At 41.7% G+C, this 144,179-nt stretch overlaps 2 protein-coding genes and 1 long non-coding RNA gene across 7 annotated transcripts in view; 2 read left to right on the top strand and 1 right to left on the bottom strand.

The window, feature by feature from the left end:
- Nucleotides 1-30,583: 30,583 nt before the first annotated feature.
- LOC138835580 (uncharacterized) lies at nt 30,584-75,286 on the bottom strand. Of its 4 annotated transcripts, none has more exons than XR_011374656.1 (9): nt 75,259-75,286; nt 64,272-64,394; nt 60,872-60,930; nt 51,720-51,842; nt 50,832-50,965; nt 34,604-34,657; nt 32,377-32,430; nt 31,474-31,644; nt 30,584-30,741 (listed from the first exon to the last, which is right to left on the bottom strand). It is a non-coding gene; the product is annotated as an uncharacterized lncRNA (long non-coding RNA). The 4 variants fall into 4 exon arrangements; XR_011374653.1 differs by having other exon boundaries at nt 31,515-31,644; XR_011374655.1 differs by having other exon boundaries at nt 31,515-31,644; nt 50,832-50,935.
- A 78-nt stretch (nt 75,287-75,364) lies between these two features.
- Nucleotides 75,365-97,361, top strand: Lrrc52 (leucine rich repeat containing 52). Of its 2 annotated transcripts, none has more exons than XM_070034055.1 (2): nt 75,365-76,278; nt 97,034-97,361. In XM_070034055.1, exons 1-2 carry the CDS (start codon nt 75,657-75,659, stop codon nt 97,357-97,359), a joined length of 948 nt encoding a protein of 315 aa, XP_069890156.1. In that variant the 5' UTR covers nt 75,365-75,656; the 3' UTR covers nt 97,360-97,361. The 2 variants fall into 2 exon arrangements, with proteins under 2 accessions (XP_069890156.1, XP_069890155.1); XM_070034054.1 differs by having other exon boundaries at nt 96,980-97,361.
- A 43,000-nt stretch (nt 97,362-140,361) lies between these two features.
- Mgst3 (microsomal glutathione S-transferase 3) overlaps nt 140,362-144,179 on the top strand; it is a 22,330-nt gene continuing 18,512 nt past the window's right edge. The window contains exon 1 of the mRNA XM_070034186.1: nt 140,362-140,468. The gene's annotated coding sequence lies outside the window, so the exon portion shown is untranslated. The remainder of the gene's footprint in view (nt 140,469-144,179) is intronic.

Genomic DNA, 144,179 nt, shown 5'->3' with positions numbered 1-144,179 from the left:
AGCTGGAGAGCAGGCTCAATGAGGACAATGTCTCTTGCTGGATTGGGAATGGCTTTTTGGCCCTAGGATATCGCAAGATTATAGTGGACCGGTTGTTTGGGCTTCTTTTTTTTTTTTTAATATTAAAAAGCACATTGTTGAGCACAGAGGCATTGTGTGTGTGTGTGTGTGTGTGTGTGTGTGTGTGTGTGTGTGTGTGTGTGTGTACACAGATGTGCAAAGAGTCCTGGAAAATTGAATTTTGATTTTAGAATAAGTGATGATGATGTACAGTGGAAAATGTACAGCCCAGCCAAGCAGAGAAGTATATTATGCTTTTCAGAAGCCTGGGGAATGAAGGAGAAAGGGAGAGGAAGAAGAAGGAGAAGGGAAGGGGGAAGGGACAAACATCAGTATTGGAAGAAATCAATATGCCCAATGGATCCAAAGCTGATTACAGCCAAACAAATATGACCAACTGCCCTGTGTTCACTTAAAGTAATAGCCTTAAACACTTAAAAGAAATAACTCAATTACTTTATTGATTTGGGATTTCAGTCACCTTCTACCAACGTAGGACACCCATGAACACTGTCAGAGATCCATACATACCATTTGTTTTTGTTTTGCTTCTTTCAAACCACTAAAACAACTGGTCTTACCTGCTCTGCCAGCTTGACAAATAAATAAAATTATATCTTTTTATCTGTACATTAATCTCTCAATTTCATCTGCCCCTGGTGAGTATTATTTCTCTTGGGATAGCCTTCCACAAACAAAGGAGCACGAGGTACACACTCAGCGCCGCTTGGTTAGTGTGCAGAAATAATTGAGAAATTTGATTGGATCACCAGCCAACTCCCCACTGCATCTCCTGCTGTTGTCATTTCTGGACCCTGCCATGTGGTGCAGTTGATGAGACCACACTGTATCATACAGCTGAGATGTTGCTCCCTGTGAAGCCAGTGCCCAGCTAGCCCAGACTCCTACAAGCAGCAGGATTCTCGAGGGAGGCAATCCTGTTGCTTTAGCACTTACCCTTTCTCTTGTCCAAGTTACACGCACATCAGCACCGATGGTCCAAGGCCACATCCTCCCAAACAGAAGGAACTCCCAATGGTAACCAGCAGCAGCCCTCCCAGAGGTGCCCTTGCAGGAGGCTCTTGAAGCTTTTCTCAAAACCTCTCAGCTAGCAACATCAAGATTATTGGAAGCTACTTATAACCATGATCTGCAAAAGCTCAAATGGACTGGAAAGTGTCTCAGATCCAGTATTCTCTCTATATCTAGGGATCTCAAGTGATTGACTCACAGGCACACTGATCACCTGGAAGGTGTTACCTTTGAGAGCAAGGATGTGAGGTGTGATTGAGGCCAAGGGTTTGGTTCTGTTTCTGGGACCATGATTTGACGCCTCTGAAACTCATGTTGCAATTTGATTCCCAGTGTAGTAAGGTTGAGAAGTAGTGGAGGCTTTAAAAGATGATTAGGTCTTTAAGAGGATTAATGCCTATTGCAGGGACTAGATTAGTTACTGCAAGAAAAGGTTATTATAAAGTGACGCCTTGCCTGTGTGTTAACAACTTGGCACACATGCCCTTGCCTTCCACTCACTTCTTGCCATGAGATGGTGCAGCATAAAACCCTCTCTTAGAAAAGCAGATGCCAGCACCATGTTCCTAGATTTCCCAGCCAAGCTAACCTCTTTTCTGTATAAATCATTTAGTCACAGCAACAGAAAAATGGATGAAGATGTCTAGACACCTCAGGAGGTCTTTATGGGAAGACAGTCCTTGGATTACCCCATAGTCACTCTTCAACAAAGCCATATCTATTGTACTAGTCGGGTTTTTTTTATTGCTGTAAGAAAACACTGTGGAATAATGAACTTCTGAAGAGAAAAGGGTTGTTTGGGTACATAGATTTGGTGTTTATAGTGCAGGATGGAAAGGCTAATTGTTTTGGACCTCTCAAGGTAAGAACACATAAACATAGCTTTCTTATTACCTGAGAGCAGAGATGGGGAGAGGGGAGAGGAGGACAGAGGAGGAAAAGAGAGAAGAAGGAAGGAAAGAAGGAGAGGAGAAAAAATGCTACTGTCCTGCAGTCCCCTCGGAGAGCACATCCCAGACAACCTAAAGACCTTCCACTAGGATCCACCTCCTAAGTATCAACCACTGGCCATTAGCATCCTCTGGGAACCAAGCCTTTAACAGATGAACTTTGGTAGCTTTTCTTTTTTTTTTTTTTTTTGCCAGTCATGGGGCCTGAACTCTAGGCCTGGGTGCTGTCCCTCAGCTCTTCAGCTCAAGGCTAGTGCTCTACCACTGGAACCACAGCGCCACTTCCGGCTTTTATCTTTTTGCTTATGTGGTGCTGAGGAATCGAACCCAGGGCCTCATGCTTGCAAGGCATGCACTCTACTGCTGTGCTACCTTCCCAGCCCTGGTAGCTTTTCTTTGTCCTGTATTTTCATACATTCTCTCTCAACTGCCTTTCTCTATTAGTTCAAATGTATCTCTGATTAAAATTAATATATTTTGAGACAAAATTTCTCTTTCCACCATCTTTACCTACACTTTTGTTCCTCTTCTGCCTTGTCTTTTCCTCTCTTTGCTTCTCCCCTATGTTTCTTCTCTCATGATCTTTTGTAAAACACACACACACACACACACACACACACACACACACACACACACACACACACACACACACCTCTTCCTTCCTTGTTCACTGTACTGGGTGACAGAGGTCACCACCCTAGCACATCTGCAGTGGCTGTGGCCAAGGCAGCCTGGCACTATTGAAGCACTAGGAAGACAAGCACTAGGTAGACAGCAGAAGGGAGGGCAAGACATGCTGCTGTGGCCAGAAATGTTCTGCCCTGCAGCTCCCTAGTGGTCAGTGGGAACAGATCACACTTGTCCCCACAGCCTGAGGAATCCTAATGCTGAGGTAGAAGACACTCCAGCCCAGTTCATTAGGTACAAGAGGGACATTTGTCTTACTGCTTACACCTGTCCCTCCCCATCCTGCCCACCCTTTTCTCTCTCTCAAAGTTTTTCAACTCTTGTTCCTCAAAAGACTTCACATAGAGCTTCCCTGTGACCCAGCAATCCCACTTTTGGGCATTTACCCAAATGTTTACAAACAATACCACACTAAAGCTACCAGCACAACTGTTTATTACAGCATTATTAACTATAGCTAAGATATGGAACCAACCCAGATGCCCCTCAGTAGATGAATGGATCAAGAAAATGTGGTATATATACACAATGGAATTCTATGCCTCCGTCAGAAAGAATGACATTGTCCCATTTGTTAGGAAATGGAAAGGCTTGGAAAAAATTATATTAAGTGAAGTAAGCCAAGCCCAAAGAAACATAGGTCCCATGGCTTCCCTTATTTGCAATATGTAGTATATGTCTGAGTCAAGCAGAAAAGGTCAGATAATGTGATGTTAGAAAAATGAACCCTTAGATATGTATTTAAAGGTATTTTTCTTTCATGCATTTGTTTCTAACGCATTTATAAGATTATTTTTTTGTTGCTTTGTATGTCCCTCCCACACAGTATAACCCCTGCTTTCACTATATTTGATGTCGGTATAATTTGTGGAGGAGAGGGGGAAAAACAAGTCATTTAAGGATACAGGTGGACCCGTTGCAACAATGAGAAGTACAAGTTGTCATGTCGAAAACGAACTTTACAACTTTGGTGCGGGTGGGGGGGGATAGGGGAGGATTGGGTTGGGGGGGAGGCTGGGAAGGGATGTGAAGGGTAAACAATGGAGGAGGCTGCAATGCTTGATAAGAAATGTACTCATTATCTTGCCCATGTAATTGTAACCCCTCTGTACAGTATGTTCACAAAAAATAAAAATTAATTAATTTTTAAAAAGTTTTTCAACTCTTAGAAGCTCCCCTTCAAGTCACCACAGCAGCTGTCTTAGGGGTTCACTTAGGAATCTTTGTCTTCTTTACCCATACTGCCTACTGAGGAAAGGGAGCCCCAACCTATTAAACACTTGGAGGGTGCCACACACTATAGGAACTGAAGTATAGTGGGGAATGGTGTGTCCCCTGCCCTCAGGGAGTTTGCATGCTGTTAGGAAAACAGATGATATTGACAAAAATAAATACAATCATCAGAGATTATAAAGTGCCAGAAAGGAGATTAACATGACACCATTACAGCAGGAAACAACATAAGAATCTCCCTGTAGCACAAGGAATGTTCTTTCAGAGAAGGTGGTATCTAAGTTATGAACTGAACAATGGAGTTAAGGACATGATTTGGGGTGGAATTTAAAGCCATGCTCTCTATAACTCTGGAACATCTGGATCATTAGCACCTTCAATTTGCTTATGCAGAAAGCAAGGCTCTGAAAGAAAAAGCAACTTTGATTTACCATTTAGAATAAAGGCAGTTTCTAGGTGGCTCCATGGCACAATGGATAGCACATTGGACTTCTAGAGGCTGAAGGCAATTTCTTACTTTGGCAAAGCTCTTTATTCTTCTGGGGGGAAAAACTGAAAGGAAAACTAAGCTGGCTTCAGTGTTCCTTGTGAACCAATGAAAACATCAGTGGCTTAGTGGTGGGGTAACCGACCAAGTCCCAGCTATTATGGTGCTCTAGAGAGTGAGTCTAGAAGCCATCCGGTGCCAACATCAGAAATCCTCCCATCCCACAATGCTATTGAATCACCAGAGATGTCAGTCCCAGGCTCAAGCAACTGGAGGAAGACAGTGGAATGAGGGTAGCCATTTAGGAAAGACACATCTCCCCTACCCCCATCCTGCAAAACCTCTCAGCACAAATGAGCATTTCTGAACCACCAGCCTGTCCAGGAACGAATTGCTTGATCCTCAGCTTTCTCTTAACCTGAGACCTTCAGAATAGCAGAACAGACATGTAGAGTCAGCTTACCTGAGGGGTGGGCTGTACTGAAAGTTTAGGTAAGTCACCTTATGCCTTGAAGTGACTCAGAAAGCCTAAAGGGAACCTGACTGCTAACCCAGAACACTGAAGGACACTAGTGAACAGAAGTCCTGCCCAGTCCAGTTGTACAGAGAAGCAAAAGACAAAAACAGCAAGTGAACTTCTACCAGCAACCACTATGTGTTCCAGGCATTTAAGATGCATCAGTGAACAGACCTGCCCAAGTCCCCCGCCTTCCTGTGGCTTACGGTCTAGTAAAGGGTGACAGAAAAACAAACAGGGCTCATAATAAGCATGTTAGGTGATAAATGCTAGGTGAGAAGAGACTATTACAGGGTACCAAGGATGCAGCATGCTGGGAAAAGTGAGCTGCGTGTGAATTACTATTTAAAATAAGATTGTCATAAGCTTGGCTGAGACAATGACTTTTTTGGGGGGGGGTCCGGTCGTGGGGCCTGAACTCTGGGCCTGGGAGCTGTCCCTCAGCTCTTCAGCTCAAGGCTAGCACTCTACCACTTGAGCCACAGCGCCACTTCCAGCTCTTTTTTTCTGCTTATGTGGTGCTGAGGAATCAAACCCAGGGCCTCATGCATGCAAGGCAAGCATTCTACCACAGAGCCACCTTCCCAGCCCTAGACATCGACATTTGAGCAAAGATTTGCAGGAGTGAAGGAGTTGGAGATGGAGACCTGGAGGAAGAGGTTTCCAAGCAGAGGGGACCACCACAGCAAAGGTCTAAAAGCAGCAGAAATGAGGTCAATATGGCTGGAATGGCTTAGTGGGGCAGGGGGGAGGGGGCAGGAGATCAAGTCAGGGAGGCGACAGAAACTGGGACCAGTGGTCTCATGGAGTCTCAGAGGATGTTGTAAGACCTTTAGGGCTTATTTGCCTCAACATTTTTGAAGAGTACTGGCTAGATAATTTTTTAGGATATGTAGAACTATCTGATGGATTGCCATGCATAGGCTGGGCTACGAGGGTTTGGAATTAATGGTACAGTCTTATGTGGCAGCTGCACTTCTCAACATATCAAAGATACAGGATGCATGGCACCATGAGAGACACTCACCTTCCTCACTTTGCTCAGGGTCAAGTAGTCTGTGTTTCTAACCAGTTCCCAGGTGAGGCCGCTCATTTGGGGACCTCACTTTGAGACCCTCTGGTCTACAAGATCTCTAGACATTCTAGTAAAGGAGGCTTTTATTTAGAAGGGAAGTGGCTACTCAGAGTCCTGGAATAGAAGGCCTATCATATGTTGGCAGGTCATCATGGTGACAACTGAATAATGGATGTAACCTCTGGAGCTGTAGATACGGCTGCTCTATTGCTTGGTGATCATCTGAGGAAACAGGAATGCCCCAGTGCCCAGTTATCAATCCACTACACATAGGCACAAACGCTGAGTAACTTGGCAGGTTGTTCAGTGTCTCTGAGCCTCCATATTTTATCTACCAAGTGAGTAAAATTGTATCTGTCTCGCAGGTTTGCTTTGAGGATTAAATACATACTTATGTTTAAAAACATTTAACAGGAAGTTCTTTCCCTTTAAAATATTGCACTAAAAACATATTCAGGGGTAAAATAAATTATCCCTTTAATTCCGGCTGCCTAGCAGCAGCTGGGTTCTCAAAGGGCACCTTCAGCTACAAAGAAAAGTGCTGTGGTTAGGCCACTGAGTGGAAATTTCCCAGAATGTACAACAAGCTAACCAGGAAGAAGAATTTACACTAACAAGGTGGAAGGATTTTCTTTCTTTTTTTTCTCTTTCTTTTTAAAGTAAAACTCAATCATGAATCAATGCTAGATTTCTCTTGTTCCCCAAAGATGATACGGATTTCTTATATCCCACAACTGAAACAACATCATCATACTTTGTCTGAAACAGTTCTGTCCAAAAAGACTTCCCTCAAGGATTGACAAGCTACATCTGAGCTGTCCAACGTGATAACCATTAGCTACATATGGGTAGCAAATACTTACTGTGTGGCCAGAGCAATTAAGTTAAATATTTGAGATAAATGTAAATAAACTACTACATGCAGATCAGTGGCTACTGTATTGGATAGACAACCTCACCCCTTTTCCTTAGCTAAAACACTCTACTCATCCTTCAAGCTCTGACAGCTTCCTGGGAGCTTTCAAAGTTCAAGGATGCTGGGGATACCCCGCCCCACCATCTACACCAACTCAATCCTCTCAAAAACACATAGACATTGCTTTATTAACAGTGTAAGTACCGTGACTTACCCACTAAAGGAAAATGTGTTTCAAGTCCAATTCTCTCTTTGCCTTCTGAGCAACTCTTTAATTGACCAGCAACACTACTGAGTAGCTAATTAAGAGCCATACACAATTCCAAGATTTCACCAAGGAATCACTTAAGAAAGTGGTGGGGGGGGGCTGGGAAGGTGGCTCAGTGGTAGAGTGCTTGCCTTGCATGCATGAGGCCCTGGGTTTGATTCCTCAGCACCACATAAGCAGAAAAGGCTGGAAGTGGTGCTGTGGTTCAAGTGGTAGAGTGCTAGCCTTAAGCTGAAGAGCTGAGGGACAGTGCCCAGGCCCAGAGTTCAGGACCCACAACAGACAAAAGAAAAAAGAAAAAGAAACAAAGAAAGTGTGGTGGACCTGTCTTTAGTCCCTGTTCTTGGAGGACTGAGTCTGGAAAATGTGGAAATTTGTTGAAGTCAGTCTAGTCTACCTAGTAAGTTCAAGGCCAGATGAGATCCTGTGGGAAGAAAATGAAAGGAAGGAAGGAAGGAATGGAAAGAAAGGAAGGAAGGAAGGAAGGAAGGAAGGAAGGAAGGAAGGAAGGAAGGAAGGAAGGAAGGAAAGAAGGAAGGAAGGAAGGGCGAGAGAGAGGGAGGGAGGGAAAGAAAGAAAGAGAAAGGAAGGAAGGAACAGAGAGAGAGAAAGAAAGAAAAAAGAAGCCAGGCACCGGTGGCTCATGCCTATAATCCTAGCTACTCAGGAGGCTGAGATCTGAGGATTTCAGTTCAAAGCCAGCCCAGGCAGATTCTTATCTCCAATAAACCACTAGAAAACTGGAAGTGGCACTGTGGCTCACGTGGTAGAGCACTAGCCTTAAGCTGAAGAGCGCAGGGACAGTGCCTAGGCCCAGGGTTCAAGCCCCATGACCGACAAAAGAAAAAAGAATAAAGAAAGAGGGAGGGAGAGAGAAAATTTTAAAGAAAAAAAAGAAAGGACAGTATTATCATTTTTTGAACAATGGACTACTCTTCTCTTCTGCTCAGCTTGCTCTGGACAGTACTGTCAGAGCTCCTTGTCAATATCTATTTTTAATGGGTTATATTTATAATTATTTATAACCTTCTTCTTCTCATGGGGCATTTATTTTCTTTCCAGAATCACAGAGGCATTTTAATAGATTGGCTATGGCAGCAGAAAAACGACCAGAAACAGGTGGATGCAGTTGTCTGTGGAACCTGAGAACCTTGGCCACTCCTTGCTGGGGGCCTGCCCCACTTAAGGAAGAACCCAACTGCTCTGGATTTTGGCTCCTGTTTCTGCAGATAACTCTCTCCTAGGAGAGATGCAAGGTGCTGAGGTGACTGGAAGGCTCAATGCACACTGACAGAAACCACTGATGGAATTTCCAGATTCAGTGTTTGAGATATGAAGTATTTACTACCAAACAGATCATCAGTGCTGGGGGAAATTTAAGATCATATGGTCTCAACCTCTCATTTCAGAGATGAGAAACGAAGTCCACATTGATGAAGTGACATATCCAAGGAGACAGGTGACCAGAGTCTATTTTCCTCCTGGTCCAGAGTTCCAATGTATCCTGTAGCAGTCAGACTGTTTTTTTTGTCAGTCATGGGACTTGAACTCAGGGCCTGGATCCTATCCCTGAACTTCTTTCACTTAAGGCTAGTGCTCTACCACTTTGAGCCACAGCACCATTGCTAGTTTTCTGGTGGTTAATTGGAGATAAGAATCTCACAGACTTTCCTGTCCAGGCTGGCTTTGAACAGCAGTAGTCAAACTTTTATTCACATACAATGTCCACACTGGTTCATACACAGGCTGTACACATCTGTAAATAATCAAAATTGACATGAGATAGAAAGTGGATTTTTAAATTAACAAAAATTCTATCTGGACATGAGGAAGTATTTTTTACAGTTATTTTTTAAAAGCTTTTATCATCGGCTAGAATGTAATCTGGAATTTCTGAATCTTAGTCCTTTGGGATTTTAAAAAAAAATATTTTTGTCAGAAGTGATAGGCTGAGATATTAGGGTCTTGACAATAACCAAAGATCTAGGCAAGCAAAAGGTCAAGTGTGGAGCAGAGCCATTGACAGACACCAGTGATCTAGACAGAAAGGTCCTAAGCCAGAGCAGCAGCATCAAGCATGGCAGGAAAGACCATTTTCTTCTCACCCTTTGTGTGTGTGTGCATGCATGTGCGCATGTGCACTCACGCCAATCCTGGGACTTGAACTCAGGGCCTGAGCACTGACCCTGAGCTATTTTTCTCAAGGCTAATGCTATCACTTGAACCCCAGTCCCATTTCCAGATTTTCACAGGGTTTTTGGTTGTTTGTTTGCTGGTTCGTTGGACTTTACTGCCCAGAATGACATCAAACTGCAATCTTCAGATCTCAGGCTCAAGTAGCTAGGATTACAGGTGTGAGCAACCATTGTCCAGTTCTTCCCATTCTTCCCATGCTTTTTACATATTTTCCTAAATATAGATTGCTTGAAGTTTAAGATACACATCAGAACCAAATGAGGTCAGAGGCCAGGATTACCCTGAAAGACACCATTATCAGGCATCCACCCTTGCCTTAAAAAACAAACAAATACTCCAGTCACCACAAGGACACACAGAAAGAAAGTTTTCAACATCAAAGGGGCATCTAACCATAATTAGGCACCCTTCCATACACAGCAAATAAGATACCAACCAACCCCAAGTTACCAAGAAATCCACCCCTACTTTTTCCCAGCTCTTTCTAAATATATCTTTAAAAGGAAATGCAGTATTTTCACAAATGGCAACCACCACCTCTTTCCATCATTGAGACCTTCCTTAGCCCCTTCTCTCTAATTCCTCTTGGACCCTCACAGTCCCTGATTATAAGGTCAAGGGATGATTAATTGTAGAACCTGTCTCCCATGGACTTGTTCTTCCTTCTCAAAATCCAGAATTGTATGGCTGGGGTCTGACTTGAGCAGAAGCCCAAGATCCTGAGTTCAAGTCCAAGCACTGATTAAACGACAACCTAGAATCTCCAGAGTTGTCCCATTTAAAAGTGACAGTATCTCTCAACTCAGCCAAAGATCATCTGCTATAGGTCAAGAGACTGGACCAAGACAAAGAGAAGTAAACTAATCTCTTAGACCTCCATACACTGGTGGTGGACACTTACCTCTTCCTGGGCTTTGGTTTAACTTTCTGTTCAAAGATATAAGCGGCAGAGCACTGGTGGCTTATGCCTGTAATCCTAGCTACTCAGGGGGCTGAGATATGAGGATAGCAGTTCAAAGCCAGCCCAGGCAAGAAAGTCTGTTGAGACTCTTATCTCCAATAAACTACTCAGAAAAAGCTGGAAGTGGCACTGTGGCTCTGGTGGTAAAGCCCTAGCTTTGAGAACAAAAAGGCTCAGAGACAGAATTCAGGCCCAGAGTTCAAGCCCCAGGACTGGCCAAAAAAAAAAAAAATTAAGCAAAAGTGTCAGATATTAGAAGAGCAAGGCTAATCTAATCAGAAACCCAGATGCTAAATCCATTTGATTCTAGGCTCTCTGAAAGCTGTTGGCGAACTCCTATGACAATGGGTCCCTGTTCCAAGGTATCATGAAATTCAGTCCTTTCACTGAACTCTGGGTTTATTTTGAAACCCTACATCCTGTTGATGTCATTTATTTTCAAGCCAGAAGAGAGCAGATAGTTTACCTTTGATTAATTTTCCTTCTCTTACTGCCTGTGCTGTGCTGGGTTTCTGCTTATATTGCACCAGAAAACCATTAAACAAAAGCTATTGGTTCTCCCTCCTTCCTCTCCACCACATACTAGTAGAGAATTCTTCCTAAATGAAAGAATTCTAAATGACTGTGGAGGTATGCATCACACATACTCATCACATACATGCATACATGTGTGCACACAAATACATACATCACAAATGTTAAGGCAAGAATTGGGCAAGAAGTCAAATTAATCTCTTTAAAAAGTATTCGGCTGCTCTGAAGAGACTCCACAGGACGAATCCATTCTTCCAAGTAAATACTCCAAGATATGCTCACTTGAACTTTCATAAAAAAAGCAGTGTTTCTTACATTGTTGTGTTTCTTTGTGGCAGTACTGAGGCTTGAACTCACCATCGCTCAGGCATTCTTACTTATGACTGGTACCCTATCACTTCAGCCATGCTTCTAGTCCAACCCCAGATTTTTATGAGGACAGGAAACCCTGACATCCAACTCTGTGTCTGCCAGTGATTGTTTCCCAATAAATGTATGTTTGGGGGGATTTTTGTTGATCATAGGGCTTGAACTCAGAACCTGGGTGCTGTCCCTGAGCTCTTTTGCTCAAGCTCTTTTGCTCTCCTTTTGAGCCACAGCTCCACTTCCAGGTTTTTAGTGGTTAATTGAAGATAAGAGTTTCATGGACTTTCCTGCTCAAGCTGGCTTTGAACAGTAATTCTGAGATCTCAGCCTCCTGAGTAGTTAGGATTACAGGTATGAGCCACCAGCACTCAGTCTAAACACATTTTTGAGTGAATGAAAAGTTCTCCTTATTCTGTAAAACATCCCTTATACAAGTAAAAGCTTCTTTCCCTAAAGTTCTTCAATAACATCTCACCATTGCCCCCAACATACACGCACGCACACACATACTTGTACACACGCGTGCACACACACACACACACATACACACACCACACACACACACGTGCCCAAGTCACATCTTTGTATCTAGGAAAACAAAAGCTCAAATCTTCAAAATAAAAGTAAGATGTTCTGTGGCTGGTTACTGTCAAAGCTAAACTCTTATCTATCATTCATACGCATTGCTAAGCTTTTTCTCTTTATGGAGGTTCACCGTAAATTAAAAGCAATTTAAAATATAAGTTTGCCATATACTTTTGGAAAATAGATTTAAGGTAGATCTAATCACCAAAGCACTTTTGAATTCCCTAGTAGTCTTCTGACAGCAGTAAATGTTTATTGTGTGTAGGGTTACAGAGACCAGCTCAGGCTCCTCTGCTGCTCTTTTGCCACTAAAGTCTGTGTTGCAACAAAACAACCTCTCACATTAAAACTTATGAGTTGCTTATTTTGGACATTTTCCATCTAATATTTTAGACTTCGATTGTCTGTGGGTAACTGAAATGCTGAAGGCAAACCCATGAATAAAGGAAGACTGCTATACTAACTTCTCAAGCCAGAATTAAGTCTCTTTACTGCTTCCTGACTCCACTTACACCATTCTCACATCCCTCTCTGTTACTTGTATCTCACCTCCACTACCCACATTACTGTTACTTAGAGCTCTTGACTGCTTGAGATAGAAACACAGTTAGAATGATGTTATACTGCATCCTTCCAGAGAAGTTTGCTGCCTCTCTTAGGCAGTGCTTCTGGCTCAGCTTTTCTTACCAGGATCCACTCCTTCCCCTCTAGGCCTGGGATTGCTGCTGGATGCCCCAGACAGCCTAGACACTGCCTTTTTTGGCTTTTTCCCCCCAAGCCCTGCCTACATCATGATAGAGTCCTTTTATGAGATCCTACTCACTTCTGCAGACTGAGAATATCATTTCTTTCCTGCTGAAGTTCAAACTCACATCTATACTACACTTCTCCTTTCTAACACCAAGTAAACAAACGAGAAAGTTTCCAGGATATATTTTCAGTCATAACTTCTTTGCATACAATAGTGCTCAATAAATATTACATTAGTTAATAAAATCATATCATCCACAATAAAACTGACCTCCATCTCTTCCAACTATAGGTAAGTCAACAACTCCTGAACTTCAAACGTTTATGTTGGAACATGCAAGATTTTGAAAAATTGAATCTCGGGTTAAGTTGCCAAGTCAATGTCTTACTCTATCCATTATTCTCAACTTTAGCTATATAATAAAAAGTATTAGGCCTAAGGTACTTTTATAGTAATCCCTCAAATTCAGATTTAATAAGTCTGAGTGGATCCCAGGTACTTGTGATTTTTTATAGCTCCCCAGGTGATTCCAAAGGGCATGGAAGGTTACAAATCACTGTTCCTAACATTTCCCACCATCTCCTCCCCAGAGGTGATAAATCTCTACTGTAGCCAGAATGAGGTGGCAAAGGTGAGGAAGAAATATATGGATTGTTGGAAGAAAAGATAACTATTGAAAGTATTTCAAATATTGTCCCTCTTAAACATAAATTCAGGGATGTTTTAGGCACAGTGGTTCTCAGCCAAGATGCTCAGAAAATTCAGCTGAGAAGCCTTTGAAAATGTGTGTGCTCTGACTCCCAGGAAATTCTGTTAAAATCTCTGGGGTAGAGCCCAGGTAGAGGTATTTTTATTTATTCCCCAGGTAAGTCTAATGTTGGAAGACCATTAGTCTAAATAAGACAATTTTTATAGCTACCTTAAAATATAGATTCCATATTATTCTGTTTTTTAAACTATAGGCTGATATAGTCGTAAAATTCAATGTACATATGTGAAAATGGGACCAGGTAATGAGGAAATGAGTGTGATTTGCACAAATAGGAGAGAACAATGGAAGGGTAGCATTGGTCAAGATGTGCTGTACTTGTAAACTAGCATATTGAATGGAAACCTCTTTGCACAACTACTTACAGATAATTAAATATATTAACAATAAAATAAAAATACCTTAAAATAAGTAAAAATAAAAGATGACATGCAAATTTTTCACATACAGACCTGAATACCTTATGAAATATGATTAGTGTTGTTCTATAAGTCTGGTTGTGAATTTTGGTTGCAACGTAACAAATCCAGTGAACTGAACAATGAGTAGATAAGCTTCCATGGTTGATTGCTGGTGTCCATGCGGTCATTTAGTTGATAACCAGATATATCATAGGGTAAGAGTAACTCATAGCTCTGGATATACCTACCCTTTGTTGAAAGTGTTTGCTCTCGAATACATGGTCTTACATGTTCTCTGAAAATGTTTCCCTGGAGTAATGAATTACCATCTGAAGCTTCCCAGTGTTTTAAGTAGTGTGTGAGGTTTCTAGAGGACAAACAGAATGCAGCGTGCTTGGCAGCTATGGAGAAGTTGAAGAGGCACTAGCATTTGGCCCATCTAGCCCCAAACACATTGACTTCACACTTCTCTGAAGATCAGGTACAGATGCAATGATAATGAAGTCACTGCTTTCCTTTACATGAAACCAGTTTCTTAAAGGTTCTCTGTAAAGTTTAAGTACATCTGAAGTGTCCTTTTCATTTATGGCACAATAATAAAGAGAAGCAACATTATATGACATAACAGCACTAAGTAAGAATTCGGCTATGACAACTAACTAGCTCCATGATTTGACAAGAGGTTTTTTCTCTCTCTCTCAGTCTGAATTTCTTCACATGCAAAATTTGTCTAGTTTGATGGCCTCATTCTGCCTCCCTTGGCAGGATGTCTATGGAGATGTTCAAATACCTGAGTGTCTGTTGGAGTCCCTCAGACATTCTGATTTAAATGGTCTAGAACAGGCCTAGGGATTGGTATTGTTAAAACATCCTGAGTGATTGCGATGTGACAGTGAGCTGAGCATCATTGCCTTGGATGGTCTCGATGCTCTTGCCATTTATAAAGGCTGAGGAGCCCTTGCTTCTGGGACAGCTTGAGCTACTAGAAGAGGTTGTGAACAATGATTGATACATCCCAGAAGAACATTCAAGACAACTACTTTCTTTCATAAAATAACCACACTTTTTTTTAATTTTAAAAGTGATGCTTCTAGGCTAGGCTCATGCCTATAATCCTAGCTACTCAGGAGGATGAGATCTGAGGACTAAGATTCCAAGCCAGCCTGGGCAGGAAAGTCTAAGAAACTCTTATCTCCAATAAACTACTCAAAAAAGGCCAGAAATGGCACTGTAAGTCAAGTGGTAGAGTGCTACCCTTGAGCATAAGAGGGACAGTGCCCAGGCCCTGAGTTCAAGCCCCGGGACAGGCAAAAAAAAAAGCATCTATTTATTAAGCAAAAAAAAAAACTAAACTAAAGTAAACTAAAACAGCTTTAAAATTAGATTTCTAGCTTGCTGTACCTCTGACATGTTATAGTGTCCGAGATGTTCAAAAGCCTGTCTCAGAGTCCAATGTCAGTGCACTTAAAGAACTACGAGGCTGGACAGGAGGGTTTTCAGTTCCTCTGAAAGAGTTCCCTATGTCCACTTTCACAGCTGGCCCTAAAGGGCTCGTTCCTATTTTCATTTGGATTAGTTCCAAACCAGCTTCCCAGGGGCGAATTGATCACCCTGCATAACAGCAAGATAACATTGCAGGTCTGGAGCTGATCCAGCCCTGTTACGTTGGGAGAAATGAGTCCAATACAACCTTCGAGTTGCTGTGTTCTCACAGCCAGGGAACCATCCTGGAAGCACATGGCTGGCTGGCTCAGTGTTTCATTTCAACACCCATCAGTCCCTGAGGCCGGCTGTGGAGAACAAACCGAAGGGAGTAAAAGAAGTCCAAAGTATTCATTTCGGGCCAGTTCTAAGAAGTTGGTGAGGGGAAAAGTTATGGACCAAACTGAACTTCTAGACACTCTGAAAAACTACAAAATTAAAACCAGGGTAAAGGTAGTTTAAGTCTTAAAACTCGAGTTAGCAAACTTCCAAGTTTATTGACTGATAGGTCCAGTGAATTGCTTCAGCCAACACTTCCTCTGGCAATGGAGATGTAGCTCCTCATAATTAATTGCTCTCCTATCTGAAAGTTAAAATGGCAGTGTAAACTTTCTGACTTTTTTTTTTCTGATCAAGCTGCCAAATTTTATTTTTCACACAAGGATACTTTCTGACTTTTTTAAATCAAAATATTAGGTTGGCTTTAAAGAGATGACTTTCATAGCCTAGAGGATTATTTTCAAGTTGTTCCAGCTTTGTAAAATTTTAGTCTCTACCAAGATTTTTCTCAGGAGAACCAGCCAGGCCTTTGTATAGAATCTGCCTGAAGTTTCTGCTTGCCCACATACTCCCCATTTTCAAGATTTTAGGGAAAAATCATATTTAGTAATTTCATAATATTTAGAATTTTGTCATTATTCATTCTTAAATTGACCTCCTCCACACTAGAACTAGAAACAAGACAAGATAGAGACAGAGCAGCTGTGGAAAGGTCATGGACTGGTTTGAGCATGCCTCACTAAGAAAATCAGCTAGTCCCCCTACTCTCTGATTCTTCACCAAGTGTCACTCACTACATCCTTATCCTGATTCACCCCTCCCTATGCTCAGAGAAAGTGTTCAAGGGAATTTCCAGCCCTGTAGAATAGTTATCAACTACCAGTATATACCTCCTGGATAAGACTACCCTAGAAACTTAGATGTAGAATGACCCCTAGAAATTCTGATCTAGAAATGGGCATAGATCATATTTGGATACTATAGGCTGGTGACTGAACATTGAAGGTATTGTGAAAGTAGGATGCCTGAAATCCTAGACCCTCTGTACCTTAATCCTATCTAGCTTACTGGTGGAGCATACCGGATTTTATATAAGGTTAACCCTGATTGAGTTCCCTAGTTCTTTGTTCAACATCACAGGGAACTATTGGGCAAATTACACAGATTCCTAAGCCTCAGTTGCCTTCTCTGTAAAATGAATGTCAACACAGAACTACTGTGGCAATTAGGGCAATGAGGCTAAAAATTGGAGGTTATCAAGATACTGCTTGGTGGCTCAAGTCTGTAAGCCTATCTTCCTGGGAGGCTGAGATCTGACAGTCTCTGATTGAAGCCAGCCAAGGCAGGAAAGTGAGACTCTTATTTCAATTAAGCACCAAATAGATAAATGCCAGAAGTAAAGCTGTGGCTCAAGTATGCTCAGGGGCAATGCCCAAGTTCAAGCACACACACACACACACACACACACACACACACACACACACACACACACACACACACACACACAATTTATAGTTACCTCTAATGAAGCTATAGTCAAATCTATCCCTCTAATAAATATTTGCTTGGAGCCATATTTTTGTATATTGGCTTAATTTTTCAGTGAATGGTCTTACTGGCATGTAGTACAAAGCCCTGGCCTCAGGTAAAGCTAACATGGACATTGCTTGAAAAACCAAGAAGAGACACAGCCTTGAATGGCTCTTTAGCCTGATTTATACTAACTTGGACAAGGCCAATGTGGCTTTATGAAATGTCCTACCTAAGGAGACTCTGAAAGAAAAACAGTTTTATGACTTTTAGACAAAAGTTTAAGAGTGACCTTGGGTTAAGGAGATGTCAGTTAGTGGTGCTTTGTGAAGGTTGCTTTAGAACTTACGTTGAATTTCTGATTAGCACATCAGCTCTTAGAATATGAGAGCCTCCAGTATGTTAGAATGGGTTGAGGAAGGTTACACTCAAGTATTTTAAAGCAATTAAAAATTCTATTGGTAAAGTGTCTGAATCATATAGGCAGTTTCTCCCTATGCATAATAAAGATTCCTGACCAAGTTAACACTTGCCTTCAATATAGAGCAAGGAGAGAAGTACCATTTTCCTTGAGGCTGGAGATGAGGATAAAATACAAGAAGCTTGTAAAGTGTTTGGCAGAGTTCTCTGCAATGAATGTTCCCAGTCAAGGTCAACTGTTACCTAGCTCTGTTACTGCTGTTATTCAATTATTCAACAGCATATATATCATACCTGTACTGGATACAATGTCTGTAAAAAAAAACATGCAGCAGATGTCTAGTCATTGAGATGCCCAAAGACCTCAGGGAAGGGTGGACATGCAAATGTGTTCTCATACAAAGTGACAACTTATTTAAGATCTGAACAAAATGCTAGAGGCACCCAAGGGTAGTCAAAGACACTTCTCAAAAGATAAATCTTATGAGATGTCCAGATTTGCCTAGCAAAGGAAAAGAAAGCAGAGGAAACAACATAGGACGCCTGAGTGAATGAAAAGGCATGGTGGGCTCTGAGGAATTGTGGTGAATTTTGCAATACTGAAGCAGAGGTCACCCAAGGAGCATCAGCTGAAGAGATTGGACCCTAGCAGGCAAGCCAAGCATTTATTACTGATCCCTTGGGCCACAAATTAGTAGATTTAGATAGGAAATGATAAGTCTAATGTCAACAGAGAAAGAAGAGATTGGAGTTTAGAAACACAGGTGGAGGATCTCAGGAATGGAGTAGGGAAGTAGTCACCCCATCCATACACTGAAAACGGCTCAGAGCTAGTCATCCGGACTTCTGGAGAAGGTTTGGTGGGAGAGAAACAAGATTTCATTTTGCTCCTTATTGCAGACAAAGCTGAGACAAGCTGTAGTGTTTAAGAATAACTCCAGAAGTTGGGAGTTGTTCCTTTTACCAAGAAAGAACCTTGACCAGGGTCTCATATCTAAAATATACTTCGAATTCAAAAAACTAAATCCCCCAACAACAAATCCTCAAAGAAATAACTGCCCAATTAACAAATGGGCTATAGACTTAAAGAGAGACTTTTCTGAAGAGGAAATAAGAATGGCCAATAGACACATGAAGAAATGCTCCACTTCTCTAGCCATAAAAGAAATGCAAATCAAGACAACGCTGAGATTCCACCTCACCCCAGTTAGAATGGCTATAATCTAGAAATCTAGTAACAACAGATGCTGGAAGGGATGTGGCCAAAAGGGAATCCTACTGCATTGTTGGTGGGAGTATAAACTCTGGAAAGCAGTATGGAGGTTCCTCAAAAGACTACACGTAGAGCTCCCTTACAACCCAGCAATCCCACTTTCGGGCATTTACCTAAATGATTACAAACAAGGTCATACCAAAGCTATCAGCACAACCATGTTTATCGCAGCATTATTCACCATAGCTAAGATGTGGAACCAACCCAGATGCCCCTCAGTGGATGAATGAATCAAGAAAAGGTGATATACATATATAATGGAATTCTATGCCTCTGTCAGAAAGAATGACTTTGCCTCTTTTGTTAGGAAATGGAAAGACTTGGAAAAGAATTATACTGAGTGAAGTAAGCCAGGCCTAAAGAAACATAGGTCCCATGGTTTCCCTTGTTTGCAGTGACTAGTACATGTCTAGGACAAGCAAAGAGGGTCAAAGGCCATGTACATACGACCACATGAGATGATGTTAAGCAAAATGTACCTGACAGGGACACAAGAGTTTTTTTTTTTTTTCTTGCTTGCTTGCTAGTTTTTTTTAATGTATTTACAATGCACTATGTGATTCTTTTGTTTCTATTGTAGGTTCTGCCCCTATGGTATAACCCCTGTTTTCACTGGATTTGATACCGGTGTTCTGCATCTTGTATATAAATTTTTGTTATTGCGGAACGCTTAAATGGGGATGCAGGCTGACCCATTGTGATGATGAGATGTACAGGACACTATATTGAAAACGAACGTTACAATGTCGGGGTTGTGAGGGACAAGTTGGGGAGGCAGGGAGGGAAGTGATGGTAGGGTGAAAATAAAGAAGGAGGTAACAATGCTTGCTATGAAATGTACCCATTTCCCTACTCAGGTAACTGTAACCCCTCTGTACAACATTTTTACAATAAAAAAAAGAAAGAAAAGAAAGAAAGAACCTTGACCATCTTAGAAATCTTTGAAAAGGGACTCTTCTGAGGATAAGAACTAAAGGTCATACATGAGGGCTCCCAAGCTCTATTCTCACTCTTGTATTCAACTATCACCTCAATCTGAGCATTTGGTTGATGCTTGGGAAATACATTTCAAAAGAAAAGTGTTATTTATGATAAAGAGCAGAGGAACCAGTTGTCTTCGTATAGCTGTAACACTGAAAGTTCCCCATCCTGGATGACCAGGATAATGAAAGAGCTGAAATATGGCAAAAAGATTGTGATTCAGCATTGATGGAATCTCTTAGCAAAGTGATAAGATTTTTTACTTGGAGGAAATGAAGTAATGGCTTTTTCCCTCTATGTAATTTTAGAGTATCACATATGAAAATCCAAATAATACATATTTCCTCTAATGAAGCCTAATGAAGCCCAACATGTTAATTTACAAAAGAGAAGAGTCAGGAAGTTAATAACAATAGTAATGCTGAGCATTTATTATATGCTAGGTACTGTTCTAAGTGCTTTGTATAGCCCATGCTCTCAAATATATAACAACGCATGTTTATTGAATACCTACTATTTTCAAATCATTTAGTAAATTTTATAAATTTAATAAATTTTCTCATTGAATTATTCAAATATTGTCTATATAAGTCATTTGTTCATTATTTGTTGAGCTTAGAACTGTTTGAAATTATAATATTGTATTTGTTCAAGTGAAGAGGGATGAAAGTTTGAACCAAAGCCGAATCGATACCATTGCTGGTGCTGTTCTTACTCAGCTACCTCTTTTTAAAAACCTAACATAAATGGTGCTGTGACTCGGATAAAGGGCTTAAAGTCAGAATAGCTGGGATTTCTCTCTGTTTTTTTCCCTCTTTTTTCTTCTTCTGTTTGTTTTTCCCTTCTTGCTCTGAGGAATACCCACAGTTCTGATGGCCTTTTGCGAACCAGTCTGTCTGCGGCGGAAACAGAGCATCGATACCATTGCTGCCTTCACATCCACGTCCACACCACTTCTCTACTCTGGTGAGTGAAACTACTCTCCACGGTTCTCTGTTGCTCAGTCTCTGTCCAGATGTGGCGCCATGCCAGAGAGCTCCTACGGCCTTTCAGCTAAAGGCCAGTCACCTCTGAAGCCGAGGACGCTTGGTTTGGGGGGCTTGGCCATTTCTCTCTAGAGGGCTCTGGGGGAAGTCGGGATGCTGCTTCTGCCTGGTCAGCTCTCCTTCACTCACCAGACTGACTCTCCTACTCATTTAATGGGGTGCTGTGAGTCACATCTGAGCCGTGAAACACCTTTGAAATGCCTCCTGCACTCCCTGGAAAGCCAGAGAGCCTAATTTTATGCCAGTCTCAGATGTGCACAGTTTTTGCTACTGCAATGGTAAATGGTCAGAAGTCTGTTTAATTTCAGGCTCTCTTTGCTCTCTCTCCCTTTCTCTTTTCTACATTTTGGCTTGTGCCCTGAAGAGTGAGACGCAGGCTGGGTCCCAGGGACCCCCCCCTCTAGGTTCCCTCTCAAAGGCTAACCAATGTAGTCTTGGTCTATTTGTTCAGGCTTTCTTTGCATGCTTTCAGAAATTCACCATCTTGAATTCGCCATCTTGGCCACGTGGTGGGTTAAGAGTTTGGCCCCATCTGACCATTAACCTTCCACTAAGTTTACTACTCCATCCATCTATTCTAAGGTGCCTTGCTAACAAGTTGCTCTTTTCACAGGCCCTGGTAACTGAGGCCCAACCATCTGATGTGCTTTGTTAGCAAAGATGTCTAAATGTTGTCAAAATTTCAGGTTTTGAGTTTTGCCTTTTTTGTTTTGTTGTGTATTCTACTACTGACTACACGGTTCTAAAATACTGGGCATATCTGTGGTAAAATTCTCATCACATCTAATGAGTTTTGTCATTTCAGAATATTTGTTGGTCAATTCTTGATAAGAACCAGGTAAGCTCTACTTATTCTACTTGATCTCCTTGTTGCTTTAATTGGAAATAATAAAGGGCTTTTGTGGCAAAGATTTCAGTTCAAAGCCAGCCCGGGCTGAAAAATCCCTAAGACTCCATCTCCCAGCTAAACTCTGCAAGTAGTACTATAACTCAAAGTGGTTCAGTGCTAGCCTTGAGCAGAAGTGCTCAAGGACAGTGCCCAGGCCTTGAGTTCAAACCTTGAATATCAACTGGGACAAGCCATCCCAGCAATGAGCACCTAGACTCAGCCAGTCTGGGGAACAAGGGAACATGGAGAGGAGTAAGAGGAAATGATGTCACATCAGCTATTTTGTGCCTGCCCTTTCTAAATTAACCAGAGCCGGAGGTCAGTAGAAGTAAGAAGCCTGCCCATCTAGTGTCCATACCTGTCTACCTATTAACTGAACAGGAATTTATATTCTTGCCTTTGTCACCTGACTTCTCTACCTAGTCGCCAGATGTCAGAAGTAGCTAGGGACATTTCTACTAAAATTTTCAGCCCAAGTCCTTCCTCTTGCCATTTATTTGCTCTCTAGTATTTTTTTCCCAGCCCCTCAATGCTCATGAGACTTCTCCAGACTTCATCTAAGGATTCAACGCCACCAAGGGACAGCTGCTGCTTGCTGCCTTCTCTGGGAGGAGACCAAATTCCAGCCTTTTACCCCTATTGTCGACGCCCCTTGTCAGCAGGAAGTAGCCAGAGAGAAGCCTCGCCCTATTTCATGATTATTAAAAGGCTGGAATGTAAGGTCCGCTCCTGGATGGCAAGCAGACTCCACCCTCCTCGCAGCAAAGTCTCCACTCAGTACCTGTGTTACCTAGGCAACTGGCACACCTGGAAGAGGTCACATCTGCATTCGCTGAGGTCACATCTGAATTTGATGTGGCCACACCTTTCCCCGCCCATACCCTAGATGAGGCCTAGCCCAGGCCCAGGTGCTCTCTCTGCCTTTTTCTAGCTCTCTCTCACTCTCTCAGTTCTTTTCTGTGCTCTCTCTCTGCTAACTAGCTCTCTCTGTTCTATTCTAGCTCTCTCTCTCTGTTCTTACCTCTCTCTCTCTGTTCTTTTCTAGCTCTCTCTGCTCTCTCTCTGCTCTAGCTCTTTCCTCTCTCTTTCCCAGCTCTCTCTCATTCCCAGGCCTTTCCCAGCCACGTGGAGTGCCAACCTTGCCTGGTCCCAGCAGGTCTACTGAATAAACCTACCCCTTACCTGAATACCACGTGCCTGCTGGTGCTGTTCTTACTCGGCCACCTCTTTTTAAAAAAGTAGCAGTGAAAATGGAAATGAGGGGCAAGATTCCAGAGATGTTTGTAAAATAAAAACATTCCGAACATGGTGATTGATGATTGAACAGGGAACAAAGAGAAAGTAATAGCTCAAGATTACTCAGATTTTTTTTTACCAAAGGGATTAAATGAATAGCATGTCATCAATCAAAATCAAGACTACAAGAAAGTCTAGTTTGAGAGGTGTTACACACTCAGGTGTTAAACACCAGAGGTTTGAATTCCTCAAAAATGCATATGTTACAACAGGGAATGTGGCTTATTGGTAAAGCGCTTGACTAGCATGCATGAAGCCCTGGGTTCAATTCCTTAGTACCACATAAACAGAAAAAGCTGGAAGTGACGCTGTGGCTCAAGTGGTAGAGTGCTAGCCTTGAGCAAAAGCAGCTCAGGGAGAGTGCCTAGGCTCTGAGTTCAAACCCCATGACTGGCAAAAAATGCATATGTTGAATCCTAGCCCCTAATGTGATGATATTTAAATATGAAGCCTTTGGTAGATTATGAGGGTAGAGTCTACATGAATGGAATTAGTCCCTTATAAAAGGGAGTGCTTCTCTGTATTCTCCTTCATGTGAGAATACAGAAGTTATCCCTTTTTTCCGTCCCCCCCCTTTGGTTCTGGGACTTGAACTCTGGGCCTGGGAGCTGTCCTTCAGCTCTTCAGCCCAAGGTGAGTGCTCTACCGCTTGAACCACAGCACCACTTCCAGTTTTCCAGTAGTTTATTGGAAATAAGAGTCTCATGGACTTTCCTGCCCAGGCTGGCTTTGTATCATGTTCCTCAGATCTCAGCCTCCTGATAGCTAGGATTACAGGCGTGAGCCACTGGCACCTAGCTAAGTTATCTGTCTTTGAACCAGGTAATGAACATTGACCAGACACCAACACTGTTAGTGTTTTCAAGTAGTAACCCACAGCACCTGAGAAAAAAAAATGCTGTTTGTAAACTACCCAGTCTAGAGTAATGAGTCACAACAACTTTGATAAGAGAGAAGATTATGGGCTCACATCAGGTTATATTAATTTTCAACTGCTAAGGCACATACAACCTTGTCAATAAGGCCAGAAAGCCCTGGAATCTGATGTCTGGAGCTTAGTAACAATGATTGGAAGCCAGTAGCTTCAATATGGTGAGTAAGGCCACAGTTACATATAAAGGCTATCCAGAAAGGAGGAAGTGGTAAATGACAGAGCCCTAAGGAATATGACATTTCAAGGGAGAGAAGAACAGGAAACAAGTAGTTGCCTGGGAAAAAATATTGGTGGATGATGCCAACAGGTCTCATGTTGCTGAGAGAAACAGGAAAAAAACCTGTAAAGGCATCATCAAGACAGGGTCCAGTGTGGGACTAAGAGTACCACATCAGAACATGACCTACTAACCAACCATCCTACTCCTGACCTTACTCTTCTTACATCTCCTAAACCAGAAATAAAGACAACAGTTAAGGACTCCAGCTTTTAGTGTGCAAGTTAAAGGGCAAACCCTCAGCTCTAAAGGGACACCGGAACAAAAAATCCAGAAGCAAAACAGCCATAACAAAAACAAAAATCCTTTTCCTTTTGTAGCAAGAAAAAAGAAAGAAAGAAAATAATCTGTCCTAAGGAAATTTCTATGCAGGTTTAAGGTTTATGGCTGCCTAACTTCTGACTCCAGGCTGGAGAATGACTGTGTCATATTAAACACCAGCCAAAGATGAGTGAAGAGGGGGACAAGCTCTCCAAGGGTCTTGTTTCATTTCCAAGCCCAAATAGCTCGCAAGTGACCTTGAAACTACAGAAGATATTTTTTCCCTTCGAGATGATAGAGAAAAGACAAAGTCATGACAAGGTTCTGAATGGGAACCATCACATTCTTATGAGGCAGCTCTGTTTTTAATACACCCTTGGGAGAACACATAGAAAGTTATGAGCTGAGCTAAGAAAAGACATGTGAATGCAAATCTGACCCTCACTCAACTTGAGGCAATTCAGCTCAGGAAGAAAACATGCTATTTGAAGTCAGATGCTTGACCTTTTTACGTGAGTCGCCCATTATTTATCTCCACACCATTTAAGTAGTATTGCCTGGGTCATTTCTTATGCTCTGAAACCAGGCTCCATATCCAAGTCTGTGTGATCATCCAAGCATTGCAAGGTCTCCTGGCTGGTCCACCACACTTCATTTTTCATGTAGCAGAAGGATCAAGCAGAGCATTCCTGTGGGGAGGAGACGCCGCCCAGGCCTCCCTCAAACCACCTCTTACAGTCTGATAAGCCTCCATCATAAATTATACCACAACTGGAGGCTTGAACCTGTTGCTAGCAGTTTGCTTTTTTCTCTTGGCAACATACCAGCTCTGTCTCCTGAGATAAATCCATTATTTTCAAGAGTCCTGAAGGATTCCAGGGAGCAGCCAAAGGAGTAAGAGAAGCCCCTATATTCCAAGACAAATCAGCCCATATCCCTGTTTCTAAGTCTCAAGCTAACATCTCATTCTGGCCATGTTCCATTCTGAGTCTCATTAGCAATTCTGCCACACAGTGATGCAATATTTTCTAGCCCTCCACTTCACCATCTCCCATGCCTTCTTCCCAGCTGTTGTCAAAGCAACAGACTAATTCATCAGGAGATTCAATGAGGAGAGGCGCTGAAGTGAGAGGTAGGGCTGGAAGGAAAATGTACTGAGGTCTGCAAATCACTGGGTCTTCATAAAGCATCTCCATGGCACTAGCTTCTATTCTGGCTGCTGGAACTACAACTGAGCTTGAGAGCTCATTCTCTTCACCTATGAGAAGCAGAGAAAGGTATAAGGATTTAGATCTGTCTCCAAGACACCAGATTGCACATTGTAGTCTACATGTCCACATTGGGCAAAGTGGCTTCAAAAATCTTGTCTCTCTCAAAGGACAAAGGGTAAACCAAAGCAGCAGTCATACTCACAAGACACTATGCTGGAAATGAACTTTACAGCTTGAGGGGGGAGGGGAGGGGGAAAAAAGTGGGAGGAAACAAGGGAGGGGGTAACACTGAAAAGAAATGTACTTATTACTTTACTTATGTAACTGTAACCCCTCTGTACATCACCTTTACAATATTTATTTTATTTATAATAATAAAAATATTAAAAATAAAGTTACACTAAAACTTTAAAAATAAAATAAAAAAGAATCTATTTTTTAAGAATCTATTTTATCCCTAATTCTCTACTTTTCTTCGGCAGCTACACTGAGAACAGGAAAGAGGCTGCCTGAACCCTTGGCTGCTAAGGTACACCATGGAACCTCTGACCTCCAGAGCTTAATCCCAGCTCTTTCCAATTCCAACCATTTTATCCCAAATAAATCACTTTTTTTCTGGTCATGTCATCAACTACTTGTGCACAATGGAATGGATCAACCATGCAGATGAGCCAGCTTGGTTTTGGGGCTGCCAAAAAGAAAACCCCAATTGATCTGGTGTTTTTTATCTTATTGACAGCAGTTTAATTGAGTCAAGCTGCATTTCATCTTGAGAAAGTTTCAAAGCTTGGAAGAAGGGGACTTATCCTGTCACCTGCCTTGAACTAGAAGCTGGGCCCTGAGCTGTGTGGAGGAGCTTGTCTGTCTTCTCCAGGGAAAATACTATATTTAAATTTTGTAACAATGATTCCCAAATTTTAGAGGAAGATTTATAACATCATCAAATAACTATTTGATTCTCTTTGGATTCTTCCCTCAAATACAAAAAAATAAAAATAAAAAATAAACAGTGAAAGTGAGGAGTTCTTTAAATACTTAAAGCTAATTATGATATTTTGAGATGTTTTGTGTGAATTTTTCAGCAATCTCACATTCTCTTAAAGCCTTAAGAGTTTCTCTATTCCAAAACAAGTAGGGAACCAATCCTCTGCCCTCTCTGGTCAGGGAGCAGTCATAATGATGCTAAATAGAGCCAGATTTTTCGTAACCCAAGGATTTGTTAATGTCCTATGTTGATTTGAACATATCTCAGAAATGCCAGCCCAGACCTCCTCCTCGGAGAAGACTGGATCACAAGTGGATTAATGAAGAGAGACAGAAGCCCTCCATTCTTCTATAGTAACATGCCTTTTGGCAATGATGGTTCACAATCCTCTTTTTTTTTTAAATTTTTTATTGTGAAAATACCATACAGAGGGATTACAATTACATGGGCAAGGTAATGAGTACATTGCTTATCAAGCATTGTTGCCTCCTCCTTTGTTTCCCCTTCCCATCTCCCTCCCCCCCACCAACACCCCCCCTCGGCCTACACTGAGTGTACTCACTCATTTAATCCTTTGAGCAACTTTCTGAAAGTGATACTATAATTATTTCCATATTACAGATGGGAAAGAAGCACAGAGATGATCAAGCAATCTGCCCAGTCACTCAGACAATATAAATACAAAGATAGTGTGGGTGCAGAGTTTTGCTCTCTTTCCTCTCTCTTTCTCTCTCTCCCCTCTCCCCTCTCCCTCCCACTCCTCTGTCTCTGACTCTCTGTCTGTCTGTCTGTCTGTCTGTCTGTCTGTCTGTCTGTCTGTCTGTCTGTCTCTCTCTCTCTCTCTCTCTCTCTCTCTCTCTCTCTCTCTCTCTCTGTCTCTGTCTCTCTCTCTCTGTCTCTCTCTGTCTCTCTCTCTCTGGCTTGAATTCAGGACCTCATACTTTCACTGGGCTTTTTAACTCAAGGCTGGCACTCTACCATTTGGGCAACAGCTCCACTTACAGCATTTTACTAGTTAATTGGACATAAGTCTCTCTACAATTTTTCAATCTTGGCTGCCTTTGAACTTCAGTCCTCAGATCTTAGCTTCCCTAATAGCTAGGGTTACAGGCCTGAGCCACCTACACCGGGCCAGAATTTTCTTTTATCTTTTGTATCCCGATGTTTCTCTGACCTGAGCATTAAAAACTGTCCATGGAGTTTGTTAAAGTACAGATTGAAGAGCCAGGCACCAGTGGCTCACACTTGTAATCCTAGCTACTCAGGAGGTTAAGATCTGAGGATTGTAGTTCAAGCCAGCCTAGGTCAGAAGACTCATATCCAATTAACTACCAAAAGTCTAGAAGTGGAGCTGTAGCTCAAGTAGTAGTCTTCTAGTCTTGAGCAAAAAACCTCAGGAACAGCTCCTAGGCCCTGGTTCAAGCCTCAAGACTGGTACATGCACACAAAATACACATTGCAGCACTGTAGTCTCATAGTTTCTGACTCAGCAGCCTGGGTGGAGCAGAGAATATACATTTCTAACACATGCCTTGGTGAGGCAGCTGGACCACACATTGTGAGTCCCTGGTCTCTGCAATTCTGCCTCTGGAGAAAACTCTTGATAAAACATTTTCTTCCTCCCCACACTTTCCTCCAACCCAGAAACAGAACTCAGTGAATGCATTCATGATCCCGAGGGATCTCTTGAGATCAATAACCCAGTCTTTCAGGAAGCCCCACGAAGTTCCGCGACTGCACCAGCCCGTGCGGCTTCCAGGACCAGGTCCCAGCCTTGTGCAGGAGTCTTTCAGGACCACTGGCTGGAAATTGGGGATGAGGCTGCACCCTCTCCATTTTTCTATCTATGTTCATGGTTTAGTTGATCATGCCTTTTTCCCTAAGCAAATGTGAATTCTTGTCTCTAAACAAGAATAAATGTTATCTGTTCACTGAAACTTTCCTTGTAGATTTCATAAAATTATTCTATTTCCCTAGTTTAATTTATAAGCTCACTCCTTTTATAGTGGCTTCAGAAATATGTATGATGACAAAATACATACATACAAGGAAAATCAGAACAAACATAAATTTCCAACTCAGCAATACTGTAAGATAAATCAAAGCAAAATAAGTACACAGAAATTCAAACCATAAGAGAAACTGAAAAAGAATAACAGGCTCAGAATTTACAGGTTCTGAGAAGCTCTTTGACACAAGATATCAAAAACATATTTCTGTCCTTAAACTAGGTGTGGTGGTACTCACCTGTAATCCTAACCCTCAGTGCTCAGGAGGCTGGAGCAAGAGGATGAAGAGTTCAAGGCAAGCCCAGCCTAGACTACAAATCAAGGGCCCATCTCAAAACAAACGGGCAAACACACCACAACAGTAAGTCCCCAATATTTCTATCATTAAAAGACATACTGCATAATAAGACCGATATGTTCATCACAGCACCCCCAAGTTAAATACAAGCATGTTCCTCAGAACATTTGTTAGAGTTGTCCTCAAAGCACACACACTTCAGGCTAGAATATTCTACAAAATGTGGAAACTTCAGGGGCCTACATGCCAAGGCCAATGCTTTGCCTGCAGTAGCTTTGCAGTATTTGAAGAATAACTCTTCCATAACTTTAACATGCATAAGTACTACAACTACACTTCTTTCCAAATTTCTTGTAATTCTGTCATTGTCCAGCTTAATTTGCCAACTTGAATTTAATGTGCTAATATCTGAAGACTATTATCAGAACCTTTGTGGTGAAACTCACCACACATTCTCTTCTCAAAAACTCTAGTTTTTTTTCTCAAAACAATTTTCCCTTTGCTATTTTTCTTCTCTCCCTTCATTCCATTTCTCCCCTTTGTCCATTTTCCCTTCTCCCTTCTCTCCGCTCTCTCTGTCTCTGTCTCTGTTTCTGACTGTCTCTGTCTGTCTATCTCTGTCATACTGCAATTAAAACTTAACTACTGGCCAGGCACCAGTGGCTCATGCCTATAATCCTAACTACTCAGGAGGCTGAGATCTGAGGATCACAGCTCAAAGCTGGCCCAGGCAGGAAAGTCCATGAGACTCTTATCTCCAATTAAACACCAGAAAACCGGAAGTGGCACTATGGCTCAAGTGGTAGTGCACTCACCTTGAGCTGAAGAGCTCAGGGAGAGTGCCCAGGCCCAGAGTTCAAGCCCCATGGCTGATAATAATAACAACAATAATAATAATATTTTTAACTACTGAATTATAGTCTCCTCAGCAAACTTGCACAAAAGCCACACTCACACCTGTTTCCTTCTACTTCTAACTCCTAACAATGTTAAAACTGTTATTAATCTACCATTAACTGCCATTAGCTCTGAAGTTAATAGACTACTAGCCTATCCTCTAAGGATGAACTTTTATTTGTATCTGCTACTAAGCAGTCATGCTTTGTAGTCATCCTTTCTCCATACATAATATGCATATTTAAATCTATCTTACATATTCATTCACTTGGAAGTCTAAATAAATAAAAAGATCTGATTCCCAGAAGTCTGTTTTAGTTATGAGCCTCATGAAATGTTCAAGTGACTTTTTGTGTCTCTCAATTTTTTTTTCAGGTCTCTTTGCAATATCTTCTCAACAATAGGAATAAAATGAAGATAGGAAAGAGCTTCTGGGTATGACAGTGAGCACCTGTAGTCCTAGCACTCACTGATGCTGAGGTAGGAAGATTTCAAGTTCCAGATTAGCTTGAGCTACATAGTGAGACTCTATCAAAAAAGAAGAAAGAACAAGAATAAGAAGGAGAAGGAGGAGGAGGAAGAAGAGGAGGAAGAAGAGAACGAGGAGGAAGAGGAAGAGGAGGAGGAGGAGTGGGGGGGGAGAAGTTATTCATTGTTAAAACTTTTTGAGATATTTCATCTGAGTTGACTTCTAGAATAAGTTCTTTTATAACACATGAGGCCAAGTTTGGATTTGGTTTTTATTGGGTGAAGTCACATTCATTCTCTTACTAATTAAGAGTCCATAATGATGTGCATAATATCTTCCTATTGATACTTCATCATAATTCTTCATTAGGTGATCTTAGATACTTCATTTAGCATCTCTCTTCCTCCATTTTCTCTCTAAAGTGCAAAGTGGCAGGGGAATGGGAAGAATTATATCATACAATTATTAGTATCCCTTCTAGTTCTAAAATTCTATGAGGAATTCATGGGTACAAAGGAAGCTTCAAATCCTAAACATAAAAAATACCTAAATCCTTCTGTCCAAGGCTTTAGCTCTACCCTTTGTTGCTCTGATTAAAGGATGACAAATTCATATATCTTTCCAAGTACTGGGGATCAAAGGGCCTTGTGAATTCTGGATAAGTGTCCTATCACTAAGTTACATCCATTCTATGGTAGAGACCACATTCCTGTATCTGGAGGGTGCCGTGCTACATAGCATCCAGAAACACAAGAGGTTCCTAAGAATGAGGACTACTTGTATCAACTAGGATAAGTTATTGTCATATATAAAAAGGGTTGGTGGAGAGTAAATCAATGGTTGACATGAAATCAACAGAGACTAACACTCATTCCTAGCTGTTACCTTCCTTGGTGCAGGCCTTCCCAAAGTGATCTCAGAAACCCATCATGCTACATTTAAATCCCAGGTACCAGAATAGATAATGAGGAAAGAGACACATGTTCTAGAGAACCATACAAAGTGGCATCCAGATTTTAATGATTAGAACCTAGCCTCAAGCAACACATTGGAGCAAGAGAAGCTGTTAAATAGATGCATTGCCACCCTCTACGATAGGAGAGTTCTATTGATTGGGAATAAGGGAGAATGAATGTCAGGTAGATAACCTGCAGTGTCAACCTCGCCATGCTTGTATCTTCTGAAGTACCTTGCACTGTCATGTATAGCAGCTTATTAAATGCTGTTGATTTGATCAGATTGGCAGCAGGGGTTCATCTCATCCAGAAGTGATTTGCTTTGCTTTTTCTTTGTTTAAACTGGCATCCTCCAGGTTTGTCCTCAGGACAGAAGGCAGGCCAAAAAAAAAAAAAAAAAAGCAGAATGTTTTTCCCAGTCTTCAGTGGTCAAAAACATAGATATTTTCTCTTGGAAAACAGAGCTATGTGTGAAAATTGTTTTTAAAGGAAAGTTACCTCAATTTTCTAAACCACCATGATTTCTTTGATTAGAGATGAGAATTCACTGTGTCATTCTCTGTCCTCAAACTCACCTCAAGATTCTCCCACCCACAGACTCAAAGACCAAGGAAAAGTTGTTGTTTCTGAAAGAATATAGGTTCATGGGTATAAACCTAATATGCTCTGTGTCACCAGCTCATTCTCTCTAAACAGAAGCCTAATTCATGCACATATTCTCAAGGAAAAGTTCATGAACTAGCTCTTCTTGTCCAGTTTCTGCATTTATAAAAATTCCCTGTCTGTATGGCAAGGAAAGTAAGATGCAAAGGTGAGTTAAGTGATTTGCTGGATTCTAGACAAAGATAAGACTAAAATGTGGGTCTCAGTTTCCAGACTACTGCTCAAATCAAAACAGCACAAACTATTTAAAAAAAAAAAAAAAAAAGCTGGAGCCAGTGGCTCATGCCTGTAATCCTAGCTACTCCAGAGGCTGAGATCTGAGGATCACAGTTCAAAGCCAGCCCAGGCAGGAAGGTCTGTGAGAACTCTTATCTCCAATTAAACACCAGAAAACCAGAAGTGGTGCTATGGCTCAAATGGTAGTGCACTCACCTTGAGCTGAAGAGCTGAGGGACAGTGTCCAGTGCCAGAGTTCAAGACCAAAAACTGACAACAAAAAAAAATTATCATTGCTTGAGTCACTATCTGAATACTAATTTAGTTATCCAGATGAGAATTTAATTCTTGATCTCATTTTGTCCAACTTCTTGTCTTAGGTTTCTATAGAGTCATCCACTTAGTTCAATCATCATTTATTGAAAGTGATTGGTAATATGCTCTAAGAGGGGTTACAGAAATGCCAGAATATATAGCCTTTTAATGTTATTGTATTGCTAACATATGACTATGAATTAATGAAACTAATTTTTTTGTCTTAAATTTTGTCAAGATGATGTACAGAGGGGTTACAGTTACATAAGTAAGGTAGGGAGTACATTTCCTGCTGAACTTGTTTCCCCCTCCCTCATTTTTTTTTATGTTTTTTTTTTTTTTGGTCTGGTCATGGGGCCTGAACTCTGGGCCTGGACGCTGTCCTTCAGCTCTTCAGCTCAAGGCTAGCGCTCTACTACTTGAGCCACAGCGCCACTTCCGTTTTTTTTTTCTTTTTTGCTTATGTGGTGTTGAGGAATCGAACCCAGGGCCTCAGGCATGCGAGGCAAGCGCTCTACCACTAAGCCACCTTCCCAGCCCCCCTTCCTCATTTTTTCTCCCACTTTCCCTCCCCCAGCAAGACCCCCAAGTTGTCAATGAGACTAATTTTTAAGCAAATATACCAAAAGTTCTATGTTTGTGTGAGAATGCATCATCTTTGGAGATATTTAGCCCAATTTTGGTGTCGTGCCAAATACTTTTAGGATTCCTGTGTGGCGATTATTTTCAATGGCTTAACCAAATTATATTTCCTTAATATTTAGACCTTTAGCGTGTAGCATTAAATTTATTTTCAAGAAGATATCAGTTATTCAGAGCTGAATCTAGTAAAAAAAGAAAAGAAAGCAAAACAGAGTTGGCCCATCAATTTGACTTCCTGGTGATTATTTCTCAGCCTAGGACAGCCCTCTTCCAGACTTGTTTTTCCATAGTACAATAATCCGAGTATTTATAACAATGGTTCTCAAAGTTTAGCATGTACCATAATCACTTGAAGAATTTCTTAAAATACAATTTGCTGGGCTCTGTGTGCCTGACAGTCTGTATTTGTAAAAAAGTTCCCAAATGAGAACATTGCTGCTGTTTCAGAGTAGCACGCTGAAAATCACTGCTTTGAGACTTACTTCAAGGTCTTCTATTTTCTATAGTTATATTTAGTCTTATTTGACACATACCACCTTTGGTTACTTCCTACTTCTCATTTGGGATCCAGGAACTCTGTAGTCTTTCACATTTCAGGCATGCAACTAGCCATGTGCTCAAACAAACATATCTACCCAGAGCTGCTAAGGAAGGGGCTGAGAGAGCTCCCAGGAATCTCCAGGATTAGAACTAGAGCTTTGCCTAGCACTAGAGTGAGTTATGGGAGGTTAAAACTAGAAGGGGTATTAGGAAATCTGGACTTAAGGGTGCTGCATGAAGTGTGCAAGATCACCCAATAAATCACAGGAGAGTTATATAGAACCCATAAGATGTCACAGCCACCTTCCTTTATAAAGGACAGACCATGACCTCATAAAATCAGAATCAACTACAACATGAGGTAGGTCTAAAAAGGTATGTGCATCCCCTCAATAACACACATTGTAAACCACATTGGATATTTCTTCCCTTCCTAACTTGTGTTTAGTAAATCTGGAAAACTCTGGGGGAAAAAAATCAATTGGTTTTGAGTTCATAAAAGTTAAACCTATTGGGTGATTGGGGGGGAGGGATGGGAAGAATAATGAAAAGGGTAATATTGATCGAGACGTATTGTACTTATAAACTGACACATTGAATGGTAGCCTTTTGTACAAATACTTAAAGACAATAAAAATTTAAAAGGTAGACCTTTAGTGACTTACTAATATGGTTTGATTCTTGCCAAAAAGCTCGGTTATAAGATACACCAGACCAAAATATTCATTTACACTTCAATGGAGTATGAGAGGGGCTGAGTCAGACACCAGTTTGCCAGTATATGTGGTCATAGTTACCATCTTCTCAACCCAGAAGACAGCTGCAGTAATTCTGGACAGAAGAGGAAGGACATGGAAGGACGATGGAAAAGCATGGGTTTGCCATTAAAATGAACCACACAACTAGTCAATATGCCACATAGTCTCACAGCCTGGATGTGACTTACCTGTGCATCCCAGATGTGAACAATCTCATTTCAATAGTCCTTGAGACAAGTTACCTTTAAGAAAAGTTAAAAATAATGAAAGGATTAGAATGATACTAGCCTTTCAGAGTGGCAGATAGGCTACAACAACTGATGATTAAGATTTAATTGGTGATTAAAATTAAACATGATGAAATGGAGGGAAGGATAAAAAGAAAAATAGAGAATACATTATATGTATGTAGATATGGAAAAGTCACAATGGAATGCATTTATGTAGTTAATATGCATTAATTTTTTAAAGCCATCATGAAATAATCTAGATAGATGCTGTGATTTAAATGTGTCCCTCCAAAATTCATATTTTGGTATTTAAATCCCAATTGGACAGTATTAAGAGGAAGGACTTTTAGGAGGTGGCTCGATTACAAATGGGATTAACAACCTCATAATGTCACGTCTGAAATCCTAGCTAATCAGGAGACGGAAATCCAAGGATCACAGTTTGAAGCCAGCCCTGGCAGGAAAGTCCATGAGACAAATATCTCCAACTAAGCAGCAAAAGCCAGAAGTGGAGCTATAGCTCTGGTACAGCATTATCAAACACAAAATCCCAAGGACAGTACCCAAGCCTTGTGTTAAAGCCCAAGATTGGAAGGATCTAGCTAAGAACTCCCTTCAGCCCCTCAAGAAGAGGCAACCTGAGGTTCCATCTTAGAAGCATTAAGCAGCATTTATCAGAAAATGCGCCTACTGCAGCTTTAACCTTAGACTTTCAGGCACCAGAACTGTGAGAAATAAATATATGTTCTTTATAAACTACTCTGTCTCTGGGTTTTTTATAGCAATGCTAATGGACAACAACAGTAGGTAAGGTACTTAAAAGAATGATGAAAAAAGTTGAAAAGAAAATACTAAATTTAGAAAACTACAGATGGTTATTTCTCCATTTTTTTAGCAACACCACAGAAAGTCTAATTCTAACCCTGAGCCTCATCAATAATGGGTGTTAAGAGTATAGAGTAATAGATCAAAAGCTTCTGAAAGTGCTCCAGTGAAACATTTTAATATTTTTTAATGTAAGAGAACACTATTGGAGGTGAGGTGTGCAAAGCAGGGGGAAAACATTACGATTTCTCATCCAAGGTGAAATACTCCTTCTACTTAATACAAATCCACCCCATCTTCAATGACATACTTGTGTTTGTACTAGATGATGGAGAAAATAGGGCAATAAGAAGCCTCATCTGGCAAAGATCGACATGTCAAAACTAAACCGGGTTCAACATCCCTAGCCATACAAGAAATGCAAATCAAAACAACATTGAGATATCACCTCACTCCAGTTAGAACAGCAAAAATCAAGAACTCTAACAACAACAGATGCTGGAGGGGATGTGGACAAAAAGGAACCTTACTTCATTGTTGGTGGGAATGTAAACTTGTTCAACCACTTTGGAAAGCAGTATGGAGGTTCCTCAAAAGACTTCACATAGATCTCCCCTATGATCCAGCAATCCCACTTTTGGGCATTTACCCAAATGTTTACAAACAAGACCACACTAAAGCTACCAGCACAACTATGTTTATTGCAGCATTATTTACCATAGCTAAGATATGGAACCAACCCAGATGCCCCTCAGTAGATGAATGGATCAAGAAAATGTGGTATATATACACAATGGAATTCTATGCCTCCATCAGAAAGAATGACATTTCCCCATTTGTTAGGAAATGGAAAGGCTTGGAAAAAATTATATTAAGTGAAGTAAGCCAGGCCCAAAGAAACATAGGTCCCATGGTTTCCCTTATTTGCAATATCTAGTATAGGTATGAGTCAAGCGGAAAAGGTCAGATAATGTGATGTTAGGAAAATGAACCCTTAAATATGTATTTTAATGTTTTCGTTTCTTTCATGCATGTGTTTCTAACCCATTTATAAGATTATTTCTTTGTTGCTTTGTATGTCCCTCCCCCACAGTGTAACCCCCGATTTCACTATATTTGATGTCAGTATAACATGTGGAGGAGATGGGGACAAACAAGTCGTTTAAGGATTCAGGTGGACCTGTTGCAACACTGAGAAGTACAAAATGTCATGTCAAAACCAGCTTTACAATATCAGTGTGGGGGGGGGTATGATTGGGTGGGGGGGAGGGGGGAGTCTGGGAAGGGAGGTGAAGGGTAAACAAAGGAGGAGGCTACAATGCTTGGTAAGAAATGTATGCATTATCCTGCCCATGTAATTGTAACCCCTCTGTACAGTATGTTCTCAAATAAAATAAAATTAAATTAAAAAAAAAAAAAACTAAACCGGGTGCGGGTGGCTCATGCCTATAATCCTAGCTACTCAGGAGGCTGAGATCTGAGAATCGTGGTTCAAAGCCAACCCAGGCAGGAAAGTCCGTGAGACTCTTATCTCAAACCACTAGAAAACCGGAAGTGGCGCTGTGGCTCAAGCAGTAGAGAGCTCACCTTGAGCTGAAGAGCTGAGGGACAGCGCCCAAGGCCAGAGTTCAAGCCCCACGACCGACCTAATAATAATAATAATAATAATAACAATATGAGTTAAACCAACTTAACAGGCCCATATCAAACATTGAAATAGAAACAGCAATAAGAGACTCCCGTTTAAGAAAAGTCCAGGACTGGATGGATTTACAGTGGAATTCTACAAGGCCTTCAAAGCAGAACTCACACCAATACTCCTCCAACTCTTCAGTAAAATTGAAAGAGAAAGTTCACTACTGAGCTCTCTCTATGAAGCCATCATAACCCTCATCCCAAAACCAGGCAGGGACTCATCAAAGAAAGAGAACTATAGACCCATTTCTTTGATGAACATCGATGCAAAACTTCTCAACAAAATTTTGGCCAATCAACTTCAACAATTCATCCAAAAAATCATATACCACGATCAAACAGGATTCATTTCAGGGATGCAAAGCTAGTTCAATATATGCAAATCAATTAATATAATCCATCACAGAAATAAGAGCAAGGATAAGAACCACATGGTTATCTCAATAGATGCAGAAAAAGCATTTGACAAGCTCCAACACCCCTTTATGATGAAGGCTCTGGAAAAACTAGGAATCCATGGAACATTCCTCAATACAATAAAGGCTGTATATGACAAACCTACAGCCAGCATTATACTTAATGGTGAAAAACTAAAGCCATTTCCTCTTAACTCAGGAACGAGACAAGGGTGTCTACTCTCTCCACTTCTCTTCAATCTAGTACTAGAATGCCTAGCTAAAGCAATAAGACAAGATAGAAATATAAAGGGGATCCAAATAGAGAAAGATGAAGTAAAACTCTCCCTCTTTGCAGATGACATGATCTTGTATTTAAAGAATCCCATGGACTCCACTCTCAAATTACTCGAGCTGATTCAAAACTTTGGCAAAGTAGGGTATAAAATTAACCCTCAAAAATCAATGGCTTTTCTGTATGCCAACAATGAGAGCATGGCTGAAATCAGGAAAGCAACTCCATTTGTAATAGCCCTACAAAAAATAAAATACCTAGGAATTAACTTAACCAAAGAAATGAAGGACCTCTATAATGAAAACTTTAAAAAACCTGAAAAAGGAAGTCAAAACAGAACTTAGAAAGTGGAAAAACCTCCCATGCTCCTGGATTGGAAGGATCAACATTGTGAAAATGGCAATACTTCCCAAGGCTATCTACAAATTCAATGCACTGCCTATCAATATTCCCACCTCATTCTTCAAGATAATAGAAGAGGCAATCCAAAAATTCATATGGAACAATAAAAGACCCTGAATAGCAAAAACGATCCTTAACCGAAAGAACAATGCTAGAGGATATCAATACCAAATTTCAAACACTACTACAAAACCATAGTAATCAAAACAGCTTGAGACTGGCACAAGAAGAGACCTCAGGACCAATGGAATAGAATTGAAAACCCAGAAATGAACCCACAGACATATAGCCACCTAATCTTCGATAACGGAGCTAAAAAATTAGAATGAAAGAAAAGCCTTTTCAGTAAATGGTGCTGGCAAAGTTGGTTAACCACCTGTAGAAAACCTTAAGTGAGATCCTTATATATCACCTTGTACCAGAATCAACTCCAAATGGATCAAAGACCTTGGAGTCAAAGCAGACACCCTGAAAACATTACAGGACAGAATAGGAGAAACCTTAGGTCTCCTTGGCATAGGCTGAAATTTTCTTAATAGAGACCCAGAAACACAACAAATCAAAGAAAGGTTGGACAAATGGGATTGCCTGAAGCTGGAGGGCTTCTGCATGACAAAGGACATAGCTAGCAAGATCAATAGAAAGCCCATGGATTGGGAGAAGATCTTCACTAGCCATACAATGACAAGGGTCGCATATCTAAAATATACCTGGAACTCAAAAAATTAAATCCCCCAACAAATCCTCAAAGAACCAACTGCCTGATAAATAAGTGGGCTAAAGACTTAAAGAGAAACTTCTCTGAAGAGGAAATAAGAATGGCCAATAGACACATGAAGAAATGCTCTAGCCATAAAAGAAGGGGAAACAAAGGAGGAGGCAACAATGCTTGATAAGAAATGTACTCATTATCTTGCCCATGTAATTGTAACCCCTCTGTACAGTATTTTCACAATAAAAAAAGAAATGCAAATCAAAACAACATTGAGATACCACCTCACCCCAGTTAGAATGGCTATACTCAAGAACTCTAATAACAGATGCTGGAGGGGATGTGGACAGAAGGGAACCCTACTTCATTGTTGGTGGGAGTGTAAACTTGTTCAACCACTTTGGAAAGTAGTATGGAGATTCCTCAAAAGACTCCACATAGAGCTCCCCTATGACCCAGCAATCCCACTTTGGGGCATTTACCCAAATGAGACCATACTAAAGCTACCAGCACAACTATGTTTATTGCAGCATTATTTACCATAGCTAAGATATGGAACCAACCCAGATGTCCCTCAGTAGATGAATGGATTAAGAAAATGTGGTATATATACACAATGGAATTCTATGCCTCCATCAGAAAGAATGACATTGTCCCACTTGTTAGGAAATGGAAAGACTTGGAAAAAATAATATTAAGTGAAGTTAGCCAGCCTCAAGGAAACATAGGTCCCATGGTTCCCTTATTTGCAATAACTAGTTTATGTCTGAGACAAGCAGAAAAGGTCAGATAAGATGATGTTAAGCGAAATGAACCCCAAGATAGGGACACAAGTGTTTTTTTTTCTTCCTTGCTATGGTTTCTAACGTATTTATAAGGTACCATGTGATTTTTTGTTGTTACTTTGTATGTCCCTCCCCCATGGTATAACCCCTGTTTTCACAGTGTTTGATGTTGGTATAATTTGGGAGGGGAAGGGAAAAAAACAAAATGTTTAAATAGGGATACAGATTGACCCATTGCAACAATGAGGTGTACAAGATGCTATGTCGAAGACGCTATGTCAAAGAAGTTTACAATTTAGGCAGGGGGGTGGAGGAGAGGGTACAGTTGAGGAGGTGGGAGGGACAGGATGGTAGGGGAAAAACAAAGGAGGAGGCAACAATGCTGGATAAGAAATGTACTCATTACCTTGCTCATGTTAACTGTAACCCTTCTGTACAGTATTTTCACAATAAAAAAACAAACCTTATTTAAAAAGAAAAAAAAAAGAAGGCTCATCTGCCTGGGGTCACCCTGTTTCCATAACACCAGAGAAATGGCCAAGAAACCACAAGTAACTGACCTCTCTGACGCCTAATAGTGTTCTAAGCCTCTGTGCATTGTCAATGCTTCGTCTCAGCTTCTTTTGAATAGGCTACAAGTTGATGGAATAGCACTGGAGATGGAAGGTTTATTTGGGGAAGAACCTGATTCAGAGGAAGGGAATTGGAAAATGACAGCATGAATGTCTGGTATTCATTCCAGGAGGACAGCACCTGGTGAAGGCTATCTTTGTGCTTCCGTACACTCTGGAACTGGCTGCATTTCTAATGGTGGATTAGGGCTGCAAAGCTCAGTCGATGGTGTCCCCCTACACCATTTTTCTGCCTCTGAAGCAATTTACCACCCTTATGGAAAAATTATAGAATTTGACTAAAAACTCCCCTCTGGAAAACCATTCTCACTAGCCTACCAATGGGCATCTCTCCAGAACACATGTAGATGCAACTCCTTGCAGTGTGTTCTGTGCATTCTTGAATGTTAGCACTGTAGTGCCTCTTGTTTAAGTTGATTAAAAGCTGGTTTTTTATTTCATTTTTGAGGGCATTGTCCTCATCATGTTCCCTGTTCTTTCCTGTGTTTAGATAGAAGAAATTCTATCAGGCTGCATTCAATTACTCTTGCTTGTTAGGGCAAAGCTGATATCAAATGCTGTTTCTTACAGGTAGGGACAGTTGGAAAAGACAGGTCTGGGAAAGGGCTGTGAGGAGCCTTGAAGAAGCCACTAGGGCAGATTGGCTACAGGGTTGCTATGGCTACCTGATAGCGTGGTGCTCTAGTTGCCTCCTCCCCACAAAGCAACCCTTCCCTGTGCTTCACAGAAAAGGCATGCTGGTGCTCAATGCCAATCCACCTAAGAGTCAGAAGAGCTGGGACTTAGTCATATTGCTTGCTTGTCACAATGCCAACAGGGAAGTCAGAGGTCACCAAGGTGGTGAGGGGAACATGTGGAAAGTCATTTTGGGGTAAGTATTTAAGATTAGAATGCAATTAAACAGCAAATACAAAGTCAATGTGTTCTCTGTGCTAAATTTTGTTCTATTTTGCTTTGGTTCTTCTTCTGAACCAGAAGTGACATCACATCTGTCCCTGTGGCCCTTGTGTATCTGGCATACAAGCCAACACAAGGCTGGGCAGTGGGGAAATGGCTGGGACCCAGGCAGAACTGTCTTCTCCTTCTACCTGAGCCTTAGACTATGGTTTTTCCAGGCTCCAGATGGTGATCATGATTGTTATAAAGCAACCATTATCCCTGTTAATGAGGATAATAAAACTAAACAATTCATGAGCACTGACAACATATGGAGCTCCCTACAAAACACAGATTTACCCAGCATTATCAGGAAATGAAGTTTTCCACATCAGTGAATTTTCTGGAAAATTAGGGCTTACCTCTTTAGCTTGAATATTTTTTAACAATATTAACCACTTGATATGGAAATTCATATGCCAAAGATGTAATCTATTTTCCTATCCTACTGAACAGCATAACAAATAGTACATGTATAATTTTTTTCTGTCTCATTATCAACATGCAATTAATTAGGTGCAGGGGACTGAAGAGCTCCATCCATATCATATCTGGGTATTTATTAGGATCATTAGCCCGCTTTGACTGGACTTAGATGCATGCAGATCTCTGCACTTGACAGTAATCTCCTTAAGTAAGAACTAGGGCTTTTCTATCCTTGACCTTGTATCCTTTATACATTTTCCCCTCAAAAGATGGTCCCCAGAATAACAAACAGGGAAGTGGCGCTGTAGCTCAAGTGGTAGAGCGCTCGCCTTGAGCTGAAGAGCTGAGGGACAGCACCCAGGCCCAGAGTTCAAGCCCCACGACCGACAAAAAAAAAAAGAATAACAAACAGTACCACTTGAGAGCATCTAAGAAGTATATACTGATTTGATGTCAGTATAACATGTGGAGGAGATGGGGACAAACAAGTCGTTTAAGGATTCAGGTGGACCTGTTGCAACAATGAGAAGTACAAAATGTCATGTCAAAACCAGCTTTACAATGTCGGTGTGGGGGGGAGGGGGTATAATTGGGTGGGGGGAGGGGGGAGGCTGGGAAGGGAGGTGAAGGGTAAACAAAGGAGGAGGCTGCAATGCTTGGTAAGAAATGTATGCATTATCCTGCCCATGTAATTGTAGCCCCTCTGTACAGTATGTTCTCAAATAAAATAAAATAATAATTAAAAAAAAAAGAAGTATATACTGTCTGCCCCACCCCAGAAGTGCTGAGTACATTAGATTTTAGTGTTTAACAAGATTAGGTAATATATATTCACATTAAAAGTTGATTTAAAAAAAAAGCCAGGCACTGGTGGCTTATGCCTATAACAGTATCTACTCAGAAGACTAGGATCTGAGGATCACAGTTCAAAGCCAGCACAAATAGAAAAGTCCATGAGACTCTTACTCCAATTAACCACTAAGAAGCTGGTGCTATGGCTCAACATGGTAAAGCCCTAGCCTTGAGCAAAGGGAAAGAAAAAAAAAAAAAAAAAAAAGCTCAGGGACAGCACCCAGGCTATTCAAATCTCATGAGTTCAAATCTCATGACAGACAAAAAAAAAAAAAGTTGACAAAGACACCCTTGCTCAGTGGTAGAGCGCTTGCCATGCATGCTTGAGGCCCTGGGTTCGATTCCTCAGCACCACATAAGCAAAAAGAAAAAAGCCAGAAGTGGCATTGTGGCTCAAGTGGTAGAGCGCTAGTCTTGAGCTGAAGAGCTGAGGGACAGATCCCAGGCCCAGAGTTCAGGCCCCACGACTGGACCCAAAAAAAAAAAAAAAAAGACACCCTTGCCCATGGGTTCTTTGACCAGTGATTTCATTCCCCTGGAGATGCTTGTTAGCAACACAAGACTCAGATCAAAGTTCAGACTCTAGAATCAGAATCTCCAGAAAGGAAAACTTAATCTGGATTTACCTTATTTTTCAGCTAATTTTGATACGCACCAACAAAGCTGCTAGCAGTGTCTGGCTCTAGGTTTTGCCCATAGGACATTCAATAAGTCTTTGTTATAGGAAATGGAATTGTGTGTGTGTGTGTGTGTGTGTGTGTGTGTGTGTGTGTGTGTGTGTGTGTGTGTGTGTGTGTGTGTGTGTGTGTGTGTGTGTGTGTGTGTGTGTGTGTGTGTGTGTGTGTGTGTGTGTGTGTGTGTGTGTCCATACTGGGGCTTGAATTCAGGGCCTAGTGTTGTCCCTTAGCTTTTTCACTCAGTGCGGCACTCTTCTACTTGAGTCACACTTCCATTTCCGGCTTTTTGCATGGGCTGGCTTTAAACTGAGATCTTAACCTCCTGAATAACTAGGATTATAGGCATGAGCCACTGGTACCCAGCCAGAAATGGCATTCTTGTATTTGTTTCTTACTGTTATCCTGTCTCCTGCATGACTAAGCAGAAAGGTGTTACTGCTTTTGTCTAAGCAGATAAAATTCTCATTTCTGATTTTCTAATATAGTGGTTAAGGTCATTGGGTTTATAAAATGAAAAAGAAAACCCAGACACAAAAGGCCATATCATATGATTGCATTTACATAAAAATGACCTGAGTAGACACATGCAGAGAGACAGAAAGTAAGCTAACTAGTGGTTGCCAGGGTCTAGAAAGAGAGAAATCAGGAGCAACTGGTAAGGGTACTAGGGTTTCTTTTAAAGCCTGATGTGTGGAACTACATAGTGCTACTGGATGCACAACCTTGTGAATACACACACACACATACACACACACACACACACATACACACACACACACACACACAGAACCACTAAGTTGTACACTTTGAAAGATGGACTTTATCATATGCAAATTATATCTTCATTTTAGAAAGGTCTTTGGATTAGAATTAAACCATCAGAGTTCAAATTCTAATTCTGCTACATAGTGGTTGTATAACCTTGGTCAAGTTAATTACCCTCTTTAAGACCTAGCTTTATTAGTTATAAAGAGAATGATAATAGTGTCTATGTCATAGATTTAACATAAGAGTACTCTTTTTTTTTTGGTAAAAAGTACCTAGTGTTGGGGTCAAAATTACTACCCCAAAATATGACTGCAGGTCACCAAAATGTACCAGCTCAAAATGGATTGTTGACTGTTTTGAGAAATTGCAGATACAGAAACAGCCCTGCAAAGCTATACAGGCAATTTTCATAAGTAAAGTGATCTTTACAAGGAAAGTTACTTGAAGATAGTCTTCACCACTTGAAAGACTTTTATCTACCTAACAAGGCCTACTTTATTCACTAGATACTTCTTTCTCTCACCCTCTCACAACTTGTTTCTGGCCCCTAAATTCAATAGCACCAATCTATACCTTTCTATAACTCTGGATGTTAAACAGTCATTAGTCATCCAGCCATTTCTTTGGGTCTCTTATTTTTTGTGGCACTCCATACATTCATACATTATTAAAATGGGTTTTCTCCTGTTAATCTGTTTTGTATCAATTTAATCTATTGTCCAGCCAAAGAACCTAAAAGGATAGAGAGAAACAATTCTTTTTTCTTACCCTACCCTGATGCATCATAAGTGCTAATAAATTTTCACTGCAGTTGGGTAAAAAAGGGTAAAACATCTTTTCAATCACAAGGGTCCACACAGGTACACCTATAACAAAGGACAGGCTAACAAACAGAAAGCACACTAGGTTTATTTAACACTGAAATTTTGCATGTCATGAAAGCCTCAGATATGAAGATCTGAAGACCCAGGAATAATCTTAGGCTTAGGGTATGGGCATGGGCAGCCATGCCAGGTGCCAGTGGCTCATGCCTGTAATCCAAGCTACTCAGGAGGCCGAGATCTGGGGATTACAGTTCAAAGCCAACCAGGGCATGAAAGTCTGTGATTCTGATCTCCAGTTAACCACCAGAAAAACTAGAAGTGGTGCTGTGGCTCAAGTGGTAGAGAGCTCGCTTTGAGCTGAAGAGCTCAGGGACAGCACCCAGGTCCCACAACGACCAAAAAAAAGGGGGGGCAGCCATGCAAAACTATGATTGGATAAATAGGGTGTGAACTAGCTGATAATAGACTGAGAGGGGAAACTCAGCAAGTCCTGTAGGTTCACATTTTCTTGGCCTGTCCTCCACACAGAGGGCAAAACAGATATGGATCTTTGGGGAGAAGGGAGAAGACCAGTGAGTGACTATGGTATTATGGTTTGCTTTGAGAAGAGGAATTCTAGTTTCTATAACCCACCTTGGAGGAGAGGAATTCTGGTTTGAACTTAAAGGGAGTAAAAAGTCCTAATGGATGGCACAAGAGGGTGGGAAAGTATCAGAAGGAACTTGTTTCAGTCCTCTGTTGCATGACCAGGATTAATGATGATTTTTACCAAGTCCCTATTCTCCTACACAAAAGGGGAAAAAAAAGCAAAGGTTAAAACGACGACGACAACAACAAAGTAGCTAGGTGTTGATGGTTCATGACTATAATTCTAGCTACGTAGGAGGCTGAGATTTGAAAATCACAGGTTTGAGCCTGCCCAGGAAGACAAATCCATGGGACTTTTATCTACAAATAACTAAAAAAAAGCTAGAAATAGAGGTGTTGCTCGAGTGCTAGAATGCCAGGTATGAGTAAAACAGCTGAGCAAGAGAATGAAGCCCTGAGTTCAAGCACCAGTATCAGGGAAAAAATTTTAAATAAAAACAGTGTCAAGAGGTAAAGCAAGTTGCAGAACCAACTCAGTTATGAAATAGATGTTAGAGTTATCAAAGGGGGAATTTAACATACTACTTGGGAGATAATTTCCACAGATGAGTGGAAACTATGGAAATGCTAGAAATGAAAAGATGAATTTCAACAACAGCATAGCTAACACTTTCAATACACACAGTATTGAAACAGCCAAGGAAAGAATAAGTGAATTTGTAGATAGAAATTACCAAATTGAAACACAAAGGGGAAAAAGAATAGCAAAATGTATGTCAAAACACAGAACCCTTGCCAGGCACAGATGGCTTATACCTTTAATCATAGCTACTCAAGAGGCTGATATCTAAGAATGATGGTTCAAAGCTAGCCCTGGCATGAAAGTCTGTGAAACTTAATCTTCAGTAAACTACTTTCTCTCCAGTAAACTACTTTTTAAAAGCCAGAAGTGGAACTGTGGCTCAGTTGGTTCAGAACTACCCTTACCATTCCCAGGCTGTGAGCCCAGGATACACACACACACACACAACAACAACAACAACAACAACCCAGTGTGAGGAAATTTTAGTCTAATAGGCATGTAGTTGAAATCTCAGGAGGAGAGACAAAGGTTAAAAAAAAAGAAAGAAAGAAAAAATAATGTATTTAAATGTACCTTCAGTTAACATTTTCAGTACTTTTTGTTTCTTTTGTGGAGTTAAAATTTGAATTGGGGGTTGGGAAGGTGGATCAGTGGTAGAGTGCTTGCCTTGTATGCATGAGGCCCTGGGTTCGATTCCTCAACACCACATAAGCAGAAAAAGCCGGAGGTGGCACTGTGGCTCAAGTGGTAGAGCGCTAGCCTTGAGCTGAAGAGCTGAGGGACAGTGCCCAGGCCCAAAGTACAGATCCCACAACTGGCAAAAAAAAAAAAAAAAAAAAAAAAAAAAAGATTTGAATTGGTATCACTTTTGTCTGCCTGAAGAATATTCTTGAACATCTTCGTTACACAAGTCTGCTGGCAATAAATTTTTTCACTTTTTATCTTATAAGTCAGGTATTTTCCCCTGATACTTGAAATGTTTTTGCTGGGCATGGAATTCTGACCATCATTTTTCTTTCTGTACTTTAGAATGCCATTCCAAGATTACAAACCAGAATATAGTAAAGCCATAAGCACAATGATCTTTATTGCAGCACTTCACCATAGCCAAGGTACAAAATCAGCCCAGATGCCCCTCAATGGACAAATGGATTGAGAAAATGTGGTATATATACACAATAGAATTTTACTCATCCATTAGAAAGAATGATATTCCATCATTTGTAAAGAAATAGAAAGACCTGGAAAAAATTATGCTAAGTAAAGGTAAGTCATGCCCAGAGAAACAAAGGATGCATGTTTTCTCTTATATGTGGAAGCTAGCTTTAGCATATAAACTTATAAATACATTGGGTGGTATGCAAGTATATATAAATCTATTAACTGACATACAGTAGATTCAAGGGAGAAAAGTTCAAGTTCAGCAAAATGAAATACCGGGAAGAAGGTACTTGAAAGGATTGGGGTGAGGTCAAGGGGAAAGGGTAGAATGCAGGGGAGAAGGGGAGAATACAGTCAAGAATCCAATGTAAGCCAGGTGCTGATGGCTCATGCCTGTAATCCTAGCTACTCCAGAGGCTGAAATCTGGGGATTGCAGTTCAGAGTCAGCCCGGGCAGGAAAGTTCAAGCCCCACAACCAACAACAACAAAAAAAGAACCCAATGTATACCCTATAAAATTGAATGAGGGAAAGAGTAGGTAAGAGAGGGATGGATGAAAATGTTGAAAGGAGTGACATTAATCAAGATATATTATATTCAGCCGGGCGCCAGTGGCTCACGCCTGTAATCCTAGCTACACAGGAGGCTGAGCTCTGAGGATGGCAGTTCAGAGCCAGCCCAGGCAGGAAAGTCCAAGACTCTTATCTCCAATAAACCACTAGAAAACCAGAAGTGGCACTGTGGCTCAAGCGGTAGAGCACTCGCCTTGAGCTGAAGAGCTGAGGGACAGCGCCCAAGCCCAGAGTTCGAGCCCCATGACCGACCAAAAAAAAAAAAAAAGATATATTCACAAAATTCTTTGTAAAATGGAAACTTTTGTACAACTAACTACTGAAAGATAACTTTAAAAATGTGAAAGAAAAAGGGAATGCCATTCCATTGTCTCCTTGCTTGCATAGTTTCTGGCAAGAAGTCCAACATATATCATTGTTATAACTGGGTCTGTATGGTAGGTTGAGATTACTGCATCAATTATTTTCCTTTCATTTCATCTATATCCTTCTTTGAGGTGATAGCAATTCCTTCAACATCACACCTTGCTGCTGAATTTTCCATGTGACTTGCTTTGACCAGTGTATGAGACCTTGCTTGTTTCTGCTTGATTAGAGCTGAATCACACAAGTCACCTCAGTCAAGGCCATCCCAAATCAACTGATGGCCAGGCAATCTCCCCTGCCAGATAAGAAGCAAATCTAGCCAAGATCAGCAAAGTTATCTAGTTACCTCTGTATACTACTAAGAATTCCTGGCTTTTAGATACCAATAACCAGTAAGGTATGAGTGTATGCTCCCATAAACTATAATATACAAATGCCAACCATAAACAGCTCAGAAGGGGATATGGATGCCAGAATGACTGACAGATAGATGAGATAGATAGATAGATAGATAGATAGATAGATAGATAGATAGATAGATAGATAGATAGATAGATATCAAGGACTCCTTTGGCTTATGATATATTATAGCCTATGATGTATCTCATTAAATCTTCTTTGGTGTATTGTACTCATAAACTGATATACTGAATTTAAACTACTTAAAGATAAATTAAAAATAATTAATTTTAAAAATTATCTCTGGACTTCTCTGAAGAGGAAATAAGAATGGCCAATAGATACATGAAGAAATGCTCAACTTCTCTAGCCATAAAAGAAATGCAAATCAAAACAACATTGAAATTCCACCTCACCCCACTTAGAATGGCTATAATCAAGAAATCTAATAACAACAGATGCTGGAGGGGATGCTGTTGGTAGGAGTGTAAAGTTGTTCAACCACTCTGGAAAGAAGTATAGAGGTTCCTTAAAAGACTACAAATAGAGATCCCCTATGACCCATCAATCCCACTTTGGGGCATTTACCCAAACAACCATAAACAAGGCCATACTAAAGCTACCAGCACAACTATGTTTATTGCAGCATTATTCACCATAGCTAAGACATGGAACCAGCCCAGATGCCCCTCAGAAGATAATGGATCAAGAAAATGTGATACACACACACACACACACACACACACACACACACACACACACACACACACACAAATGGAATTCTATGCCTCCATCAGAAAGAATGACACCGCCCCATGTGTTAGGAAATGGAAAGACTTGGAAAAAATTATATTAAGTGAAGCCAGGCAGGCCCAAACAAACATAAAGCCCGTGGTTTCCCTTATTTGCAGTAACTAGTGTACGTCTAGGATAATCTTACCAGACAAGCAGAAAAGGTCAAAAGCTATATACATATGACCATATAAGATGATGCCAAGTCAAATGAACCCCAAGATAGGGACACAAGAGGTTTTATCTTTGTTGTTGTTGTTTTTAATGTACTATGTGATTTTTTTATTTTGTATGTTCTTCCCCCATGGTATAACGCCTGTTTGTCACTGTATTTGATTTCCATGCCCTGCTTCTTGTACATACATTCTTTCTAATTTGCTAAAACAAGGATAAAAGTTGACCCATTGTAACAATGAGATGTACAAGAAACTATGTTGAAAACCAACTTTACAACTTGTGGAGTGGTCGGAAGGGAAGCAATGGTATAAGGGGAAAACAAAGGAGGGGGTAACAATGCTCAATGGGAAATAAACTCATTGCCTTACCATGTAACTGTAAACCCTCTGTACAGTATCTTTACAATTAAAAAACATATTTAAAAAAATAAAAATCCAGGGCTGGGAAGGTGGCTCAGTGGTAGAGCGCTTGCCTTGCATGCATGAGGCCCTGGGTTTAATTCCTCAACACCACATAAGCAAAAAGAAAAAAGCCGGAAGTGGCACTGTGGCTCAAGTGGTAGAGCGCTAGTCTTGAGCTGAAGAGCTGAGGGACAGTACCCAGGCCCAGAGTTCAGGCCCCATGACCAGACCCCCCCAAAAAATAAATAAATAAATAAATAAAAATCCTCTCTGACAGGACCTTGAAAATAATCTAGTGTGTCATTCTACCTGAGAGTGAAACGTCTTTCCTCAGCCATATTATTTTTGTCTGTACTAACACGTTTGTTTCTTCCAGTATCTCTATATTCAGTAATAAAGACATAATTACACAATTATAAAAGACATCACATTTAAGTCCTGCCTTTACCCTAACAGACAGCACAGAAGGTTGGATCTGGTTCTATCTTTCACAATTGGCTACTGCTTGGTGTTGGCATCTGTTGGTAATGCTCTGATTGCACAGTGATTTTCAGTATTTCCACATGCCTTCAACAGGCAGCCACTTTGACAAGCTAAAAGTTGCTAGTGATGTATCATTTATCACATTTTTCTGCATGTTGCATTAATCTTAAAGAGCCAGCCTAATGCATACAAGTACATTCTTGTGAATTTAGAAGGGTTGTTGCCCAGAAGCTTACAAAGTAAGCATCCTCCTGGATTCTGATGCAATGGACAGCCATAAGATTAAATTGGAAGAGAAATCAGGCAAGCTGTTTTCTATTTACTAAAGGAAGGAAGAAATTATTTAGCCTGATTTGGGGCTCTTTCAGCCACCTCACACATGGTTGATGCTGAACAAATGTTTATGATTACTCTTAACAATGAGCTAACTCAGGACAAACCTTTCTTCCCTAAAAGGGGTAAAGGGTATTTCCGGATCCCATTTCTGCAACTGGATGGTACATTCTCCTGAGCAAGTGGCTGAAGGATTGTTCCCCCTTGTATCCTAGAAGAAAGCAGGAGGCAGAGTGCCTGTCTAGAAAAATGACAAATCAGACATGACATACATACAGACCCATTACTTCTGTCATATTTCTCCTCTTAACTTTTCTCAGCAATTAAGGTTTCCATGAGCCTCCCACTCCTTTTCAAATCATGCTCATGAAGCAGTTGTAATTAAATCTCCTTGATTTTCCAATGCTTCTTTGTAAAATAATTCTCTTAGAAAAGTTCCCCTTCTAACAAAGGAGGAGGCTACAATGCTTGATAAGAAATGTACTCATTATCTTGCCCCTCTGTACAGTATTTTCACAATAAAAAAATAAAAAATAAAAAAAGACCTGAGAAAAAGAAAAGAAAAAAAAAGAAAAAAGAAAAGTTCCCCTTCTAAATTTCTTCAAACATTTCTAACTCAGACTCTGATGGTCAACAAAATCTTTTGTTCCTTCTCCACAAGCACCTAACAACTCCAGGAAGTCCTCCCTAGCTCCTAACCTAGCCCCTTTTCTTGCATCACCTCTTGTACGTGCCTGTGTCATGGTATTTTCATGCTCTCTTATTGTTGTAAGTATCCTTTTTGTTTACCATACTAAGCCTGAGAAAAGAGGACTAGGCTGTGCCTCAATTGACTTGGCTCACATGGAGCCAGTTTTCTACAGAATACAGCAGCCGCTTGCCATCTCCCAGCCACTATTTTGTTTCCCTTGAGAGTGCTGTCAGCTTGCCTCACTAAGAGTGTCTTTGTTCCTGCCTTGTTAGCATCACAAAGAGAGTAAGATGCCACGATTTACCTGGAGATAATCGTCTGAATTCTGAAATCTTCAAATAACCTTTCAAATCATCCTTGGGCATCTGATAGGAGGCAAGATTTGTACAAAGCACCATGGAGGAATTGGCAATAAGGAAATAGGACCCTAGATGGAAATAAAAAACAGATCAGAGAAATATATGGTTTTGACCATTGTAACAATGAAACTTACAAGAAACTATGTTGAAAATGAACTTTACAACTTGGGGGGTAGGGAGGGAGTAGTTGAGGAGGGAGGAAGGGAAGGGATGGTAGGGGGAAAACAAAGAAGGGGGTAACAATGCTCCATAGGAAATGTACTCACTGCCTTACTCATATAACTGTAACCACTCTGTACAGTATCTTTTCAATTAAAAAATTAAAATAATTAAATATATGGTTTTGATAGAAATTTAAATATGCCATCTGCATATAAAACATAAAGTAAATTTACAACACAGCATGTAAATGTCAAATAAGTCACAGACAACACCAGTCAAAGGAAGTCAGACTGAGTGACTTGGGAAAAGGAGACTTGGAGGGGCTTTGAAGGCAGCTTTACCAAAACAACCAGCACTGAGTCTTAAACTGCAGATCTCAGTGAAGGGAGAGGGGAGGGCACAGGCTTTTGAAGCACATCATCAACAAAGGCTTGGAGCAGATTGGCAGTTTATTTAAATTTAGAGATTGATGAGTAGACTTGCCTGACTAGGACAAAACCCTATGATAGGAAATAATGGGATATTATCTTCCTCACTCTCCCTAGTAAAAAAAAGAACTGCCTAAATCTAAAGAAACTGTCTAAGTCATCTACCTTTAAGAATCCCATCAAATCCATGTCCTGAATGGGAAATACACACTTACCTGGGGAATGCTCAGTATTATTATAACTTGGCCACTACCAATTACCCTTCAACAGCACCATGTTAACTCCTGGCTAACCATAGGCTAGTCCGTGCTTGACCCTTTCCATCATCAATATAAAATGTGCGCTCAGTACATGCTTAACTTCCTCCGTCTCTTAAAAATAAAGGCAATAATGGTTCATGTGCTGGAAAATTGATTCTTAAGTATGTATGTTAAATGACTTTGGAGGAGGAGCAGCCCTGGGGGGGGGGGGGGAACTAGGATTAGATGAGGTAGTGAAAATGGTCCCCCATAAAGCCATCAGTGGTGTAATAAGCAGGGGTAGAGAGAACTGAGCTAGAATGCCTAGTCCATCTCTCTAGGTGATGCCCTCTGTCATGTTATGGTGAAGCTTGAGACCCTCCTCAGAGGTCCAGAATATGCTAGCACCATGCTCTTGAATTTACCAATCTCTAGAATCACTAGCCAATTTAATTCTCTCTTTTTTTTTGGTAGGGGAGGAGGGGCAATGGAGACACTGGTACTGAGGTTTGAACTTGGGGCTTAGACACTTTAGCTTTTTTGTTCAAGGCTGGCACTCTGCCACTTGAGCTGCACCCCTACTTCTGGCTTTTGGCTGGTTACTTGAATTAAGACTATCACCAACTTTCCTGCCCAGGCTGACTTTTTTTTTTTTTTTTGGTCAAGGTGTATACAGAGGGATTACAGTTATACAAGTAAGGTAATGAGTATATTTCTTGTCAAACATTGTTACCGCCTCCTTCATTTTCTCTGCTTCCTCCCACCCCTACTTCCCTCTTCCCCCAAGTTGTAAAGTTTATTTTCAACATAGTGTCTAGTGAGTATGACTTTAAACCACAATCTTCATGTTTCTCAGATCTCAACCTCCTGAGTATCAAGGATTATAGACATGACTACCAGCACCCAACTAAATGTATAATCCATATAATTTTTCTTTAAAAATTGGCTAGGCAAGATCAATAGAAAACCCATGGATTGAGAGAAGATCTTCACTAGCCATACAATGGACAAGGGTCTCATATCTAAAATATACTTAGAACTCAAAAAATTAAATCCCCCAACAAATCCTCAAAGAAACAACCACCCAATTAATAAGTGGGCTAAAGGCTTAAAGAGACACTTCTCTGAAGAGGAAATAAAAATGGTCAATAGACACATGAAGAAATACTCAGCTTTTCTGGCCATTAAGGAAATGCAAATCAAAACAACATTGAGATTCCACCTCACTGCAGTTAGAATGGTTATAATCAAGAAATCTAATAACAACAGATGCTGGAGGGGATGTGGCCAAAAGGGAACCCTACTGCGTTGTTGGTGGAAGTGTAAACTTGTTCAACCACTCTGGAAAGAAGTATAGAGGTTCCTCAAAAGACTACAAATAGAGCTCCCCTATGACCCAGCAATTCCACTTTGGAGCATTTACCCAAACAAGGCCATACTAAAGCTACAAGCACAACTATGTTTATCACAGCATTATTCACCATAGCTAAGATATGGAACCAACCCGGATGCCCCTCAGTAGATGAGTTGATCAAGAAAATACATATCTATCTATCTATCTATCTATCTATCTATCTATCTATCTATCTATCTATACATACATACATACAATACATACATATACATACACACATACATATACATACACACACACAATGGAATTCTATGCCTCCATCAGAAAGAATGACACCACCCCATGTGTTAGGAAATGGAAAGACTTGGAACCAAAGTAACAGTGATAATCAATATGTTGGAAATGATCTGTACAATGGGGAAAGGGGCTAGGGGAGGGAAAGCGGGAGAAAAATGAGAGAGGGGGTAACAAGTTCAACAACAAATGTACTTACTACCTTACATATGTAAGGTAACTATAACTCCTCTGCACAACACCTTGACAATAAAATTAAAAATAAATTGATTCAAAAAAAGAAAATGAACTTTATAGCCTGTGGGTGGGGGAGAAGTTGGGGAGGTAGGGAGAGAAGGGATGGTAGGGTAAAAACAAAGGAGGGGGTAACAATGCTCTATAAGAAATGTACTTTTTACCTTACTCATATAACTGTAACCCCTCTGTATAGTATCTTTACAATAAAAATATATATTTTAAAAAAATGGCTCAGCACCAGAGGCTCACACCTATAGTCCTAGCTACACAGGACACTCATTGCAGTTCAAAGGTAGCTTGGGCAGGAAAGTCTGTGATACTTTCTTTTATCTCTAATTAACCACCAAAAAGCCAGAAGTGGAGCTGTGGATCAAGTGGTAGAGTTTCAGCCTTAAGTTAAAAAAGCTAAGGGAGGGTGGGGGGAGGCTGGGCAGGGATGGGAAGGGTAAACAAAGGAGGAGGCTAAAATGCTTGATAAGAAATGTACTCACTATCTTGCCCATGTAATTGTAACCCCTCTGTACTGTATTTTCACAATTAAAAAAAAAAAAAAGCTAAGGGACAGTCCACAAGCTCTGAGTTCAAGCCCCAGGATGGTTGCACACACCAAAAAAATTAAAGGCAATTTAAAAAAATTGAAGGCAATAGAATTCCTAACTTCAAATAAAGTAGTGTCCTTATTTTTCCCATAATTCCCTGCTCTTCTTCCATTTCTTAAAACTGTATTCTATTAGACTTTCCATCAAACTCTAGACTTTCTGTAGTCCTCTTTTGCTAATCATGCTGATAGATTACAAGAGAGAGAAAAAAGGACAGATGTTGTATGGTAGAACTAGTCACAAGAACAGAGAAGCCACTACTTAAAAGGCAGAGTTTGAAGTCTTTATTGGAGCACTACTGGCCAGCAGAAGACTCCAGTCACAAAACCCTACCACCCTGAACTACTTTGGCAGTGAAGCATTTCAGTTTGAAGGACTTTCTCTATAGTGTTAGATCTTGTTTTATTTTAGCTATTCTCTGCTCACTGGTCACCACAAGTCTGTTCTACCTGCCAGAAAACATTGTTTGAATCTCTCTCAAACAAGAACAAAGATATCTCTTGTCTTCTCTGAATGAAGAGTTGACATTGTGGCGGGCTGAGATTAAGTAGTCCAACTCACCCTTCTGAGTATGCTTTGGTCCAGCCTCTGAGGAGTCTCTAAAAAAACACAGGATGCCTGGAAAACCCTCTCTCTCAACATGCCAAGTCATGTGTCTCCTATCATTTCAGTAATCCCTAAAATCCCACCCTCTCTGTGATCCCTCAGGACTTCAGAGAAGAGTAAGACCTTCCTCTCATCAAATCTTGTCTCCTCATGAAAGGCTTTTGGCCCCTTTCCCTCATCACCACCCCCAACCCCAATTCAGGATCTGCATTTGTTCCTCTCCAACATATGTGCCCTTGAACTGTAGCTACTATAAATAGCCTACATTTTTAACTCATGGGTGGTGTAGTAAATCCTCCTGTCAGTCCAAGCAGCCTTGGGCTTGTTAGGATCAAGGAAATTGATTGGAATTGTTTTCATGAGTTGAGACTACACCAAACAAGTATTTTTGTACCCACAATATAGTCCCCCCCAGATACCAACCTCTGTGGATACTCAAGTCCCTTGAATAAAATGCCACATAGCCTATGCACATCTTCCGCTATATATAAAATCACATCCACATAACTTGTAGAACTTAAATCAGTATAAATGCTAAATAGTTGTGCTGTACTATCACTTAAGAAATAGGAACAAGAAAAAAATCTGTACACATTCAGAGAAGATTCATTTAGTAGTCAGAGATAAAACTGAGCAGATAATAATAGCTATGAAACAAAAGAAAGGGCAGGATCATGTCCTCAAACTACAAAATAGATATGGAAAAATCTTTGCCAACCCAGTAAGCAGTGTAGTGAAGATTTCCATATTGAAGAGTCCCGTGCTAGGGAGGGAAATGGTCAGGCTCTTGTGGCACAATTTGCCCAGTCCTCAACTAGGGTCATTACTTAGCCTAGATGATGAAGTCAGTCCCAAAAGAATGAATAGCTGAAGGGAAAGGGGTCTCTTGAATGGGATCTGAGTGCATCCCACATTTTCTTCTACAGAGCAACAAGCCTAGACATGCATTCAAATGTAAATAGTCATGGAATTCTGCATTATTTTTATTTTGTACTTTTTTGTGTTTTCCATGTTTTTGTAAGCAGCACAATAATTAGTAAAATAGCCAATACTCAGAAAAGAAGTATTTTTTAAAATTTTAAATGACTATTCAGAGAGTTCTGTTTTTCTTAGTTTCTGATACTCCCATCAACACCCATTGTTTGAGACTGGCTGTTACTATTTAGTCATAGTTTCCTTACAGACTTTTGTGTAAGGACATTACTGCCAGAGCAGGGCAAAGCTTTAAGCTAAGGAGAGAAAAAGGAAGAGGAAGAAAGAGAAGAGGAGGGCTGGGAAGGTGGCTCAGTGGTAGAGTGCATGCCTTGCATGCCTGAGGTCCTGGGTTCGATTCCTCAGCACCACATAAGCAAAAAGGAAAAAAGCTGGAAGTGGTGCCATGGCTCAAGTGGTAGAGTGCTAGCCTTGAGCTGAAGAGCTGAGGGACAGTGCCCAGGCCCAGAGTTCAGGCCCCACAACCAGACCCCCCCCCCAAAAAAAAAAGAAAGAGAAGAGGAGAAAGAAGGGGGGAGAGAAGGAGAAAGGGGGAGGGAGGGGAGATGGGAAAGGGGAGAGAAAGGAATAAGGATGGGGAGGAGGAGGGTAAGAAGGAGGGGGAAAGAGGGAGGAGGAGGGGGAGGGAGAGGAAGAAAAAGAGGAAAGGGACAGGAGGAGGAGGGAGGGAGATTTTGTCTTTGGTTCACTCTGAGAGCATCGATCTCTTCAAGAGAAAGTTCCCAACTTCTCTCCCATTGTTTAGATTACATTGAGGGGGAAGTAAAGGAGTCAGGATTGAGCCATATAGGCCAGAAGGAGAGGTTTCAAAGAATTGAGATACCTGTGATCTTTGATATTGTCTATTGTCTATCAACACTCTTCAAAAAAATTAAGAATTAAACACCACATTGCTACACACTGGTTAAGAGCTGGAGGCAGAATTTATATTCCAGATCTGTTTGACCTCTAATCTTTGCTTTTTCATGTATACCAGGCTATCTTCAATCAGGATATGTATTCTAAAGGTCAGCAAATTTTGGGAAGTAGAGTTGCCTTTAGGTACAATGTGGATCTCTGCCAAGAGTAGGCTGAGAATCCAGAGCCCTGCCTTCTAACATCGGCCATGTCAAGATGCCAGACAACTTTGGGCAGTATGTTTTCTTGCTCACAGACACAGTGGCTAGTGGTTTCAAAGGGACTTTCCTGTCCTTAACCTCTGACTCTCACAATATCATAAATAGTGTCTCTGTAAGCCACCATTAATGTCATGCTCCATTCTGAGTAACTCAAGTCATTCTGCTTCAGTGATAAAAAGAGGTATTCTCAGTCAGAGCTACTGGTAAGGCCAACCACGGAAGACTGATGACAATACAAACACTGATGAATATTGGACTAAATTAGCCATGGCACACAGTACAATGGGATACCATGCACATGTACGAAACAATGTGGGGGCTTAGTTATCTAATACCTTCTAAGGAAGGCTGTCTGATTTCTTCCTATCTCATCTGCTATCCTCCTTGCTCAATCCTCTTTAGTTTTCTTCTTTTTCTTCCCAACCTCTAACTGTGAAAATGACTCAGGAATCACTCCTGGACGCCTTCTCTCTATATTCAATCCCTGATAATCTTCTCCATTTTTTCCTCTATATTCAGTCCCTGATAGTCTTCTCCATTTTCTCTCTATATTCAATCTCTGATAATCTTCTGTAGGCCCATATCATGGGGTGCAGAATATCTAGCCAACAAGCCATTCAAGGCCTAACAGGACAGACATGTGATGCTTCTTGTCAGCTGGTGGAGGCCCATTTGCCTATATTGAAAACTTTGTAATGACCCGTACTGGTCATAAATATATAAATATCCCTTGGCAGAAAAAGAAAACGTTCTCCACCATCCCTCCAAAAAAATTGTATCTGCAGTCCTGACCTAAGCCATGTGCTTTAATCTAGATATCCTATTGCTTCTGAATGTAAGCACTGAGACATGAAACAGGTGTCCTGGGGTTTTACAATCAGACCAAAAATGCCAATTGCCACCATAGCGCCAATGCGGCCTATTTCAATAAAAGCAAATCATCTACCCAGAAGCTTGAACCTGAACCCTTGGAATCATTGTGATTTCTTTCTCATAGCCCTCACATTCTGAAAGCTCTAGTTCTCAGATTTAAATCTATGTTACATCCTGAACTGAGCCACTGTCACCTGTTTCCTGATTCTGGCAATGATGACTAGTCTCTAGTCAACTCTTGGTCTTTGACAGCCTTTTTACCACACAGCCTAAACGATTTAGTGGCTTCATATTCACTGTGAATAAAAGCCAAGCTCCTTAGCATAGCTATAAGGGTTCATGGGCTCTGACACTGCCTTCCCCTATGAGTTCCTCTCCAATCACATCCTTATCTCATTCTGCCTCATCCATACTGGCCGCCTTCCTTTCCCACTAACACATCACCCAGGAGTTATGTCTATGTTATTTCCTCCATCTAGGAAGCTGGTCTACCCTGCCCTCAGCATGGGCTTTTCTCTTCTGCCATCTCCCTAGGCCAGTCTTCCCTGGCCTCCTCACTGAGAGCCCTAGAACTCTGCCCTCATACTTTGCAGTAGCAATCACTACCTGAGGTGATGTTACATAATCACCATTTTCTTATTTACTTTCTGCTATTGTTACTAGAATGTGAAGGAGAGCTGAGATCTTGTCTTGTTTTTCCCTCTGCCTAGAACAGTCAGTGCCTGGCTCACAAGAGGTACTCAAATAGTTGTTGAAATGATTAATGAATATGTGCACTGTTATAGAACAATCTCCAAAATACATTGCTATGTAAAAAAGCAAAATACAGATGATGCCTAGAATACTTTTGAAAACATACATAAGAAATTATCAAAGCTGAGTGCCTCTGGTAATGGAGAGCAATGGGGAAAAGTATGAGGGAAATATAATTTTCCATGTCAATTTGTTGTACCATTTCAATTATTTCCATGAATGTGAATTTTCTTTTTAGTTAAAAAAAATTCCTATCTCATCCCTTGTGCAGTTCTAATTGGCCCAACTGACTAACCCCAATTGTTCATTGGTGAAAATCCTCAATTTCCCTCAATTGTCCACCAGCATCCTTAAATTTTTCTGCTTCTCACAATGAGGACCATTACATTATGTTGGATTTTTGTATTGTAATTTATGTAGTGGGAGGAAGTTCTCCATTAAGTGAAGTAAGCCAGGCCCAAAGAAACATAGTTCCATGGTTTCTCTTATTTGCAATAACTAATATATGTCTGGGACAAGCAGAAAAGGTCAAAAGCTATGTATATATGACCAGATAAGATGATATTAAGCAAAATGTACCCAAAGATAGGGACACAATTATTCTTTTCTTCCTTGCTATTGTTTCAAATGTATTTATAAAGTACCATGTGATTTTTGTATGTTCCTCCCCCTGTATAACCCTGTTTTCATTGTATTTTATGTCGGTGCCCTGCATCTTGTATATAGACTTCTCTAATTTGGGGAGGGAAAGAGAAAAAACAAAATGTTTAAATAGGGATACAGGTTGACCCATTGTAACAATGAGATTCACAAGACACTATGTTGAAAAATGAACTTTACAATTTAGGCAGAGGTGGGGGAGTGAGGGTGAAGTGTAGTTGTGGAGGTAGGAGGGAAGGGAGGGTAGGGGAAAAACAAAGGAGGAGATAACAATACTTGATAGGAAATGTACTCATTACCTTGCTCATGTAACTGTAACCTCTTTGTATAGTATTGTTATGAAAAAAAGTATTAAAAAAAAAAGCAGGGGAGGAGGGGGGAGTATGGGAAGGGATGGGAAGGGGAAACAAAGAGAAGGCAACAATGCTTGACTAGAAATGAACTCGTTATCTTGCCCATGTAATTGTAACTCCTCTGTATGGTATTCTCACAATTAAATAAATAAATAAATAAATAACACCGGGATTTGGACTCTTCCATCCTCCCCCCAAGGCCATGTATCTCTGCCATTCTGATGTTCTCCAGGAACTGTGACTTTTCTGTGGAAAGATTCCATTCCCCTCCCCTCCCAAAGAAGCTAAGACTTTTGCTAGTGTCTCCTCTTTCCCAGATGCTACTGGTTGATCAAGACCTTCCAGTGGCCAATTCCAGGTTGTACCAATCTCATTCGCAAGGGTTGGACGTACATGGATACCATTTGTAAAGGACACGCGGACTGTACCTTTCAGCAGGGAAACATTTCCCACACCACTGCTTGTCTCTGGCTTGGCTGCACAGAACCTGAAACCAAAAAGCATTTGTGTCTTGTCTCATAGATGAGGCAGAAGCTACAGATGAAATTACCTCTTCAAGGTTCTTCAGCCTCTAAAAGCACCCAGACTAAAACTCATGTCCTGGAACATCCTCACTTTCCAAATGAAGCAAGATAGGGAAGACGGGGGCATGAGGTCTCTAAGGAGCAGGGGCCTCTCCTGGACTTCATATAGGCTAAAGGGCCACACATAAGCACTCCTGGAATTTTATAGATATCCTAGTAATTTCCTCAGATTCTTGATGATTTTAATACATACACAATTTCCCTCCCATCTTCCAAACCCAGTTGTACTTTAAGACCATTGTAGAAGCCTATGATCTTAATTGCAAGAAAGAAAGAAAGAAAGGAAGAAAGAAAGAAAGAAAGAAAGAAAGAAAGAAAGAAAGAAAGAAAGAAAGAAAGAAAGAAAGAAAGAAAGAGAGAAGAAAGAAAGAAAGAAAGAAGGAAAGACGGAAGGAAGGAAGGAAGGAAGGAAGGAAGGGGAAGGGAGGGAGGGAGGGAAATAATGAGAGAAAGGAAGAAAGTTGGTAATAACAAAAGCAGAGATTATATGATAAAATAAAGCAGCTGTAAGACATGACTGTAGAGAATATTTAAGACATAGATTTGATTTTTTTTTTTTTTTGGTCGGTTGTGGGGCTTAAACTTGGCTTGGGCACTGTCCCTGTGCTCTTCAGCTCAAGGCGAGCACTCTACCACTTGAGCCACAGCGCCACTTCCAGTTTTCTATTGGTTTATTAGAGATAAGAGTCTCACAGACTTTCCTGCCTGGGCTGAACCGAGATCCTCAGATCTCAGCTTCCTGAGTAGCTAGAATTACAGGCATGAGCCACCAATGCCTGGCTCAAATTTGATCTTTAATTGATGATTCATCAAATTTATGCTCAATCCCCATCAACATGCATGCTAAGATTTAGGAACAACATGTAAAATAGGGAAAAAATCAGATTTCAGTGTCTGGAAACACCGCCAGTGAAGTTCATTATCAAGTATTTCATAGCCAATGGGGGAGCCTTGCCTTTGGTTGTCTACCATAAGGGTGCACACAGTGTGTGCTGCAGGGCTGAGCATCGGGATCCACAGAGCTGTGTCCCAGGCATATCCATTGTGGAGGGTCCTCTGGACACAGATTCCAAATGTTTGACCTAGAAATCTCATCAGCTGGTTTTGCTGTGCTTAGAACCACAGATACCTGATCTGCTGCTCTCTGAGGAATGGCATTAGCCAAGAAATACTTTAGGGGGGCTGGGAAGGTGGCTCAGTGGTAGAGCGCTTGCCTTGCATGCATGAGGCCCTGGGTTCGATTCCTCAGCACCACATAAGCAAAAAGAGAAAAGCCAGAAGTGGCGTTGTGGCTCAAGTGGTAGAGCACTAGCCTTAAGCTGAAGAGCTGAGGGACAGTGGCCAGGCCCAGAGTTCAGGCCCCACGACTGGACCCAAAAAAAAAAAAAGATCTGCAATTGTCATTTCTTCAGGGAAACACACATTATTTTGTTATTATTTTGTATTGCTACATTTTATGAAAATCTTATAATTATTATAAAGTCACACAAAGTAGCTATTCCATCAAGTTCCAATGGTCTCTCATTACTAAGTTTTTACAGCATGATGCTATAGGTATCATGAAGAGAATTGTTGACTAGGCTGCTTTTTGAGCTTTCAGGTAACAATAAACCACAGATCTGGCTTTATGCTACTGCTGCCAGGCATGTAAAATTGTCTCTCAATAGGAAATTGTGGAACTTTTATTTGGCACATGCCAAACAAACACTCAATCCCTAAGCTACAGCTACAGCCCCCAAATTGTGGAACTTTTATTTCTTTTTTTTTTTTTTAAGTGCTTGGGATTGAATCTAGCTCATACATACCAGGCAAGCACTTGATCCCTGAGCCACAGCCACAGTCCACAAATTATGGAGCTTTAGCATGCTCCACCACATATGAGATTAGATCATTCATTTCCCTAAAAAGTCTTTGTGATGTTATAACGCATATTATTAACTAGCAATATGATGCATCAACTTAATTTTCTTCCACAGGAGCAATTTAGTAACTACATGAGCTATGCATATTATATAACAATACAAATAAAGTAGCTGTCATCTCAGGACCTTACAATCCACCGGGAGAAATTTATAGTTGCAGCACATTGTGATGAGCATTGTTATAAAAATATAAAATCTTAGAAAGCTTACAGTAATTCTGTCTAGAGGAATCCAAGGACTCAAATTTGAGCTCAGGACCTCACACTTTTGCTTAGCCTTTGCCTCCTAGGCTGGAACTCTACCTCTTGAGCCATAGCACTACTTTCAGCTTTTTGCTGGTTAATTGGAGATCAGACTTTCACTGATTTGTCTGTCCAGGCTGGCTTCAAACCACAATCCTTAGATCTCAGTAGCTCCTGAGTAGCTAGAATTATAGGTATGTGCTACAAGCACAAACTTGGCTAGACACAGATTTTGACATGAGTCTTACAGGGTGAGCAGGAATTTTCAAAGCCAACAGAGCACAAGAGAGAGAGATCCAAACGGTGATTAGAGAGGTCAATGGGAATGAGGAAGCAATTGTGTGTGTATGTAGAAAATAATAAGGTTGAGAGAGAAGTCTGTGTCCAGATCTTAAAAGGCCTAGACTGTCACACGTTAAGAAGATTAGATATCATTTTACATAACAATAGTGAACCTTTGAAAGTACTGAGCAAAGGCAGGGGGCCAGTGGCTCACGCCTGTAATCCTAGCTACTAAGGAGGCTGAGATCTGAGTATCACAGTTCAGCCCAGGCAGGAAAGTCCACCAGACTCTTATATCCAATAAACCACCAGAAAACCAGAAGTGGCGCGGTGGCTCAAGTGGTAGAGTGCTCTCCTGGGGCTGAAGAGCTCAGGGACAGCGCCCAGGCCCAGAGTTCAAGCCCCACGAATGACAAAAAAAAAAAAAGTACTGATCAGACAGCATGTTAGCACATGCATGAAATCTCAACCTTCAGCAGAATTTTGAGTTGTGGGCTAGCTTGTGGAGAGGAAAGGGGAGGAAATCTAACAGTAAAACCAAACCTAAACAAGTATTGGTGTTCTGAGCAGAGAAATAGAATAATCAAAAAGCTTTCCTGAGTCTCTTTGGAGGCCCAGTACCTAACAGATGAATAGGGATCTGGGTCTAGGTAGATTTGATGGTTCTGAATATTTAAGTGAATTTCCTAAATACAAAAGGTATGATACATTTTAATGTGTTTCTCTCTCTCTCTCTCTCCTCTCTATGGCAACTAATCTTAATTATCTCAGCATACAGAACTCAAAAAGATATCTCACCTGTTTATCTTCACAGAGAACAAACCAAGGGTTTACTCTGAGTATTGAATGTTCATTTTATAGGTTTAGGGCTTAATTAAATAGCACTGAAATCCATATTCAGGTTATTGGAAGTGTACGTACCTGGAATGATAGGAGGAAGATATTTATGAAGTTGTTTGTTTTGAAGCATTGTTATTAAAAGAACAGAGACTTCCATAATACCCCCTGGATTCTGCTAAGTACAGAAAATATTTTAGAGCATCTTTATAATTACAAAAAACATCTGCTAGAAAGGCCACCCAGCCTACACCTTGTGGCTCCTACCACCCCTTCATGCCTATATATACATGCTCCAACCACCCAGAACCAGCACCATAGTCCAGTTCTACCATTGTGACATACCTAATCCCAATTTGTTGTAAAGTCATCCCCAAAGTATATTATCCTAGAGGGCTAAGATAGCAAAGCAACTAAAATAGAAAACACTCATGAGTCACACAAATGAAGCAAAACTTGCATGACAGATACCACCAATGCATTCTATTGTCATCTCCTTATTCTATCACCACCAGACACTGGCCTGGCACTATGAATGCCAAGAGAAATCATCAGGGGCCCTTCTCAATGAGATCTATCTCTTGATACTTAAAATTCTGTAGCTACAGTAATTGGTTAAAGGAACACACACACACACACATACACACACACACACACACACACACACACACACACACACACACACACACACACACACACACACACACACACACACACACACACACCCCAAGATTCGGAGAAGCTCATTCATTCCACAATCAACAGTCCCACCAAGAGGATTTGAAAAAAAGAAAAGTATTGAGATAAGCATGAGACTCTTGAGTCAGAGCACAAGGTGTAGAGGACATGCATCACAAAAGAAGTCAGTGCATATTAAAACCAAATTATATATGTGAACTCTAAAGAGGGGCAGAGGACTACCTTGGCAGGAAGTCAAAGCAGACTATTATTTCCCCAAAGACCATCTTAGCCCCCCCCAAAAAAAAATTTTAATAACTCCAGAAGCAGTGTGTGTGACGAGAAAGTATATCACCTGCCCAGATTCACAGCCAGGTTCAAATCCCAGCTCTGACCCTTAGTAACTATTAGCAAGCTACTCAACCTTGCAAGGGACTACTATCCCTCATGACTATAGAGTGCTGCTGGAGAAAGAGAGCAATGGAAAGTGCTCAGTGTACTGCACAACATACTGTGAACATCAATAGAAATGAGCTGTGACACAAATTATAAACCGCCAAACCAAATCATTTGCTCTTGAAACCTGATTGGTCTGCACCTAGATTCTCCATCTGTGTGGTTTCTGTAAGGTCCGCTCCTGGATGGTAAGGTCCGCTCCTGGATGGCTAGCAGACTCCACCCTCCTCGCAGCAAAGTCTCCACCCAGTACCTGTGTTACCTAGGCAACTGGGACACCTGGAAGAGATCACATCTGCATCCGCTGAGGTCACATCTGAATTTGATGTGGCCACACCTTTCTCCGCCCATACCCTAGATAAGGCCTAGCCCAGGCCCAGACGCTCTCTTGCTGCTCTTTTCTAGCTCTCTCTGCTCTCTGCTCTCTCCACTCTCTCTCCGCTCTCTTTCTGCTCTTTCCTAGCTCTTTCTCAACTCTTTCCCACCTTTCCCAGATGCTTTCTTTTCTGCTCTCTCTGCTCTTTTCTAGCTCTTTTCTCTCTTTCCTCTCTCTTTCCCAGGCTTTTCCCAGCCACATGGAGTGCCAACCTTGCCTGGTCCCAGCAGGTCTACTGAATAAACCTACCCCTTACCTGAGTACCAAGTGCCTAGTGCAGTTCTTACTCGGCTACCTCTTTTTAAAAACCTAACAGTTTCTATCCACCACCATCCTCCTGCTTTCTTCTGTCCTCACCATCATTACAGCTAACACTTTGGTGCATTTCTATGTTCAAATATGCTAAGCCAAGCACTTTCAAAGGTTAGGTTCTTCAGTTGCATAGAAAATCCCTTAAGGAGGTTGCTACCATTATCTCTATTTTACATTTGAGCAACATGCAACAGAGAGTTTGAAAACTTGCTTAAGGTCACAGGACCAGCTATTTGGTAAGAACACCGAGGTTTTATTATTTTTTAAATGTTTTTTATTGTGAAAATACTGTACAGAGGAGTTACAGTTACATGAGCAAGGTAATGAGTACATTTCTTATCTAGCATTGTTGCCTCCTCCTTTGTTTTTCCCCTACCATCCCATCCCTCCTACCTTCCCCCACCCCCACCTAAATTGTAAAGTTCGTTTTTTTGTACATCTCATTGTTGCAATTTTAAACATTTTGTTTTTTTTTCCCTTCCCCTCCCCAAATTACACCAACACCAAACACAGTGAAAACAGGGTTATACCATGGGGGAGGGACATACAAAGCAACAAAAAAATCACATGGTACCTTATAAATACGTTAGAAACCATAGCAAGGAAGATAAAAACCACTTGTGTCCCTATCTTGGGGTTCATTTCGCTTAACATCAACTTATCTGGCCATTTCTGCTTGTCCCAGACATATACTAGTTATTGCAAATAAGGGAAACCATGGCACCTATGTTTCTTTGGGCCTGGCTTACTTCACTTAATATAATTTTTTCCAAGTCTTTCCATTTCCTAATAAATGGGCAATGTCATTCTTTCTGATGGAGGCATAGAATTCCATTGTGTATATATACCACATTTTCTTGATCCATTCATCTACTGAGGGGCATCTGGGTTGGTTCCATATCTTAGCTATAGCAAATAATGCTGCAATAAACATAGTTGTGCTGGTAGCTTTAGTATGGTCTTGTTTGTGATCATTTGGGTAAATGCCCAAAAGTGGGATTGCTGGGTCATAGGGGAGCTCTATGTGGAGTCTTTTGAGAAACCTCCATACTGCTTTCCAAAGTGGTTGAACAAGTTTACACTCCCACCAACAATGTAACACTGAGGCACTGAGGTTTTATAGATGTCTGAGTCTAAAGCCTATTGATTTAAGCATTAAACTAGATTATTACCCATTAACCCAGACTCTAATTCCTCTTGGCTGTCTCCTATCACTACTCTTCAGTCATAGCCTGCTCTGCCTAAAGTTGTTTGAGGAAATCATGGGAAACTTTGAAGGCCTGGTTGATGGGGAATCTAAATGAACCTGAGAAAGGTCCCTTAAAGAGAGTGGGCAGAGTCTTTTTTCTAGCTCTTTTCTAGCTCTCTTTTCTAGCTCTTTTTCCCAGCTCTCTTGTTTGCCCAGCTCTCCCAGCTCTCTTTCCCAGGCCTTTCCCCGCCGCATGGAGGGCCAAGATGGCCTGGTGCCAGCCGGAACGATGAATAAACCTACCCCTTACCTGAAAAAAAAAAAAAGAGGGTGAGCAGAAGGCACAAAGGCCAGGGAAGGGAAAAGACATCAATCCAGGTGTGAAGGACAAAGGTCCTGAAGACAGGGAGTGGGCGTGAGAAGAAAAGAAAGGTGAGATGTGACAGACAGGTTTACCTCATCAGGCACATATACTCCTGAGGCTGGAACTGAGTTGAATAAGTCTGTTACTAAGACAACAGAAAAAGAACCTATCTCTGGGAAAATCCAATATAGCCTGTTTCTAGAAGTGTAGCATGGAGGATCAAGTTGAGGAAATAGGTTGAAGGTAAGTAGCTGAGTGATGCAACAGGATGTATGAATCAGGACTTCACACAAGCATTTCCCTTGCCTCTGTGAAGTGGGGAGTAGATACATTTGAAGCCGAGTTTCCAGGAAGGAAGGCAGTAAAATCCATGGAATTGAAGCTTAAAAGATCTAGAATCCTACCCTGATATTTTGGGGCAGGGTGCTGAGTGTTTGAACACATGGCCTCATGCTTGTTTAATCAACTGATACTCTGCCACTTGAATCCAGCCTAATTTCTTACTGGTTTTTTTTTTTTTTGCCAGTTCTGGGGCTTGAGCTCAGGGCATGGGCACTGTCCCTGAACTTCTTTTTGCTCAAGGCTAGAACTCTACCACTTGAGCCACAGTGCCGCTTCCAGCTTTTTCTGTTTATGCGGTACTGAGGAATTGAACCCAGGGCTTCATGTACGCTAGGCAAGCACTTTACCACCAAGCCACATTCTCAGACCTTACTGGTTATTTTTTTAAGACAGAGAATCTCAGACTCTCCTACCAGGTTTTCCTCCTACCAGGCTGCCTTCAAGCCATGATCCTCAAGATCTCCGCATGCTGCATAGTTAGGATTACAGGTGTGCGCCGCCTATGCCTGGCAGGACAGGATACATCTAACCAGAAGTGGAAAGCACCTTCCCTCATGTTTCCCAGCTGCTCTTATGGAGAAGAATCCTGATGGAAAGCCTGCCATTCACTCGGCTTTCCTTCATTTTGGTCTCACTAGAATAGCTAGGTAAAAGTAATTGTTTTCAGCCTGCCCAGGGATGGAAGTGTGGCAAGAGCTGACTCATGGGACAGGACTCTGAGCACTAGAAGGAAAACAATGATGTTCTTTGAAAAGCTCATGGTAGTAGTAGTTTTGGTATGATGAGCCCCTCAAGCTCACCACATGTCCCCTTTGGTATTTTAGGGGACACAAAGAAAAGATAGCACTGTCATTTGACTTAATCTCTGATAGCCAGTCCAACAAGAAAAGGATCAACCTTTCAAGGACATTAGTAAAACTTATGGTTAGCCTTGAGCCATTCTCCCCAGCCTCAGGGAAGATAACATGCTTTCCTGTCCCATCTTCCAACCCAGATTCCCAGCTCACTCCTGTATCAGCTATATAAGCATTTTCCTCTCTGCTGAGCTTGTTTCTGGAACTTTCATCTTCTTTATTGCATATTTTCTTGAGAAACTTTTCTGAAGAATTCAGAAGGAGACAGGACTCAGTCTCCTTCAGCCTTGAGCTATGAGCATACAGATTTATATGAGGTATAGATCCCATCTAAAGGACCACACAAAGGTTTTCACTGCCTTTGAATTTTAGTCTCAAGTATTGCTTTGAGCAAGGTGGGGAGGGAGCAGCCACTCCTGGTTAGAGAGATTATATCATTAGCAGGACTTTATTGTGTAGGCACTGGTTTGCCCAGTGGATACAATCTGTACAGATAGATGATCTTGGAAGGAATTCCTTCTCTACAGGAGTAGAAAAGCTATCACTTTAGCCACAGGGCAACCATTGCTGAGTTTGTGCCCCTTCACACACACACACCAAATGAGGAACTTTATACTAGGCAATCTCAGGTCATTCTGAGCTATATAGGGAGGGCTTGTACAAGAAGAAGAAGAAGAAGAAGAAGGAGGAGGAGGAGGAGGAGGAGGAGGAGGAGGAGGAGGAGGAGGAGGAGGAGGAGGAGGAGGAGGAGGAGGAGGAGGAGGAGGAGGAGGAGGAGGAGGAGGAGGAGGAGGAGGAGGAGGAGGAGGAGGAGGAGGAGGAGGAGGAGGAGAAGAAGAAGAAGAAGAAGAAGAAGAAGAAGAAGAAGAAGAAGAAGAAGAAGAAGAAGAAGAAGAAGAAGAAGAAGAAGGAGGAGGAGGAGGAGGAGGAGGAGGAGGAGGGAAGAAGGAGGAAGAAGGAGGAGGAGGAGGAAGAGGAACATCTAAATGTGTGGCTCAAGTGGTAGAGTGTCTGCCTAGCAAACATAAGGCATTGAGTTCAAATCTCAGTACCTCCCCAGGTAACATATCAAAAAAAAGTGATAATATAAAAATACAAATACTTTTGAAGCTAAAAAGTATCATAAGCCCTCTGAAAGACAAGGAATCCCAATATGCAAGTAGATTACATCAAAAACAGTGGCTTAAGCTGGGCCTGGCATTACAGGCCTATAATCCTAACACTAGAAGGCCGAGACAGTAAGATCATTAGGTTCAAGACCCACCTGGGCTACACAGTAAAACTGTCTTTTAAAAAACTATACACACATGGGCTGGGAAGGTGGCTCAGTGGTAGAGCACTTGCCTTGCATGCCTGAGACCCTGGGTTCGATTCCTCAGCACCACATAAGCAAAAAGAAAAAAGCCAGAAGTGGCGCTGTGGCTCAAGTGGTAGAGCGCTAGCCTTGAGCTGAAGAGCTGAGGGACAGCGCCCAGGCCCAGAGTTCAAAAAAAAAAATACACACACACACACACACACACACACACACACACAACAGTAGCTTGAGACAATCTGAAGTCAAGGTACCATTTTGTACTAGGAAAGAATAATTTAGTCCACAGAATTTATGGAAAGAGAGGGGGGGAAGATGGAGGGAAGGAGGGAAAGAGGGAAGGAGGGAGGAGAGAAGGAGGAAGGGAAGAAGGGAAGGAGGGAGGAAGAGAGGAAGATCCTGAGGTACTTGTATGAAGTATAGTGTATGGTCTGTTTCTAGAGCCACTCAGGCTTTATAATCTACCTACTCTGTAACTGAACATTGACACTTCTTGGATCTCATTGTTTCATTGGTAAGATGGGTTCCCACCATGTAATTCACTGGGTGGCTAAGAGATCATATGCCTTCACCCTCCAGAGTTCTAAGACACAGCTGTCTCTCCCACACTGAAATCTACCCAGCACCCATAAAGAGGGCATCATTGCCCACATCAGAGGCTTCCATTTTTGCCATTGTTGGAAAAGTCCCCACCTGGCCATTTTTATCCATCAAAAGTGGGATCTATTTCCTCCCTTAAGCCTGACATGCATCCTAGAGGCTTCTCCTGATACCTCTGAGTGAGTGTGACAGAAATGCACAGTATAGATGATGCCTCTAATAAAGGCTTCACTGAGGAAAACAGCAAATTGGAGCGGTTTCCTCAGCCTTTACCCTGCAAGAATCAAACATCCCAAGTGGGGATTCCTACAGCCTGAAGAGAAAAATTAAAAATAATTTATACCAAGTGACACAAAAAAAACAGACCCCAGGATCATATATAGATAAAAACCTACATTCATATGCATTTATTTGGTGCTTTGGCACTTGGCATGTTTGGGAACTTCTTTCTCTTCCAGACTATCCTTGTTGGTTTTCCATGTGACTTGTTCTGCAACACTTGCTGAGAATGTCTTTACTAAAGAAGGCCTGGGCACTGTCAGAGTCTGTGGTGAACTAGATACCATTATCTGCTCCTACACCAAGTCCTGGAATTTTTTTTTCTTTAGACCTGAACCCATGATATTCCCTACCTGTGAAGCAAATTAGCACAATGGCTTGCATGTCCCTAGGCTGCTGACCTCATGAAGCATATGTTGCTTGCTGCTTTTTCTCCAGAGTAGATATCATATGCCAAAATCAAATGTCCTTTAGCACCAGTACAGAGGCATCTGAATATTGTACTCACTAACACCAATTTGGGAACTGCTTACACTGTGCCTAACACTGGGTCATCATTTGTGTGCCTGTGTCTTTTGCTTGGTCTTAGTTTCAAGCATCTGCCCTCTCCTATCACAGATGCATCCTGATGTAATTTTCTAACTCCTATAGCCCTTTGTTACTTTTATTTCCAAAAAGGAAGATGATGCCCCAGAAGGCCACAAAGTCACACGGTGAGAGAACTTCAGTGTCTCAGGTGTATTGCTTTGCCCTATGCTGTCCTTTCCTTTTACAGTATCAGGGGCTGTGCCCATCTATCTTTTGAGCAGTCAGAGAGATGTCTGGAGGTGTGCTGGTACCAGGGAGGGACGCTTAACCTGGGAAAGCAGAACAGTGTTCAACCTGACGTAGCTATAAGCAGTCCCATGACTGGACTCAGCTGCTGAGATTCTACGGATAGGAGTGCTCACTTGCCCCACTCCCACCCCAACCTGTTCTCCTGTAAGAATGGGTGCAGGGCCACCTGAAGGGCAGCAGTGGACTGATGAGATCACTGTGTGAAGTTAAGGGTAAGCCTGCTCACTGGGTAAGGGAACTCTGCTGCAGCCACCAGACAAGTAGGACCACATGGAATGCTCCAAGGGAGCAGAAAAACTCTTCTCTTTGGCTCCACAATGTTTCCCCTACTGGTTTTCTAGATATTACCTGCACTCTTTCCATCACGAAGGGAACTGAAAGGCCGAAGAAGACTTGGAAAATATCTAGCCTAGCTCCAGCAATAGTTAGATGAGAAAAATTAAGTCCATTGAAATGAAGCAACTCAACTAAGGGTGAACAAGACTAATCCAGAGCAAGATCTCAGAAATGTTAATCACACAAGATATGACTTGGGAAAAAAACATATTTAAGGTTCTGAAATGAAGTTTATGAAATACTGCATGGTACAGCCCCGTTAGGTCGATATGGTGTATTAAACATTCAGTCTCAAAATGGTGAACATGCTTTAGGGATCTAGTCTAGCCTGGCAAAGTTCACTGAGCCCATGAGTGTTCAGGCTTCAGAACCAAAAATGACACTGCTATCTCAAGCAAAAGAATATTCCCTGTGGCTCATGATGCTTCAATAAAATAATACTACTCAATAACATGGCTGACTAGCTTCTGTCTCAATAAGTTATAGTAGGACCTATTTATCTAACTTATAATCGTGTGACCAAACAAGCCAAGCCAAGCCTTAGGCTGGTGTCCTAGAAAAATTATTCTAGATCAGAAGGCTGAAAACAAAGCAACCTGGAGACCTGAGCTCCCAGAAAAAGTCAAAAAGGGGGAGAATGGTGTAAAAGTTGGAAAGTCATCACAATCACTCTGTAAGCCTTGGTGGGTCAGTTCGGTGGCCATCTCTCATGGAAATGAAGGAGATGGTGTACAACCCCACTCCTACCCAAGACTCTGACGATACCCCATCTACACAGTATGCCCTTGCACAACTCCCAGGGAAAATAGCCACTTTGAAAATTAATTCTCTTCTGTAGAATTCATGTTCCCAATTTCTCTCCTGGGCAATCATATAAGATCTAACGGAGACTTATTATCTTATTAGAATTATTTTAATTATAAAGAAAGGGTGGCTCCCTTATCAATTATATCCTGCTTCAATTAGTACAGCTTATTATTTAGGTCATTACTTTGAGTGTTTGCAATTTCAGTTTAAATAAGGTCACTTTCAATTTGGTAAACAATCCTGTCATCATCTTAATTCACAGCCATCACCCAAGGAATGCTGAGTAAGTAAACATAATCAAGCATTAGCTAACTAGCCACAAATCCACTTGACTTTATTAATTTCTCTCTTGGCAGAAAAGCAAGAAAAGGAAGCAAACCATCAGAGATGTTCACGCATCATTCATTCAATAAATATTTATTACATACCAGGTGCCTGGCACTAGGCTAAGCTAAATATAGGTTTCGTTGTGTTATTAATATTCACACAAGTTACATTTGAATGTTTTAAAGAGAACATTCCATTTTCTCAGAAATGTACTCCCTAGAGCCTTTATGTTCATTTCTGTCCCTGTGTCTTTCTCCACTGAGTGAGACATCCCAACTCCTAAGCTGCCAGACACCATTCCTCCCGCAAAAGACTCCTGTCATCTGTCAAGTAGTTAATGAATAGAAACTCACAGTAGAGCCCCAGATGCACTCACTAGTTTAAAAGTCCCAAGACAATACAAATGCTAAGAAATAGTTCATATTACTGCACTCTGTTTCATATGTACATTTGAGGTTTTGTTTTAAGGGGAGTAGTTTATAAAAAGTTTTTTTTAAGGACTGGGAAGGTGGCTCAGTGGTAGAGCGCTTACTTTGCATGCTCGAGGCCCTGGGTTCGATTCTTCAGCACCACATAAGCAAAAAGAAAAAAGCCGGAAGTGACGCTGTGGCTCAAGTGGTAGAGCGCTAGCCTTGAGCTGAAGAGCTGAGGGACAGCGCCCAGGCCCAGAGTTCAGGCTCCACAACCAGTCCCCCCCCCATTAATTAATTATTAATACTAATATAGCCAGGTGCCAGTGGCTCACATCTGTAATCCTAGCTACTCAGGAATCTGATATCTGAGGATCATGGTTCAAAGCTAGGCTGGGCAGGAAAGTCTATGAGACTCTCCAATAAAGCTGGAAGAGGAGCTGTGGCTCAAGTGGTAGAACACTAGCATTGAGGAAAGAAGCTCAGGGATAGTGCCCAGACCCTGTGTTCAAGTCCCAGGACCAGCACAAGAAAAAAAAAAAACACCAAAACACTAATACATGTAAAGTGCTGATAACTCATGTCTGTAATCCTAGTTACTAAGGAGGCTAAGATCTGAGGATTGAAGTTCTAAACCAACCCAGGCGAGAATGTCTGTGAGACTCTTATTTCCAATTAACCACCAAAACACCAGAAATATGGCTCAAATGGTAGAGTATCAGCCTTGAGCAAAAAAAAAAAGCTAAGGGCTAGCTCCTAAGCCCTGAGTTCAAACCCCAGTACTGGCACAAACAAACAAACACACACACACACACACACACACACACACACACACACACACACACACACACACACACAGAAAGAAAAAACAAAAACAGGTACACATGTACATTCTAAATGCATACAGAGATGTGTACACGATCTAGGAATAAAATCTTAAGAGACTGTCACCTCATCAGTGGTGATCCTTGCCTCTTGTCTCATTATAAAGAAGGAACTTGCTTGCCCAGCTTTTCTGGATGGCAAATAATGGGCACCTCTCCAAACTCAGAACTCAGAGGAGGACCACTGTGGGAGCTGACCTTCAGCTGTCCTTCACTGCTCATCAGTGGATAGGGCAGTGTGGCTAGGGACCTCTCATATCCCCTCTGGGACCTGCCTACTTACAAGTCTAGGGTAGCCTCTTTCTCCCTACTACCTCAAGGAGGAGCCAGTATGAACACTCTGAGCACACACTGGCACAGAAATCCTCCCCCAAGTGAACTCATGTGTGCCCCCCCCTCCCCCGCTCTGGCCACATCCACAGGCTACAAGACCCTATCCAGGAATCCCTGACTCCCCCAGGTACAGAGAGCTTACCGTGATATACCACACACACACACACACACACACACACACACACACACACACACACACACACACACACACACACACACACACACCACTCAGAAGGAGAGATGAGAACTCACTTCCCTTCAACCAGGCAGTCCCCTGAAGCTGCTGACATCACAAAGGTGTCAACTGGCAACCTCATTGTCATGTGGCTCTCCCCTGGCTCCCCTTCACTTGCAAAGGCAGGGGAAGGGTGAGACCTTTCAAAGCTGCCAAGCAGGCAAGCTTCCAGCAGCAGTCTGGGACTGAGCGAGCAAGCCACACAGCTACCAAGCTGGCGGCAGGGCACCAGGCCTCGCGTTTCAACTTCTGTTCAGTTCTCCTGTAATGGAAAATTGCTTTGCACAAAGCTAAAGTGTTACAGTTCTTTCCAGTGTCCCTCCCCTGCCCCGCCCCACCCCTCAGAAGACTTTGAGTCAGAGGGACAAGGACTATCTGCCGCAGCAAGGTAGAAGGAGGGGAATCCTGGCTTACTATGCCCCTTACTTCAGGCCCTGGCCCCGGCTGGTTACTGTTTTCCTTTGGGATGGGGCTGGTATCAGGGTCAAAGTGTCCAAATAACTGCCAGTGTCAAGACCAAGAAGTGGCCTGCATAGGGATGCAGCTCTCAGAATACCCCTTGGACATCCCTCTGAACACTCGGCGGCTGTCCCTGCAGGACAACAGAATCACTAGTTTGCCAGCTATGAAACTAAGCCTCCTCAGTGACCTTGTTTACTTGGACTGTCACAACAACCGGATTCGAGAAGTGCTGGATTATACCTTCATCGGGGTCTTCAGACTCATCTATCTTGACCTCAGCTCCAACAACCTGACCTCCATCTCCCCATTCAGTTTCTCAGTGCTCAGCAACTTGGTACAGCTGAACATTGCCAACAACCCTCACCTGTTATTTCTTGACAAGTACACCTTTGCCAACACCAGCTCTTTGAGGTACCTAGACCTCAGAAATACCGGCTTGCAGACCTTGGATCGCACTGCTTTCCACCACCTTGTGGTGCTCCAGACCCTGTATCTGAGTGGAAACCCCTGGAAGTGCAACTGTTCTTTCCTGGACTTCGCCATCTATTTACTAGTGTCCCCTCTGGACCACCCAGGTGAGGGATTGATTGGAGGGGGTGAGGGGGAAATATAATGGAGTAGGAGGAATTGATTTCAGAAAAGGCAAAGCCAAAAAGGAGGGGTGGGGGTTAGACTTGGAGAAAAGGTTAGGTTGAGCTGGTTAAAATCATTCTGAGTTGACTGGAGCAGCAATATACGCTTGGTGGAAAGAGTCAAGAATAGGAATCCAAAGACCTGAGTTCTGGTCCAAATTTGCCTCCTATAAGTTATCTGCCTTTGGAAAACTCACCATTTCTCTGCCCCTCAGTTTCCTGACCCATAAAGTTAGGACATTAATATTATCCAATATATGGTGTGCCAAACAACATGATGTATGGTGTGGAAATGATAAAGGACTATAATTGCACAGTGATAAAGTAATACAAGGATACTGTATATTGCATTAACTTGTTTTAATCTGATTAATGTAGTGATTGAATTTTTTCCCAGAGTTGAAAAGTAAATTCAGCCTTTTATAAGCGGTCAAGGATCCAACAGGAGTATGATGTATAGAAGGGAAAGTTCAGCAAGATGGAAGGAGAGGCACGGAAACTGCCTGGACTGAGAGGGAGGAGAGGAAGAAGAAGAAATGTTTTGATAACAGATTTAGTTTCACAGTACTGATCTCATAAGGAAGCAGGGAATAAATAGCATGAATCTGTGGAAACAGGCCACAGTGCTGAGCAGGGAGATTCCAAGGTTACTGGCAAATTTTCAGATCTCACCTGAGAGATTCCTAGCTAGTTACTGTCCCTCTGTCTACTGTCCCCATCCCGACTTCCCTATCCTACCTATCCTCCATGCGTCTTCTGCACTTACAGCATTGCAACCCAGCCAAGTGAGAACTTCAGACAAATAAGAAGTAGCTCCTCAGAGAAATCCCAGAGCACTGATGAAGTTAGTTCCACTGAGGAAATGTTTTAGGAATACTCCTGGCCAAAATGATGGACTTCAAGAACTGGGGTAAAGGAAGCTGTGATAATGCCAAGTAAAAATGCCTCTCCTGGCCTCCCAGTGGGCATGCCTTAAAAGGTTTTCTAGGTAGGGCCTGGACTAGAGTAAAGCCCGAGAGAATCCTAGGATGCAAGATTTAAGGAGGCACTGAGAATGAATGTACTGAGAATGAGTGCCTCCTTAAATTCTATGCCCTAGGCAGCTGACCCTGATGCCAGACATTTCAGACTTAGCTGTTACAAACCAAAGGAAGTAGCTTTGGTAGATGTACCACCATACCAGACTTACATGTGACTTTTCCTTGAACAGTGTCCATGATTTTGCTATGGCATCCTCCTGCCCTAGCTGAAGGGTGAAGTTGGTTGGCTTCTCCCATAGCCCCTGAGCCTACCACTTCCTCCCTATGTATTTTCCCATAGTCAATTTTCAGCTTGTACAATTGCATCTTCTCAGAATTGTCAGGCTGACTACTTTGGACTCCTTGACTCTTAAGTTTAATCCATAATGGAAAGTATTATAAACCAGGTCTGTTTCACTGCATGTTTTTCAAAGACATTAGAGGGGAGTATCTACCTTATCAAGCTCATAAATTTCTCATGAATGAATACTGATATTTGAGACAGGCAAAGCTTCCATCCACTGACCAGTAAGCCCCTGCACATATACCCCACAACTGCTAATCTGCTCATCTCTTTGCTGTTTGGTAGCCTGGGGAAACCTGCTTGGCCAACTCAGGCAGAAACATGGTCTCATTATTCTAGTTCACTATTGTTATCTATTCTAAAATTTGAATGAGCCCAAGCTCATTTATATTCTATAGAACTTTACAGCTTTGACTGTTTTCATACATGGCCTCTCTCTCTCTCTCTCTCTCTCTCTCTCTCTCTCTCTCTCTCTCTCTCATATTATACAAACTCTTAAATTCAGCCTGTGAAAGAGGATAAGATTAATATTTTTATTTTTTATTGTGAAAATACTGTACAGAGGGGTTACAATTACATGGGCAAGATAATGAGTACATTTCTTATCAAGCATTGTAGCCTCCTCCTTTGTTTCCCCTTCCCATCCCTTCTCATCCTCCCCCCCCTCTCCAAAGTTGTATGGTTCATTTTCAACATAACTACTTGTACATCTCATTGTTGCAATGGGTCCACCTGTATCCCTATTTAAACGATTTGTTTTTCCCCTTCCCCTCCACAAATTATACCAACATCAAATACAGTGAAAGCAGGGGTTATACTGTGGGGGAGGAACATACAAAGCAACAAAGAAATAATCTTATAAATGTGTTAGAAACAATTGCATGAGAGAAAAAAACATTTGAATACATATCTTAGGGTTCATTTCCCTAACATCACCTTATCTGACCTTTTCTGCTTGACTCAGACATATACTAGATATTGCAAATAAGGGGGAAACCATGGGATCTATGTTTCTTTGGGCCTGGCTTACTTCACTTAATATAATTTTTTCCAAGTCTTTCCATTTCCTAACAAATGGGGCAATGTCATTCTTTCTGATGGAGGCATAGAATTCCATTGTGTGTGTGTGTGTGTGTGTGTGTGTGTGTGTATATATATATATATATATATACCACATTTTCTTGATCCATTCATCTACTGAGGGGCATCTGGGTTGGTTCCATATATTAGCTATAGTAAATAATGCTGCAATAAACATAGTTGTGCTGGTAGCTTTAGTGTGGTCTTGTTTGTAAACATTTGGGTAAATGCCCAAAAGTGGGATTGCTGGGTCATAGGGGAGCTCTATGTGGAGTCTTTTGAGGAACCTCCATACTACTTTCCAAAGTGGTTGAACAAGTTTACACTCCCACCAACAAAGTCATGGCCATAGCATCTACAATTCAGCTTTATTTCTAACCTGGCTGCCACATGGAACTTACCCAAAATAATTTTCCTTGAATAACGCACTATCCATCATAAACTCATTAGGATATTCCCTTGCAAACCCAGGTTTCACCATAATCTACCTATGACTCTAGCCCTCCATTTTTGCTCTCACTAGAGCCTTTATTCATGCATACACACATATACCTATGCATAATCACAAGTATGCACATAAACACACATGCAAGTATACACATACAAACCATTTGAATACACACATGTAAACAAATACAGAGGTATACATATACATGCACCATAGACACATGTATACAAATATACATACATATCTGCTTACAAATTATCTATACACAATATACATACGCATATAAATGTAAAGATATAACTTGTATACAAACACACACAGCTGAACACACAGCAAAATTCACTAGATGCTTCTCTTGTCCTTCAGCCAGACTTCCATGTAAAAGAAGATATTTCATTTCATCATCCTCCTATAATGATTCTGTTGGCTGGAAATATCACTATTGACATTGAACACTATTGACGTTGATCATTAATATCTTTGAACCTAATGCCACCTATCTCTACCGCATTTGCTAAAAAGGTGATCTTGGCATGGTCTAGAATGCAGCCTACACATCTTTCCACATGTACCCACATTTCTGAATAGAGAAAGAATTTCTATGAAATAAGCAGAGCAACATGGTTGTTTGCAAAGCAGAATCCAGTTTAAAAACAGGTTCACATTAGACCCCAAAAGATACTATACTTTAGCCCTGGAAAATTTTAGCACTAAAGGGCAATGTGACAGCTGGATGCCGGTATGTACACATTTCTTATAAAGCAAGGGAGTGAAGTAATGCTACCATTCAGTTTATCTTTCATCCTTTTTAATGTACCAAACAAGTACTGATAGATATAACTAACCCAGAACCCCAGGACTATATGTGGAGAGAGTGTATGGATGATTCCAGGTCATCTGCATCTAGTCAGGTACAACAAAGCTAAACAAAAGAAAAAGAAGCCAGTACTGCCTAGAAATGCACTCAGGTCAGCCACAGCTACCAATGATGGGTGACAGGTGCCATGCAGGAAACAGGGACAGTGTTAAGAACTCAGGTTTTGGAGTGAAAGAGGCTAGGGTTATGATCTTAGCCCTTCCATTTACTCTCTGTAGGATACTAGATAAGTTCTTTTTTTTTTTTTTTTTTTTTTTTAACTCTGGGCCTGGGCCCTGTCCCTGAGCTCTTCAGCTCAAGGTGAGCTCTACCACATGAGCCACAGTACCGTTTCCAGTTTTCTGGTGGTTAGTTGGAGATAAGAGTTTCATAGACTTTCCTGCCTAGGCTGGCTTTGAACTGTGATCCTCAGATCTCAGCCTCCTGAGTAGCTAGGATTACAGGTGTGAGCCACCAGCACCCAGCCCAGATAAGTTCTTTAACCTCTCTGAACTTCAACTTCCTTATCTTTAAGACAGGGATAATAATAGAACCAACCTACCTACAGCTGTCATAATGATGAAATGAGAACATTTATGAACTGTTATTAACATCAGGCTTGACACACCATAAGCACTCAATAAACAAGTGACTGGTAGATGTAAGAAAAATCTAAGATATTAAATAGAAAGTAGCAGTCGGAAGTCAAGCAGTCCTCTAATCAAGGAGCAGACTTCAGAAAGGCTCGTGTGGAACTCTAAGACAATGCATTATTCTCTCTAGAAGACAGGACTGGAAAGATGTAGGCAGGGTGGATTATACACAATATATAGGAAAGATGAGTAGCAGGTGTTAGGACTCTAATCCACAGGAAATAGTACAATGTGAATCCCAGAGGAAGTGAGTACTTCATAAGTTATAAATTCAGGAATCCAGACCCCGGAGAACAAACTGGAAACCAAACCAGGGCTTGGTATCAGTCTGAGCTGTAAGTCTCAAGACTAAACCAACATCAGCAAGGTGTCTGCTCCTGAGTCACCTGAATCTGGAGTTTACAGCGCTTCCCAACAGAAGTCACATTTTGAGAGACAGGTACAGATAAATAGTGTTATACATGTAGATGAAGACAAAGAATTCAGTCCAACTGTGGGTCAACAGGCCTTGGAAAAAGAAGAAACAGTACACTTTCGTGATTTAAGAGTACTGAGCAATACCTTTGTGCCAATATCTCCCAATCTGCCCCCTACTTGTGAGACGAAATTGTCCTCCTTTTCTAAGTACCCCTTCCCAAATGTCATAAGCTTAAAGAGGACCTTGAAAAACTATTTGAACTTCTAGAAAGAATGATACATGTGCTTTATGACTTTACCAGCTCTCATATCAGGGGTGTAATGAGTTCTCAGAAAATTGAGCAAGGTTAATTCTGTAGTGGTAGGGAACTTTGAAGGAAACAGAAGTCCTGAAAGGAAATGGAAGAGAGTTAGAAAAAAGGATGGGAAGGTAATAATATCTCCTTCCATTTCCTTAATTCATTTTGTATCAGAGTCTGCCCATGAAGAGGTACAGAGGGAGCCAAATGTTTATGCTGGAAATGTTGAAACTTTTTCAACCTAACAGGATAGTCAGTGCTACTATTAAGGTCTAACTCAAAAGGAACTCCCCACTAACATACCAACCATGTGTAATGGAAAGTATTCGTCTTCAAAGAGTTCACATATTCCCTTTCCAAATGCAATAAATAAATAGCAGAAATAGGAGGTATATTATCTGTCAGTTACCACACTGCTCTATGATCAGTACAGGGTTAAAACAGACACATGCATTCCATTTTATTTTAGCCCAGGTTAGCAAGTAGATGAATGAATCCTTGGCTTAAGCTATAATTTTTCCAGTCATCAATGCTATTTGAAGGTGAGAGTGGCAATTGAATTCTTAGGAGATTTTTTTTTCTGTAGCAGGACAGGGTTGAATGCCTCCCAAGGTGTTCTCAAAAACTCAAGAGTGCTAAGCTCCTGAACATGAGGAACTTGGCTTCCTCTCCACAGCCAGTGGTTCAGTGCCGTCCAAAAGAAGTTTGGACATCAATGGTGGAAACTGTTTATACATGTGGTATCCAGTACAGTAGCTACTATCCACGTGAGACACTGTGTCACACAGGGAAAGTGCTAGCATCTTGGTCAGGGCAGCCTATTAATTCAGGATGCTTAAGCTAGAACTTTAGAATCTAAAGTTGTATCTATCAGTCCATTTTTTTTGTTGTTGTCGTTATTGTGGCAAATATTTATCTTCACCTACAGTTTCAGAGCTTTGGGTCCATAGGTTGGATAGCTCCATTGGTTGATGGTCTGTGATAAGGCAGATCATCATGGCAGAAGAGTGCGTTGAAGCAAAGCTGATCACCTCGGGTGGCCAAGAAGCAGAAAGAGGAAATGCGAGAGATTTAAGACACAGTGTACCTTTCAGGGACATGCCCCCAGCAATCAGCTTCCTCCATGTAACTCATTTCTATCACCTCCCAATAAATATCATTAAATTGTGAGTCTATCAACAGATAAATCCACTCATTAGGTCATGATGAAATCACTTTCCCCTAGAACCATGTGTGAACATTTCATTGTAGACCAAGACACATGAGATACTTGGGGAGATTTCATATTTGACCATAACAAGTATCTTCACTGGCAGGTGATTTCTGCTCTAACCCAGCACAGAGATATCCTGACATCCAAGTTCAGTATTTTTCATCAGTACTATATTTCTTTGATATAAAGCACATCACTGTATGTCACTCTATAACGTTTACTATATGCTCATATGTGCCAACATCATAATAGAATGTTGTATAGTTTTATTTATTTCCTGTATTTAATAAGTTGTCCTAGGAATACAAGAGACACAAATAGAGTTAAAAGCCAAGAAGACCTGTCCTGGTCATAACAATCCTACTGTGATTTTTGAGATTGTTACTTCCCCACTTTGAGTCTCTCACTTTTCTTGAGTTTAAAATGAAGGAGCAGGTCTGGGAAGGGGGCTCAGTGGTAAAGTGCTTGCCTCACATGCATGAGGTCCTGGGTTTAATTCCTCTGCATCACATAAACAGAAAAGGCCAGAAGTGGCACTGTGGCTCAAGTGGTAGAGTGCTAGCCTTGAGCTGAAGAGCTGAGGGACAGTGCCCAGGCCCAGAGTTCAAGCCCCATGACTGACAAATAAATAAATTAAATTAAATGGGGCTATGGCTCACTGATAGAGCACTTGCCTAGAACAAGGGAGCAGGATTTGAAGCTCTCAAAGGTCTCTTCTAGCTGGCAGACTGCAGACCTAAATAGGAAGCTAAGACACTCACAATTGGTGAACAGTTTTATTAAACAGAGTACCTGCTGACTAAGTACAGATGGGTAAGAGCACTGAGATAAAGGTGTTCCTAGTGAAAATATTGAGGCCACATAATTAGGAAAAGCAATTAAGAAGCAGACAGCCTCTTAACTCCTGTAATTTGGGGGGGGGGGGGCAGGGGAGGTGGGGAGGAGTACAGGAAGGTACTTACTGCCTTGTGCTTATTAGGCAGGGGCACTACCATTTGGCCATGCTTCCAGCCTTTTGTCCTTCCACTATTTGCAGATAGAGTATCAAGCATTTTTGCCTGGAGCTGGCCTTAGATTTCAATCCTCCTACCTATGCCTCCTGAGAAACTAGAAGTGCAAGCGAGCACCACCACATCCAGCCTTCTTCCTCCTACACTCTCACACTTCCTGTCTTCACTAAATTCAACTTAGCTAGAACAATGTCTCTATCTCAACAGTCTCTTCTCTTTACTTTCCTCCTACTACTCAAAAAGAGGACCTCAAAGCATCCCAGGCCTTACATTCTGCGATTCTGATTCACTGAACTGCCAGCCTAAGTGTCTGTAAACCACTTTTCAGAAAGCCTATGGCAATGTCCTGTATTCTGGTGCTTCCAGGGCTGCTTCAACTGCTGAATAAGCCGATTTTCTCTGAGATTAATGGCTAATAATGTTTTCTGAACTATCTCCTTTAAGGGGTACTTACAATTTGACAATAAACACAGTATTCAGAATTCATAACAAGACAGGCTACCAGGGAGTAGGAATGGGGCAGTTTGAGAACAGAAGGTACCTCTGTGTCAGCTGTTAAATTACAGTCCTTAGTCCTAACTGAACTTGATGGTATGGCCTAAACATCAAGGAAGAGTCTGGGCAAGAGAACTGCAGAGGCGTGTAGACAACGGCATCCTGGGACATCCACAGGAAGCAGATGGCTTGGGTCATGCGCAGCTTCGGGGCCAAGTCATTCTGAGGGCATTTCGAGCAAAGAATATGTTAGTTTCATTTCAAGGCCATTTCTTCCTGTGTTAAGATGACTTTAATAGGATAATGGCCCCATTTCAACTCACCAAGTACAAAGTCACCTGCCAAAACTCAGATTTCCAGAATGAATTCAGGTCCTCATCCTAATCTGCTATTAACCCTAACCCTCCTCTTCAATCAGGGAAATTGAAATGAAGACAAAAAAAAAAAAAAAAATCAAGTGGCTGGGTACCAGATAGTCCCAAAGCTGTAAACTGCTCTGTCAGCCTGACTTACTTACCTTACAACAAACTCCTCTGGCCTAAAATAGTAGCTTCTGGTAGAGTAGCTGGTAGAGGACAATGAGAGGTCATCTGAATCAGTAGTCCAAAAAAAAAAAAAAATCCAAGCAGGAATGCAAGAGGCCAGCATGTGAGCATTGGGCAGGGTTCTAGATGATTCTGATAGCCTCCCTAACTTGGCCCAGGTGGGATCCCTGAGAGTATTTGATCTAAGGCTCTTTCAACCTCAGAAACACCAGAGCCCTCCTCATGGCCCCATAGCTCCCCCAGAATCATTCAGGCCTCTGAAACACGGCCGTACAAGTCTTGTCAAGCAACCAACCTCACTTTTCTTATCTCTAGAAGTAAAGAGCTCTGCATCCTGGAGGAATCAAGCAAAGTGGATGCAGCGAGAGAAACAGGAGTTCAGTCATGAAGGACCTTCAAAGCTCTGAGACATGAGGAAGTTTTAAGGCAGTGCTAGGGGGGGAAAAGCTCCTGTAGGCATCTAGGTGATAGAATATGGGGGCCTACAGCATCAGTGGGGATGGAGGTGTGAAGACAGGTCAGAGGAAACATCTGAAATTGAGAAACAAGACTGAGAACTGAACTAGACCCTCTCCTTGCTCCTTATACTCCCTAAGAAGCCTCTGGAACAATTTTTTTAGTAATTAGTAAATTTTTGCTAGTTTCATTTCTGTCTTGCTTGCTAAACTAGAAGCTCTGTGACTTTATATGTGAATCTTCAGAAACTAGCACAAGAGAAAATGCTCAGTAACTATTTATGAATTTACTAAATGAGATATGGAAAATAAAAAGCAAGGGAAAAATCAACAATACCTGTAAAGACTTTGATTTGAACCACTGTGGATGCCTCTCTGAGGAAGAGACTTGTATCAGCTAGCTTCCCATCACTGTAACAAAGTACCCAAGATAACTAGCTTACAAAGAGAAAAGGGGTATTTTGGCTCACAGTTTTCAAGATTTTATTCTACAATTATTGGCCCTATTTTTAGGCCTGTGGCAAGACAGCACATCGTGACAGGAGAACATGGTAGGGCAAAGCTGCTTATATCATAAGTCAGGGAGCAAAGACAAAGAGGAAGGGGCCAGGGCCCCACAATCCCCTTTGAAATTGTGTCCCAATAACCTGAAGACCTTCCAATAATGCTACCCTGGGGACAAAGCCTCAACATAGAGACCTATGTGGAACATTCAACATCCAAAATCTAGCAATGCTCGGGCAGTAGAAGTTAGGGAGAAACCAAGGCTTATGTTGAACTTACTGAGTAGGAGGTTCCTCTGAAGCTAGTGGCATTTGGATGCTTCAGCCTGAAATTCAGAATAGAGAATAAGGCATGACATATCACTGTCATGGAGATCACTCTGTCTCTAGTGACCACTGTAACCAAACATAAGATGAGGTCAGCCAAAAGAGACACTTTAGAAACAATCTTATAAATGTGTTAGAAACAATCACATGAAAGAAAAAAAAACATTTGAATACATATCTTAGGGTTCATTTCCCTAACATCACCTTATCTGACCTTTTCTGCTTGGGGGGGAGCGGGAGGGAGAGGATGGGAAGGGATGGGAAGGGGAAACAAAGGAGGAGGCTACAATGCTTGATAAGAAATGTACTCATTATCTTGCCCATGTAATTGTAACCCTCTGTACAGTATTTTCACAATAAAAAAAGAGAGATTTTAGAATATGAAAATGGAATGGCCATGCACAGAAACTCTGGGGAATGCCATCATATTGATAGGTAAAAGAAATTAGAAAATAGGAACTGCATGGAGGCCAAGATTCAAACAACAGAAGCAGGTCAGGAAGCACCAAAAACTGTATCTCAGAAGAGTTACCAACAAGTTTCTGATGCCTTGGGGTAGTGCAAGCAAGTGAAGGAGTAAATAATATGTTGTCTTTACAGGAGGTATGGCTATGGACAGATGGTGATAGAATGATAGCTGAAGTTAAGCAAGAGTATATTTTAGGAGGAAGTAGATCTCAACCATTTGTTTATCTGCTGATAGAAAGAAAAAGGGAGAAAATACAAGAGGGATTAGAGAATAAGTGAAGTGAGAGGAGGCCTTGATCCCAGGACATGGGTATTTGAAAAGGGCAGGGTGGTATAGGCAAAGGAATGGGTTAGACAAATGAAGACAAGAAAAGGGGGGGGGGAGAATGCAGTAAAAAAAAAAAATCCAATGCAGGCTAGGCACTAGTGGCTCACATATGAAATCCTAGCTACTCAGGAAGCTGAGATTGGAGGATCATGTTCAAAGTCAGCCCAAGCAGGAAAATTTGTTGAGACTCTTATCTCCAATTAATTGCTAAAACATCTGGAAGTGGAATTGTGGCTCAAGTGGTAGGCACTAGCATTGAACAAAGCAGCTCAGGGACAGTTCCCAGGCCTGAGTACAAGTCTGTTTAGGAAGGAGAATGAGAATATTCAAAGGGATAACATTGACCAAGATGCGTGTATTCATTAACTGCTTTGTTGAATGGCAACTCCTTTGTACAACTACTTAAACAAAAATAAATATACAAAATATGATCAAGAATAAATAATTAAATGAATAGTTTTCTTAAAAATAAAAAGAGAAGGCCTTGAGAGGCAATGGTACATCTCTTTCCTCAAGGACTACAGAGAAAGAAGTAAGGATAAGCCTAGACAGACAAGTGTGACAACTGTGGGACCAGTATGATTGATGCACCCATTTGAGAGCCTCAGTAACAAAAAATGGCTTTCTGCCAAAGTATATAGTATCACTGATTTATCTATGATGCTTCTATAGCATTAGTCCTATCAGGCAATAATGAAATATGCCTCTGTTCTTAAGATGCTTACATCTTCATTGAGAAGGCAAAACTAAGTCTAGATTCAGACTTAGGAGTTTGTATTCTGCTGCCATTTGTTATTGTAGCTGTTGTTATTTTCCAGTGCTGGAGATCAAATCCAGAGCCTCTTGTTCCAGGCAAATACTCTACCATCAAGCTACACCTCCAACCCTGGACTACCTGGTTTTTAGTCCTACATCTCTCACTTCCCAACCATTTGACCATGAGGAAAACCACCATGAAACAGATGTCTTGTCCAGAAAATACCTACTCCCATGAGTTATGATGAAAACAAAATAAAATAACTTACATGGAGAACACTGCCAAACTGCTGACAATGTCGTAAAGTGAAGAGTTCAGTAGCCTGGGGGAGATTCTAAGTGCCAGTGGGATGCAGACAATGGTAGAGCAGTAGGACTTCAAGACAAAAGCAGTGGCCATCATCCACAGGAAGTAGACTGACATGGGGTGTGGGGAGTGTCACAGCATTGGAGGAGGAGTTAAATCTTTCAAAATAACATAATGTAGACAGCACCTAACAATGAGTGGCCCATACACAGCGACATCTTTTTATATCCCAGAATAGATTTGGCCTTCCCCTCAACCTAACAAAAGAAAGGACTACCACATATGATGCATACAACTTAAATATGGTTAAGGTCCAACTTAAAGTCAAATTAGATAAACCCTTGTAATTGTGGATATATTTTCATCTAATGGCCAAGATGCTTTGACCACAGCATTTGACCAAGATGAGGTTGGATGTAATTATCCCCACTTGACATTTATGAGGGTTAGGGAGTCCAGCCTGCACCTGAGTGCCTTCATTCATTGATAGTTACTTAGCACTTCCTAGGTGCCAGCGCCTGTAAGCAGACCTGCTGCTGTGGAACCTAACTAATAGGCAAGGAAGAAAATAATCATATGATATGTATGAGTCAAGCGGAAAAGGTCAGATAATGTGATGTCAGGAAAATGAACCCTTAGATGTGTATTTTAATGTTTTTTTCTTTCATGCATGTGTTTCTAACGCATTTATAAGATTATCTCTTTGTTGCTTTGTATATCCTTCCCCCACAGTATAACCCCTGCTTTCACTATATTTGATGTCAGTATAACTTGTGGAGGAGATGGGGAAAAACCAGTTGTTTAAGGATACAGGTGGACCTGTTGCAACAATGAGAAGTACAAGTTGTCATGTCCAAAACTAGCTTTACAACGTAGGTACGGGGGGGGGGGGGGAAGGAGAAGGATTGGGATTGGGGGGGAGGGGGGAGGCTGGGAAGGGATGTGAAGGGCAAACAAAGGAGGAGGCTGCAATGCTTGGTAAGAAATGTACGCATTATCCTGCCCACGTAATTGTAACTCCTCTGTACAGTATGTTCACAAATAAAATTAAATTAAATTTTAAAAAAAAGAAAAGAAAATAATCATATGGCATTAATTCGGGCAATGACAAGTACCAAAGGAAAATTTAAGTACATGTTAGGCACCTGGGATCAGGAACAATGCACATACATTAAGTCAGGTGGTCCCAAGGAGGTGACATTTGAGCAGAGAACAAAGAAAGACAGGAGCATGCCAGGGAATAGGACATGAGGTAGCGGAGTATCTCCCTATACAGAGAGAATATCTAGAGCGGAAGGAAGAAGCTGGAGGAAGGAAAAGAATAAGGGAGAAAATTAACCAGAGACCAGATCACATAGGGTAATAAGCCATAGTGCACTTTTGATTTTATTCTAAGTATGATGAGAGGCCCTGGAAGTGACAGATTGTGTGACTGACAGATTGCTCCCACTGCTATATCAAGGAGAGGCGTGAGTCAGGAGGGTCACATGGTTCAAGCAAGGGAGGATGGTGGCTGTAACCAGGGTTAGGTAAACATGGTGAGAATAGTTAAGAACAAGGATATATTTGGAGGATAGCACTGACAGTGTATGCATGTGGTATGAATATGTGACCAAGGAGAAGCAGCAAGGAGGACTCCCAGGTCTCTGCCTGGCCTTCACCTTCTGGAACTTTTTTTTTTTTGGGGGGGGGTCGGGTCGTGGGGCCTGAACTCTGGGCCTGGGCGCTGTCCCTCAGCTCTTCAGCTCAAGGCTAGCACTCTACCACTTGAGCCACAGCGCCACTTCCGGCTTTTTGCTTTTTTCTTTTTGCTTATGTGGCGTGGAGGAATCGAACCCAGGGCTTCATGCATGCAAGGCAAGCACTCTACCACTGAGCCACCTTCCCAGCCCAACCTTCTGGACTTTTTAACTGATTGTTATCCATGAGGACAAATATCCAGTATCTGATTTTTCTGGGCTTATGAGTAGTTATTAGCCTATCCATCTCAAGGTCAAGCTCTCACTAGAAACTAGAATTTGCCTTTAGCTCTCAAGAACCTCCTCATACCATCTCCCCATGCTGTGCCATGGCAGCTCACTCCCTCTCTCTCATACCTACTCTAGAAGCCCGAAGCAGAGGCTCACCTCTGTGAAGAAATTCAGTTATCAGAAGACTTTACACTTTGTCTTGTTTTATTGGCGAAATGAAAGGTTTTTATCTCCTGCTGACAGAATTCTAGGTCCTGGCAAGCACACAAGAAGGTATTTTGGAGAAAAGAAAAATTTCTGCCTATACGTCATGATTATAAGCAACAAGTCATACAAAAGACTAAAGCTCAGTCTAGTTTCCTTTCTAGGGGATCATCTCTGGACCACAGAATAGAGTAGCAATCCTTTCAAATTCCAGTTGTGTAATCTGTCTGAAACAGCAGGCAAAAAACATGTAGTTTAGGAAGTACTATAAGAGAATAATCCATTCTTTTATGTATACATTCAGCAGACGTTTACTGATTATCTACTATGTGCCAGGCACTAGGATATAAAGGGGGGGGGGGGAATAGGGTCTCTGATCTCCAACAGTGCTTGGAGATAACATCTGATATCATGCCTACAGCATTTAGCCTGAAGCTCTCGCCTATGTCTCACCTCCTCTGTCCTCTGGAACCAGAGAAGTACACTTCACAGGTCATGACTGACCTTCCTACTTGGACATGCAGACCATCCATTCCTGCCTTGTAGGGACTTCATTCCCCTCAGCTCACTGACTCCTGCTCAGGCCCTCATGGGGTAGTATTCAGCTAGTAGACTGTAATGAAGGTTGGCCAAGTCATCTATGTTCCTCTCATGCCCAGCTCTGAGTATCATGTCAAGGACGATGACCCTAAGATTTGGTGCTGACAAATAACACTTAATGCGATCATTCAGTGTAAAGACTGTGAGCTCCAGTCTGTTAGGATTCATTATAGGCGTGGAGGATGCTCCCAGAAATCAGAACCGACAAAACTTCACCACTCCATAGTTTATGATCAAGCAACGAGAAGCTGCTTTCCTTGATAAAGACCTAATTTAGATGGAAGAAAACAAGAGCACATGCATATACAAATCATGTTGACATAAGCAAGGACCTAATGAGGAGAAATGAGGAAATTAGGCTTCTCTTTGTGTTCTGCCATTTGGAGAAGTCCCTTCCTCTCATTGTACACTGTCATTCCCTTTGAGGTTTTCCATCCCCCACCCTAGTAGTCATCATTGTTCCTGAGCAGTCATCAGGGCAGGAACTCAGAGAACTTTGCACAGGGCCTACCTTCTTTAGACCCCATATCACTAGGAACACTTCAGCACACCCCTTCATAAAACTATGGTCCCTTCTGCAAACCAAAGAAAACAGTAGTTCTTTCCAAAACCTCTGATTTCAAGACTGTAACCCCCTGAGCCCTTGCACTAATAGAAACTTGGTTCCTCCACGCATCTGCTTCTAGAAGACATTTATGCCTGTGAACTATATGCTTGGTGCAGAAATAAACAAAGGAGAGGTTTGTGTTTCTTTAGAAACCATTTGCAAGAAGTTAAACAATAATAACATCTGTAATCGTACCTGGAAGCTTTAACTGGGGCTCAGATGCCCTCAGCCCTCTGGAGGGAGGCTGAGGGAATAGATCTCACAGGGTTGTAAGGCCTGTCTCTAATGTGAATGGAGCTCTCTGGAGTTGTATAGTACACAGCATTCACAGCAGTACCTGAAATCCCTGTGTGAGAGGTAAGGAGACCAACAAGACAGAGAGAACTGTTGTAGCATGGGATTATTTCAAACTACCTGTGGATGGTCCACAGTAGGGCTAAAACTGAATTGTATAAATGGGTTCATGTGATATTATCATGCATTAAGTATGCCAGGATCAGTAGATGGGTATTTAGTCTTCAAAGTCATCATACCAGAATAATAGAAGAATGTATGACTAATAGGCTAAATAAAAGGAAATGAAATTAGAAGAAGAAAGCCAAAAGGAGGGTTTATTGCAGTGTTGTTCACAATAGTCAGAAGAAGAAATCAGCCAAGGTGCCCAGCACCCTGAGTGAAAAAGATGATAGATAGCTAGATAGATGGATAGATAGATAGATGCACCCACACTGTGGAATATTGCATAGCCATAAACAAAAATAAAATCATGCCAGTTGGGCACCAGTGGCTCATGCCTGTAATCCTAGCTACTCAGGAGGCTGAGATCTAAGGATCGCAGTTCAAAGCCAGCCCCGGCAGGAAAATCTGTGAGACTCATCTCCAATAACCACTACAAAACCTGAAGTGGCGCTGTGGCTCAAGTGGTAGAGTGCTCGCCTTGTGCTGAAGAGCGCAGGGACAGTGCCCAAGCCCAGATTTCAAACCCTATGACCAACCAAAAAAAAAAAAAAATCATGCCATTGGCTGAAAACTGAATGCAATTGGAGGACATCATATCAAGCAAGACAAACAAAGCTCAAAAAACATATATATATATATATATATATATGTACATATATATATATATGTTTGTGTGTGTGTATATATACACATATATATATTCATCTATGGAAGCTAGACCAAAAAATATATGTGTATGAACATGTACATTTGTGTATAGATAGATACAATCCTGAGTATCTAGATTACAGGTATAAACCACTGCACCCAGCAACAAAATATACTTTAAGACACATTTCTAGAAATGAGAACTATTCCTCAACAATAGAAGGGCAAAACTTCACTTACAACTTTCTATGCATCTAATAGCATAGTTTCAAAAAACATAAAGTAAAACTTGATAGAACTAAATGGATTATACAAATACACATTCATATCATAACTGGTGATGTCTTCATAGGAACTTAAAGTAACTGAGAGATGACAGATGTTTATAGATTAAAAAGTCAATAATGGTTAGAAAAGGCAAGCATGAGGGCTCATATGTGTGATCCTGACTACTTACAAAAATTAGAGATTAGAAGAATCATGGTTTGAGGCCAGCCTGACAAAATGTTAGGGAGACGCCCATTTCAACCAGACAAACTGGGTATGGTGGTGTCTACCTGTCATAAGTAGGAGGATTGTGATCTGAGGCAAGCCCCAAGCAAAAAAGATCAGACCTTTCCAAAAGCTAATCTAAAAGCAAAGAATGGTGAATGACACAAGTGGTAGAACACCTGTCTAACAAACTAAAGGTCTTGAGTTCAAACCCAATACCAACAAAAAATGGTTAGATCTAACCATAACCTAATGAACATATACAGAACAAAGTACTCGATAACTCAGAAGAGTTTACTTTTGCAGAATACATGGACACTTACTAAAATTGACCTTCTGCAGCCATAAAGCAAAATGTCACAGAGAGTCAGAGGATCAGAATTGACAGTATGTTTTCAACCCCAGTAGAGTTAAACTAAAATGAATGATTAAAAAAAATACTAGAAAATCTCAGATTAGTGTCATCAAATAACTGCCCTTATTAATAATAATTATTATTATCCAACATAGCTGATGCCTTCAAGAGTTGAGCTGATGCCTTGATGAGGAGAAAAGATGTTCAGGTCAATAACAACTGTGTAAGGTAGAACATGGCAGGTCACCACTAAGCATTCAAGGAAATGCTATGGATGAGTTCAGGAGTAGCAACAATTACATCCTCTGAGCCACTGCTGGGGGACAGAGTATCCTACTGTTGCTCCTTGGAGTAAAGGATGATGAAGAAATTGATCTTGAGAAAACTGGACCAACAAGCAATTGATGCAAAAGCAGTGGTGTAGTAAAGGTAGCTAAAGATGGGGCCAGAGCCAGATGTACTGACAGAAGAGTGTGTCGTTTGATTGGACTGGTATAAAGGGGGATTGGGGGGGGGGGGACACTGGGAAGGCAGGTCAGTGCCATGGGAAGGGTAGGCCAGGAGATGCTGAGAGGCTCTGTCTCACAGGCCATGTGGGCTGAGTGTTATTCTGAGGCCCATAGGGGAATTGCGGGAGGGTTTGGAGGCAGGGCATATCTAGGAAAAGCTAGACTTTGAGAGGTATTCATTCAGGCAGGGAAGATAATCAGGAATGTGGGAAACGGCCAGAGCTGGGAAACTTGGAATCATGGAGCAGGAAGGTTGGGAGGGGAGAATCCAAACTGTGATGGCATTGGAAATAGTGGGAGGGAGAGGGGGAACGCTGTGCTAGAAAACCCAGGCCTCCCTCCCAACAGAGCCACCCACAGCCCTCTCTTCCCAGCAGTCGAACAATGCATTTAAATCACTACCTAATTGCTCCTTTCAAAGTTAATGCTCCAAAGTGGGGAAGTGTGTGTTTAATGTTTAGTCTCAGATCTGCCGCCAGAGCCCCAATTTAAAAGCTAAATCTTTTTAAAAATAGGATGAGACTAACCCCTCCCCCACACACTGCTTAGACCCTCAAAATCCCACAGTTTTCCTTTCTCAAATACACCTCTTTCTTTCTTTTTTCTTCTTTTCTTTCTTTCTTTTTTCTTTCTTTCTTTCTTTCTTTCTGTTTTTCTTTCTTTCCTCCTTCCTTTTCTTTCTTCCTTCCTTCTTTTTCTTTCTTCCTTCCTTCCTTTTCTTTCTTCCTCCCTTCCTTCTTTTCTTTCTTTCTCTCTTTCTTTCTTTCTTTCTCTCTTTCTTTCTTTCTCTCTCTCTTTCTTTCTCTCTCTCTCTCTTTCTTTCTTTCTTTCTTTCTTTATTTCCTGTGTCTCTGGCACTTTTGCTTTTGTATAATTTTGGCCCCAGCTACATTCTTGAGCCTCCTTTGGGAAAGCCCCCAAAGACTTGCAGCCACACTGACCAGAAAGAGGTCTACATGCCTAATTGTGTTTCTTCTTCTTCACATCCCCAATCCCCAACCCCTCCAGTTCAATACTCTCCCTTGGAGCAGGGTTGCCCCCCCTGCACCCTTCTACAATCAGTCTATTAGGTCCTTCTTCCTCACCTTTCCTCAGTAATTGTTGCTAATAGTGATTTGACAGCCCCTGTGCTAGCTTAGCCTCCATGGTCCCAGTCTCCCCTGCCAGTCAGTCTGCCACACTATTATATTCCATAAGCTGTCATCCGGGATGTGCTTTTCCTATAGGTGCTCTGACACAGAAGCAAGGATCAGCAATGGCATCCAGTGGAACAGATTTTCCACAGCCTTTCTGCTCACCCAAACTCAACTCCTTCCTCCCTCCACCCAAAATCCTCTTATGAAATTTCTCTAGGCATCCACTCTCCCACCCCCACCTCTAGCTATTCCTGTGATAAAATTTGTAAATCAGTGCATAGTCAAAGCTTAGGATTGTAGTGATTCTCTCAAGCCCTGGTCTCAACACTAGCTTGACCTCAACAGTCTAGTGCAGTAAACTGAGCAGGCATCAGGATGGTGGCTTAAGTAAAGGCAAAAAAAAAAATGCAAGGCCAAGAATGAGGCACCAAATATTCTGCACATCTGGCTCGCTAGCCTCTCTTCTCACCTGTGTCTATCAATCCTGTCTGCTGCCCTGAGGACTGGTATTATTTTACCCTTAGAATAGGTATTATACGGAAGTGGCGCTGTAGCTCAAGTGGTAGAGCGCTCGCCTTGAGCTGAAGAGCTGAGGGACAGCGCCCAGGCTCAGAGTTCAAGCCCCACGACTGACAAAAAAAAAAAAAAAAAAAAAAAAAAATTAGTAGAATAGGTATTATTCTGTGCACTTGTAAAAGGAAGGAGTAGAATTCAAAGAGTAAAAATCTCTTGTTGAAGTTTGCAAGAATAGCTAGTAACAATCTAGATTGGACCTCTAATCTGTCTGGCTCCTGAGCTCTCTTTTCTTTCCACTGTGTACTGAAGTCCATGGTGTTAGAAATAAGAAGGTGATCAGAGAAGCCAGGGAGCTGAGTCAGCTGCTAAAAGTGACCAAAGACTCATATGGTCCATGTGATCAGCCAGTGAATGCCAGTACCACCTCTGAGAAGCAGAATTGCTTCTTCTGGTGACTTCTTTACCCTGAGATCCCCTGCTTTCTCCTACAGAGAGAATGCATCAGAAACATCTCCATGGAATCTCATGCCTCCCAGAGTTGAAGCAAATGGTTTGTGATGCTCTTGGGTGGCACTAATGGTCTGTATTTACTTTGGCTTATAGTTTTGGAGTTTTGAGTCTATGGTTGCTTGGCCTCATCACTTTGAGCCTTTGTTAAAGCAGAATGTCATGGCAGGAAGCACATCATGGAACAAAGCTGCTCACCTCATGTGGCCAGGAAAGGAGTGGGGCTATTCTTGGGATAAGAGAAGCCCTTCAAAGGAATGCCCCAATGATAAGACTTCCTCCAACAAGGATCCACCCCACTAGTTACAGTCAGCTCATTCAACCCACTGAATGGGGATTAATCCATGGATTAATCTGGGGATATTAATGAGGTTAGCACCATCATGACCCACTCATCTCTCAATGGCAACCAAGCCTTTACCACATGATCCTTTGCAGGGACATTTCAAATCCAAACCATAGCATGGTCCCTTGCTGGACACAGGCACAAGCACAGAGAAAGAGAGTAAAGAGAAAAGGTTGGGTCAAGAAAAGGGAGACAGGGTGGCTGGGAAGGTGGCTCAGTGGTAGAGCAGTTTCCTTGCCCGCATGAGGCCCTGGGTTTGATTTCTCAGCACCACATAAGCAAAAAGAAAAAAGCAGGAAGTGACGCTGTGGCTCAAGTGGTAGAGTGTTAGCCTTGAGCTGAAGAGCTGAGGGACAGCGCCCAGGCCCAGAGTTCAGGCCCCATGACCGGACCCAAAAAGAAAAAGAAAAGAAAGGAAGGAGAAAGGTGTACAGCCTTGCTGGACATCTGAGGAGTCCCAGGCCTCCACTGTATCTTACTTGAGTTTCCAACCTACTGACTCCTGCTGTGGTTTTTATCCTTCTGTAACAATCCTTACGAAGCAAATTTGATTTTCATGACCAAAATGCAGGTCCACCTCAGAGAAAGAAGTAGCTGAGGCCCAGCCCTTTTCAAATTTCAATGTGCCACCAAATTATACCACAGCCCCTCCCCCAGTGATAGGGGGCTGAGACATGATCCAGCAGGCAAGGAGCCAAAGCTCGGCATTCCCATGCAGCCCAACTGGGTCTAAGGCTGTTGGCCACAGAGCACACTTTGAACATTAGGATTCCAGAGGGCCACTTCTCCCCCAAGTCTCCTCTTGGCTTTAGGATCCTGGGAATTCTGCTGTTTCAGCACACTGCCTGCTGTGTTCTTCTTCATAGATGATCAGAATGCCACGTGCATGGAGCCCTCAGAGCTGACAGGGTGGCCCATCACACAGGTGGGGAACCCACTCCGGTACATGTGCATCACGCACCTGGACCGCCAGGACTACATCTTTCTGCTGCTCATCGGCTTCTGCATCTTCGCCGCTGGCACTGTGGCCGCCTGGCTCACAGGTGTGTGTGCTGTGCTCTACCAGCATGCCAGCCGCAAGGCAAGTGAGGATGAGTCTGAAGACGAGGCTGGAAATAGGGTGGAAGTCACCAGGAGGATTTTTTATTCCAGGACTAGTTCTGCCTCTGGTAGGTTCCCTCAGCTGATTTAAGCCAGAGGTCAATAAATAACTTATGTCATCTCTGGCCTTCTTGCTTTCTTTCCTGCCCTCCCCTGTCTTAGAGATTGTAGACACTCAGTAAAATAAATAAAATGTTTTATGGTCATTTTAGAGGTTGGCCCCTTCTGCTCCACTAGCCTAAAGATACCTTTTTAAACTCAACACCACGGGGTAGAAGGAAGTATAGAAAAGTAGTTAGCTTCTTCCGAATTCTGAGAAGGCCCACCCTAAAATAAATCCACTATTTTTTACTGGGCACCTACTAGATAGTCAAACTAAGTGCTTGAGTAAAGGATGCAAGAAACGCTAAATTTAAGAGCTTTCTCAAAAAGCAAACAATTTGAAGGAGAAGCCAAGATTAACACATGTGTCCACGGGCATCTTCACACACCAATGATCATATAATATTAATATAGTTTAACAGTGAAAGGTTGAGGCCTGGCCTAGGGGCATAGCTCAAGTGGTAGAGTGTTTGCCTAGTATGTGTGAGGTCTGAGGTCCAAGTGTCCATACCAAAGGAAAGAAGGAAAGAAGAGAAGGAGGAAGGAAGAAGAGGGAGAAATGGAGGGAAGGAGGGAAAGAATAAGGGAGGGAGGGAAGAAAAACTCAGTGGGAGTAGGGAAGGGAAAGGAAAGGAAGGAAAGCTGAAACCTAGACAGATTAAACTGACCCTGGTAGCCCAATTGGTTAGTAGCACAGCCCTCCCACCCACTCAATCCAGCTCTTCTATGCAGATCTTCCTTCCTAGGAAACATTTAGCCACATAAGCAAGGATTCACTCTATTTAGACAAAACAGGTTGAGGCATACAGAGGTGATTGCCAAAGTTAGGAAGTATGACTAAGACATAAAACACTGGTGGTGAGGAGATCTGACTACCATTTACCAAAGCCTTACCAGCTTTCTGGCATTCCATCTAGCTTTGTAACATCTTCTCATTAGGTAAACGCTCATAGCTACCAAATCTGGTGTGCATTGTTGCTCTCATGTTCCAGAAGTTCAGAGATACACAGTAACCATTCAAGATAACACACAGGATTTCTAAGGGAACACAAGGGTAGGATCCATCACACAGTAGGTACAAGGGAAGCTGGAAGTCTTACCAAAGGAAAAGACTTCTTTCTAATCTGGGTTGAAGGCTAGAACAGGATTAACCCAGACAAAATGGCATAAAGTAAACAGGTTACAAGAAGGCTTTTTAAACAACAAAATCTGCATGTTTAAAAGCCTAGATATAAGCAATAAGGAGAAATTATGTTAGAGAAAGAATCAAGGCCATACCATGTGAGGCAGGGATATGACAGCATATGCCAGCCCTGTGGCCTTCAGGCTTCCTCTGACATCAGGGCCTACCTGAAAAAGAAGCTAGGCTCCATTTAGACAGCACTTAATTCTTCTACTTCCCAGGCTGGAAAGGTTACTAGCCCACTCTATAAGAAAACTAATGGGATGTCCGAGGATGTTAAAAGGGGTGACATTGATCAAGATACATTTATAAACTGCTTTTGTTAAATGGTAGCTCCTCCACACAACTATTTAAATATTTAAAAAATCAAAAAAAGGGAAAGGAAAAGGAAAAAGGCAGAAACCTAAAAGTACAATTACTTTCCAAAATGGGGGGAAAAGGAAAGAAAGACGGAAGGAAGGAAGGAAGGAAGAAAGGAAGGAAGGAAGGAAGGAAGGAAGGAAGGAAGGAAGGAAGGAAGGAAGGAAGGAAGGAAGGAAAGAAGGGTGGGAGGAAGGAAGGGAGGAAGGGAGGGAGGGAGGAAAAGCTTTTTAAAAATCATCCTAGCCTGGCATTGATGGCTTGCCTGTAATCCTTCCTAGCTACTCAGGAGGCTAAGATCTCAGGATTGCAGTACAAAGCCAGCCTGGACAAGAATGTCCATGAGATTCGTACCTACAATTAACCCCTAGAAAACTGGAAGTAGAGCAAAGGAGAGTTGGGTGGTGCACATCTACTCAGAAGATCACAAGGAAGAAGCAGGAAAATTTAAAGACCAGACTGGGCAAAAGTCAATAGACTTTATCTGTAAAACAAAAGACAAAAACAAAAGGGGAGGAAAAAGCTAATGGACCAGGGGCTCAAGTGGTAAAGCACTTCTTATCATGCTTTGCTTGGTATGAGGCAGAGTTGAGATATTTAGCAACCCATATTTCTGTTACCACATTTCATGTTTTTTCTACTTACTTGCTCTCCCTGTCTGTACAGAAAACACTTCCATGTCAGGGAAATGAGCAAGGGAAGGGCTCTAATTCTGATTTTGAAGGATCCTAATTCTCAGCTCCTTCCTGTTTCTAACTGCTGTCGTGAGCTGATTCAAGTTTAAAACCTGTGGGTTTGGCACAAGGTATCTAAAAGCTAACATGAGAAAACAAGGCCAGACAAATCATCCATTACTATTAAGACTTTAAAAGGATTACTTGGTCTTTGCAAGAAGCCAGATGGTGGGGATGGAGCACAAGCAACCAGCTCTGGTAATAGCAAAGCTGACAGAGGAACCACAAAATTGGGAAACTGGAGGGCTCTGCTAGGTGTGTGACAAGTAGCATTAGGAAAGGGTACAGGCTGGCTGGTTTCATAAGCACGCAAATCATGTATGTCAAGAATATGACTTTAAAGAGCAATACCGGCAGGTATAGAACTTATGAGTTCACACATTTAAGTGACTTTAGGCCCTTTTCCAATCAAGCTGGCCTGGCCTTCCTTAGAAGTCACCCATGGTTGTTATAGTTGTTCATGTCCACTGAACTTGGCCTAGTGCGGGGCAAAGGGAAGACGCTCTTTAACACTCCCTGAATCATGGCTCACTGAACTCCTGCCCATACCAACTTTATATTACTGGAGACTGAACCTGGCAAGTCCCCTATAAGAAGATTCTCAGGGATTACCAATTTCTACGGAAAATCTCCTTAGACTGATCTAGTCTTAACCCTTCATCTTTGTCTAACAAAGAGAACTGTACCACAATAATCCAGTATTGCTAGTACAGTCATTACATTTCTTCATGGGCTGTAGAAGCCTTGAACACATTGTAATCCTTCATATTCATTTTCCCACAAGGTAACAGTGGAATTAAACTTGGCTTATAGTGTTAAAATTGAGAGAGTCTATTATATAAATGACTTGATAAAATCCTTGACCCAAAGTAAGTCCTCAGAAATAGTGTTTAGGGGAGCAAATAAGCCACCATAAAACTCAGATTCTTGATCTTCTTTCACCTTTACCAGCTGCACGACTTCAATCAAGCAACTATTCATTACTCTAGATGAACATTATAGATGCAAGCTCAATATCCCTTCCTTCTCCTAATTTTGATGCTGGTGAATAAGAGGCTTGGTCCACAAAAGTTGTTCAAGTAGAGAATTTTGGTTTCTCTAAGTCTTTCTTTTTTAGTTTTATTGTAAAGGTGATGCACAGAGGGGTTACAGTTACATATATAAGTAATGAATAAATTTCTTTTTGAATAGTGTTACCCCTCCCTCATTTTTTCCTACCCCCCCTTTCCCCCCACTCCAGTTGTAAAGTTCATTTACAACACAGTGTCTAGTATCATTGTTGCATTAGTTTACCCTTTGTCCCACTGTTTCTGTGATTCCCCTTCTCTTTCTCAAATCAGACAAATTTAAATACAACACAAAGGGTACAGAAATTAAAAAAAAAAACAGTGATGAAAGGGAATAAACCAAAGGAGGTGGGGGAAGAAAGAAAAAAGAAATAACTGTAAGCCAGGCACCAGTGGCTCACGCCTGTAATCTTAACTACTCAGGAGGCTGAGATGTAACAATCACTGTTCAAACCCAGCCTGGGCAAGAAAGTCTGTGAGACTCTTATCTCTAATAAACCACCAGAAAACTGCAAGTGGCACTGTGGCTCAAATGGTAGAGTGCTAACCTTGAGCTGAAGAGCTCAGGGACTGCGTCCAAGCCCAGATTTCAAGCCCCATGACGACAGAGGAGGAGGAGGAGGAAGAAGAAGAGGAGGAGGAGAAGGAGGATGAGGAGGAGGAGGGGCAGGAGGAGGAGAAGAAAAATTAATAACTGCAAACAGTACAATAAAAAAACAAAACCTGTTGCTTCCATTTCTTGGAGCTAATTTTGATAAGCATCATTTTATTTGCTCATATCCATATCATCAGAAAGAATGCCATTGCCCCATTTGTAAGGAAGTGGAAAGACTTTGAAAATTACATTAAACATTACCTTAAATCACAATAAACAGAATGAGCCAAACCCCAAAAAACATGGGCTGCATGGTCTTCCTTATTAGTAATAACTAGAATATGTCTAGGATATTCTTAGCAGAGGATTGTAATAGCCCGATGCAGATATGACCATGTTAAATGATGCTTATTGAAATGAACTCTAAATCTTAAATGAATTTTTAAACCATTTTGTTTCTGATCAAAATCTTTTCATGCTGGATGCAAGTGGTTCACATCTATAATCCTAGCTATTCAGGAAGTTGAGATCTGAGAATTATGGTTTGAAGTCAGGCAGGCAAGAGTTTCCATAAACACTTATCTCCAATCAACCAGCAAAAAGCCAGAAATGGAGGTATGGCTCAAGTGGTAGAATGCCTGTCTTGGGCAAAAAAATGAAGGGGCATGACCTTGACCCTGAGATTCAAGCCTTACTAACAGAATTTGTTTTTTTCCTTTGAGATAGACTTGATATACAGGCCAGGCTGTCCTTAAATTGTGATCCTCCTTACATCAGCCTCCTGATATCTGGGATTCTAGGAATGTATCACCACCCTCAATAAGATCAAAAAAATTTTTATTACTCAATTTGAGAGATAGATATGCTAATTTTCTTCCTGATTATTACACATAGTATATATGTATTGATATATTACATTGCACTCCCATAAATTTGTACAATTATTATTTTCAATTATTTTTTAGTGGCTACATGTTCATGCTAATGCACACATGTAATCCTAACATTCAAGAAGCTGAAGCAGGAGGATTGCAAGTTCAAAGCCAGTCTGGGCTACATACTAGTCTCAAAGAAAAAACAAAAGTTCTTTTAGAGGATAGACAAGGTATGCACCTCAGTGAGTGAACGGATCAAGAAAATGTGGTATATATACACAAGGAAATTTTACTCATTCATTAAAAAGAATGATATTGTACCATCTGTAAAGAAACAAAAACTTGTGGGGAAAACTGCTAAGTGAAGTAAATCAGGTCCAGAGAGATAACAGATTAATGTTTTCCCTTATATGTGGAAGCTAGATTTAGCTTACAAACTCATAAATATGTTGGGTGGTATGCAAATTTATACAAATGTATTAATAGGGCTGGGAAGGTGGTAAAGCGCTTGCCTTGCATGCCTGAGGCCCTGGGTTTGATTCCTCAGCACCACATAAGCAAAAAGAAAAAAGCTGGAAGTGGCACTGTGGCTCAAGTGGTAGAGCGTTAGCCTTGAGCTGAAAAGCTGAGGGACAGTGCCCTGGCCCAGAGTTCAGGCCCCACGACTGGACCCCCCCACCAAAAAAAACTAAATGTATTAATAGAAATACAGTAGATTCAAGGGAGAACTAAAATAGTGTAATTCCTTAGAAAGTCAAAAGCAAAGTTCAGCAAAACAAAACACCAGGAAGCAGGTAATCCAAAGGGGTAAGGCGGGGTCAAGGGGAAAGAAGTAGATGAAGAGAAAAAGGAGGAAATGCAGAACAAAAAATCCAATGTATAGCCTACAAAATTAAGAAGAGTGAGAGGAGGAGTGTGTAGAGGGGGGATGGGTAAGAATGTTGAAAAGGGTGACATTGATCAAGATATATTGCATTCATAAACTGCTTTGTTGGGCTGGGAATGTGGTTTAGTGGTATAGTGCTTGCCTAGCATTCATGAAGCCCTGGGTTGGATTTTGGACTCCTCAGTACCACATACACAGAAAAAACAAAAGTGGTGCTGTGGCTCAAGTGGTAGAGTGCTAGTCTTGAGCAAAAAGAACTCAGGGACTGTGCCTAGGCCCTGAGTTCAAGCCCCAGAACTGGTATAATTAATAAATAAATAAAAAACAAACTGCTTTGTTAAATGGCAGCTCCTTTGTATAACTACTTAAAGATAATGATTCAAAAATTCAAAAACAAAGTTTTAATGAGGCTAAGAGAAATTATTTGGAGAATGAGACAGAACCCTGCCCCAGGCCTTTCAGTCCAGGCAGAATCACTTTAAGGAATGCACAGCATTGTAAGATGCACACTGTATAGATAAACATCTATCCTGCTTTATTAGACCCGAGAAAGCAACTCACTTCGGCTTGGCAAAGCAGAAGGTGCTCCATTGGGAAGATGACATCTAAGCTGAGTTTCAAGGTGGCAGCTAGGTCAGGACTTTCCAAACAGAGGGAAGCATGTGAGTGTCCCACGGTGCGGTGGAGGGTGACACATTCAAGGGTTGAAAGGAGAGAGCCTGGTAACTATAACTCAGGCAATAAGAAGTGTGGTGCAGGGCTGGGAAGGTGGCTCAGTGGTAGAGCGCTTGCCTTGCATGCATGAGGCCCTGGGTTCAATTCCTCAGCACTACATAAGCAAAAAGAAAAAAGCCAGAAGTGGCGCTGTGACCCAAGTGGTAGAGCGCTAGCCTTGAGCTGAAGAGCTGAGAGACAGCGCCCAGGCCCAGAGTTCAGGCCCCACGACTGGACCCAAAAAAAAAAAAAAAAAGTGTGGTGCAAAATAAGAGGGACAGCCAAAGCCTAGATCACTCTCCAATTTTCAGTGTATGTTTTCTCTCATTATGCGGAGGCTAGGTCTAAATTATAAACATATATGTGTAAGGTAAACTAAATAGGTAGGTTTAATTAGGTAGCCGATGAAAAGAATACCTGCTGCCCTGCCGTGCATGGTGGGTGTGCACAGGCTGAAAGGGGGATGTCCTGTTTGTGTGTAAGTAGGAAAGGGGTGGAGAGGAAGGGTAGCCAGGTGTGGGAAGGTGTGGCTGCTCTGGATGTGGATGTGACCTCAGGGCCTGGGACCTTCCCCTGGTTGGATGGAGGCATGGGGGGGAGGGGCAGGATGTGACCTCAGAGAAGGGGGAGGGGACTGCTTCCAGTTACCTAGATAACAGCAGGTGCTGGGTGGAGACTGATGCAGGAGGTGGGGAGGCCAGGGACTGCATGGCCAGGGACAGACCTTACAATATGAAAACATACAAGGTCATATGCACATGTACACAAATTGCCTAAAGTATATCCTATTCAGGGAGAGATTCTAACGGTGTAACTCGTCTGAACAACTAGCAAACAGTTTAACAAAGTGAATACTAGAAAACTCAAATATGCTGGTGATGGGGAGGCAAGAAGAGGGGAGGAGAGGACAGATGAGTGGAGAAAGAAGGGCAGGAAATACAGGCATTATATTCAATACACATATGTGAAAATCAAATCATGTAACTTGAGAGTATGGATGGAATTGAGAGAGATGGAAAGAATGATGGAAGGAGTGACGTAGATCAAGATGCATTCTGCTTATAAACTGAACTGCTGAATTGAAACCTCTTTGTACAGCTACTTAAAGATAACAACGATAATTTAAAAAATAAAAAGGCCAGATTTTGCAGGGCCCTGTGTGTCATAGAAAAGATTATGGTCTTTATTGGAGAAAGGAAGGGGAGGAAAGGGGAGGGGAGGGAAGGGGAGGGAAACCATAGAAAGTCATTAAACAGTATTAAGCCAAGGTAGAATATAACCATAATTTAGATTTAAAAAGAAAATTATTCTAGCTGTAGCTTTAGTAAAGGAAAGAAAGGAGCCGAGCACAAGTGGCTCATGCCTGTAATCCTAGCTACTCAGGAGGCTGAGGATCTGAGGATCACGGTTCAAAGCCAGACTGGGCAGGAAAAAGTCCATGAGATTCTCATCTCCAATAAACCACTCAGAAAACCAGAGTTGATGCTGTGGCTCAAGTGGAAGAGCACTAGCCTTGAGCTGAAGAGCTGAGGGACAGTGCCCAGACCCAGAGTCAAGCCCCATGACCAACGCCCCCCCCAAAAAAAAAGAAAGAAAGAAAAGAAAGGATATAGGAGGATGTTGCAAGGTCTGAGTAAAAAAGGATTGTGCCGAGCACCAGTGACTCATGCCTATAATCCTTAGCTACTCAGAAGCCTGAGATCTGAGGATCATGGTTCAAAGCCAGCCCAGGCAGAAAAGTCCCCATGAGACTCTTATCTCTAATAAAGTATTCAAAAAAAAAGCTGGAAATGGCACTGTGGCTCAAGTGGTAGAGCACTAGTCTTGAGCACAAAGAGGCTCAGGGATAGTACCTACACCCTGAGTTCAAGCTCCAGGACCAGCAAAAAAAAAAAAAAGGAGCATTGTAACAGTCAGTACAGAAAGAACTGGTAGATCCTAGAGACGCTGAGGATGTGCAGAGAAGAGAATCTGCAGCTAGACAGAATGAGAGACTGCTAGAGAATGGAGATTTAACAATGAAATTGTGGTGTCCCGTGGGCATAACTGTCTGGATGGCATGTTCTAGAGGGGATGTAGGTTTATTATATTGGATTTATCTGGATATCGTAGCAGGCTTGGGTAGGTGACTGGCTATATGGTCTTGGGCTCAGAGGCATCTGAGCTGATTGTGAGGAAATATGAATCATTAGAGACTAGCTAACTGAGGCCACAGTTATATTGAGATCACCTGTAGAAAAGAGTAGAAGAGAAAGGGGCCTAAGAAAGCCTGAGAATGTCCACATTTCAATGAGTAAAGAAGAATAAATCAGGATGGGAAGGTGGCTGACTGGTAGCATGCTTGCCTAGCATGCACGAAACCCTGGGTTCAATTCCTCAGTACCACATAAACAGAAAAAGCTGAAAGTGACACTGTGGCTCAAGTGGTAGAGTGCTAGCCTTGAGCAAAAGAAGCTCAGGGACAGTGCCCTGGCCCTGAGTTCAAACCCCAGGACTGGCAAAAAAAAAAAAGGATGAATCAACAGTGACTGAAAATAAGAGGGAGAAAAAAAATAAGAAATGTATTTTCAGACATTAATCAATTATCATCATCAATTATTATCAGCTGTGTTTAAAAAAATTTTTAATGCTGAGATCAGATAAATGGCCATAGACAAAGAAAAAGAAAAGCAAAATGGCTCAAGGATTTCATGTACACAATAATTACCCCTGGATTACCAGGAACTTCCTCCATTGTAGATTGTATCACTCACTTGCAAAGGCCCTACCATACTGAACTTGCCTTTAGGCAAAGCATACTTCCACACGAGCTGACTTTGAGTCTGGCCATAGGATATGAGTAGGTGGAATGTACACCATAGGCAAGCAGCAAGTTTAAACACTGAAAGAATGGACTCCAATTCTCTGGAGTTTTCCCCTTCCCCCTCTTCCTCCCCCTCTCCCCCACCACAGGCATACACACCACCATGAAAACAACAAATGTCTCCAACTGGCATGGTGGAATGGAAAGATACAAAGAGCAGACCCATCCCAGAAAAGCCATATGTCAGGCACCTCATGGGTGACATGATGGGGAAATAAACACACATGATTTCTTTTGTAAAGGTGATATACACAGGGGTTACATAAGTTAGGTAATGAGTACACTTCTTTTTGAACAGTGACAATCTCTCCCTCATTTTCTCCCAGCTTTTCCCTCTCCACATGTGTTTTTAACACAGCGTTGATGGCTGTTTGTTACAAAAGTTAATATTCTTTCCACAGTTAGATAATTTAACAGGCAGAAAAGGTTGTGTTGTCTGTATCATTATATATCTTGTACTAATAAGCAATTAATGGGCATCATCTCCTTTGATCCTGATGATGGTTGTTTTTACCATTTTACATGAGCAGAGTTTCAGACACGTTAAATACATTTCCTGGCTTCATAAAGCTAGCAAACAATGGAACAAACTAACTAATTGTGAAGCTTATATACTCCCCATAATATAGGATTTCCTAGAGATCTAAACTAGGTCTTCTTCCACGTTGGAAGAAAAAATTTAAATCCTGGTAAGTTCTCAATATAGTCTGAAATCTAGACTGTGGTAACTCTAGTCATCACAGATATCAACAATGTCACCAAGCTGTGAACACCAACTCTCTATCCCTTCCATACGTTAACTCTAATGCCACAACCTTGAAGCTGTTAGCTGTAGTACACTCACGTCAGAGATTAGCAAACTAAAAGGCAAGTGGCAAGTTCAGAGCAGAGCTCTATCTCCAACAGCTCCTTCCCCCTGCCCTTATTGGTGAGAGAGAAAGAAAGAGAGAGAAAGGAAAGAGAGAAAGAGAGAAGGAAGGAAGGAAGGAAGGAAGGAAGGAAGGAAGGAAGGAAGGAAGGAAGGAAGGAAGGAAGGAAGGAAGGAAGAAAGGGAGGGAGGGAGGGAGGGAGGAATAAAGGAAGTTGTGTTCTTTGAGGGCTGCACAAACTCTCAAAAGGTATTGATTGTAAGACTTGAATGCTACAAACAACAAATCATTGCTGAAAGAAATTAAGGAAGATCTGAATTAATGAAGGAACATTCCATATTTCTAAATTCCAAAGTTCAATATGGTTACCATGGGAAATGCTTTCTAAATTAATCTATAAATTCAAAAATATACATATTTTAAAGCAAGCTATTTTGCAGAAATTGAAAAGCTGATATATTAATATTTATCTGGAAATGCAAAGGGTAGCCAAAACAATTCTGAAGGAAAAAATAGTTGGAGAATTTATATTTTCTACTTGCAAAATTTATCATAAAGCTACAATAATCAGACAGTGTGGCACTGACCATAAAAATAAACACATACCCTGATGGAACAAAAGTGAAATTCCAAAAACAATCCCCTTATATTTATGATCAATTGATTTTTTTCTTTGGTTTTTGTTTTGTTTTTGCATTCCTGGGTCTTGAACTCAGGGCCTGGGCACTGTCCTTAAGCTTCTTTTGCTCAAGGCAAGCACTCTACCACTTGAGCCACAACACCACTTCTGGCTTTTTCTGTTTATGTGGTACTGAGGAATCAAACCCAGGTCTTCATGCATGCTAGAAAAGTACTCTACCACTAAGCCACATTCCCAGCCCGATCAGTTGATTTTCAACAAATGTACCAAACAGGGGCTGGGAAGGTAGCTCAGCGGTAGAGTGCATGCCTTGCAAGCATGAGGCCCTGGGTTCGATTCCTCAGCACCACATAAACAGAAAAAGCCAGAAGTGGCGCTGTGGCTCCAGTGGTAGAGTGCTAGCCTTGAGCTGAAGAGCTGAGGGACAGCGCCCAGACCCAGAGTTCAGGCCCTATGACCGGCAAAAAAAAAAAAATGTACCAAACAATCTAACAAGGAGAAAACAGTCTTTTCAATAAGTGTTACTGTAACAGGTAGCAGTTGCTCATACCTATTATCCTAACCACTCTGGAGGTAGATATCAAGAAGATCACAATTTGAGGCTACTCTGAGAAAAAAAGTTTTCAAGCCCTATTTCTGCCAGTATGGCTGGGCATGATGGTACACACTTGTCATTCCACCTTCAGTAGGAAGTATAGATAGGAAGATCAAAGTTTAGGCTAGCATAAACAAAAATCAATACTCTAATCTCAAAAATAACCAAAGCAAGGCTGGGAAGTTGGCTCAGTGGTAGAGTGTTTGCCTTGCATGCATGAGGCCCTGGGTTCGATTCCTCAGCACCACATCAGCAGAAAAAGCTGTAACTGGCACTGTGGCTCAAGTGGTAGAGAGCCAGCCTTGAGCTGAAGAGCTGAAGAACAGTGCTTAAGGCCAGAGTTCAGGCCCCGCAACCAATAAAAAAGCAGAAAGGACTGGAGGCGTGGCTTAGCAGTAGAGAACCTGCAAACCCTTTACTTTGAAAAATAAAAATTAATAAAGAATACTCACATGCAAAAATATTGAAGTCTCACTTAAATCATACATAAAATTTAACTCAAAATTAATCACATCCCTAAATTTAAGAAGTAAACATTTGTAAAAGAAAATCTAGCCAGGCGCCGGTGGCCACGCCTGTAATCCTAGCTACCCAGGAGGCTGAGATCTGAGGATCTCAGTTCACAGCCAGCATGGGCAGGAAAGTCCATGAGATTCTTATCTCCAATAAACCATTAGGAAACCAGAAGTGGCGCTGTAGCTCAAGTGGTAGAGCTGAAGAGCTCTACCTCTTCAGCTCAGCCTTGAGCTGAAGAGCTGAGGGATGGTGCCCAGGCCCAGAGTTCAGGCTCCACAACCGGACCCAAAAAAAAAAAAAACAAAGAAAATGATTTGACTGTTTCTTAGAGAGTTACCCTTACCATACAGCCCAGCAAGTTGGCTATTTACTCAAGAGAAATGAAAGTATTACACATTACACACAAAGTTATCCATAGCAATATTATTCATAATAGACAAAAAGTGGAAACAATCTAAATGTCCATTAGCTTATAAACAGATAGGTAAAATGTGGCACACCCACACAGCAAAACAATAAGTAACAAAATCCTGATGAACCAACACAGATGAAACTCAGAAATATTCAGTGAAAGACACCAGAACAAAAGATTATATGCTACATGACTTTCCTTGTTTCTTATTGTTGGTCATGGGGCTTGAACTCAGGGCCTGGGTGCTATCCCTGAGCTTGTTTTGCTCAAGGCTAGTGTTCTACCACTATGAGCCAAAGCACCACTTCCAGTTTTCTGGTGGTTAATTGGATATAAAAGTCTCACACACTTTCCTCTCTGGGCTGGCTTTAAACTGTGATCCTCAGATCTTAGCTTCCTGAGTAGCTAGAATTATAGGTGTGAGCCACCAACACCTGGCCATGTATATCTTAAAAAGGCAGAATTATAGAAACTGAGGTTCCAGGATCTAGAATCTAGATCTGGGCTAAAGGAGGTGCTGACTGCAAACAAGCAAGGGGGATCTTTTGAGGGTGATAAAATATATTTTTTTTTTAAACCACATTGTGGTAATGGATTCAGATTACAGAGCTCTGTATATTTGTTAAGACTCATCAAGTTGTACATTTAACCCAGATGAAGTTTATAGTTTGTAAATTATATCTCAAGAAACCCAGTCTTTCACAGGTTTCTATGGAGTTCACTGCAAAATTCCACAAATGAGGAGAAGCAAATAACCTCAGTGAGTCTCCTCCCCAGCCTTCCTCCTTTCTGTTCTCTAGGAAGATCACCTGAGTTCCTCTCTGCCTAAGAGCTATTTTCCTAGCAGCCTGCAGTATCTGTGCCCAACTCTGAGTGACTCTTAGTGGCGCCAGTTCAGGTCTCTGGCAGCAAAGCGCACCTTGCTGAAATACTGTAAGTGTTATAAATACTTTAGGACCTTGAGGAACTCTGTCAGTTCTCAGCAATGGCGCCCAGTGACCCAGAGGAGCAAGGAAACTTCTACTCCTGGGCATGCTGAGTTGCCAACAAGCAGGCTGGCTTGAATAGGCTACAGGCATTCTGGTGCAATAAACTATCTTGACTGAGTCAGGCTTGGAACCCTTAAAGCACCTGTGCTTTCTTAAAAGCTAATTCCTAAAACCTAATTGCAGCCAATACCCCCAGGAAAAAAAAAACAAAACAGCTAAATGTAGATAATTCAAACTAAAGCCCATTCCCCAGATGAGAGGACTGAGAAGGTTCTCTGGAAGATTCTTAGCTTCAGAATAAAACTACCTAGTAAGCTTTTAAAATCCTTTGCCTGGCCTCCACCTACTGAGGTTTAGATTTAAGTGGCACTGAATGTGGCCTGGGTGTCAACATTATTTTTAAGTTCTCCAGGAGATTCAGTTGCAAATCTAGGGCTGAGAATCACCAAGGGACAGAGTCAAGGCAAGGTCACCCCCTATGATGCACTAAAAGCTGCAAGTGCATTATTCCCTGGAAATGGACCTTCACACACTCACACACACACACACACACACACACACACACACACACACACACACACACACACACACACACACACACCTCAAATGGCTGTTGTAACTTGCAATTCTATGTTGCCCATTTATCTCAGTTTATCTCAAATGAGTTTACCTAGTGTGTATATTCATAATCAAGTGCCCTGAAAGAAGAGCCAATACAAACAGCATTACTATTAATAGAGTTAAAAGAAGTCACTACTCTTATTTATTTGAGGAGTGACAGGGTTTGCACTCAAGATTATATGCTGACCAGTAAAGCATTTTGTCATTTGAGCCATTCCTTTTTTTGCTTCTGAGTAGTGTCTCATATTTATGCTGAGGTGGACCTGGACCTCAATCCTCCTATTTATGCTTCCCACATAGCTTGGGTGACAAGCTTGTCTGTCTGTTTGTTTGTTTGTTTTGATTAAAAGAGAGAGGCCCTGACTGGCCTCAAATCTTCATCCTCCCGATCCCTTCCTCCCAAATGCTAGGATTACAGACAGGAGCCACATGAGCCCAGCTAAACTCCTTATTATCAGTAATCTAGAACTTTTCTGTACATAAGGCACCAAGAATAAAATCACTTAGCATCTAGTATAATAGAAATAGCATTAAATATCAAAGGAAATAATCTCAGACATTCAGTGAACAGAAAAATCTTTGTGGGTGGGCAGAGAACTAGCTGAGTCTTGCAGAATGGATATAATGTAAGTTGGAGAAGTCCAAGAACAGTAAGACAATCACAAACCAGACACACTCATTTCAAGTATCCTTTTATTTAAGCCTCAGAATCACCTTATGGGCCTTATTTTACATCTAAGGAAATGAAGGCCAAGAGGGGTTAAATTTCTTCTCATGCTCACAGTCAGCAAGCAGGATTCAAACCCAAGAATCCAGGTATCCAAGAAAAGGCAGGAAGACAACCACAACAAAAGAAAAAAACAAAAACACTCATGCGGGGGAGGGGGGGTGTGCCCTGCAAAGAATCCAGCATGATGAGGGGTCCAGATCCTGTCCTCAGAACCCCAGGGAGGAAGCTGTCTAACTGGGACATCAGCTCACCTCCAGGGCCTTGACATGTCAGAGCCAGAAAGGGAGATGCCCCAGATATTAAGCCAACTGCAACTTGGAGAGCTGAATCAAAAGGAAGCTAAACCAGGATTTCCTTTTTTAGAAAAGCAAGATGAAAAGAGCATCAGCTAGGTGAGTGTGTAAGCACAGAAGCCCAAGTCTGGAGATTCCCAAGGGCCAGACTTCACCACATGCAAGCCATGCAAGCAATGCAAGATCAGATTGGAAGAGGCTTTCCTCAGCAGGAGCTTAGGCTTTTCCCATCAAGGACTTCCCAGGATGTGGTGAAGGGCAGTTGAGCTAGAAAAGCAGAGAGACTGTGTGAAGGCTTCACAGGGAGTAAGACAACAGGAATGGCAAGGCAAGTATCTGGGCCTGAATCATGTTTTTCTGATTCTTGTTTGCAATCAGAAGGAATCTGGTACCTACTATGGATTTTTTTTCTTAATATATATTTTTTATTGTAAAGATACTGTACAGAGGGGTTACAGTTACATGAGAAAGATAATGAGTCCATTTCCTATCCAGCATTGGTACACCCTCCTTTGTTTTTCCCCTACGATCCCTTCCCTCCCCACCACCCCAACTCCTCCCTCCTCTCCCCACCAATCACCACCCCTGCAAAGTTGTAAAGTTCCTTTTCAACATACTGTCTTGTACATCTCATTATTACAATGGTCATCCTGAATCTTTATTTCTGCATTTTGATTTTAATGCCAGGAGCATGAGCATGGAAGAATTGTGGCTGTGACAGGCACACAAGAGATATGATCCCTTGCAACAAGGAGCACACTTACCTGTAGGAAAGGCAGGAAGATAGTGACTTGTACTTGTAATTTCCTCTGATCTTTGGAAAGAGTTGACTGAAGCCTCAATTATTTGGCCTTTTCTCAACATTACAGTCTGAGACTAAGTCACTGTGAAAGATCACAAGGAAAAGAAAGGGAAAAATAGGAAATGAATAAGAGAGGGAGGAAGTGAAAAGGAAGAAAAGGAAGGAGAGAGAACCAAATTCATATGAGAAACTCACTCATGGGGATTTAATCCAAGTGTGAACATGTCTTGTCTACATTAGAGTCAGCCTGGCTCCCTAATAAGACAGATGCTCTGAAGCGGAACTTCAGTCACAAGTCCCTGAAAGGATCCCTAGGCACTCAGATAACTGAACTATAGGTCTGATCTCGGCCTGTGACCAGCACATATGCTCAGAGCCCAACACCTGCTCTTACATCTTCAGCTTCCAACCTGTAAGTACCACCTCCTACCCAGAATGGGGGTCCTGATGTGAGGCAAAGTCCTGAGTCATCAAAGAAAAAGGAGAAAGAAGGAGGAGGAGGAAGAGGAAGAAGGAGGAGGAAGAAGAGGAGGAAGGAGGAGGAGGAAGAGGAGGAAGAGGAAGAAGGAGGCAGAGGAAGAGGAGGAAGAGGAACAAGAAGGAAGAGGAGGAAGAGGAAGAAGCAGGAGGAGGAGGAAGAGGAAGAAGAGGAAGAAGAAGAAGAGGAAGAAGAAGAAGAAGAAGAAGAAGAAGAAGAAGAAGAAGAAGAAGAAGAAGAAGAAGAAGAAGAAGAAGAAGAAGAAGAAGAAGAAGAAGAAGAAGAAGAAAGAAGAAGAAGAAGAAGAAGCTGCCGCCTAAAAGAAACCCTCTTGCCTCTTCCACCACGTGAAGAGACAGTAGTTAGAGGGGCTGTTTATAAATCATGAAACAGGCCCTCATCAGACACAAACATAAACATCTAAAGATCAGGGCATTTTAAAAAATGCTGTCACACAGCTGTAATCCTATAGCTGTAATCCTAGCACTCAGGAGGCTGAGGCAGAATTCCGAGTTGGAAGCTATGCAGTAAGACTGTCTCAGGGAGGGGGAAACAATGTTCAACAAGAAATGTATTCATTACCTGGCTTACATAACTAACTCCTCTGTGCATCACCTTTACAACAAAACAATTTTTTTTCAAAAGAGAGGAGGTTAAAAAGAGAAAAGAATAGATAAAGGAGGAAAAACAGTGAGATGTTCTATATTTATAGTAAGATGTTTTTGTAAGACTGAAAAAACAATAAACTCTCACCTAAGAACAACAACAAAAGACCCTGTCTCAAAAATTCATAAACATGCCAGGCACTAGCAGCTCATGCCTATAATTCTAGCAGCTCAGGCAACTGAGATCTAAGGGCTCCAATTTGAAGCCAATCTAGGAAGGAAAGTTTATAAGACTCTTATTTCCAATTATCTATCAAAAAAGACAGAAGTAGGGCTGGGAAGGTAGCTCAGTGGTAGAGCGCTTGCCTTGCATGCATGAGGCCCTGGGTTTGATTCCTCAGCACCACATAAGCAAAAAGAAAAAAGCCAGAAGTGGCGCTGTGGCTCAAGTGGTAGAGCGCTAGCCTTGAGCTGAAGTGCTGAGGGACAGTGCCCAGGCCCAGAGTTCAGGCCCCACGACCGACAAAAAAAAAAAAAGACAGAAGTGGAGCTGTGGCTAAAATGGTAGAATGCTAATGTTGAGCAAAAAAGTTCATGGACCGGAGTTTAAGCCCCAGTACTAGGTACCAAAATGAAAATCATAAACAAACAAGCAAATAAATACAAGAATATGGGTAATTTTTAAGAACATGAATATCAAAGGTTATTCATTCAAATATAGGAAGTTTGTTTCAAAGCAGTCATTTGAAGGATAAAGTTGCAAACAAGTAGGGAATCAAGAGAAGTTAACTATGAGAAAGATGCCCCTAAATTACAGAACTGATCAAGAACAGACTATTACTTTAAATAATGCCCTATTTTGCAAGCATGATATTCATATCATTATCAAAAGTATAGCTTCAATAAAAAATATTGCTTCATTGCAGCAGTGGTCCTCACAGACACCATATTGAAAATGAACTATACAATTTGTGAGTCGTGATGGGAGGGAAAAACAGAGAGGTGAGGGAAGGGGCGACATTATCCAAAAACAAATGCATTCTTTACTTGACTTTATAATAATGATGTCTTTTTCCATATATTTTCATTGTAAAAATACTGTTCAGAGGGGTTACAGTTGCATGACTAGGGTAATGAGTACATTTCCTATCGAGCATTGTTACCCCCTCCTTTGTTTTTCCCCTACCATTCATCCCTTCCCTCTCCACCTCCCCAACTCCTCCTCCCCACCCCCCAAAATTGTGAAGTTCATTTTCAACATAGTGTCTTGTACATCTCATTGTTACAATGGGTCAATTTGTTTCCTTATTTAAGCATTTTGTTATATCCCTTCCCCTCTCCAAATTATAAAAATGTATATATAAGATGGAGGACACTGGAATCAGATACAGTGAAAACAGGGGTTATACCATGGGGGAAGAACATACAAAAGAAAATTACATAGTGCTGGAGGAGATGTGGCCAAAAGGGAATCCTACTGCATTTTTGTGGGAGTGTAAATTTGTTCAACCATTTTGGAAAGCAGTATGGAGGTTCTTCAAGACTACATAGAGCTCCTCTATGACCCAGCAATCCCACTTTTGGGCATGATCACAAACAAGGCCATACTAAAGCTACCAGCACAACTATGTTTATCACAGCATTATTTACCATAGCTAAGATATGGAACCAACAGGGATGCCCTTCAGTAGATGAATGGATCAAGAAAATGTAATATATATATATATATATATATATATACATATATATGTGTATATATATATATATATATATGGAAAGACTTGGAAAAAATTATACTAAGTGAAGTAAGCCAGGCCCAAAGAAACTAGTTATTTGCAATAACTAGTACATGTCTAGGACAAGCAAAAAAGGTCAAAAGCTATGTACATGTGATCTTATAAGATGATGTTAAGTGAAATGAACCCAAGACAGGGACACAAGTAGTTTTTTTCTTGCTTGCTATTGTTTTTAATGTACTTACATAATAATGATTTCTAAAAGTCCAAAAAAAGTATCTGCTTCTAACTCTGTTCAAACTAGTCTCTTGTTCTGCCAGTTAATGCAACAGAAGTTCATTCTGAACATTAGTATATAATTAATGAGTAATCCTGAACTAACTACAGATAAAATATCAATTCACAGCAAACCAGACCCAAAACTCCTAGATGTTCCAACAAGTCACATGCCAGAATGGAACTCTGGCCTCTGATTCTCCTATCCCCATCTTTTTTTTTTTTGTTGTTGGTCGTGGGGCTTGAACTCTGGGCCGGGGCGCTGTCCTTCAGCTCTTCAGCTCAAGGCGAGCACTCTACCACTTGAGCTACAGCGCCACTTCCGGTTTTCTGGTGGTTTATTGGAGATAGGAGTCTCACGGTCTCTCCTGCCTGGGCTGGCTTTGAACCACCATCCTCAGATCTCAGCTTCCTGAGTAGCTAGGATTACAGGCGTGAGCCACCAGCGCCCGGCTCTATCCCCATCTTTGACTCGGCTGAGACACTGTGGCTTCTCTGCTGGGTCAAGGTCAAGGGTTCAGCTAGAGCAGGGTGTTTCCACAGCCAGTGTGTGACCCATGGCTGGCACTGTGGCCCAGACTATTACACCAGTGCACTGAGTCACAAAACCATGCTGGCTGCAAACTGTGAAAAAGGAGAGAATTATAGGAATTTTTGTAATCCTTCTTTTAGAGTTCAGGCCCCAATACCGGCACAAAGAAGAGTATTTTATCAACACAATTCCCAGTCCTGCTTGCTTTAATTCTTTATAGTTGTTAGTGTATTATAAATACATCTTTTGGGGCTGGGAAGGTGGCTCAGTGGTAGAGTGCTTGCCTCGCATGCATGAGGCCCTGGGTTCGATTTCTCAACACCACATAAGCAGAAAAGGCCAGAAGTGGAGCTGTGGCTCTAGTTGTAAAGCACTAGCCTTGAACTGAAGAGCTGAGGGACAGTGCCCAGGCCCAGAGTTCAGGCCTCATGACTGACAAAATACATACATACATACATACATACATACATACATACATACATACATCTATGTTTTGGTATCACTATGGAATGTTTAACCATCTTTTTAGTGATATAATTTGTTTCCCAAAGAGGAAGTCTCGGCAAGTCTTTTTTTTTAATAAGTTTTTTTTATTGTGAAAATACTGTACAGAAGGGTTACAGTTACATGAGTAAGGTAATGAGTACATTTCTTATCAAGCATTGTTGCCTCCTCCTTTGTTTTTCCCCTACCAACCCTTCCCTCTCCCCTCCTCAACTACAATCCCCTCCCCTCTTGGCTAGTCTTGAAAGTTACTTGCTCTTGTCTTTGTAGTGAGTCATCTAATTTACTGGCCCATTTTGAGATAGTCCACAAAATGGAATGTAGAATCACTAGACCTTCAATTCTAAATCTGGATTCTAATTCTCAGCCCCAGGCTCCATATAAAATTTTTAAGCTTCAGTTGACCATTGCACAAAATATATTTCTGACCCAAGCCGCCTTTTTTTGGTGGTGCTGAAGATTGAATTCAGGCCTCACACATGGAGCTACACTCCAGGCCTATGGACTCTCCCTTTTTAGAATGACTCCCACGTGATTTTCTGTTCAAGAAATCAAGACTCCCTCCCTACTTCTAAGTTGATAATGAACAATAAGCAAAGCACCGGGGCTGGGAAGTTGGCTCAGTGGTAGAGCGCTTGCCTTGCATGCCTGAGGCCCTGGGTTCGATTCCTCAGCACCACATAAGCAAAAAGAAAAAAGCCGGAAGTGGCGCTGTGGCTCAAGTGGTAGAGCACTGGCCTTGAGCTGAAGAGCTGAGGGACAGTGCTCAGGCCCAGAGTTCAGGCCCCACAACCGGACCAAAAAAAAAAAAAAAATAAGCAAAGCACCATGCACAGGTTAAAAAAGAAAAAGAAGAAGCTACATTAGAAAGGAGAGGTATATAGAAAACAGGAAGCTCTGGTGGCTAATGCCTGTAATCCTAGCTAGTCAGGAGGAGGCTGAGATCTGAGGATCGAGGTTCAAAGACAGCCTGGGAAGGAAAGTCCATGAGACTATTATCTCCAATTAACCACCAGAAAAAAAAACAAAAAAACAGAAGTGATACTGTAGCTCAAGTGGTAGAGTGCTTGCCTTGAGCTGTAGAGCTCAGAGACAGCGCCCAGGCCCAGAGTTCAAGACCCATGACCAACATAAAAAGGGAAAAAAGAAATCAGGAAGAACCTTCTTATTGAGCATCACATCTGGAAAACATATACTTATGAGCCATGAAGAGAAAGAATCAACCTCTGCAGCTCCTGCTGGAAGCAGACAGACAGGAAACAGGTCTCTTTTTCACCCTCTCCTCCTGAGTAGGAGATGCCTTGCATTGCACAGAAGTGTCATTTGTCTTTCTTCTCAACTGCCCAGTGGTTAGCCCATAAGTAGGTAGAGGGATAATGATGATTAAGAAAGAATGGGAAGGGGCTGGGAAGGTGGCTCAGTGGTAGAGTGCTTGCCTTGCATGCATGAGGCCCTGGGTTCGATTCCTCAGCACCACATAAGCAAAAAGAAAAAAGCCAGAAGTGGCGCTGTGGCTCAAGTGGTAGAGCCCTAGCCTTGAGCTGAAGAGCTGAAGGATAGCGCCCAGGCCCAGAGTTTAGGCCCCACGACTGGACCAAAAAAAAAAGAAAAAAAAAAGAAAGAAAGAAAGAAAGAGAATAGGAAGAAGCAGTTGAGAAGACTATCTCCACTAGAGAAGACCAAGGGAAATTAAATTTACTGCTTATCTGCCTAGCACAGGATCCTTCTTATGCAGTAATACAGCAGTTAAATATTCTTCTTTTCCATTCGGAAAGAGCAACTTTGCCCAAAGTGGTGAGAAACTCCAGCTGCCCAATTGCTCAAATTTATAGGTCTAAACTTGACATTGAAATCCAAATAAATGTAATACCATGACATACTTTCCACTGATCCTTCCCTTGGAATTCAAGGGAATTATGCATTTTGCATAACAAGGAGCTTATCCACCTGTGGCTAGGGAGGAAAATACCCTTAGAGGCCAGGGAAGGCCAACAAAGATAGAAGGTTCCGCCATGGAAACTCCACACTCTAGATTGAATTTCGCAAGTAGGACACACAGGCACCACCAAATTGCATCCAGTGTCCTGGCTTTGGCTTCTCATTTCCTAAGCAGTTCTATCCATGAGTTACGGGAAACCTGGAAATGTGATACAGTCACTAAACATGAACATATTTCCAAGGGATCTAGGATTCTATCCCTAAGACAACCATCTTTTTTCTTTTACTTTTATGTTCTAAATGCTTTTGAAGAGGCTAACTACATTAAACATCTCAGGAATACCCAGACTGGATGTGAACATGCGCCAGAGAATTGCAGATTTTTCTCCAAATCGAAAAAGGTAGTTCCCTAGAGCGTACCTGGAACTAAACACCTACCTAAGCCCTTCTGTCACAGATATTAATGCTCCCCAAATTTTTTTTTCTCAAAACTTTAGCTATGGATCTTCACCACCTAGCTGAGAGACCATGGTATTAAGGAGGCTCAGTCTAAAGAGAAGACTAAGAAGGAAAAGCTCAGAGACTACAGTGATCCTGACAATAACATCAAATATTTATCCATTCCTTCACTAAATACATACCCAGACAAACATCTACCTACATATCAGAACAGCATGTGAAAAGCAAAATAAAATATGTAAAAACAATTGACCATAGAATAGTGAGAATAGTGACTCAGGTTGGTGATCCCAGTTACTTGGGAGGTCCTAGAAGAACTACTAGGAGGCCCTTTCAGGGGCTGGGCTGACAAAAGCAAGAGACCCTATTCAGAAAAATAACCTAAAAGCATAAAGGACAAGAGTCATGGTTTAGGCCAGGAGCTGGGGGCTCAGGCCTGTAATCCTAGTTACTCAAGAGGTTAAGATCTAAGGATCATGGTTCAAAGCCAGCCTGGACAGTGCAGAGAAGTCTGTGAGACTCTAATCTCAAATTAACCACTAGAAAAATGGAAGTAGCATTATAGCTCAATGTGATAGATTGCTAGCCTTGAGTGAAAAGGATCAGGGACAGTACTCAGGCCCTGAGTTTAAGCCCCATGACTGGGAAAAAAAAAAAAAGAGTCATGACTTGTAACTATGAGGCCTTGAGTTCAATCCTAAGTAACACACACACACACACACACACACACACACACACACACACACACACACACACACACACACACAGAGTATCTTGTCTTCTAAAACTAAGTCAAGACATAAACATCAAATAGTAATAATAAGGCAGATAGGAATCATTAGTTTCCCTGGAAGGTATAGATAAAGTGGTATATGAATGGGACATCAGAGAAATTTGATATTATTTCTGCTAGAAAATATCAAGAAAAACTTCCTAGGGAAAATAACATCTGAAATGACCTTTGAAAGATGAGTAGAATTTGGACTTGAAAGATAAAAAGAAAATTGCACCGAGGTGGAAGGATTGGCTGATGCAATGAATCCAATGAAGCAAACACAGGAAGCAAGACATATGTTCATGTGGCTGAAGAATAGGATGAAGGGTACATAATGGGGAGAGGACAGTTGGAAAAACTAAGCTAGTCATTTCATAGATGGCCTTCAGTAGAATTAGAATGTATGTCCTACCCAATGAAGGTTTCTAAGGTAACAGGGAAAGGTGAAGATTCAGGATTTGGGGGTAAAGTAGATTAGAAGAGAAGGTAAACAGAAGACAGCAAATTGGGTCAGAAGTATAATTGTAGGTAAAAACAGAAAAACAAAACACTAAGAATGGGGGGGGGGGGAGTCAGGAAGAGCATGAAGAGGGAAGGAGGTGAGAGAAATGTTGTCCAGCTGGGCTCCCAGGATTTGGCCATTAGTTCCATCGTAGGACATGAATCTCAAAGATTATCCTGAAGTAGGCATTCTGGATGTCTATAAGGACAGTGATACTAGCAACAAGAAAGGAAGTCAGAAGCTGGAGATACTGAAGGGACACTTATATGCCTATGTTTGCCATGATCTGGAAATGTGGACACTGTCTAGTCCTGTCTTACCTTACTTATCTGCCATGTTTGCCACTGTTCACCCTCTCTCCTGAAATTCTCCTCTTAAGTTTCTAGACAGTGTCCTTTTCTCATTTTCCTCATTCCTCTGTGTCAACATGCACTTTGTCCACAAAATGATGATGACTGTGGTAATGATAACTAACCCTGGAGACAATGTTTCCCAGGCTAATGTTTCCAGCTCCATCCTTTACTTTTCTCATTCCAAATCCTGTTCCGAAATGTCTCAGATGAGGGGGAGAGGTTGGGGGGGATCAGAAGGGACAGGAAGGGGAAACAAAGGAGGAGGCAACAATGCTTGATAAGAAACGTACTCATTATCTTGCCCATGTAATTGTAACCCCTCTGTACGATATTTTCACAATAAAAAAAAAATGCTATTCAAAAAAAAAAAAAGAAATGTCTCAGATGAGACATAGTTGCTTCAACTATGACTCATGAAGATGGCACCTGTAGAATGCAATGGTTAAGAAACTATGTATGGAGCCCGGTGCCGGTGGCTCACACCTGTAATCCTAGCTACTCAGGAGGCCAAGATAGAAGGATTGCAGTTCAAAGCCAGCCCAGGCAGAAAAGTCCATGAAACTCTTATCTTTAATAAACCACTCAGAAAACTGGAAGTGGCTCAAGAGGTAGAGTACTAGCCTTGAGCTTAAAAGCTGAAAGACAGTGCCTAGGCCTAGAGTTCAAGCCCCACACTGACCAAAAAAGAAAAAGCTAAGTATGGAGATTCTCGACTGTTACCCCAGGATTTGGAGGCTGAGGCAGGAGGATTGCAACTTTGAGGCCTGCTTCAATACACAATGAGACCCTGTGTCAACAACAACAGTAACAAAAAAGACAACACCACAAAAGAGAGCAGACTCGAATCAGCCCAGATTCACACCTCAGCTTTGCCACTTGCTAGTCAGGTGAATTTGGATAGAAGATATGCTTTGATCTGTACCAAGTGTAAAGTTCATGTAAAACAGGATTGATAAAAGGATTAACCATAAGAATTAATACAGTATCTGACACACTATGTCCTCAATAAATGGTTATTATTCAACAAAATCTGTACCTGATAGATAGGTAGTTGTCCTTGAAGTCCCAAAGTAAATTCAACTCCCACAATTCAACTGCTATCCTTCCTTTGTATTCCCAGCATTTATCCTGTCATCCAAAGTAGACTCATCCTTTATTTTTCCCACTCCCTTAACCCCATGCCTATGTGTCATCAAACCTTTCAAATAGGCTGAGAATGTGGCTTAGTAGTAGAGTGCTTGAGGGCTGGGAAGTTGGCTCAGTGGTAGAGCGCTTGTCTTGCATGCCTGAGGCCCTGGGTTCAATTCTTCAGCACCACATAAGCAAAAAGAAAAAAGCCGGAAGTGGCACTGTGGCTCAAGTGCTAGCCTTGAGCTGAAGAGCTGAGGGACAGCACCCAGGCCCAGAGTTCAGGCCCCACGACCGGACCCAAAAAACAAGTAAATAAATAAATAAAGTAGTAGAGTGCTTGCCTAGCATGCATGTAGTCGAAGGTTCCATTCCTCAATATCCCATACACAGAAAAAGCTGAAAGTGGCACTATGGCTCAAGTGGTAAAGCACTAGCCTTTAGCAAAAGAAGCTCAGGGACAGTGCCCAGGCCCTGAGTTCAAGCTCCAGGACTGCCAAAACAAAAACAAAAACGAAAAACAAAAAAATCTTCAGATACAATCTCAAACTATTCAACAAGGCATAAAAGGTCTTCCTCCACCACCCCCATCTCCCAGCACATTTATGTTCTCTATTCTAGCTTCCTTCAAAAGAACTTTCCAGGGGCTGGGAAGGTGGCTCAGTGGTAGAGTGCTTGCCTTGCATGCCTGAAGCCCTGGGTTGGATTCCTCAGCACCACATAAGCAAAAAAAAAAACAAAAAAAGCCGGAAGTGGTGCTGTGGTTCAAGTGGTAGAGCACCAGCCTTGAGCTGAAGAGCTAAGGGACAGCGCCCAAGCCCAGAGTTCAGGCCCACGACTGGACCCAAAAAAAAACAAACAAACAAACAAAAAGAACTTTCCAGGCCTCACAAACATCAATCAAGCTAGTATCATTGTCTTTACATGTTTCTTTCCTCTGCCTGTCTTTCTCCCAACTTCCCATGCCCAATTTGGAATAACTTCTGTTTGTCTTCAAAGGCTCAGCTTGTGTCATCTCCTTGTGAAGACCTTCTTGTCTGGCAAGTTAGGTGTTTTTCTGTATCTTTCTGTAACAAAGCATAGTCCCCAATTGTGATAACTCCCCCATTAGAATTATTGACTTACTTCTCTCTCTTCTCTAGCAAATTACAAAGACTTACAGGGAAAACCTGTGTCTTATTCATTACTTCCTCTTTCTACACAGCACACAGCAAGTGATTTTTTGGGGAGAGGGTCCGGTCGTGGGGCCTGAACTCTGGGCCTGGGCGCTGTCCCTCAGCTCTTCAACTCAAGGTGAGCGCTCTACCACTTGAGCCACAGCACCACTTCCGGCTTTTTTCTTTTTGCTTATGTGGTGCTGAGGAATCGAACCCAGGGCCTCAGGCATGCAAGGCAAGCGCTCTACCACTGAGCCACCTTCCCAGCTGGTTTTCATTCTGTATTCCCCAAATATTCTCTAGTTAATTACTGATGATGCCTAATCAGTCAACTGATTCACCTGATGGAAACTAGCAAACTTAAAGCCTAAAAGAACTTTATGTCAGCTGGTTCAATTAGACTATAACTCCAAGAGTTAAGTAAGGGTTATTGTTCTGAATGGTAACTATCATTATACTTGGAGTTACAGTTGGAAAGGAAGGAAAACAAACTCCTGGTAAGAAAATATAAAGAAGCCAGAGCATATTCTTCAACTGTATCCTTCTCGTCAAAGATAGAAGGTTTTCTCAGAGCTTCTTTTGTTCAGAGCTAGCACTCTACCACTTGAGCCACAGCACCACTTCTGGATTTTTCTGTTTATGTGATACTAAGGAATCAGACTCAGGGCATCATGCATCCTAGGCAAAGTACTCTGCGTCAAGCCACATTCCCAAAGAAGATAGAAGGTTTTCTAAGGGAGTATTACAACATGAAAGCCAGATGTTACAGTGAACCTCTTTGCAGAGGCTGTTTATCTGTTTTCAACCAGCCCCTCAAGGTTAGCCTCTCTATTCTTTCATTTCTTACAGCGTGATCTTTAGGGATCTCTTGCTATTGACCTACCATCAATATGCCACCTCTAATAGGCACCTTGATTCTGGGCTTCAATATTATCCCCAATGTCTAATGGCACCTCTATTTCCTCAAGCATATTGGCAGCTGACCTTGTAATGTGGTGTTTTTAACTTTTTTTTTTATGAGTTCTCTTCAGGTTGAAAGAACAACCTTGTTCTGTGGTTACAGAACAAGGCACCAAAAAGGAAAATACAATAGAGCAGCAGCTGAGAGATCCATGACTTAGACAATACTGCCATCCATTGGTCAAAAACTAAAGTACTGTTCACCTTTCCCCCAAATTCAGAGAGATTTATAGAATATGTCCCAAGGACTTGAGACATATTGCTGGAATTGTAACTGGATTGTTATTACCATTATTACTGGTGCTTCAACAATAAGTTCTTTATTTGCATTATACAACTGAAATTTCAACAGGTCTATGAGCAGGGGCTGCAGCAGAAACGGAGGATCTGGGAATATAGAGTAAGAAATTAGAGTCAAGTTCTAGAAGAGGGTTTAGAGAAAGAGAAAGACAAGGTAAAGTACCCTATGGGGGGAAACAGATGGAGAAAAGAAGATGGTACCAGTAACCTGGGCACCTCCCACACACCACACACTGACTCAAGTTATATTCGCATAAGGAATCCAATCCAAGTCCATTAAACCCTGTAAGCCAAGTACTTTGGGCCCATGATTAGATCCTTATTATTAGAGTGTAGAAGCTACAGGTCTGCATAAACTCACAGGCGTTTGGGTTTGAATTTTTATCTTCCTTGTTCCCAAAGTCCATTCTCATTCTATCAAACCAAAACCACTTACTCTGCTCCCATTTCTCAAGGTAGTGCAGGCACTGAATATATAACATTGTTTTGATGGCATATTCCTACTGGACTGGTAAAGCCCCAAACTGATGTTATAGGTTGAAATTTTAAGTAGTGAGCAAAAGTACGCTACTGTGGGAAATCTGTGGCCACGAATTATGTTTGTCTCTCAGAGGTACTTTTATCCCCTCCTTCCTGCTCCATGTCCCCCTCCCATTAAAGTCTTCTGCATAACTATAGATTGAAGAACAATTGAAGCCATGCTGTCCCAACTCAACAGCCATCTGTGAGTCTTGAACACTTAAAATGTGGCCAGTCCAAGTTGATATACATGCAATATACACAGTGACTTCTAAGGCTTCAGACAAAAATAGAAATATAAATGATCACGTTAATGGTTTTTATAGTGATGATACATTACCATCATACTATTCTGGATATATTAAATTAAGTGAATATATTATTAAAATTAATTGTTAAAATTATTTCTTTATGCTTCTTTTTCTTTGTGCTAGAGATTGAACCTAGGACTTAACATACATGCCCAAAAAGCACACTCTACTGAGCTACATCCCCAACCCTTCTTTCCAGTTTTTAATAAGATTATTAGAAAGTTTTAAATTATGTGTGTATAGCACTCACTATATTTCTATTCAATAATCCTGATTTGAATCATGCTTCTGTACATAAAGGCATTTTACACATTAGTTAATAAAAGATCTCAGGCATGAAACAGAAATCTATTTCCCCCTACTTGATAGTCAGAAAACTGCCACCTGAGGTTCAATTAAGACAACCATAATTATTAACCGGGAGTTTCACATCATGAGGAAACTAATAAAGCTTGATTTTCTCTGGTTGTGTCTCTTGTGGGTGACTGACTTGTTTGCTAATTATCTCAAAGTTTTCATCCTTCAGATTCTGTTAATAGTAGTGTAATTTACATACAAGAAGCATATGGTCTATCAGGCTCACAAAGAATTCATACTTCTTACATTAGAAAAAATGGAGCTATTACTATTCCACTCAGTTGTGTTCCATGAGCCAGGCATGGTAGCATATGACTGTAAGCCCATACTCTGGAAGATGAGGACGAAGGATGGCAAATTCAAGGTCAGCCTGGGTTATATAGGAAGGCCTTGCTTTGTTTCAACAAAAACTAAGAGTTGTGAGGTCTAGCTCAGTAAATGAGCACTTGCCTGTGTTCAATCAAATCTCAGGGAAAAAAATCACAGAAATATGTTCCTAAGAAAGGCTGTGGAGGGGTTGGAGGCATGGCTCCATTGGTAGAACGTCAAACAATAAACAAAACCTCAGGTACTGAGTTCCAGTCACAGTCTCTCAATTAGAAGAGAGAGGAGGAGGAGGAGGAAGAGGGGGAGGGGGGGAACAAGGCTGTGGAATCTTTTCACTCTTATCTTATTTGATTAGAATTTCCTTTAAATGAGATAAATATGTCATTGTAAACTAAAGATAGATCACACCCTAGGTAAGATTAAACCATTTTGGCCTTTAAGTCTCATTTCTAAGCTAACAACCAGACTTTCTTAGCTATGTTCAATTGAATTGCTATTGCTGAAGAACTAAAAACCTCATTATACAACTACTTAAGGATAATTTTTAAAAAGCAAAATTGGAACCCAGGTTCTAGTGGCTCATGGTAATCCTAGCTACTCAGGCTACTAAGACATGAAGATCAAAGTTCAAAACCAGCCCAGGCAAAAAAGTCTATGAGTCTCTTAATTCCAATACCACAAAAAAAGCCAAAAGTAGAGCTATAGCTCAACTGGTAGAGTTTCTATCATCCTTGAGAAAAAAGCTAAGGGACAACACCCACGTTCTGAGTTCAAGATCAGTACTGGCACAAATAAAATAACATCTGGAAAATTGATTACAATAATCTATAGATCAATAGAATCCTAAAAATCAGGTAAATTTAAAGTTCCAGGTATTAAGAGGACGTGTTTAGCTGTTGATTCTGAAGGCTAACAAACTATTCATCTATTAGTTTAAGCCAGATGGAGTTACCTCTTCTGCGAGGTTCTCAGAACAATGATGGCCTGTTTCTAGAGCATATACTTACAAGGATGATTACCAGTGGGAATGGCCCCTGGTTGCTTAAGAATTTTGAAAAGACCTATGTTCACCTCTTGGAATCAGACTGTTCATCACAATGCTGATTTCCCAGACAGGAGGAGGATGGCCTAATTGACTTCTCAAATTCACCTTCAAACATAAACTCTGATCCCAGTCTCCATCCAACTCCATCCATTAAACTGAAGTAAAAAAATAACAATCACCTTGGTCTGAACACCCTAGGAACCCATCTGAACAGTGTGCAATGCAAACCCAACAGATATCTTTGGCCAGCTCTTTTCAATTTTCTTTGCTATGTGTGATATTTTCCATGGATGAGACCAGAGATGTTTGGTTACAAATGATTGTCAGATGTTTGAACAATTTTGTTGCTGAAACATGATAATTTCCAGAAGCTTCCTTTCTGTCTAAGGTATCTTTTTCATAAGACCCACCACAAAGAAAGTGAGTTGTATAAGAATGGCAGAAGAACTGGAAATCAACTAGGAAACTGGACCATAACAGGCCTCCAACAAAACAAAACAAAACAAAATCATTAATAGGAAACAGGCCAGTTTTCAAGGGTCATGGAAAGAATAGATGCTGGGCTCCCAGCAACTGGCTAAGTTTCAAAGTCAGTAACCTCCAACTTGTCAGGGGGGATTGTGGTTAATGCTGCGAAAGACATGTGCTGAAAGATTTCTAGTTGCCCTGAAATTCCTGAATTGAAGTCAGGATGTCATCCCACACATGTGCAAAGCAGAAAAGTCTGCTAACGTTTAAATGGATCTTTCTATATGTAAGCCCTATCTATCTATCTATCTATCTATCTATCTATCTATCTATCTACACACATATAATCTCAATTTACAAAATCAATAGGAGACAATCATCTATCAAAAAGATTTATATTAAAATATTCTAGTAATTTTTTTCTATTCACCTATTAGCTTAAGTTCTATAAAAAAATACCAATATTTGACTGGACTTTTTTTTTACCCCTAAGACTCTCCAGATTCTGGCAATACCATGTGATTCATTCTGTACATTTTATTAACAACCTAGAAAAAAATGAAAAGAGCATTAGGAATTCCTACAAGTTACAAGGAGGCAGAAAAAAGGATTTAAAAAAAATACTTCTTATCAGGCCTGTAATTCTAGGTATTCAGGAGGCTGAGATCTCAGGATCATGGTTCAAAGCTAGCCCAGGCAGGAAAATCTTACCTCCAATTAACCAAGAGAAAACGGGAAGTGGTGCTGTGCCTCAAGTGGTAGAACATTTATTTGCCTTGAACAGAAGAGCTCAGCGACAGCACCCAAGCCCAGAGTTCAAGCCCCATGACTGACCAAAAAACCAAAACAAACAAAAAAAAAAAAAAAACAATTTATGGTAAATGGGGAAATACCCTTGTTGGACACTTTTTCATTATTAGCTATATAATTTTTAATTAACACTTATAGTCTATTTTGATCTGTGTACCATTGTAGCCAGAAATAATGTACTGTATTTGAAAAAGCTAGAAAAGCCAGACATGACAATTCACATGTATAATCCCAGAACTCAGGTGTCTGAGGTGGGAGGATCTTGGGTTCAAGGTCAGCCTGAGCTACATAGCAAGACTTTGTCTTAAAAAATCAATCAAGGGCTGGGAAGGTGGCTCAGTGGTAGAGCGCTTGCCTTGCATGCCTGAGGCCCTGGGTTCAATTCCTCAGCACCACATAAGCAAAAAGAAAAAAGCCGGAAGTGGCGCTGTGGCTCAAGTGGTAGAACACTAGCCTTGAGCTGAAGAGCTGAGGGACAGCACTCCAGGCCCAGAGTTCAGACCCACTACTGGACAAAAAAAAATCAATCAAATAAAAAATATACATGTTTGAAGTAATATATCTGTTTGTGCTCATTTTAACATTACACAATAAAAGAAAGAGAACTTTTTAAAACAACAGAAAAAATGTAAATAAACATTACACAATGTACACATGTATCAAAGATCACATGATGTCTCATAAGCATGCACAAATTTTATCTTTTAATTCATGATTTAGAAAATAAATTTAATTAAATTTTAAGATAAAAGAAGGTCTGAGGGGGCTGGGAATGTGGCTTAGTGGTAGAGTGCTCGCATGCATGAAGCCCTGGGTTGGATTTCTCAATACCACATAAACAGAAAAGGTCAGAAGTGGTGCTGTGGCTCAAATAGTAGAGTGCTAGCCTTGAGCAAAAGCAGCTCAGGAACTGTGCCCAAGCCCTGGGTTCAAACCCCAGGATTGGCAAAAAAACAAGAAGACAAAAGAAAGAAGGAGGAAGAAGAGGAGGAGGAGGAGGAGGAAGATCTGAGTAAGCACAAGATATAGTCAACAATGATTAAAAATTTTGATAGTACATATGGTAATATTAAATAGCAATACACTCCACATTTGCACATCTTTACATTTCAAAGCTATTTTAGCTGAATCTATTAAGCCACATCCTAAATCCTTCTGGAAAATGAGAGAATGAAGAGGAAACCAAAAGTCAGTCATGAGGCCTGAACTCTGGGTCTGGGCACTGTCCCTCAGCTTTTCAGCTCAAGGCTAGCGCTCTACCACTTGAGCCACAACGCCACTTCTGGCTTTTTCTACTTATGTGGTGCTGAGGAATCCAACCCAGGGCCTCATGTATGCAAGGCAAGCATCTACCACTGAGCCACCTTCCCAGCCCCAAAGGTAAGCTAATTTTAATTATTAGAATTTTGGCTCCAAATAAACATATTCTTCCTTTCTTTATTCCTTCCTTTCTTATTTTCTTCTTTCTTTTTTCTGCCCAAGGCTTGATTATCCCCTCCCCCCCCCCTTAGAGAATTGCTTTTCAAAGGAGTCCCTGTGGGCAGCTATGTATTTAATTTCAAGTGACATTACACGGACCAAAATGTTTATGAAATTCCTCTTTGGAACCATCCTCAAAGCTACATTAGAAAACAATATATTCTTTAAAAGTCACATTTATTTTCTTCTCAGATTCCAGAAGGGTATCCATCACTTTCTTGATGTACTTATTTCCCAAACTTAATTCTAAGTAACCTTTGGTTATTTGTTAAAACTCCTCTATACATTCATACATACAAATTAGAAACTCTTGGGAAAGGATACCTGGCTATGCTGAGATACTCAAAAATGCCTGATCCATCCTCCCACTTGCCCTCTTTGTCTGCATATTGCCATCTCCCCCATCAGTGCCTTCTGAGGAAAACAGAACAAAAAAGAACAGCTCTGTTATCTTTTTTTTTTTTTTTTTCCAACTCCTGGGGTTTGAACTCTGGGCTTGGGCGCTGTCCCTGAGCTCTTCAGCTCAAGGCAGAGCCACTTCCGGTTTTCTAGTTGTTTATTGGAGATAAGAGTATCACAGAAGGGGAAACAAAGGAGGAGGCAACAATGCTTGATAAGAAATGTACTCATTACCTTGCCCATGTAACTGTAACCCCTCTGTACGGTATTTTCACAATAAAAAAATTTTAAAGGACTGGGAAGGTGCTCAGTGGTAGAGCGCTTGCCTTGCATGCATGAGGCCCTGGGTTCAACTCCTCAGCACCACATAAGCAAAATGAAAAAAGCCGGAAGTGGTGCTGTGGCTCAAGTGGTAGAGCACTAGCCTTGAGCTGAAGAGCTGAGGGACAGTGCCCAGGCCCAGAGTTCAGGCCCCACGACCTGACCCAAAAAGAAAGAAAGAAAGAAAAAGTCTCATGGTCTTTCCTACTCAGGCTGGCATTGAACCTTTATCCACAGATCTCAGCCTCCTGAGTAGCTAGGATTACAGGCGAGAACCACCAGCGCCCGGCCAGCTCTGTTATCTTTACACCACAGTGCTGATAGAGTGGTAACTTCAACTCATGCCTTTCCTCTTGCTGCTTTCATGTATCTGTAAACAGAAAGCAGGTGAACTGAGCCTACTTCCTAGACTATGGAAAGGATCTAGGATGTAGCATTCCAAGACACATACATTTTGTTATTTCAGTTAAGTTTCTTAAAAACAAATCAAGCAGGGAAGGTGTGTTTTTTTTCTTTCTCTCTCTCTTTAAAAGAGGACAAGAGTAGAGAATGAGATGAAAAAAAAAAAAGAATTTTTTGAGAATTTAAACAAGTACACTGACCTACAGAATAAAAGTTCTTAGCCTGTGTCCAAGGCAATTGGCTTTTTCTTTAATGATGACAAAAGTTCTTGGGAACGACGTGTACGCAAGGCTCTCATAGCTCTGGATGGCTTTGTCCCCAGCCTGGCCTGGACATCCACGGGCTCAGCACACTGCTTACTTCCCAACCCACCAAGCACCCCGCGCCTCCCAGGTTGCTACAGCAACCGCAACACAGCACGCGTAGTGAATTGCGTTTTCTACCCGTCCGCTCCCTCTCGCCCGCTGGCTCGCAAAGCTTGAGAGGAGCGCGGGGAGTCTGTCCAATGAACGCCGCCCTCTCCAACGCGCTGTCCGTGGAGGACCAACCAGGAGTTGCCACGTAAAACCGGAAGGCGAGGCTCCACAGGAAGGCGCGTTGGGGATGGGGACTGTCGAGGTGGAAATGTTTTCTTTCCCTTGCTTGTGAAATGGGCAATGCCGATTATTCCAGTTCGGAGAGAGGAGGCAGTGTGCCACGGCTTCCTGCAAACAGTTTCAGAGGAATCCGAGTCTCTTGACACTCCTAGGATGTGGAAAGTGCCCGGAGAGCCTCCTGCTCCTCCGAGATCCCAAGCTGCTAAACCTGGCTATTGCTCAGCCAGCATCTGGCCAATCTGCTCTGGGATACACCGGAGCTAGTTTCCTCTATGATTTGACGGTCTTCTGGGTGCTGTCTTCTGAAGCCAGATTTACTATAATTAATTTTCTCTTCCCGGAGCAGTTCTGCCTAGGCAGTTTTCCATTTGTCCCCTGGGAAATTCTTCTTGTTTCATTTTTGAATCTTAACAGCTGCCATCTATCTTCATTAAGGAGAGCAGCATCTTGTTCTTCATAGAGCTCTGAAGTGGTATGGCAGAGAAGGGAGCTGATGGCTGGCTCTTTTTAATTTTCTAACAGCTTAATACGGTGGTTGTTTAGTCTCTGCTGTGTACTGACTGATGTTTGAAGTCATTCTTTCTGCTAGAATTTAGATGAATGATATTGCAGGCTTTCAAACCTTTTAAGAGGCAAGCATGATTGCTAACACCTACAACATCTCAGATCCACTTCCTTAAGATTCGGCTGTTATTCCCCCATGGTTAAACTGATGCAAGAGCTGTAGGTATTAAAATGGTTCTGTATGCATTAAAGATGAAAGAATCCAATCCCCACCTCCTGCCCTTCTGTCAGGATGCCCTAAAATGCAACACTGAAGAAGATACTGGGATACACTGAAGAAGAACTGGGGTTCACACGTTGATCTGGACATTCTCAGAATACAGATATAAGGAAGACAGACCGGCACTTGCTATCTGGATGATTCTAATAGAGCTACTCAACCTCAGTTTCCCTATCTGTGAAGAGGAATAATGTGTCAAACTCATAAAGTTGTTGTAAAACCAAATAAGCTAGTAAAGTGGTTAGACTGTGACTTGGCATTTGGAAGTGCTAGACAGACATTAACTGTTGTTATTTTAGAGCCATAATCCAAACCTTGTGTAGCCAACAGATTCATTCTTTAGGCAGGGGGAGTGAGGCACCCTTTTCCATACTTGCTGTTCCTTTCTAGCCATAGAAAGGAATACTCTTGCTATTAAGGCTATTAATTAAGCAAACAAGCTTTCTATTTGAATTTTGTAAAAGCACCAGAATCCACTTTCACTTCTGTCACAAAACAAGGATGAACCCCAACTGTCATTCATTGGTAATGGAATCTCCCATGCGCGTGATTGCAGTAGCAGTGGAGGAAGGAATATGTGTTCCTCTTCTCTCTTCTTAACTCCCAGTATTCAACAATAAAATACTTTAATACAGCCGGGTGCTGGTGGCTCACGCCTGTAATCCTGGCTACTCAGGAAGCTGAGATCTCAGGATTGTAGTTCAAAGCCAGCCCGGACAGGAAAGTTCGTGAGACTCTTATTTCCAGTAAACCACTAGAAAACCGAAAGTGGCACTGTGGCTCAAGTGGCAGAGAGCTAGCCTTGAGCTGAAGAGGGCAGGGACAGTGCCCAAGACCCAGAGTTCAAGCCCCACGACTGACAAAAAATAATAATAATAATAATCCTTTAATACTACCAAAAAAGGCTAAAGAAATCAATGGGCATCCTGAGATACGCCTCCAAGTTAAACATTTTATGTGGGCACCACTCAAGTGAGGTTGCCTTTTGAAGATAAAGAAGTAGTAAGTATTACCAGCGAGAGGTATGAAAAGGTAGAGCATCTGGTGGAAAGTGGTAAGGTGACCACAGGGTGGCACAGGCAACTCTGTCCTGCATTAGGGTTCTTTCTTTTGCCCTCACTCTTTTCCAACTTAAGGCCTTGAAAACTTTCTTCAAACATTTTTACCTCTTTCTTCTTCCACAGTCCACAATCTATGGGATGTTATCTTTTTCTAGTTCCCTTACTTTCAACAGGTCTCGATTCTCATTGCTTCGGTGGTGGATTCACTTCTCTCCCCACTTACCCTACCTGCTGATCCTATATGTAGCACTGCCTTGTCTGGAAAGTGGACTCTTAATTCACATACTCAGGGTAAGCTGCTGCATACAGCACTGATTTGGTATCCATTACAGTTGGGGTCCAACAGGGCTGAGTAATAGGTTTTTGGTTTAACTTATGTAACCTTCAGATGTTTTCTGAGCAGTCTCAAAAGGATGTAGATTGGGGCATTAAATCTGGAAGAGCTGTGTCTCACTAAAGTTTGGCTACAGAGTTATTACTGAATAACAAGTGGCTTAGATGTCAGGATACCTGAGTTCTAGTTCCAGTCTGGACCTCCCTTGTGCCTTTAAACTAGTTATTTGTTTTGAATAGCATCTCCCTAGCTAGAGAACCATTATAATATCTGCCTTATATGACTAAAATCATATGAAAATGATCTAATTCAATAATTCATATTTAAAATGAAGGTTAGACTTGATCTCTTTGTCTCTTACAATGTAATAGGGTTTTGACCTATTAGGAAGTGTTATGGACTGACTTGCTTATCTCCAAAATTCATATATTGATATCATAACCCATAGTACCTTGGAATGACTATGTTTGGAAGTGGCGCTGTAGCTCAAGTGGTAGAACGCTCACCTTGAGCCAAAGAGCTGAGGGACAGCGCCCAGGCACAGAGTTCAAGCCCCACGGCCAACAACAACAACAAAAAAAAACCTTAAAAAAATAAAATAAAATAAAAGGTGGGTGAGGGTTGGGAAGGTGGTAGAGCGCTTGCCTTGCATGCATGAGGCCCTGGGTTCGATTCCTCAGCACCACATAAGCAAAAAGAAAAAAGCCAGAAGTGGCACTTTGGCTCAAGTGGTAGAGCGCTAGCCTTGAGCTGAAGAGCTGAGGGACAGCATCCAGGCCCAGAGTTCAGGCCCCATGACCGGACCCAAAAATAAATAAATAAATAAATAAAAGGTGGGTGAAATATTTTCTAGTAGTGTGAGAAAATAAGTCAGTCTAGGTACTCTGGAAAAACTACTGGAGGGAAAATTATCAAGTCATGCTCCATATTTCTGCCCTTCCATAATGCCTCCATCTACAGGCACCTGCTTGCTTATCTTCGTATGCTGTCCTGAAGGGGCCACCAACTATGACTGGACCCTTGGCAAACTAAGGAGAGGTTTGCAGACACAGGCAGAAAGTCACTTTGTGCCAAAATGCTGGGTGCTGGTGCCCAGGATCCTTACTTGCTGTAGTCCCTGCTTAATTCAAACACACACTAGATATTATTAGCCAGTGAGTGTTTCTTAGCAATATCATTTGAGCATAATCATTTTGTTTGTAAAACCAAGGAGGATGTAAAGACATTTGCACATCCATGTTCATTGCTGCACTATTCACAATAGCCAAGTTATGGAAACAGCCCAGATGTCCTAGATGAATAGATCAAAAAAAATGTAGTACTTATATACAATGTAATTTTACACAGCCATTAGAAAATGAGGAGGAGGAGGAGGAGGAGGAGGAGGAGGAAGAGGAGGAGGAGGAGGAGGAGGAGGAGGAGGAGGAGGAGGAGGAGGAGGAGGAGGAGGAGGAGGAGGAGGAGGAGGTGGATATATCCTTTGCAGGGAACTAGATAGGCCTAGAATAAGTCATGTTAAGAGGGGTAAGCTCAGAGAGACATGTTTTCTCTCCTATGTGGAAGCTAGATCTAAAATACACTGGGACGTGATAAATTATATAGGATTCTAGGCATTTACACAGTGAGACCAAAAGAGGATATTCTTAGGATAGGAACATAAAGATGCAATGTCTATGTACATCCAATCATATAAATATTTATCTAAATGAAGTTCAGAAAACAGAAACAAGAGGTTTTGTCTGTGCTGTTTTTGTTTTCTTATTGTCTTGTTTGTTCATTTATTTGTCTTTGAGCAGATGGGGAGGGGGACACAAATGGAGGGACCAAGGGTGAACAAATGTAGGAGTGGTACTCAGTAGACACTATATTGAAAATGTACTATACAACTTGTGGGTGTGGATGGGAGGGAAAAACTGGGAGAAAAGTGAGGGAAGGGGTGACATTGTCCAAAAAGAAATGTACTCATTACCTGACTTAGGTAACTATAACTCTCTGTATATTACCTTTATAGTAACAATTTAGAAATTTTTTTTAAAAAAGCAGGATGCAAAACTTAAAATGATGTTTATACTGGAGAAGAAATAGACATCAGTGAGACAATCTGGAGAATCCAAAAATAGCCCAAGTACATATGGTGTTTTAGCTCATGTTAAAGGTAGCATTTTGAACAAGGAGGAAATACGGATCCAAGAACAAACTGTTGAGAAAATGGCCAGATGCCTACTTCCCTCTCCAGCTCAGGGCCTCAAGATGTAAACTGTCAAAGATTTAGCATACATTAAGGAGTTGAACATAAAAATTCAATAACGAAGAATGAGTGAAAGTAGGAAAAGATGTTCTGAAGACGTGTACCTGGAACCCACATAGTAAAAACCCTGATAAATGTGAATACACAATCTTTTTCTCTATGGAATAAAAGTGGTAAAAAAAAAAAAAAAAGTCTAAAACCGTAAGTCTCATTTTAAAAGATGACATCAGTGGATTAATTTCTTCAGTTTAAAGAAGCTTATATTAAGAGGTGGAGGCAAGCCAGGCTCTGGTGGCTCATGCCTGTAATCCTAGGTACTCAGGAGACTGAGATCTGGGGATCATGGTTCAAAGCCAGCCCGGGCAGGAAAGTCCATGAAACTCTTATCTCCAATAAACCACCAGAAAACCGGTGGTCGCACTGTGGCTTAAGTGGTAGAGTGCTAGCCTTGAGCTGAAGAGCTAAGGAATAGCTCCTAGGCCCAGAGTTCAAGACTCACGACTTACCAAAATAAAAAAAAAAAAAGGGGGAAGCAAGAGGATTGTGAGTTGAAGGATCGCCTGAGCTATGTAATGAGGCCTTATCTCAAAAAAAAAAAAAAAAGACAAGCCAGGCACCAGTGGCTCACGCCTATAATCCTAGCTCTACTCTGGAGGCTGAGATCTAAGGATTGTGGTTTGAAGTCAGCCCAGGCAGCAAAGTCCCATGAGACTCTTACCTCCAATTAACCACCAGAAAATTGGAAGTGGAGCTGTGGCTCAAAGTGGTAGAATGCTAACCTTGAGCAAAAGAAGCTCAGGGACAGTGCCCAGGCCCTAAGTTCAAGCTCCATGATAATTTATTCTAAATTATTCAGTATATGGTTTTCGTTTATAGCAGAACAAAACGGACAAGATATTCACATCTTATTGGTTTTTGTCAACAGGTTCAACCATAAAAATAAGTTCTACCAGCATCAGAGTAGCTTAGTAGAAGCATGCTGGGCCCCTAAAATATAAGTTCTATTTTTTGGGGGGGGTGTCTGGTTGTGAGGCCTGAACTCTGGGCCTGGGCGCTGTCCCTCAGCTCTTCAGCTCAAGGCTAGCACTCTACCACTTGAGCCACAGCGCCACTTCCAGCTTTTTTTTCTTTTTGCTTATGTGGTGCTGAGGAATCGAACCCAGTGCCTCAGGCATGCAAGGCAAGCGCTCTACCACTGAGCCACCTTCCCAGCTCCATAAAATATAAGTTCTATTAGTGCCTGGTATTCAATGCACATTTAATAAAGTTTATTAAATTAACATTAAATGAGAGGATTCTGGAAAAATCGGTTTGAAGCTCTCTAGATCTTGAAATAACATGTTTCAAAGTTTGGATGTCATCCTACAGGATGACAGGACATAGGTCCCCATAATAACTGAAGAAGAGATCTGATTTAGAAAGTTAACCATAATGGCAGTGAATTATGAAAGGGAAACCAGGCAAAAAGTTTCTGTATGTGCCAGGCCCCAGTGGATCACTCCTGTAATCCTAGATACTCAGGAGGCTGAGATGTGAGGCAAGGTTTGAAGCCAGCCATGGCAGGAGAGTCTTGATACTCATCTCCAATGAAGTACAAAAAAAGCCAACTTGGCACCTCTGAATTTGGAGGAAAGGAGAATTGGCTGGTCTGTCCTTCAGTATTTTAACAGAACTGGGACATGGCTCAAATGTTAGAGCATTTGCCTAGCAAGTGGAGGGTCCAGAGTTCAATTTCCATATTGCAATAAAAAAAAAAAAGCAAACTTCAATATTCCAGTTTGTACTACCTCTAAAGAACACATTCAAAATGAGGACAAAAAAATTCAGGTAAAAAATAAACCCAAACAGGGCTGGGATATAGCTCAATGGCAAAGTGCTTGCCTAGCAAGTATAATGCCCTGGGTTCAATCCCCAGTACCAAAAAAGAAAAGACAGAGGGAAAAAAAGAGTTAAAAATAATAGGAATTTTTCCTAGAAGAGAAGGGAATTTAGAATGTAGACAACCAAAATAGTCATGGAAATACAATCAAGGAAAAGTCAATGAAGGAACTCATAGAGAAGGATGCAAGTCAACATGGAGATTAGTGTTTTGGGAGAAGCTTGAACACATTTTTATTTATTTATTTATTTATTTATTTGGGTCTGGTAGTGGGGCTTGAACTCTGGGCCTGGGCGCTGTCCCTCAGCTCTTCAGCTCAAGGCTAGCACTCTACCACTTGAGCCACAGCACCACTTCCGGCTTTTTTTTTTTTTACTTATGTGGTGCTAAGGAATCGAACCCAGGGTTTCAGGCCTGCAAGGCAAGTGATCTACCACTGAGCCACCTTCCCAGCCCTGAACACATTTTAATAGTCAGAGAAATGAAGAAGGCCCAGTAAAGGAGAGTAGAAGGAAAATAATTAGGAAGAAGCAATGTTTGAGAATCCAGGAAAATGGTGACCTCTTAAGATTGCAATTTGCAAAGTGATTTGGAAGCAGAAGTCAGATTGTAAATGAGAAACAATGGTGAGTGGAGTAGGGACACAATAACTCTTGAGCCAAATCCATACCCAAATTTGTTTTATTACAATACAAACCACAAATATATTAACCCAAGACAAAAGGGTTGTAGAACTTTTGTGAGGCACTGTATCTTCATTTCATTTGACTTTTGACAATAACCTTATTTCAGTAGGGTTCCAGTGGCTCATGCCTATAACCCTAGACAATCAGGAGGCTGAGATCTGAGGAGCACAGTTCAAAGTCAGCCCTGGCAGAATAGTCTTATCTCCAGTTAACCATGCAAAAACAGGAAGTGGCACTAAGGCTCAAAGTAGTAGAGCAAATATGCCCAGGGACAGTGACCAGCCCCAGGGTTCAAGCTCTACAACCAAAAACAACAAAAGTTCTTATTTCTGTTGGGAATGGGAGGGAAACCATATCCACTATCCAGTGCTAGAGAAAATTGTGACTGCTCATGAGTGCATATTATGGTGGTAGCGGTAGTAGTTGTACTGAACCCAGCACCTTAAGCATGCAAGTATTCTACCACTTGAGCTACACTCCAGCCTTCCTTGCCTTTATTTTGATTTTGAGGTGGTGTCTCCATCTTTTGCCCTGGCTGGACTCTCTCCACCCTCCTACTTCTCTCTCTCATGTAACTGGAATTACAGGCATGCATCACTATGCCTAGCGTGTGCATATTGGTAATAGATATCCAAAGATATCAAAAGACAAAGAGGGGAAATGAACGGTGTCACTTATGAGCAGGGATAGAGTCCAAAAAGAAATAAATGTCTTCATTACTCGACTTAGAAAATGGTAACCCCTCTGTACAACACTTTAATCATAACAATAAAATGATATTTTTTTTAAAGAAGTTGCACCTGGCACCGATGGCTCACCCCTGTAATCCCAACTACTCACGAGGCTGAGATCTGAGGTCAGGGTTCCAAGCCAGACTGGGCTGGAAAGTGCTTGAGACTCTCACAAACTACCAGATGCTGGGAAGGGGTGCGGTGGCTCCAGGTTGTAAAGCTCCAGCTCCAGGACAGCGCCCCGGTGGGCGGTGAGTTCAAGCCCCAGGACCCAGGAGGAGGGAGCAGGAGGAGGGAGAGGAGTTCTGAGCCTAACAACTTTTATTAGTTGGGGAAACTCATCAGCCCTGACAGCCCCGAGTCTTTGCACTGACACGGTGTGGAGACTAGGCTCGCCCCCGCGGGACAGCCGGCCTCGGGAACGCGCCTGCCGAGCACGCGCAGCGCGTGGCCGTGTGGCCAGACAGTGCCCCGCGCCCGCTGCAGCTGAGCCACAGCCAAGCTACGGTGGCTCTGCAGGGAACAAATTGTGCTCGTGACACCGCCTTGCAAGTTCTACGAACTGATTGAAAACAATGTAGGATAGCGGCCATGAAACTGCTTGGGGGAGAAGCAGGCAGATACGTGGATTTGGGGATAGAAAGAGTAAACCTGAAGGCAACCAGAGCAGGAAAAGAACTTAGTCTCCGTCTCCCGGATAGAGGTCCAGCCAGGTCTTAAATCCTGGCGCAGTGCGCAGGCTCCGCGGGCTCCGCGGGCTCCGCCCTGGGGGCGTGGCCTCGCTCCCGGGGCGCGGGCGGGGCCTGCTCTGGCCTGTTCAGGAGCCGCACCCGGGCCGAGCTGAGCTGAGCTGAGCTGCGCAGCTTCGTTGTGCACCGGGCAAAGGTAATCCAGGTGAGTCCTAGCACCTGCAGGCTGCAGAAAACCTGATCTATATGAAGCAATTAATTGCTTGCCACCCGCCATAGCCTTGATCTCAGCTAGCCAGAACCGAACGCGATCTCTTCAACCTCCCTCCCTTTTCTGTAGAGTTGAGCTCTGCATTTTCCTTCCCTTGACCTCCATCCGTCCTGCACCCTTTCCCAGTATAGAGCAGGTTTGGACTATCTGTGCGAGACCCGGCATCAGGATCTATGATGCAGGTTGATGCTCAAGGTCAACCCTTCCTCCGGTCCTTTCTTTCCTCGCCTCCTCTTGGGCTGTGCAGTCCTGGGACTCCCTCTTGCAGTCCTCTGAAACCCACCCGACCTCCAGCTCCGAGGATGGACAATGGGGACACTGCGGCGGGGAAAGTTGGCTGCGCCGGCCTGAAGAGCCGCGCCCCTGCGGTTGTGCTGCTAAGAGTCTTTGGGGACAGTCTCGGAGGAATTGGGTTTCTTTTCCTCCTGCTGCAGAGAAGCAGTTGTATTAGAACCTACTGGAGGGCTGCCTTGCAGCTGGAGAGTCCTCCGGAGAGACTGAGGAGGAAAAAAATACTCATTTGTCTCTTCCTTGGGTTTAGGAAACTTCTTATCTGGAGTCTCTGCTGGGAGGCCCAGAACCCCGGGGTAGGGTGGGGAGTGATGCTGGGCGGTAGACAGGGCTGGAGATTCATTTATGAGTCATTGCCCGAAGTTGTGGCTTCTTGCTAATACTTTCCTTGAGAGTCACTCATTTACTAGTAGCCTGGGAGATTCATGGGGGGGGGGGTTGGGGGAGGGAGGAAAAGCAGGATGGACGGCTGGGGGTATGGGAGAATGCAAAAGATTGGAGCCTGGGGAGTTAGGGCTTCAGTCCCTGAGCTGGGGGGAAGAAGGTGAAGGGAAAAATGATTCCTGCGCTGCTGTGGGCCTCGGTTTGGTCTTGGCAGAAGAATCGCTGCAGATTTTAGGGTGGGAACTGGAGCAAGGACTTCCTTGGGAAGGGAGTCTGCAGTGTCTGGGAGGCACCCAAGGTTACTAGTCAGAGTTACTGGCATGTTTTATTTCAGTGGACCGACTACGGCGGGGCTTATCGCATCGGGTAGTCAAGGAATCAAAAATGTGTGTTCTGACAGGGGTTAAATTAAACTAGGGTTAAATCAAACCAACATCTAAAATCCAAATACTTCCACCCTGGGAAGACACTGTTAAGCCTCCCTCCTGACACAATGTTACAGAAATAGAAAACTTTGTCAAGTGATTCTTTCTTTTTCTGTAACCAATGTTACTATATATAAAATGACAGTGATACTGTAGCCACCACAGACACTGCATTACAGAGGCATGCTATCATTAAAAAACGAAATCTTGCAGGGGGTGGTGGCATGTGCCTATACTCCCAGAACTTGGGGAGGCTGAGGCAGGAAGATAGCAAGTTTGAGGCATATTGGCAATTTGGTGAGAACCTGTCTCTAAAATAGTAATAAGCCAATAAATAAGGGAACAAGCCATGCGCTGGTGGCTCACACCTGTATTCCTAACTACCTAGGAGGATGAGATCTGAGGATCAGGGTTGGAAGCCAGCTCAGGCAAGTTCATAAGACTCTTGTCTCTAATTAGCCACCCCAAAACATGAAGTGGAGCTGTGGGTCAAAGTGGTAGAGTGCTAGCCTTGGGCACAAAAGCTTAGGGACAGCACCCAGGCCCTGAATTCAAGTCCCAAGACACATACATACATACATACATACATACATACATACATACATACATACATACATACATACATACATAAAACTGGAGAAGGGCAGCCTTCCCCTGCTGCTGGCCTAGAGTTCTGGGGGAACAATCAAGAAAAGGAATCTTCTTACCTGAAGTTAGCACAAAGAAGACACACAGAGAGAATACTGGAGAGCCCCAGGGGCAAACTGGAATGAGATAGGTATCAAATCAATCTGTCAAAAATAACTTAGTGCTTGCTACACAGTTACACATATACGTGCATATACATATGTATATGTAGATAGGTAAGTGAGTAGGTAGGTAGATTTTTTTTTTTTTTTTTTTTGTCAGTCATGGGGCTTGAATTCTGGGCCTGGGCACTGTCCCTGAGCTTTCCTGCTCAAGGCTAGTGCTCCACCATTTTGAGCCACGTGCCACTTCTGGTTTTCTGGTGGTTAATTGGAGATAAAGAGTTTCACAAACTTTCTTGCCCAGACAGGCTTCAAAGCATGATCCTCAGATCTCAGCCTCCTGAGTAGCTAGGGTTACATTAGCATTAGCCATTGGTTTGCTTTTTATTTTTTTTATTTATTTTTGGGTCCAGTCATGGGGCCTGTACTCTGGGCCTGGGCGCTGTCCCTCAGCTCTTCACTCAAGGCTAGTGCTCTACCACTTGAGCCACAGCGCCACTTCCAGCTTTTTTCTTTTTGCTTATGTGGTGCTGAGGAATCGAACCCAGGGCCTCATGCATGCAAGGCAAGCGCTCTACCACTGAGCCACTTTCCCAGCCCTGTCTTTGAGCTTTTTTGCTCAAGACTAGCTTCCAGCTTTTTTGCTGGTTAATTGGAGACACAAGTCTCAGACTTTCCTGCCTGGGCTGGCAGGAACAAGATCCTCAGATCTCGTTCTCCTGAATAGCTAAGATTGTAGGTGTGAGCCACCAGTACCTAGCAAAATGAAGCCTTTTTTTTTTTTTTTTTTAATGTGGGTCTTTCCCAGTCCCTCCACCCAACCCCAATTAGAAACTTCACAGGCTTTAGACAGTCACAGGCTTGGAGTTAATTATTAGCTCTCTCCTCTTGTTAACATATTTTATACTCTAGAGAGGATCTAAGAAGGTAGAAAGATTTCAAAAGAGGTCAGGTGTTGTCTAACTTGCTCTTCAACCTCTTAGACAGTAGAATGAAAGCCTGGATTCTGGACCCAGACTGCCTAGAGTGTATTAATCCAGACTTTGTGCTCTGTGGTTACTGTGTGATCTTGGGCAAATTATTTAGCTTCTCAGATGCTCAATTTCTTCACTTAGGGAATGGAGGTAACTAGACATCATAGAAGTGCTAAGGGTTTTAATGAATTAATATTAATGAATAGCTTTGAGCAGGATTCAAATAAGCATACTAATGATGTGCAACAGGCACTAAATTCTGTTTGACAGATTGGTTTGATAGCCACCTAATTCCAATTATATATATATATATATATATATATATATATATATATATATATATATATATATTTTTTTTTTTTTTTTTTTTTTTTTTTTTTTTTGCCAGTCCTGGGGCTTGAACTTGGGTCATGGGTCCTATTTCCAAGCTGCTTTTGCTCAAGGTTAGTGCTCTACCATTTAAGCCACAGGTCCACTTCTTTTTTTTTTTGGTAGTTTATTGGAGATAAGAATCTCATGGACAGAAGGGAAGGGGAAACAAAAGAGGAGGCAAAAATGCTTGATAAGAAATGTACTCATTACCTTGCTCATGTAACCCCTCTGAATGGTATTTTCACAATTAAAAAAACATTAATAAGGGGCTGGGAAGATAGCTCAGCGTAGAGTGCATGCCTTGCAAGCATGAGGCCCTGGGTTCGATTCCTCAGCACCACATAAACAGAAAAAGCCAGAAGTGGCGCTGTGGCTCCAGTGGTAGAGCACTAGCCTTGAGCTGAAGAGCTGAGAGACAGCACCCAGACCCAGAGTTCAGGCCCCATGACC

Source organism: Dipodomys merriami, unplaced genomic scaffold, assembly GCF_024711535.1.
Source record: "Dipodomys merriami isolate MVZ:Mamm:240054 unplaced genomic scaffold, mDipMer1.0.p SCAF_24, whole genome shotgun sequence".
Lineage (NCBI taxonomy): Eukaryota > Metazoa > Chordata > Mammalia > Rodentia > Heteromyidae > Dipodomys > Dipodomys merriami.
This window is presented reverse-complemented; position numbering and strand designations above follow the sequence as displayed.

Bases quoted from the DNA above. Each gene is read 5' to 3' on its own strand.
- Lrrc52 (XM_070034054.1), top strand. From the start codon at position 75,657: ATGCCCCTTACTTCAGGCCCTGGCCCCGGCTGGTTACTGTTTTCCTTT. The intron at 76,279-96,979 runs GTGAGGGATTGA...TCTTGGCTTTAG, and splicing joins GTCCCCTCTGGACCACCCAG to GATCCTGGGAATTCTGCTGT.